A 144,179-nucleotide genomic window follows, 5' to 3' on the forward strand; every position below is an offset into this window, starting at 1 on the left:
AGAAGCAGCGGAGTCAAGATTTGAACCCTGGTCTGCATGGAACCATATTGCCTCTCCTACTATCAGCCCTATTGGCCTTCTGAAGCCCAAAATAAGTCTCTCTTCTACCTAAATACCCTTCCAGTATTTCAAGATTCTCATGTCTGCCCCCACCACTGACTCAAAATTTCTCTAGATTAGATATTTCTGGTCCCTTCAACTATTCAATTAATCAAACTAGTCTTTCTATTCTGTTTAGGTCAGGTACTCTGTCCTAAATATTGGTTGAGGACTAACTCTATCTTAGGTTCTGGGTAGAACACAAAGACCATGTAAGACATAGTCCCTGAACTCAAGAAACTTGTAATTTAGTAAACAAACAAATTCATAAGTATAAAGAAAAATGTATTAAGTTGTATGATTCCATTCTTCTGGAAGGATCCAGGAAGGTTGCTCAGAAGAGGTGGCATATGAGCTGTGATTTTTTTTGATTGATATTATATTTTATTTTTTTCCAGTTACATGTTATGAAAGTTTTTCAACATTTATCCACTTGAATATTTATGTTACACAATTTTCTTCCTCCCCTGTCATCCCTCACTTCTCAGGGATGAACAGTCTAGTAAATGTTGTATATTTGTGTTCAACATGTTTACAGATTAAGCATTTTGTGTATCAGGAATTAGCACTGAGGTAAAAGAAAGAAAAATCATGGAATAGGGAGGAAAAATATGAGAAATTTTTAAAAAGTGAACATAGTATTCATTCAGATTCTGTGGTTTTAGTTCCTCCTGCCCCAGATGTGGATGGTGGTGTCCATAACAAGTTTCCCAGGGTCGGCCTAGATCTCTGAACTGCTGAGAGGAGCTGCATCCATCATAGTTGATTACTTCACAATGTTTTTGTTAATGTGTACGTTGTTCTCTTGGTTCTGCTCCCTTTGTTCAGTATCAGTCTGTGTAATTCCTTCCATGCTTCTCTAGAGTCCACTCATTCAAGGTTTCTTATATAACAATAGTGCTCCATAACTTCATATACCATAACTTTTTTCAGTCATTCCCCAATTGATGGGCAGCCCCTCAAGTTCTAATTCTTTGCCCCACAAAAAAGAACTGCTATAAATATTTTTGAACATGTAGGACTTACCTCATTTTTTATGATTTCTTCTGGATATAGGCCTAGTACTGGTATTGCTGGGTCCAAGGGTATGATCAGCTTTATTGATCTTTGGGCATAGCTCTAGATTGTTCTCCAGAATGGTTGGATCAGTTCACAACTCCACATAAGCTGTGTTGTGAAGTCTGTGTGAGATTTCAATGGGAGACTAGGTCAGGAAGAGATTGGGGACCTTCTAGCAGGAGAGAACATGATGAGCACATTTTTGCAGGTTAGAAAGCCCAGGAGCTAATGGTCTCATCTAACTGGGGCAACAAGCATGGGTAGGGTAGTAGTGAGTACAGAAGACTGGAAAGGTAAGGTAGGTTGGCAATATTGGAATACTGGGATGAAAATTTCAGATATCATTTAGAAGCTAATAGGAATCATTGAAAAATGCTAAGCAGTAGAATCTCTTCTTTTGCTCCCAAGGGAGATATTCATTAAACACTTTCATACTAACAAGAAGTCGATAGAAAGTTGAGATCTGGGAGCAGAAAGACAGATGAACTTCTTTCCAATTTGGTGCTGCCTAAAGGTAATAATGAGAATGTTTGTCCTTCATTTTTGAAGACCATGATTTCAGGGAGGTAATGCCATGACAAGCATGTGAATTGGATTTGCATGGGAGGGAGGCCTGTGCTAAGTCACCAGTCACTTTCAATTCCAGAGCCACCTGGGTCCAGTAGGCAGATATGAATCAGGATGATTGGAGATGGCCCTGGATGTGAGGCAATCAGGGTTAAGTGACTTGCCCAAGGTCACACAGTTCGTAAGTTAGTGACAAGTGTCTGAGGCTGGATTCAAACTCCTGTCCTCCTGAATCTAAGACCAGAAAGACATGGCAAACCACCCAATGGGGTCGTGAAGAGTCAGACACGATTGAGATGACTGAACAAGAACAACAAATGAAATGCAGGAGGGTCTAAGCCCCAGCTGGTATCTCTAAATGGGCTCTTAATATTATCTAGAGACTTAAGGGTGTTGACTGGAACAGACAGAAAGAGGACCTGGTAACTTGGAGCTTTGGGGAAACTTTATTTCTTGGGGTTCTGTGCTTGTTTCTCTTGTGACCCTAGAGAAGTCTTGTCACTGGGTTGTGCAGTGAGCCATCACGGCTTAGGCACTGGCAACACTGAGGAGCTAGGCAGCAATTGTTATTCATTCATTTTTGAAGAGGGTCATTGGCATCATGGGCGGTAGCTTCCCTTGCTTTGTGAATTGGATTTAAGCAAGACAGAATTGTACAAAACCTTCAATTTCATTTTCTTTTCCTGAGTCATCACAGTCCAGGACAAAATTCAAGATGACTTTTGGGTGATGGCCCAGGATGCCACTGATCAATTTGTTGACTTTTCATGCTTGTTCCTTCACTTCAACCACCTTCATAGCCCTTGGAACAACCAATTGTTCTCATCCTCCCATTCTGCCAGGGAAAATCTTCACCTACTTGAGATAGCAGTGATATGGTATCAGATGTCTTTGCTGATTCCTTCTCTGTTTTCATATGGGGTATGTCAAGGGACCCCAATAGCAGGGGTGGGGGGGGAATCTATGAGGCAGGAGCAGGAGATGAAAAGGACAGAGACCATACACAATGAATGATCAGTTCAATGGAGAGTGACTATTTGGAACCTTCAAGTGGTGTCACCTATGACTCTGTCTTCTCTCTTGTCTGCCACATTGTGACAGTTATCAATTCCTGTCCATTGTGCCTCTCCTATTTCTACTATGGAATCCAGAGACCACCCCAAACTCAGGACAAGTTCCCTCTTCCCCTCTAAAGTTACCTGATGTGTTCTCCATATGGATCTCATCCAAGAGATCTGATCAGTGAAGTCCCATGTTCAATTCTTGACCTTATTCACAGTACCCAGGGGGTGCTGAATAAATGTTTGTTGATTAATTAGGAAGACTTCTTTGAACTGATACAAAATAAACTGAGCCGAGCCAAGAGAATGATAAATACAATGATGTCATGGTCTTCTTTGAGATCGAGGGACACCTACCATCAGCATATCCATTGCCTACAACAATAACCAATCTTTCCCACCGCTGAAATAAAGCATATATATATATTTATAAATGGCCAAGCTTGACTCTTCACAAGAGATGCGAGGAGGTGCTTTTCCCTCCCTAACTGATGGACCTCTGTATTATTTTATCTCATCCAGGGCCATTTCCAGTCATCCTGATTCATATCTGGTCATTGGACCCAGATGGCTCTGGAGGAGAAAGTGAGGTTGGTGACTTAACACAGCCCGCCCCCCCCCACTCCAATCCAATTCTTGTTCTTGTCATGACATCACCTCCCTGATGTCATGGTCTTCTTCGAGAATGAAGGACAAAACATTATTATTACATGATGGAGGAGTCAATTAATCATCAGACATTTATTAATACTTCCTCTCTGCCAGGCAAAGAGGTTAGTGCTAGGGAAGAGAGATATAAGGAGAAAACCTGTGATTTCCCTGGTCTAGGGAACTTCTCTGAAGAGGTGAGGGAACCCAGGAGGTGGAACCCAGTATCTACCATCTTATTGATTGATAGGTTGGTTATCTTGGACTGGACTATATTTTTCCTCTCTTTCATTCTTTGTTATAATGGATAGCTCTTGGGGCTAGGGATTGAGAAATTAAGAAAATGCAAAACAAATCAATTCAGATTTTAAAACCCCAGAATTATTGGTGATCTAGTTCAGGTCACCTGTGGTCACCTCTCATTTCTCTCAATAGGGCTGAATTAGCTTCTAAGCTGTGTCTTTGGTATTAAAAAAAAGAAAGAACTAAGGAATTCAAACAAACTAAGGAATTCAAACAATTCTGAGTCAGTCATCAAAAACTTTGTTCAGATCAGCAAAAAGGGTCAATAACCTACCCAGCCCCTTTCTAGTTCCTCTTCTTAGGGCTAGGCTTCTTGCAGGGGTGGGGCTTATTCCTGTGGTGATGGACAAAGGGGCTGCTTCCTAGGCTTAAGGATCTGCTTTGAAATTCTGCTTGTGAGGTCTCTGGGGTGCTAGAGGAGAAAAGCTCATCTACAGAGGAAATCCCTAGCAACCTTCAAAGCAGAGCTCAGTGCCATCTCTGATAGGAGACTTTCCCCAATCTCCTCTATCATTAGTCAAGGCTCCACTAGAAATCACACACATACACACACATATGTCTATGTGTATGCATATTTACACAAATAGAATAAAATATATATGCCCAAACACACATATGCACCCACACATATGTCATACACACACATAGATGGACTTCTTACAAGCTCCTTCCTCTCCTAGAATGTCAGCTCTCTGAAGGAAGGGGCTGTTTCCTAATTGGCTTTGCTTTCCAAATGTGTCTCCCAGGGCCTTTCACAAAGGATGACAGATATAGGATGAAAAGTGTCCTCACACACACATTTAGTCTAATGTTCTCATTCTGTAGAGGCCCTTGGAGGTTAAATGACTGATCCACTGCCCAGTGTCTCTCAAATAATGTCACAGGTGAGATTTAAACTCCATCCTCTGATTTCACAGTCAGCCCCCTTTCCATACTGATTTCCCCATAGTAAGCATTAAATAAATATTTGTTGAATTTAATTTAATTGAAAAGATATTAACTTTGCAATGTGCTGACTTGCCTTTCTTTGAATGCCCAGCAAAGGAGCTTTCCCTGGTCAATAAAAAAAACCTTTAGAGTGAATTTATTTTAATTCTTGTACTGATGGAAACTCAGTGAGGTAATTTTAACTCTGCTATGTCCTAAGGCTAAGGAGAGTCATTTATTAAAATTTCCGTTCATTAGCTGTGTGACCTTGACCAACTCTAATCCATTCCCTCAACCTCAGTTCCCCTAACTATAAAATGAAGTTGATAATTCTTCATAAACTGACCTCATAGAGTTATAAGGAAACCTCTTGGTAAAACTTAAGTTGCTGTTGTTATAAACTTGAGAAAAAGCATGGTGTGGTAGTTAGAGCTCAGGTCTTGATATCAAGAAAAAATTGTTACAAATCCTGGGTCTTTACTATGGGTTATTCACTGGAAGGTCAAATGTTGAAGCTGAAGCTTTGAAAGCATCATGAGAAGATTCATTGGAAAAGACAGCGATGGTGAGAAAGAGGAGGGCAGAGAATGAGATGGGTAGGTCGTGCCATGGATAGAAAGTGAACGTGACCTTGGCCAGACTTTGGGAAATTTTGAAGGACAGAAGAACCTGCTCTATTAATGGTCCATGGGATCCTGAAGCAGTAGACATGATGGAAGAACAAAAAGCCGCCGGAGATCCAAACTCGAGTTAACAAGATGGCACTGGTTTTCAATGACTCTTGGATAAAAGTCAGAAGTGGGGATGGGGTGAGACAGGAGAGCGTTGAGTCATTCAGCTCTGGAAATGACTGGGGAGTGATGGGGACTGTCCTATAGTTGTGCGTGTCCCAGTCCTTCTGCCACTATCTGGCTAATTAGATGCTTCATCGATAGGTTCATGGGCTCCTAGCTTTAGCTCCATACTCATGCTGGGCAAAGTCACACTCAGTTATCAGAACCCAGGGATGTAATCCAGAATGGAAGGGGAGTTGAAGAGGAAGGATCAGAATGGGGAATGGAACGATCCTGGAGGACCAAGAAGATGGGTGATTTCTCCAGGGTAGCCCAGAGTTGGATGTAAAATGGAGACGTCTGACTTTAGTTTTCCTTAGTCTCATCCAGGGCTGGTTGTGAAGGATATAGACTTAAGGACTCCAGGGAAACATGGAGCAGTAGCTGGGCCTTGGTTAGACCCCCTCCCGCAGTAAGAAGGTGCTGAGTGGTCAGGAAATATCTTGAGACAAGAACTTGTTCCCCTCTGGCCTTGGCAGCTGGCCCTTGGGAGGCCCAAGGGGGGCTGCCGGCAGGACATAGATGATAATAATAACAACTGCAGAGAACTTTGAAGCTGACAAAGTACTTTCTGTCCCTTTCTCCTTTGACCTGGGGCCTCCACAACCCAGAAAGGCAAGTCCTAGAGGGGTTATTTATCCCATTTTATAAATGAGGACAGGGAGGCCGAGGCGGGAAGTGGGGACATTTGTCCAGGATCTCACGGATTTGAACTTTAGCCTTCCTTGCTTTGAAAGCCAGCCCTCAGCCCTCCATCCTATGCTGTTTCATGACAAGATAGGTAAGAGGCACAGATGGGCCTGTTTTCTATACCTATTCTGCCAGTCAGACACAGAACGAGTGAAAAACCAAATTTGTTTCTTAATCAAGCTAACCTCTAGGAGCTGACTTTTGAGACTAGGAGTCCTTCCGGGGAACAGAAAGTAGGCCCCTCCCTCGGCTCCTGCTCCCCACATACTTGGCTTGGTCAGCCCAGAAAATAGGATTCAGTTTTTGTTGGCTTCCAAGCCTTTATCCCCAAATCAAGTCTATGAGCGGTTCAGAACTCATGGCTTGATTAACCAAAGCAAACTCAGACCCCCTTGGTTTTTGTTTCTCCTAGACTTGAGAGAACATCAAGGCCATAAAGGACCTTAGAGGTTTTTGTATTGGAAATCAAGGCCCAGAAAAGGAAAGGAAAGGAAAATGATTTGCCCAAGATCACCCACCTCACATTCAGGTCCATTGATTCCCAGACCAAAGCTCTTTTTCTATAATTCACTGTTAATCTTTCCTCATTTCCCCTCCTTCCCTCTCTTCTTTCTTTCCTTCCCTTTCTTCCTTCTTCCCTCCTTTCCTTTTTCTTTCCTTTCTCCCTTCTTCCTTTCCTTCATCCCTTCTCCTCTGTCTTCTCTCTCCCTCCTTTCCTCTTTTCCCTTCCTTCCTCACTCCTTCTCTCTCCTCTTCCCTCCCCTCTCTCTGTTCCTTCCTTCCTTCCTTCCTTCCTTCCTTCCTTCCTTCCCTTTTTCCCTTCCTCTTTTCCTTCCTTCCTTCTCCAATTATTTTAATATTCTGTTCAGTTCTCCATATTAGATGGAACCATCCAAGCCAGGCCAACATGTCCTTTCCTTTGAAGGCGATTCACTTTGGCCAGAATGATAAGATATGCACATCCCTATGCCAGTTCAACACAGAGCTGAGTTTGATAAATCACTCACAAGGCGTATGACAGAGATACCAATAATATCAGCGTGTAGAGGAAGGGAGGCAGGATCCAGGGGGGTGGGGCGGGGGAGATCACTTGAAGAGGGAGGTCTCAGAATAGCTGATTCTCTAGTTGGAATAGGAATCAGAACTCCTTCAGCCCCCTCCCTCCTCTTCAGGGATGCTCTAAACTGGGCTGCAGACTTGCAGAGATGACTTCTGAGGCAGCCCTGTCCACTTTGAGATAGCCCCATCTGTCAGGCCATGAAACCTCTCTCTTTTGTACACTTGCACTTGGCTTTCCTCCTCAGGGGCCAACAGAGTCTATCTACTCCCTCTTCAATTACTTGAAGACAAACTAGCCTGTCCTCTCCTCTAAATCTACTCTTCAACAGGCTAAGTATCCTGTCTCTTCAGTCATTTCAAGGCAAAGTCTCACATTTCCTCACCATTCTTCTGGATGAACTCTCTCTGTCTCTGTCTCCATCCCTGTCTGTCTCTGCCTGCCTCTCTCTCTCTCTCTCTCTCTCTCTCTATCTCTCTCTCTCTCAGACATTTGTTTAAATATGATAAACACACACCTCCAGATATGGTCTGGTCAGGGTTGAATTCCTCAGGATAATTCTTTCTCTAGCCCTGTATAGCCTGACTTAAGAAAAAAAAAAACCTAGCCCAACATTGCCCATTTTTGTCTACCATGTCACTCTATTGTCTCATACCATACTTGTAGTCCACTAAGACCATCAGATTTTTCTCATAGGTGGTGTTGTCTAAGCAGTGTGATCCTGTGCTTATATTATTGATTTTTTGAAGCAGAGCTGAATTTGGCAATTATCCCTTGGACTTTTCATCTTGTTCAGTTTCATCCATCCCCCTGACTTAAGAGGAACATTTTGGATTTCGATTTTGCCATGAAATCTTGATGGAACCACTCTGATTTTTTAGCAGCCATTGCTTCCTTTTCTAGATGTCCATAAACAAACCAGTTCCTGAGCTCGAATCACAAATCTCCTGTATCAGGGGAAGGCATCTTAAGGAAGAAGCATTTGAGATGGACTTTGAAAGATAGGTGAGGCTTCAGTAGGCCAAGAAAGGATGGAGCAGGAGAAAAGACTTATGACATGGAAATGCCAGGTCGTCTAGACATGTTGGAGTATAGGTTTGGTGTAGGGGAAACGGAGAGAAATGTGACTAGAACTGCTTATATTCATTGACTTACAGAAGATTGGAGTTGGGAGCTCTTAAAACAGAGCTATCAAAGATGGAAGGAGGTTTGAAAACTTAGAACAGAATGTCAGAGCTGGGAAAGTCTGAGAACAAAGATCAGAAGAGTTTTAGAACAGCAAGAACCATCCGATGGTTTGAAGAGCATTAAAACAGAGACCATCAGTCCCAAGGAACCTTAGAACAGGGATTGGCAGAGCTGGGAGGGGCTTGAGACCACAAAATAATAGACCCTTATACCAGAGATTGTCAGATCTCAGAAGGGTGTTAGAAAACTGAAGTCATTATGAGAAGCATCTTAAATGACCGACATAGTTTGGACTGAAATTCCAATGAGAAAACAAGAATAATGAAAGAACTGATACCCTTCATGGGGGGAAGGGGGAGATTTTCACCATCTTAGAGATTTTATAGGAGAAACTCTAAAACATAGTCCTGTTCTCTTAGTCATCCTTCCTCCCCTTTCCTGTCTAGTCACTTGTAGAATAGAATGTACTCCAATTCCCTCCCAGCATACATCTCTAATAAAAAATCCAAGTGGTAAAATGTGAGTTTGGCATCAGAGCCCCTAAGTTTGAGCCCAGCTCTGTTTCTTTTTAGCCTTATGACCTTGAAAAAGTTGCTTCTCTCTGTCCATGTGTCTCTGTCTCTGTCTCTCTGTCTCTCTGTCTCTCTGTCTCTCTGTCTCTCTGTCTCTCTGTCTCTCTGTCTCTCTCTCTCTCTCTCTCTCTCTCTCTCTCTCTCTCTCTCTCTCTCTCTCTCTCGACTTGCCCAGGGTCACACAACTAGTCTCTGAATCTGAATTTGAACTCGGGTCCCCACTGCCACCAAGTTTCTTCTTGTCTGTCAAATAAGGGGTCCCTCCTAACTCTGTAATCTTAGAATCTTGTTGGACTGCAGAACAAGGTCCTGGTACTGGATAATCTTTAAATTTCCATTCAGTTTTACATCTTAGGAACTTGTGAATGTCTCATCTATGCAGTGAGGTGGAGGGGAGAAAGGATTTCTGCCACAGGTTTTCCCAGGCAGAAGGGAAGCTGTGCCACCAGGAAAAGCAGTCCCCCACTTCCACAGCAAATTCCTCCAAGATACCCAATTGTTCATGGTCCCCAGAGGCTGGCCCTGCTCTGCTCCTCCTCTCTTTCCCCTCCCCAGATGGGGCCAGAGTCTTGGCTCTGACTCTAGAGAGAGGGAAGGAGGCAGAGGCTGGGGCGGGTGGGAGGAGCCATTCACCTGCAAGGATTTCACCTGGATGGTCTGCTTCCCCCTTTTCCCCTGGGGGGCCAGGTGCCAACCGGCTCTGCCAGCCAGATCTGGATGAGATCTCCATGGCTCCCCTCTGGCTGCTGCTGCTGCCTGGACACTGAGCTATCTTAAAAATGCAAGGCATTCCAGTCATTTTAATTACTGGGCGGTGTATCCACCAGAAACTGGTTCATACAAAGGAACAACAGACAGAAAAATGATTTTTCAAACATACCCCCCCTCTTCCTCCCCTCTCTCCTCCTGCACCCCCAGTCCTGGCAACCTCAAAAGTTCCTCAGCTATTTGAGATTTGCTCCTGGACCTTCAAGGCTTTGGTTTTTGTCACCAAATATTTGAGTTTGAAGCAGTCCCAGCCACCCTAAGAGCAGCTGAATAAAGGACAGCTGAAAGGGGATCTCAAAAATCAACCCAGAGATGAGGAAACCGAGTCCCAAATGACTATAATATTTTTTTACCAAAAGGAACATTTGAAATTGTCCTGGGCTTTGCAACCCAGTCCATTGCATAGATGGGCACACTAAGGCACAAATGACTCTATCTTATAAAACTAGAAAAGATGGAAGGGGTTGTTTAGGCCAACCAGCTCCACTTTACAGATGTGCACACTGAGGTAGAGATTGTCATATTCTTTAGAAAGAGAAAGGACATTAAAGGGCTTCTCATCCAAAGCCATCATTGCAAGCATGGATTTCTCCATTCACTTCTCTAGGTTTCTTTGGAAGATGCCAACCTGCCTTGATGAAATTGGCTTTTTCATCTGGGATTTCCCCATATTAAACAAATAAAACACAGGTCCAGTCTCCTACATTATATTCCATAATGTGAATGGCAACTTGGTTTATTCTCTCATTTCTCATTTCTTCATTGCCCCTGTGTTGTTTTGGGGCTTCACTTGTTTTTCTTCATGGGGTTGCCTTGTATTTATTTTATATATAATTATGTATGTGCATATTTTTTCCTAATTGAGTGTAAGACCCTTGAGGGTAGGGACTGCTTCATTTTTGACTTTGTAGTCCCAGATGATGACTGAAGACAGAACATAAGCTTTATGACCGACGTATTCCTTTGTTCTCCCTTTGGGTATTCCATGGGAAAATCTCTCCAACTGTCCTTCGATGTAAGTGGGTTTCTTTCTAGTAAACCTTCTGAGGCTGAGGATATCCTTCTGAGGCACATGATGGTCCAGATGACTGGCCTCCATGACTGGAAATGTTCTCTATCTGCATCTTTGACTCAGGGCTTCCTTCTGGTCCCAGCCCAAATCTCTAATCCCCTTTTATTCTAGTGTCTGCCCTGGATTGGTTTGATCCTGTCTCTGTTTTAGCCTATCTCTAAATGACCCTGTCTCTAACTTGTTTGTACACTAGTGTTTTAAGCTACCTTCCTCTTTAGGGAAATCTTTTATTTATTTATTTATTTATGGCAAGGGGTTTAAGTGACTTGCCCAGGTCACACAGCTAGGCAATTATTAAGTGTCTGGGGTTGGGTTTGAACTCAGGTCCTCCTGATTCCAGGGCCGGTGCTCTATCCACTGTGCCATCTAGCTGCCCCTGCTACCTTCCTCCTTAGGAAGGAAATTCCTGGAGAGAAGGGACTGACTTTGGAACTAGTACTATTATGTTTTTATAGTTTTTAGGGCATTGCTGGTAGGCACTTAGTAGGCACTTAAATAATAATTGACTGAAGCCTACGGAGGGTACCCATTTGCCTACCCTCACATAACTAGTTGGTAGTAAAAAAGTTGGTAGTAAAAAAAAAACCCAAGGATCTCCATTTCTTTTCTTTTCATCTTCCTATTTCTCCTTCTCCTCCTCTTCTTCTTCCTCCTCCTATTCCTCCTTCTCTTTCTCCTTATCCTCTTCCCCATCTTCCTCCTCCTCTTCTTTCCTTCCTTCCTTCCTTCCTTCCTTCCTTCCTTCCTTCCTTCCTTCCTTCCTTCCTTCCTTCCTTCCTTCCTTCCTTCCTTTCCTTTCCTTCCTTTCCTTCCTTTCCTTCCTTTCCTTCCTCTTCTTTCCTTCCTTCCTTCCTTCCTTCCTTTCTTTCTTTTTCTTTTTTTCCTCTCCATCTTCCTCTCCCCTTTCTCCTTCTTTTCTTCTTCTTCCTCCTTTTTCCCTTCTTTTCCCCCATCTTCTTTCTCCTCCTTTTCCTATTGCTCCTTCTTCACTTTCTCTCGTCTACTTCCCCACCTTCTTCCCCTTTTTCTTTCTCCTCTCCCTCTTTCTCCTCCTCCTCCTCCCTTCTCTTTTCTCCTCTTTGTCCACTTTCCCCTTCTCTCCCTCTTCTTCCTCCTTTTTTCTCTTCTTTCTCTTCCACTTTTCTTCTTCCTCCTCTCCCACTTCCTGCTCCTCTTCTGTTTTTCTCTTCTTCCTTCTTTTTCTCTTCTTCTTCCTCCTTTGCTTCTTCTTTTCCTTCTCTTCTCCCACTTCATTCTTTTCTTTCTCCTCCTCTTCGTCTTCATCCTCTGGCCACTCTGGCCACTCTCCTAGTGATCTGGTGAGGAGATTTGATCCATCTCATGCTCCCTGCTCTATTTGTAGGTCATCATATTTGCCAGCCAGGGCTGACATGTGACCACCTTTAGCCCACTTCAGTTCAGAACTCCCTAACTCAAGTAATCGCCCAGTCCCAGCCTCCGGGAAGCAGGGATTATAGGAATGTACCACCATGCCTAGCCAGAACTGCATCTTCAGTGTTGAGAGGGATTCTCAGAAATGGGGGGTGGGGGGGGACGAGAAACAGGAAAGCAATCCAAGGCAAAGACTCTCTCCTATTTAGAGAAAATCAGTTTGACTGAATCAAAGAATATGAGAAGGGGAGTAATGTCCAATGGGGTTGGAAAGATAGGTTGAGGCCAGGTTGTGTAGATTGTAAAAGGTAAATAGAGGAGTTATTATATTTGATCCTAGAAAACTACAGGAATCAGCTGAGTAGGAGAACCTCACGGTCAGATCTATGTTTGAAGAAAATGACTGCGTAGGAAGGACAGGAGTGGGGAGTCTGGAGATAGGGAGACTGATTAGTAGGCTGCTACAGTTCTCTGAACCAAGTAGCTGAGAGACTGGGGGAAGAAATGGTAAGAATTGACAACCAATCAGTCACACAGGGCTAAGGAGGATGAGGCATCCAGCATGGGGGCAGAGATTCTGAACATGGGAGAATCAACTCACTTAGCCTCCTTAGGTCTCAGCTTCCTCAATGGTAAAATGGAAGGTTTTGACTTATGAGGTTCTTTACATCTCTGGAAGTAAATGACTTAACCTCAGCTTATATAGCTATACTAATTGCATGTCCTTGAGAAAGTCTTAATTTCCTTGGACCTTTATCTGTCAAATGAGAAGATTGGATCAGAAATCTTGATTCCCAAGTTACTTGCCCTCACTAGATCCAGTTTATATGTTTGTACTAATGACATGTCCTTGAGAAAGTCTCTTAATTTCTTTGGACCCTAATATGTATCTGTAAAATGAGAGAATTGGATCATAAGTCTTAATCTTAAGTTATTTGCTCTCATTGGGCTCAGTTTATATGTCTGTACTAATGACATGTCCTTGAGAAAGTTTCTTGATTTCCTTGAGCCTTAATATTTATCTATAAAATGAGAGGACTGGATTAGATATCTTGTTCCTAAATTACCTGCCCTCACTGGGCTTCCACTTGAATACTTGTAAAATGAAGATGATAAAAACACCCTCTCTAGTTTTGACTTCCTGAGATTCTATTGCTAGATTCTATTAGACATGATGGTTATGGAGAAGACAGAGAATCCCAAATGGATTTATATTAACTGATAAAAAAAATAATGACTAAACAGCACCTGGACACAGTATACACATTGACTATGGTCATGTAAATGGATACAACAGCAACCAAAAATCATAGGCTGAGAAATTATAGTTTGGTCCTAAAGAAGAAAGGAGAAAATATGCCTCTTCTCTTCTCTGTGGAGGTGGGGATCTATGGGTGGAAAATGTTGCATTTACTTTCAGCCTCAGATGATATTTGGCTTAGTTTTAACCAACTGATTATTTTTCCCTTTATTCTATTTTTTTAATTCCTGTAAATGACTCTTTGGATAAGGGAGAGGGAAGGGGTTTTATTTGGGAATGAAGATCTTGTAGAGACAAGATAAATTATAAAAATTAAAAGAAATTTAAAGCATGGTCTCTGCCCACAAGGACCTTCCAGTCTTTTGGGGGGGGGTGTCAGATGAGATTAGGAAAGAATCACTAAACCATAATTAGGACATAACTAGGCTCCCGCAGACTGAGCAGCCCAGACTCCCCAGGCTGTAGGAACTTGGGGCAGGGAGAAATCAAATGTTTTGATAGAAAAGGAATTTGAAGTCCAGTCTGACCTAGGTCTCCTTGTGGCCCAGCCCAGAAGAGCAGTCTATGATACACCCACCATGGGTTAGGATGTAGTCTGCCTCTGGTCCAGGGCAAAGCCTTGTGAGATACCACAAAGCCACTTACTGTTGTTTTCGGGACATGAAGACTACTAGCATAAGGAAGGCATTAGAAAGGGAGAAATCTGTCTCCTCCCCACCCCATTACCCTTCACAGAAATATGCTTTAGCCCTTTTTTCCTCTGAAGAAAAATGGTCTTAGGATGATCAGACCACGGATTTAGGAATAGCGGGGACCTAGGAGACTGTATCATCCAAACTTCTTTGTTTTACAGATGAGGAAACTGAGGCCTGGGAAAACCAGAGATTTAGAGTCAGAAAGCATAGATTGAAGGCTTAGACACAATCCAGTCTTCCAGTCTTCTTTTACAGATGAGAAAACTGAGTTCCAGAGAGATTCTTGGCCCACCCTGCTAAGAATGGCTTTGGATGGCAGGGGGAGAGAGTGGAAAGTGAAGAGGGAGTGGATTTGAATATCACCCCACTCACTTGTGATTTGGGTGTTGGATTAGTTATTTAAATCTCCAGTTTCCTGACCTATAAATAAGGGGGTTAGAACAGATGATGGTGAACCTGTGAACCCTACTCCCCCTACTCCCCAAAGCATCACATAAAACTTTCCCACCAGAATTTTCTTGAGGAAAACTATTTAGCAAAAACAAAAAATAAAGGTGGCTGTAGCACCCCGTGGCCAAGCACGACTATAATAGGGTGGACTTATTCATTGGAAACCTTAGGAGATAGTTGGGCAAGTGCTGACCTGCACATTTTTTTGTTGTTGTTGATTTTATATTGAAATTGGCTCTATATGGAAGAAAAGCAAGGTGTTTGTTCCTTGCTGAGCTCCAGGGACAGAGAAAACCAGAAGATCAGAGGCCGAGAGAAGACCTTTCTCCCTGTTCCTAATTACTGAATAGGAGGGACAGCCACCAGGCTTAGGTGCTGCTAGGGCCTCCTGCCAGGAGCACATGCCCCAGTGTGGACCAAGGCTGCCTGTTCTTTGGAGGCTATTTTTAATAATAATGACTTTCAGATGGTTGTGGGTTTAGGGAGGGAGTTAGGGCTGAGGCTTGTAGAGGGGGGTGTTGTCTGTCCTCTTCCACACTGTAAATATGGCAAATATCCTCTAAATACTTTATATTCTCTCTCTCCACCCTGCCCCCTACCCCACCTACCTCCCAAAAGGAATTTCCAAAGGCTAGTTTTGGGTAATGGTGGGCTGGGAACATCTCCTGCCTTTCCTCTCTTCCTTCTTTTCATCTCTTTATTCTCTGCCCCTTCCCCACCCTGGATGATTGATTTGTCAGCCTAGAATGCCACGCCTGTGCCAACCTGCAGCTAGCTCCAGGAAGGTCCCTGGCCACCTTCCTATCAGGGAAAGGAGTGGGCAGGTAGAGTTTATTGGGGAGTCCTCTTCTCTGCTGGGAATTCTGGGCATCCAGAACCTTGGCCAACTCCCTCGACAGGGAGGGCTACGCAGGCTGCCTCGGCTTCCCTCAGGAGACTGGCCAGGGAGACTGGGCTGAGGTTTCTGTGGCAATGGGAGGGTTCTCTAGCTGCACAGTGCCCCCTAGCATTGGACACAGGGATTGGATTCAAGGAGCCTTTGGAAAGGATATCACTACCTGCTGATGGACCAGAGTCTTCCCAGTTCTGGGAAATGCCGGCTTCTGGGGCTGACCAGGCTGGGGCAGAAGATTTAGAGCTATGAGAGGGGAAGCCATGTGAGATGGTGGCTAGATAGAGTGAAGGGCTGGGAGGCAGGTGAGTTGGTCTCAAGCCATTTTTCAGATGTGTCTTTCTCTCTGTGGCCCCATTCAGGGATCTCCTTTCCTCAGCTCATTTGACAGATGAGGAAAGTGAGGCCAGCCAGGTGAAGTGACTTGTCACATAGCTAGTAAATGGCTGAGGTGGGATTTGAACTCGGGACTCCTGGTAACTCTACCCACCGCTCCACCTAGTTGCAAGTGAGATCTGTGTTCAAATCCTAAAAGCTATCTATGTGGCTCAGGGTAAGAGATATGACCTCTCTTGATCTCTGTAAAATGAAGCTAATAAATGCATCCAGTTGTTTCAAAGACTAGATAAGGTACTGTACAAATGGGAACAATTATTCTCTTGTTCACCTTTCACATTTTATAGTTGAAGAAAATAAGGAAAGCATCGGTGCGGAGTCTTAACTTTTATTGTTTCCTAGGCCTCCTAGGCAGTATGCTGAAGACCACAATAAAGTTGTAAAGTTGTTTAAAGTTTAGAATAAAGTTTAACATTTTAATTTACTTTTGACATTCCTTTCTTAAAAAAAAATCTCAGTTAAAAAATTTCCCCCTCCATCCCGCCTCTCCCCCAGCTATGGAGGAGGAAAGCAATATGATATCAATTATACATGTGAAGTCACGCAAAACGTATTTCCATATTTACCATGTTATAAAAAAGTAAAAAGCAAGAAACATCAAGTTTTTAAAAAATATGCTTCAATCTGCACTCAGACTTCATTAGACCTCTCTCTGCGTATGGGTAACATTTTTCATGGGGTCTTTGGAATTAATTGTCTTGGATCATTGTCTTGATTAGAGTAGCTAAATCTTTTTTTCAGAATAAGAATTTTAAATGCATAGGAGTATAAAGAAATCAATTTTGTTGGCATGTAGTTTTCAAAATATTTTTTAATCCCCCATCACATAAAGAACCCCTGATCTAAGCCAACTTCATCAGTTTATCCACCAGGAAGCTGAGACCTAGAGGAAAGTGAATTGTCCAATGTTAGACAGAGAGTTAGTGGCAGAAATTAGGATTTAAACTCTGGTCTCACCATTCCTCAGACCAGGGTACCTTCCACTAGACAATGAGCCTCATTCCTCATCTGTGTTGTTTCCTTCTCTCCCTATTAAAATCTGTTTGAATTTAATTCCTAATTCTTTTTTTCCCCAGAAGAAAATCTTAACCCCCCAGCCCCCATACATAGGTTTTTGTCTGGAAGAACATTTTAGAAAAAGCTATTTGATAAATATTTGGAAATGTTGGCAATAAGAGGAAAAAATAGGCAAGAGATAAGTATCTTCAAAAAATATAGGGTAGCTTCCCCTCTGTGAGACTTAAAGGTTGAGGATGTTCAGTCGGGGAAGCTTGTTGGTGGTCTTTTCTGAAGGCTGGCTACTGTACTTCGAACGACAAGACCACCATGTTTTCTTTCTTTGAAACCTGTATAATGCCTGCCACCCCTTAGGCCCTTGAGAAATGTTCCTACAGTCTCAAATTGCAGAATCAATTTGGGTCCTAAGTCAAACTGTCTCCTAAGTCATAGCAGAAAGAACTTAGCTTGGATATCTGGTAGAACTTTCTAACCAGAGATTGGAAGGCAACATTGGGTGGAGGGGCAGGGTGGTCTTCTCCTCTGGAGAGGTTTTCGGGACAAGGGCAAAAAAGATCAACCTGGGAGGATGCCAGCACAACAGAATGGACAATATCTCCCAAGTGTTTACTAGGCCTATAAAACTGTCATTCTCCAGGGCTGTCAGTGAAAACCGGAGATCTATAGTCTTTGATTTCTCTGTACTCATCCTCAGGGGCAGAACCCCCTTATATGTGATTCAAGGAAGCTGGGGCATGCTGATGGATGAGGGGGCCATAGAGAGCAGAACCAATTTAAGGCAACTCCTCTTGGAGGGGCAGATTTCTGGTGGGTTGAAGGGGGGAAAAACCTACTTTTTCCACTATGAGACCCACCTAAAAGTGAAATGAATTGGCTCTGGAGGTAGTGAGGTTCTACTTACTGGAGGTCATTGAGTTTCTTGTCATTCAGAGATCCTAGAGATTGGAGTCATTGACCTCTGCTGGATATCCAGCTCCAAGAGGCTGGAATGGAATTCTGTAGGTCTGGTTTGTCTGAACAGACTTCTCAGGTGGGTGCTGCCATGAACTCAGTATACCAATCATTTATGAAGCTCCTACTGTGTACAACACAAAAGGAATGAGAATGCCTTTCCTGTTATTTTTGTTCCCATCATGACCCGAGCAGTAGGAGAAAGTCAGAGAGAAAGGAACAGAGAAAAAGTAGAGAGGGAAGGAGAGACACAGAGATAAAACAAAATAGTTTCTTTGCTAGAGAAACTTTGCATTCATTGAATCATGGATTTAGTGGGAGGGAAGCAATCTTAGAGGTGATCTGTTCCCCCATTTTACAGCTATTTGATAACAATTTACCTTGATCTAACCCTTCAGGTTTTGTCAAAATGTTTGCTGTATTATCTCATTTGAGCCTCACAACAAATTCTGTGAGGTATTTTTACAAATGAGGGAACTGAGTCTGGAAGAGGTTAAGGAAATTGCTCAGTCTCACATTTAATACCTGTCTGGGGGGATTTGAATCTAGGTCTTCTGGACTCCATATCTAGGCTCATCTATTACCACCCCCCCAACTCTTTTCTGTAAGTGATTTCTCTTTCTATTGGCTGTGATCTTGTTAGATCTTAAACTGTAGCAGAAGAAGGTTAGAGGTTATTTAGAACTTCCCAGTCAAGAGGTGCGCTCTCGCTCTCTGGGTAGGGGACCCCACCAAACTAGCCACAGGTTTTCCTTCTTTAGCTAAGAAGGTTGGAGAGAGTTCAATTCATAATTACAGTCACCTGTAAATGGCAAGAGGTCTGGATTTGAAGGCAGATGACTTGGGGTTCCAGTACGAACTCTGTTCTTTAGTGTCTGTGTGACCTTACGCAAGTCACATTACCTCTATAAACCACAGGGGATTGAGCTAGTCTTCTAGGGTCTCTTCTAATGCTGACATTCTATGAGTTCAAATCTGGTTTCAACTAGACCTTAGATCTCCCTTCAGGATGGATAGATGAGCTGGTCCCAACAGCAAGAAAAATATAGAGTTTTAGCAAATATTCCATCTGACTAGGATGGGGAAAGTCTGTATCTTTCCATCCCTTGCTCTTTTGGGAAACGACACCAAATTCTTCCAGATAAAGGAACCGATTATTGGAGTAACAATTCATTCACCTCCTCCCTCCCTCCAAAAGCAAAAGAACTACTTTAAAAAAAAGAAAAAAAGATTTTGATCCTGCCATTGAATTATTTACCTATATGACCTTGGAAAAATCACCTCACTTCGATGAGATTCATTATCCTCAACTGCACTTAACATCCCTCCCCCAACTCTCAGATGGATTGCCAAGTTTCAGAAACTTTGGATTAGTATAGTAACTCATAAGCCCCCACTGATATGTTGCCTTTCAATAGTCAGCCAGAAGATACATTCAGCTCTGGTCCTACTCTGTTATATGATCTGTATAAACTTGTGCAAAGATACACTCTCTCTCTCTCTCTCTCTCTCTCTCTCTCTCTCTCTCTCTCTGCTCAGTTCATGGAGGGAACAAAAATAACAGGAAATCCATTCTCATTCCCTTTCAGCAGTAGGTAAAGCCTTCAGCTTACCACCCCAGATTGCATAATTAAGAGGTGGCCTTAAATCGGAGGCTTTCCTTCAGGAACCCCCACTACTTAAATTACAGCCCTGAAGTCAGCTCTAGTAGAAATCACCTGCCTGAGACTTATCTTGCAGGCAAAGTTGCTTCTTGGAAAAAATGGTCAAGTTTTCATTTTGGCTTCTTGGGCAAGATTGTATACACCAAGGAGGAAAGGAATAAATGGGGAGGGGGTGACAAATCACTTAGGAGATTTGCCTTAAGTGGATTAGGCTTTAAACCTTACAAAGTCTGCTGTGACCTCCAAAGTGGAGGGATCAGCCTCATACAATCTTGGGCCATTCATCCAATTATTGATTTGTTTCATTCAGCAAGCATTTATTCAGAGCCAGAGCACCTTTGTACATGGTGGAAGCCTTGGCCATTAGACTAGGAATGTTTAAGGGCAGAGATTTTTACCTTTTTATTTTTTGGTAGTCCCACAGTTTTAGCAAACAGTCTAGCATATAGTAGGGGCTGTATAATTGCTTGTTTTCTAGCTCCCAGGATTGCTGTGAACATAAAACAAGATATTTGAAAAGCACTTTGCAAACCCTAAAGCCCATAAAAATGCTTGGTTTTGTTCTTATTATTTAAAAAACAAAGTAGAAAAATAGGTCAGTAAATCTTATTTTCTGGCAGTTTGTATATGGCCTATATGACTATGTATATGACCCTATAGAGAGGTACATTTTTCCCTTCATTTTTTCTTCATATTTGAGCTTTCCTAAGTATTTATTGAACAGCTACTGTAAATTAAACCACCCATTAAAGACCTTTTGCCCTTTATGGGTTCTTGTAGACAATGACCAATGAACATAAACTCTGACCAAGTCTATCATGGTTTTGAGCTGTGGAGTCCATCCATTTGTCCATCTGTTGTGTGAGGATCAATCAAGTTAGTTGCTAAAGACTATTGGCTAGGTTGGAGAGGGGTTAGGTTTGCTTCCAGATAGGGAAGGAGAATGGCTGACATTTATATGATTATTTAGATGAATATTCATCAAGGGCTTCTAGTATGATGCCTCATTTTTCCCCACAGTGCTGGGAAAGGTTACTCCTGCCCTCGTTTTATAGGTGAAGAAACATGCTCAGTGATGACTTGTGTTCATGGAGAACTAATAAGTGTAGGTGGTAGGATTTGAACCCAGAGCTATTCTGATTCCTAATCCAACTGCCTTGTACACCAAGGAGGAAAGGAACAAATGGGGAAGGGGTGACAAGTCAATTAAGAGATTTGCCTTAAGTGGATTAGGCTTTAAAACCTTAAAAAGTCTGCTGTGACCTCCAAAGTGGAGGGATCAGCCTCCACAATCTCGGGCCATTCAGCCAATTATTGATTTGGTTCATTCAGCAACATTTATTTTGGGCAGCTTTGGGCAGCTAGGTGGCACAGTAGATAGAGCACCAATCCTGGAGTCAGGAGGACCTGAGTGTAAATTCGGCCTCAGACACTTAATAATTACCTGGCTGTGTGACCTTGGACAACTCACTTAACCCAATAGCTTTGAAAAACAAAACAAAAAAAAGCCAAAAAAGTTAAGTGTAGCTCCCTCACACACATATGTAAATATGTATACACACCATATATATGGAGGGTTTTAGTTGTATCTGACTCTTCATGACCTCTTTTGGGATTTTCTTGACAAAGATACTAGGAGGTTTGCCATTTCCTTCTTCAGTTCATGGTATAGATGAGGAAACTGAGGCAAATAGGGGTAAGTGACTTGCCCAGGGTCACACAGCTAGTACGTGTCTGAGATCAGATTTGATGGGTCTTCCTGACTCCAGCTCTAGCTTTCTATCCACTGCACCACCTAGCTGCTCCATACATAAACACACATGTGCCCATATATGTCTATCTTCATCTCTGCATGTGTATTACACATTTGTATGCACACATATATATGCTGTGTCTATGTTTAACATGGTTTGAATTCCTATGAGGGAACACAACAAAATTCACAACTATCCTCATTCCTCTCTTCAAAGAATTTCCAATTTATTTAGGGAGAAAAGGATACATGAACTCACAAGAATATAATTAGGTGATAAACTCTGCTCTGGAAGGCAAATTAACTGGTTTCTTAGCCGGAATCCAACTAAGCTGAGATTTGGATAAGAAGCAACTTTGGAGGAGGAGGAAGAACAAATAAAAAGTATTCTAGAAATACCCTTATCCCCCTCCTGCCATTAAAAACAAATTGGGGAGTAAAAGAAGACTACTAAAATAAAGAGAAATTTTTTTTGAGATCTGTCTTTTCCTCAGACCTTCGCACCTTTGGGACAGAGATCATAGGATCATAAATTTAGAGTTGAAAGGGACCTTAGAAGCTGAGCAAGAACAGCCCCCTTATTTTTCAGATAAGGGTTCAGAAGCTCAGAGAGATTAAGATTTCCCAAGCCCCAAATGGGGTCATGGGGGACATGACTGAAATGACTGAACAATACCAATAAATATGCAAGGCTTCAAGGATGTTAGATGAAAGTCAAAGTGCTTGTCTTCAAGGGGCTTCCAGTCTGTTGAGGGAAATAACATATCCGTATATTATCACATTCAAGCTATTTACAGGGGAAAGTCTCCCTCCTTATGGTAAATTTGGGAAGGGAGGAATATCAAGGAAGTAAAACTTTATGGAGTAGATAAGACCTGAGCTGGGTCTTGAAGGATGGGTGAAATCTGGAGGAACTGAAGTAGTTGGATGTCGCAGAGACTAAAGTTGGCCAGGGCAACAATAAGTTCTGGGAAGAGCGGTGTTTATTAGGAGGAACAGTTTCAGAATATTATGAGAGGACACCAGAAATGACCTGACCAACCCTTGCTGTTTACCTCATGTAGGTCCCTCCTCTATGAGCTGAGTTCTTTCTTACTCTCCCCATTAATTGTACTTTGTTGGGGGGAGGCCATACCTAATTTTTTTGGGGGGGTAATAAGATTCCATTGTAAATGTTACAGTATTGTTTCAGTAATGCCTTTATTTTGAGCTAAATGTATCTTCTGGCTGACTATTGAAAGGCAACATATCAGTGGGGGCTTATGAGTTACTATACTGATCCAAAGTTTCTGAAACTTGGCAATCCATCTGAGAGTTGGGGAGGGATATTAAGTGCAGGTAAGGATAATGAATCTCATCGAGGTGAGGTGATTTTTCTGAGGTCATATTATAGGTAAATAATTCAATGGCAGGACCAAAATCTTTTTTCTTTTTGAAAAGTGGTTCTTTTGCTTTGGAGGGAGGGAGGGAGGAGGTGAATGAATTGTTACTCCAATAATTGGTTTCTTTATCTGGAAGAATTTGGTGTCATTTCCCAAAAGAGCAAGGGATAGAAAGCTACAGACTTTCCCCATCCTAGTCAGATGGAATATTTGCTAAAACTCTATATTTTTCTTGCTGTTGGGACCAGCTCATCTATCCATCCTGAAGGGAGATCTAAGGTCTAGGTGAAACCAGATTTGAGCTCACAGAATGTCAGCATTAGAAGAGACCCTAGAAGACTAGCTCAATCCTCTGTGGCTTATAGAGGTAATGTGACTTGCGTAAGGTCACACAGGCACTAAAGAACAGAGTTCGTACTGGAACCCCAAGTCATCTGCCTTCAAATCCAGACCTCTTGCCATTTACAGGTGACTGTAATTATGAATTGAACTCTCTCTAACCGTCTGAGCTAAAGAGGGAAGACCTGTGGCTAGTTTGGTGGGGTCCCCTACGCAGTTTTTGAGCTATTTTCCCTGATTAATATCCATTTTCACTTAAAACACAGTATTAGAGCCAGGAGGTCAGAAAGTTTGAGTTCACATCCTTGTTTTGGCACACATATGACCTTGGGTAAATCACGGATCCTCCTCTTTGGAGGGGGGTCTGGATGGTCTTTAGGCTCTCTTCCAGATGTCCATCTTTGCAGTCTCTTATACCCAGATCTATTTTAGAATGATCTCTGAATGTCTCACCCATCCTCAAAGATTTCCACTTCGAGACTTTCTAGCTTATGAATTCACTTCCTCTGGGTGGCTCCTTTGTGTTGGGTTATAAGTCTTGTATGTGCTTATCTGGGATCTGCTGTCCCATCAAAACATTGGAAACCCCTTGAGGGTAGGGGCCAAGATTTTGTCTTTGTAGCACAAAACCTGGCATGTCACACTAAATAACTGCATTTAAAGAGCTTTGAAATTGGCAAAGTATCTTATCTATTTTTTTTCATTTTATTTGGTTCTCACAATTCTCTGTTATTATCCCTAATGTTCCTTGAGTGATTTCAGTTGTGTCTAACTCCATAATCCTATTTGGGGTTTTCTGGGCAAGGCTACTGGAGTGATTTGCCATTTCCTTGTCTATAGTGCCATTTTACAACCGAGGAAACTGAGGCTTCAGAAGGTTATGTTTTGCAGAGCATCCTAGGCGGTATGTGTTTGAGGCACGATTTGGATGCTGCCCCAAATATCCACTGTCTCAATTCTATTGGCACCAGATGCTTGAGGGGACGGGAATGGGGAATGCCCTCCCTGCAACTGGTGAGTTAGATTCCTGCTTTTTAAATTGAGAACATCGGGCGGACATCCATGAGGCTCCCTTCTGCTTGTGACTTGCGTTCCAATCCCAATTCTGCTGTGTGTTACCTGTGTGACCTTGGGTAAGTCACAGCCTCCTGCATCCCCTTTTCCTTCCCAGTAAAATGCAGAGGTGGTGCCCAATGACTTCTCAGGTCCCTTCCACCTCCCCCCCCCCCCACCCCCATGGCTTCCTGCCGCTCAGGCTCCACCAGAGGGAAAAGGTGAGGCCATGGGTGCAGGGTTGGCAGGGCTCTGGCTCCCTGCTGGAGAAGGTGGGTGCCAGCTCTTTGCCCACAGTTCTTCTGCCCCTCTGCAATCTGTGCCCATCCACAGCACCCCGAAGAGTGGGGCAAGCTGGCCTGCAGTTTGGGGGGGTGACCTCTCCTGCTAGGAGCTGCCCCTCCACCTGGGGGTGACCCCTGCTGCCCGTCATCGGACTGGACGTCTGGGGCGCACCGGACTGTGCCTGGGGGCCAGCTCTACTGCTGCCCGGGGGACTGGCTGTCCTGCAGCCTGGGGGAGACTTCTTTTTTAGGCTTTTGCAAGGCAGTGGGGTGAAGTGGCTTGCCCGAGGCCACACGGCTAGGTCATTATGAAGCGTCCGAGGTCGGATTTGAACCCAGGTCCTCCTGACTCCAGGGCCGGTGCTCTGTCCACTGCACCACCCAGCTGCCCCTCCTTCTGGGGGCGACCTGTCCTGCCACGGCTGAGCCGCCGCGTGGGGAGGGGTGGAAACCTCCCTTGCTGCTCAGCGGGCTGGACGTCCAGGGCGCCCCGGGCTGCAGTTTGGGGGCGCCCTCTCCTGCCGGGGGTCTGACCCGCCGTCCGTCTAGGGGTGACTTTCCTCTTGGGCTGGCTGTCCAGCAGTCTGGGGGCGACCCTTCCCGCTGGGGGCGGGCCCTCTTTCTGGGGGGTCGCCCCACGATCTGGGGGTAGCCTGTGCTGCCGGTCAGCGGGCTGGGCGCCCCGTCCTGCGGGGAGCGGGCCCTCAGTCTGGGGGGGCACGGGCTGGGCCCCCCGGGAGCTGCGTCGGGGCCGCTCCCCAGCCCGGCCGCCCGCAGACTCCGGCTTTCCCTAAAAGGCTGGGAAGCGCCGGGGCGGCCCCGCCCCCTCTGGGGCGGCCCCCTTTCCCGCGGGGGGGGCGATGAGGTCATGCGGCTCGGGGATTGGTCCGGGGGGGCGGGCCCGGGGCGGCCGAGGGGGGGCCGCCGAGCCTCCGGGGCTATATAAGGCGGCGGGCGGCCGGCCGGCCGCGGTTCGCAGGCGGCCCCTGCTCGGCTCCGGCTCCCCGGCCTCCCGAGCCTCCCCCAGACTCCCCGAGTCTCCCCCGGCCTCCCCCAGCCTCCCCCGGCTCCCGCGGCCCCTCGAGGGCTCGGCACCCCGAAACGCCCCAGCCGCGCCCGGCACCAGCCTAGGAGCCCGGGGGGGAGTCTGCCGGCAACTTAGCCGGAGCAGCGGAGGAGGAGGAGGAGGAGGAGGAGGAGAGGAGGAAGAAGAGGAAGAGGAGGAGGAGGAGGAGGAGGAGGAGGAGGAGAAGCAGCAGCAGCAGCAGCAGCAGCGCAGCCCGCGGCCGCAGCCGCTTGGAAGCCGCGCGCGCCGCGATGAGCCCGTGGCTCAGTCTGGTGGTGCTCCTGGGCAGCTGGAGCCTGGGGGAGCTGGGGGCCCACGCCTGCACTTGTTCCCCGAGTCACCCCCAGGACGCCTTCTGCAACTCGGACATCGGTAAGAGTCCCCGGCGCCGCCGCCCCCTGCCTCCCTCCCCAGCTGCCCCCTCCGCGGCCGAGGGAGACGTGGGGGGCACTCCCGGCCTCTCCTTGTCTCGTGCCGCATCGCAGGGTGGACGGGGGCACCGCACCTGGGCCTCGACGGCCCCTTGCTTGTCTCTCGCCGTCTGCTCGCCTTCCAAAGGCGGGGGGGCACCAAAGTTTGCCGCCAGGCCGTGCCTCGACGTCCCCTTCTCGCCTCGCTCCCACCTTCTTCAGCGGAGGGGGCGCGAGGGGCCACCCCTTTGGCGATGGGGCGGCGGAGAGTCGTCATTTCGGGCGAGATCCTCCAGCCTCGTACGCGCCCCCCCGCCCCCCGAAATCTGTGCTTTCCCTCCCGGGCCACTCGGGATGCCGCCTCGAAACTTCTTTCCTCCAAAGCTCTAAAGGAAGAATGGGGGGGGGGGGCGGGGGCTGGTGCGGAGAGGCTGAGGAGGGGGCTCTCGGGAAGAAAGGGGCCCGCCGAGGAGAGCTTGTTCGGGGGCTCCCCTAATCCCTGGGCAGAGGTGCCCCCCCAACAGAAACACAGCACTGTCTTGGGAGGTGTCGAAAGCAAGCAAAATGGGGGATCCCCACCCGTATTCGTGGGCGTGGGATGGGAAGGGAGAGCAGCTCCGCGAGTCAGGAAATCGGGAGGGGGTGTCACTTGTCTGCCCAACTCCCTGAGCCTCAGTTTCCCCGGAGAGCAGACGGGGAGAATAAGCGTGCCCTGGCGCAGCGCCTGGCTTTCCTGTGGGTTCTGAGGTCTCGGTGACGTGACTGCCCTTTCCCTCTCTAAAGGTGAATGTGCTGAAGTGCTGTGCAGATCGGAGCTATTGGATGTGGGGCTTGAGATGGGGATGGGGGGGCGCGAGGTCAGGGACCGTCTCCTGGCTGAAGAGAAGCAAGTCCAGCCCTTTGGAGCCTCGGGGGGGCCTTGGAAACTCCAGGGCAGGGGAGACCCTTGTGGAGAAGGCCGCCCTGTTCCGAGGGCTGGGGAGCTACAAGCTACAGCAGCCGCCGAGGGGCAGGGAAGGGGACTGTTGGGGTGGTGGGCTCTGGCGCCTGCGGATCTGCCCTTGCGCCCAAGTGTTGGAGGGCAGGGGCGCCGCCTGGGCCCTTCTTGCCTCTAGGGCTGGCATGGCTGAGGGTAATCAACAAGTGGCCTGGGTGTGGTGGAGGAGAGGCTCTGTGGGCAGCAGGAACCCGGGGCCGCCAGCTTTGCTTGGGGAGGATGACCGCCGGCCAGCAGCACCAGGTGGCTGGAGGTTTGAGGCATTGGGGGTAACCTGGGGCTCCTGGGACCCCCCAGATTGAGACTTGGATTGCTCTTGGATCGGCACAGTCCTTCCAATAAGAGGAGGATAGGAAAGTTCTTTGTAACCAGGTGTGTGTGTGTGTGTCTTGTGTGTGTGTGTGTCTTGTGTGTGTGTGCCTTGTGTGTGTGTGCCTTGTGTGTGTGTGCCTTGTGTGTGTGTGTCTTGTGTGTGTGTGCCTTGTGTGTGTGTGTCTTGTGTGTGTGTGTGTGTCTGGTGTGTGTCTTGCGTGTGTGTCTTGTGTGTGTGTGTCTTGCGCGTGTGTGTGTCTTGCGCGTGTGTGTGTCTTGCGCGTGTGTGTCTTGCGCGTGTGTCTTGCGCGTGTGTCTTGTGCGCGCGTGTCTTGTGCGTGCGTGTCTTGTGTGCGTCTTGTGCGTGTGTGTCTTGTGTGCGTCGTGTGCGTGTGTGTGTCTTGTGCGTGTGTGTGTCTTGTGCGTGTGTGTGTCTTGTGCGTGTGTGTCGCGTGCGTGTGTGTGTCGCGTGCGTGTGTGCACGTGTGTCGCGTGCGTGTGTGCACGTGTGTGCGTGTGTGTCTTGTGTGTGCGCGCGTGTGCCTTGTGTGTGTGTGTGTGTGCGTGTGTGTGTCTTGCGTGTGTGTCTTGTGTGTGTCGTGTGTGTGCGTGTGTGTCGTGTGTGTGCGTGTGTGTCGTGTGTGTCGTGTGTGTGCGTGTGTGTCGTGTGTGTGCGTGTGTGTCGTGTGTGTGCGTGTGTGTCGTGTGTGTCGTGTGTGCGTGTGTGTCGTGTGTGCGTGTGTGTCGTGTGTGTGCGTGTGTGTCGTGTGTGTGCGTGTGTGTCGTGTGTGCGCGTGTGTGTCGTGTGTGCGCGTGTGTGTCTTGTGCGTGTGTCTTGTGCGTGTGTCTTGTGCGTGTGTCTTGTGCGTGTGTCTTGTGCGTGTGTCTTGTGTGTGTGTCTTGTGCGTGTGTCTTGTGTGTGTCTTGTGTGTGTGTCGTGTGTGTCTTGTGTGTGTGTCTTGTGCGTGTGTCTTGTGCGTGTCTCCTTCTGTGTCTGTGTAAGGAATGTACTTCCATGCTGCAGTTGCTGCCACTTATGAGTACCTAATGTCAGGTTAAGACCTGTGAGGAATAAACTCATAGATATATGTATAGACTTTAGGCAAGTCACTTCACTCCTCTTGGACTCAGTTTCCCCATCTGTAATTGGAGGGGGCTGGATCCCATGGCCCTCTGAAGTCTCATTGCAAGCCCCTTATGGGGGCAGGGCTCCATGTTTGTATTGCCAGGACTGTTTTGTAGCGGGTGATTAATTGTTGTTAGATTAGAGACAAAGATCTCAAGCACCCTCTAGCTCTCCCTGTTCCTTTTCCAGATGAGGAAACTGAGGCTGAAGGCCTTGTTCTGCCATTAGCAGCCAGCAGGGTGGTCCCTTGGTCATTTACCAAATCATTTTTTGTAGAAGAGCAAACCCTCAGGGACCTTCCTCCTTCCCTGTCCCTTCCAAAGGAGCTCAGCAGCCCCTGACCTTGACATTGAACTATTGGGGTGGAGGGCGCCCTGGGGGTGATGCTCCTAAAATCGAGAGAAACCCAGATGATGTGAGTGAAGAGGAAATGAAAAAATGGAGGCTGCGGAGGCGGGAAGGACATTTTAGAGGAGGCTTCTTTGCTTTTTTTTTTTTTTTTTTTTGATGTTTCTCCACCTTGTGCTCCTGGACTCTTGAACGACCCTGGGAGGTCTGCCAAGGAGAAATTGAGGCCAGTTTACAGGAGAGATCACCCGGGCACAGACAGGCAGCTTGTGGTTTGACCTCGAGCAGCAGGTGGAGCTGACTTCTCATGGGGGGCGGGGTTCTTTGACCCTCAACCACGTCCCCTGTTCAGCTTCCTCCTCTCCAGAATTCCACCTTGGTTGGGACTCCTGTGAGACCATTTATGAAATTGTTTTTTAAAATAATACCACTGGGGCAGCTAGGTGGTGCAGTGGATAGAGCACAGGCCCTGGAGTCAGGAGGACCTGAGTTCCAATGCAGCCTCAGACACTTAATAATTAGCTGTGTGACCTTGGGCAAGCCACTTAACCCCACTGCCTTGCAAAAAACCCAAACCCAAAACGCCACCAGTAACAATAGCTCCCCAAGGGACAGCAATCAGAGTTGGCCTTTATGGAAAGGGGGTCCCAAATCCTCTTCTGGGACATTGTAGAGATCTTTAAGCTTATGAGGGGATGGGGCCAGCCAGCATTTCCTTTATCTCATTGGATCTTTCCATTTGTCCTGGGAGGCAGCTGCTACCGACCTCTTGTTAGTGAACAGGGTGGTGTCTTTAGAGTGGGAAAGGACCTCTCCTACATCTCCTTTTATAGGAAATCCGACTCTCCCACCCAGCTGAAGTGACTTGCTCAAGGTCATCCAGGTGCCAGAGGCAGGATTAGAAATCCTTGAGCTCTTTCTCCTTAATTGTCATAGGGTAGAGCTGAGACTTGGAAAGATGCTCTGTATTGATGTAGATACAGGTGCAGTGGGTAGAGCACCAGTCCTGGAGTCAGGAGGATCTGAGTTCAAATTCATCTCAGTCACTTTACACTTACTAGCTGTGTGACCTTGGGCAAGTTGCTTAACCCTGATTCCTAGCTCTACTCATCCTGATTCATATTTGACCTCCTGGCCCAAGATGGCTCTGGAGGAGAGAGTGAGGCCGGTGCCTTGGCACCCCCCCCATGGGCATGGCACAGCATCACCTCTCTGGTGTCATGGGCTTCTTGGAGAATAAAGCACGAACATTACTAAGTTGCCAGGGGCAGAATTTGAACCCAGGTCTCCATGACTTGGAGCTTAGCATCCTCATGACACTATCACACTGCCTTAGAGGTCTTTAATAGAACAATCCATTGAATCACAGAAGTCACCCGAGATTAGAGGGTCCTAGAGGCAGATCAGAAAGGACATCTGAGGTCTTTGAGTTCAGCCTCTTAGTTTACCCAGGTTCCTAGAGCTAGTGGGGGAGGAGACTGCCAAAGCCTTCTGGTCTCGTTTTACAGATGGGGAAACAGAGTAAAAGTCACTTTCCCAAGATCACATAGGTTCATTAAAGAACAGGGGTGGGATTCAAGCCCAAGTCTCGTGACCTAAATCCAGGATTGCCTCCAACTTCTTTAAGGAGTGTCCCCTCTATATCTTGGCCAAGGAAGAACCCCCCCCCAAAATATAAACCCCACAAACTGAGATTGGAGCACCTTGGCTAGGCCTATCAAAGTTCATCATTTCTTCTATGTGGCAGGAGAGGAGCCCACTCTGCACCCGCTTCCCTAGAGTCGGGCTTCTCTTTGAATTCTCAGGTCCCTGGGTTAATCTCTTTGGGAGCACCCTGCTGGCTGGCAAGGGACAGCTCAAATTTATGCTTTGTTCTCTGGCTTTCTGGCTCTGAATCATTTGGGCCTCCCCTCCCTGCTTTGCCCCCTTCCTCAAGGAGTCCCTTATGTCTCTCACCAACCTAGCCCATTCTCCCAGAGCCTGCCAGCGCTTTGGCCCACTCATTGGTTAGCTCTGTTCAGCTCGCCCTCCTCCCCTGGCCCCTCTTGCCATCCTTCAGTACGGAGGCCAAGGAAGGGGGAGGCGCTGAGCCAGACCAGAAAGATGGCCTAGGGTGGGCTTGCTCCTTTGAGCATTGGGGCAGCCCCTGAAAGTGTCCTCTCCGGCCGGAGATGGTCATCCTGGGCCACAGGTGAGGTTGGCTGCAGCCAGCTCCGGGAAAGGGGAGAGGAGGGGGGTTTGGAAACTTCTGGGTGAGCAGGAGTTAAAAGGGGTTTCTATGGCAACTCTGGGCCCTGTACCCACAGTGTAGTGTTTGGGAGAAGAATAAACTACACGCCGGGTTATAAAACACACTGGGGAAAGAAAAGGACTTGTCAGCAGCCAGGATGTGTGTGGTTCCTTGCCCCCTTCCCCCCTCCCCATTCCCAGTCATCTTCTCTCCAGAATCCTTTGGAGAGAGGGATTGGGGATGAGGGGGAGGGAGGAATCAGCAGGTGAGGCCTGGGAAGGAACTGAACTGACCAAATCCTGCTGACCGCCTTGTGGAGAAAATGACCCAAGAAGGGCGGCCATGCCTACAGCACCCTTTCTTTATTTCTCCCTCTCTCTTTATGCATGTGCGTGTGTTTTTTATTGTAAGCACATGTTATGTCATGCTTATTGTATTGTAGGCAGGGTATGTATGCTAGTGGGGACCCCAGGACAATAGCCTTTCAGGATTCAGAGTCCTTGAGGAAAAGCCCTGTGGGAAGGGTGAATTGGGAGTGGACTCCCAGTATGCTGAGCCTCTGCCTTGTGCCCTGGGCTGGGAGGGTGCCCCAAGGTCAGAGGGCTGGCAGAATGCCGAACCCCCATAGGATGACCCTTAGCTATCTGGAAAGTCTTTGGGCACCAGCTCCAATGGAAGCCCTTTCAAAGGAACCATTTCACAGGGAACTAAGCTCCCTTTGTGGGCATGCTCGCATGAACGCAAAATACTCCCTCTAGCCCGGAACATCCAGTTTGGGATTGGATTGCTATGGCCAGAGCAGGGGGCAATCACTTTCTCTGGAATAATGGGAGACCCTCTTGTTCAGTAGTTTGTTACACTGAGCTTCTGGGTGGGAGCCCCCCCCCCCAGGTTAGACCTGGGGCTGGAAGAAACCCTGGGCCATGTACAGCCCCTACATTTTACAGAGAAGGAAACTAAGTCGCAGAAAGGGAAAGCCCTTAGGCCAGGGTCATCTTAGCAGCAGAAACAGGATGGGAATCTGGGTGTTCTGATTCTAAACTTTTAAGAAAAGGAATAGTATAGTGGTGTAGACAGAGGGCTGGCCTTGAATCGAGGCAGAGCTGGTTCTAGTCCTGCCTCTCTCTAGATGCTGATCATGTGGTTGTGCATATGGCTCTTAATCTCTCGAAGACCTGGAGGCCAGTGGCTGATCTATCTTGATGGAGAGACTCTCCACACCGAGAATCCTGAAATGCCAGGTTCACATCAAACGGAAAACAAAGGCAGAGCAAATGGCAGTCCTAATCTCACAGCCATGTTGGTTGACTGACTCCAGTGGCAGAATCTGGATTCAGACCCAGGCTTTATGATTCCCTGAGCCTAGGGTATTTTCAACATCAATCCCCAAATAATAGCCTGCCATATAGAGGGAGCCTTAAGGTGTGTTAGGAAGACTCATCTTCATGAGTTCAAATCTGATCTCAGCCGTTGATTAGCTATGTGACCTTGGGCAAGTCACTTAACTCTGTGCCTCAGTTCCCTCATCTGTAAAATGAACTGGAGAAGGAAATGGCAAGCCACTCCAGTTTCTTTGCTAAGAAAATGCCAGATAGGGCCATGAAGAATTCGGCATGACTAAAAGGACTTGGATTTTTTTTTTTTTTTTTTTTTAGTTTTTGCAAGGCAATGAAGTCAAGTGGCTTGCCCAAGGCCACACAGCTAGGTCATTATGAAGTGTCTGAGGCTGGATTTGAACTTTGGGTCCTCCTGACTCCAGGGCCGGTGCTCTATCTACTGCTCCACCTAGCTGCCTAGAACTTGAATTTGAATCTTCCTGATTCCAAACCCAACATTCTACCCATTTCACCTCCAATACTGAGTGGCAAAGATGAGGTTGGAACCCCGACCCTCTTTCCTATACATTTGGAATCATTTAATTCATTCCACTATTTTATAGAGGAAGAAGCCCAGGAAAGGGAAGTGAGTTGTCTAAAGTCATTTAGCAAATTAGTGGCAAAGAGGAAACTAGTTCTCATCCCTATCCCAAAAGACTTAAGTGACATATTTGAGGAAATGGGGTGTGATGGACATAAGAAATCTTAGACTAAAACTCAGGGGAATCGTGACTACAATCCCATACCCCTCCTGGGTAGGGTAGAGGCCATTTAACCTTTGCCAAATTCTGGGGCAGATAAAGCCAGTGTCCATGGAAAATGGCTAGAGTTGGCTTTTTTAAATTTGTTATTAGCTTTGCAGAAACATCAGGAACTGTTGTGCTCAGCTGCTGATTGATGCCTTCCTACAGGTTTATTATTAAAAAAAAAAAAAGAGGGGAGGGAAATTTAGCATCCCTTCCTAATGGGCCCCTCCTAGAAACAAGCACGCCCTCCGGGTCTGTTGACATCCTTGCATGACACACTGGGAAGGTCTTCTTTCTTGCCCTTTTCTGACTTTCATTTGATTCCTCTCAATGAGATAGCTATAAAGCATTAAAGGAGGGTTTGTGTGCTGTGTGTGTTGCGTGCCCATATGTTGAGTGTCACTGACATGTGTCCCTGTGTTTTGCATGTCACTGTCATGTGTCTCTGTATAACGTGTCTCTATTATGTGTCCCTGTGTGTTGCATGTTTCTGTGTGTCACATGTCATTGCATGTGTGTGGGTTGTGTTAGATGTGTTATGTGCCATTCTGTGTGGGTGTATGTCTGGGTGTGTGTGCATGTGTGGCACATTGTAGTAATAAAGATAAATATGGCTGGTCTTTGCCATCAAAGACCTTAAATTCAGTTGAGCTTGCTTATGTATAGTTGCTCAGGATTTCTTTGTCCACAGTAATCAGAACTAGCCTTTGTATAAGCATTCTGAGACCGACACAGCAGGGGTCTGTCAATACATTTGGGGGATGGGACAGAGAATTCATGAACCTGGATAACAATATTTTGATATCTATTTCAATAAAATTGGTTGCCTTTTGGAATCCTGTAGGTTTTGTTTTCTGCATTTAATAAAATTCATCTGAGAAGGGATCTTATAGGCTTGCTATCCCAAATGGGTTTAAGATGCAAAAAATGGTTTAGAACCCCTGGATTTGATGATCCTGGGGGGGCGGTTTGGACAATCCTGGTCATTGCACTTTATACTTTAGTGCTCTGGTTAGTAAATAGAATATAGGGCCATTTCTATCGTCAACTATCTCTTAATGAGTCTCTTTTCCAGGGTGTGGGACTTTGAGAGCCCCAGAGGTGGGGAAATCATAGGCCTATTTTGGCCTAATCAATAAATAATCCTTTATACAGTAGAGTCTATAAATGAATATAAAGTTTTCAAGTTTAATATGTAAATGAATTATCTCTATAAAATATATATCGAATGTTGGGGACACAGGTAAAACTAATTTTTACCTTCAAAGGAATTTTATTCTAATGTGAGTGATTCACCTATAAACCCTATACACTCCAGATACACTCTATATAAATGAGAAGTTCCCTCAGCAGTTACCTACTCCTCCAATTGCCCTCAATCACTAGCCACCCTGGACAACGAGATAGTGCCATAGTGCATAGAATTCTAGACCTGGAGTCAAAAAGAGTCATCTTTATGAGTTCAAATCCAACCTCAGTCACTTATTTACTGTGTGAACCTGGGTAAGTCACTTTACCCTGCTTGCCTCAGTTTCCTCATCTGTAAAATGAACTGGAGAAGGCAATGGCAAACTGTGGCAGCATCTCTGCCAAAAAGAAATTCCAAATAGGGTCTCAAAGAGTTAGACACCATTGGAACAACTGAACAACAAATTTCTTGGCTAGGTTCCAAGAGAGTTGGACCCTACTGAAAAATCTCCTAAGGGCAATAAATGAGATTCCCTCTTCCTTGTCACATGATAAAGAAGTTTGCAAATTTGGAGTGCAGAGAAGGCAAAAAACAAAATCCAACCCTTCTTATCTCCTCCCCAGCAAAATACAAACCAAAAAAACCAAAAACTGGTTCTGGCTCTCAAGGAGTTTACGTTCTGATGTAAGCAATACTCACAGCAGAGAAGGATTTCTATTTATTTCATGAACACTTCTAGATTTATTTCCGTTTACCTTTGGCCAACTACTCCTTGAGCTGTAGGGACCTGAAGGAGAGTCATTGGGAAGAACTTTGAACCCTTGACAATTGGTTTGTTGACATTTAGAGCATAATTTATCACAAGAGGACTTTTCCCTGGTTTAATATGCAATGGTTGGGGCCTTTATTGTATTTTGGTTTGTTTGACTTTGGGGTTTCCACTGGATGAGAGGAATAGGCCACCCTGTTGGAAAAAACAAACATGGGCCCCCACACTTGGCCTTCAGTGGCATATCTAAGGAAGCTTTGTTTCCTGTCTTTGGGGCCTCCTTTTTCAGTATCTAACCAGTTTCTGTTGATGATCCCTTATGGCGCTGGGCTCTTGTCTTCCTTCCTCTGGCTCTTGTTAAAATGGTGGCATCCACCTACCATAGGTTGGGGAAGTGCTAGGAGATGACCAATGGGGGAGATGGGAAGAAAGCTAGGCTATACTTTAATAGCAGAAATGTCCTTTACTGTTTTCTCTGCTAGAATAGAAGCTTCTTGAGGACAGCAATTATTTGGTTGATTTTCTTTTGTTTTTGTATTCCCATAAATAATGGATGCTTAAAGCCTTATTGCCTTTATTAAGGACCCCTTGCCAGGGATGACATAGGTAGGATCCTTCTAGCTACCAGGTAGTCTAGGCAAGCCCTGAGGTTTCTTTCAACTGTTGTTTTCCACTCATTTTAGCCATGTCCAACTCTTTTTTTTAAATGCTTTTTGGGCTTTTCAGCCCATTTTACCAATTAGTAAACTGAGGCAAACAGGCTTAAGTAACTTGCCCAGACTCACACACTTAAGTCTCTGAGGTCAGATTTGAACAGAGGAAGAGGAGTGAAGCCTGGGCTCTGTCTACTTTGCTGCTTAGCTGCTCCTCTGTCCCTCTGACTCTGAGACAGTTGGAATTGAGTCTCCAAAGAAGAAAACACTCCACAGATGATTTTATTTGTTTCTTTTTTTTTTTTAGGTTTTTTTGCAAGGCAATGGGGTTAAGTGACTTGCCCAAGACCACACAGCTAGGTAATTAAGTGTCTGAGGCTGGATTTGAACTCAGGTCCTCCTGACTCCAGGGCCAGTGCTCTATCCACTGCACCACCTAGCTGCCCCAACAGATGATTTTAAAAGAAAAAATTGGTCATGTTCCTTTATGGCTTTTGTCTCTTACAGAATCAGAACAGGACCTCATTTCTCCTTTCCCAAACAGACATTTTATGAAATTCTGTGCGTATGTAACTTAATTGTACCTTTTTCTCAATGTATTGCTCCGAAGGGGAGCCACCAAGCTCTCTATCTCCTGCCAATGGGCTAATCAGCTTTTGAGGAACTGAAACTTAGGAGTTTGGACCTTCTTCAAATTCCCTTCACTTTTTTAAAAAAAAAGATCTTCTACTGGATTCCTCCCGCCCCACCCCAGCCCCAATCATCTCCCCTCCCCAAAGCACTTTCAACTACCCCATAATCTGAGTCAGATGGCTTTCTCTCCTATCCGGTTTAGGTTTGGAGAGCCTGCACCAGATCCCTCTCAGGAAATGACTGTGTAGAGAGGCCCCTGGGCCGGTAGAGGCCAGATGTGCAGGACCAGATGTTCCCAGCCCTGACTTCTGAAATTCTCTTTCCCTTGTCCCTTATGCCTTCTGAGCTCTTGGGCATGGAAAAGCCTCTTTTCTCCTCTCCCCGTTCTCTACCTTGCAGTCTCACCCTTTGAAAAGAGCAAAAATGGAGGGGGGAGGAGACAGAGAGATAGAGAGAGAGAGAGAGAGAAATTAGGGAGAAATGGCAGGGTTGGGGAATGACTTATTTAATGACATTTAGAAAAAGGACAAACTCCCCAGCCTGAAAAGAGTAATTTCTGTATATTCTAGGGAATGCTCTTTGGGGAAGGGAGGAGTAGCTATGTTTACCAGACTCTGAAGGAGACTTGTGAAGGCCTCAGAGCAGAAAAGCACCTCTTGGATTGCCCCATTACCTCATGAAAAGAGTGGCCGGCAGTGAGAGGCTCACTTCACTTGGGTTTGCATGTCCTGGGAAGACCTCCGGGGGCTATTGCTTCCTGCCAAACGAGGCTGCCTATAGAAGCGTGTTTGTGTGTGTGTGTGTGTGTGTGTGTAAAGGGGGGGAGAGAGAGAGAGAGAGCGGGAAGAAGGAGGGAGAAGGCTGGCAAAGGACAGGAGAGGGAGAGAGAAGGAATGGGGGGAGACCCTTTTGGAGTATGCAGAAGTCTCAGATTAGAGGATCAAAATTTAAAACTGGGAGTAGTGTGGTCATCCATAACCCTGGCGCCTTCATTGTTCAGATAAGGAAACAGTCTCAGTGGCAGATCTGTGATTTTTTGGCTTTAATAACTAAAAAACAACCAAAAAATAGCACTTAGCATTTTGGAACCCCGATATAATTCTATACACGTTAAATATGCAGATATATATGTAGAATTTCACAAAATGTCTATTTAGTAAAGGAGAAAGTGAGTTCCTGTTCTGATTCTATAAGAGACAATAATTCTACTTGAGATGTTCACCATCTCAAAAAAAGAACTGGTTTGCAAAATCAGCCACTAGACTATAAGGGAATGTCCACTGGTATTAGAACCTTGGGACCTGGGTTTGATTTTTGGTTCATTGTGCCTCAGTTTCCAGACACAAAGGAATTGGTGTGAGATACTGCTTATTTGTTTTCTGGATCTGAGATAAGGTCTATGAAAGTCAAGAATGAATCTCCTACTTAAGTTTTCTATTATTATTATTATTATTATTATTATTATTATTTGCTATTGTGTCTCAATTAAATGCTTTGCTAGATGATTTCCACAATCTTTCCAACTCTAAATTCCAAGTTTCTTTTCTGGCAAAGATTCTTAAGTACCTTTGAATGCCGAATTGCCTTTTGCTTTCAACTTTAAAAAGATTCATTCTCATTTGATTTTACCTGTAGATATTGGGGGAGAAAATGAGGCAGGTTTTGTTAGTCTCCTTTTAGGAATGAGGAAATTTAGGAATGAATTATTGGATCTGGAAAGAGCCTTTGAAGTCATCTTGTCTTACTGGATGGGGAAACTGAGTTCCTAGAGAGCAAAAGTGACTTTTCCAAAATCTTCCACATTATAATAGAGCTAAGACTAGAACTGTTCCTTTAGCCAGTGTTCTTAGTCCAGTAGTTCTCTCCCCTTAGTGAGTCTTCTCTCTTATATTTGAGAAGTAAAGCTAGAGATTATCTCAATGGCTGAAGAATGAGGTGACCTCTTGTTTTTACTTCTTAAATGGGGGAGAAGACTCATTGGTAAGAGGAGAGAGAGAACTGGGGCCTATGGTTCAATGGGGAAACTCCCCTTGGCTTTATAGGGTCTCAATTTCCTCATTTGGGTGTTGGGCCAGAGTGACTCTAGACCAAGGTTTCCAGAATAATGGAGCCAGGATTAAAATAGGCATATCCTCTCAATTCACTTTCCTGGGCTTTAGTTTCCTTCTTCGTAAAGGACCTCTTAGATTACCATTAGCTCCATCCTTGGTGACTGGGATGATGACCTTGAGGGTGAAGAGAGAGGAACTGGCTGGTAGCCTTAGCCTTTGGAGAAATGTCCATTTAGACCTGTTTGCCCAACTGTGGGGTTCATGGCCCCAGGGGATGGGACATTTGAGGCATTCACAAGGCTGGGACCACCTGGCTGATGTCGGGGCAGGAGCAGGGTGTGGAGCTGGCCTCTGAGAGCTGAAGTTAAAGTTCATCGGGTGGAATATCAGAGTGGGATGGCTTGCGGAAGGAGCGAGGGGAAATCCATCCGGCCAGGCTGTCTTGAGGCTTTTGCCTATCAGAGTAGTGGTGTCTGTTAGCCATTCCGGAACCAGAGACCTTAAAAATAACATGGCAATTACCCCCCCCTCTTAACCGCAGCCCCCAATTTAATCCCCCTCCAAATGAGAGGGCCAGTCATCAAATAGCTTAACTTCCAGACGAAAGTCTTAATGGTCCCTGCTGCCCTCCAATGAAAATAGAGAAGATGAGCTGGAGACAGCTTCTGGTTAGCTTCCATCAGAGCTTAAAGACTCTGTTATCACCCTTGATGAGGGGGGGGATGGGGGTGTGGCTGGAATGCTGGGACTACTTGGGTTAATTTGTCCTAAGGATAGCTCATATTTCTTCAGCCTTTTGGGGGAGGCAACAGGTTGCAGTGATCAAAGTTTTAGATCTGGACTCGGAAACTCTAGAATTGAAACCTGGCTTCTGAAATATTGGACAAACCCATTCCTCCCTCTGGGACCCCAGTCTCCTCTTCTGTAAAGAGCTGGTCTTACCCAACCTCTGTATTAGTTCAGTTCAACTCTTCAGATGACCCTGGGAACATTTATAAGTGTTTTCTCCATGATGGGTGTGTAAGGTAGGTGGAGCAAGCAAAATCACACCCATTTTCCAGATGGAGAAACCAAGGCTCAGCACAGTGAAGGGAGTTATTTTGATGAGCCACGGATCATAGCGTGATTTATTCTAGAAGAGACGTTGGACAACATTTAACCCAAGCTTGTTCATTTTATAGATTGGTACAAATTGCTTCATTTCTGAGTGTTCCAGTCAATTCCTTTAGGACCCTAATTTACTGAAGAGGTGCCAAGTAAGCCTTTGTCGGGCGTTTCCTATACCAATGAAATCATAGGTATGGGTCCCCCCTTTGTAAAAATCCATAACCGCATCTCTATTAGCAGTGGTGTAGGGGTATGCATGGTGTTGGTAGGAGTTAAATGGCAAGGAAGGTGAAGGATAGAAAGCTCTAATGGGCTCTGGTTTTGTCTAATGATCTAATTGACCACTAAACTTCCTATCAGGGCCTCTCCTTTGTCAAATGGACAGGACGTTGGGCAAAGCAGCTGACTCCTAGGAGTGAGAATCAAGGTCATTATTGATTTAAAAACATTTTTAAAATTAGTATTAGATTTAGATCATTGTCAGCTTTTGGACCTCGATTCAGTCATTCAATGAGTTAACTGTCCTTCCTGGTGTCTGGCCTCCATAAACAATATTCTGAGCTTCTGAGATTTTGAGATAAAGTGTGGGGAACATTTCCGGGAATTGCTCCGAAGTTTCTATTAACAGGACACAAGGAGACCATATGAAAAGAGAGAATGAAGAATTAATGTACCATTGACATCCTATAAAACTTGGGATCCTAGTTTGAGCTGGCTGAGACCTTTGAAGTCGTCTGGTTCAACCCCGTCATTTTGCAGATGAGGAAACTGAGGCACAGAGTTGAAGCAATGCCGCAAGGTCACAAAGGTAAAAGTGAAAAAAGTCAGAATTTAAACTGAGGACCTATGACTCAAAATCCAGCCTTCTTTTCAGTAGACTAATCTTAGTTTTTGGTACCACTTAAATGAGGTTAAGTCAAAACACCTTTTGAACTATTACTCATTTGGAACTGAACTCCAAAGCTTTGTAGGACTCAGGTCCAGTGTTTTGGGGTTTTTTCCTCTTTTAATTAGTTGACTCTGAATATCCTAAATTCTTTCCTTTGGTGCCTCAGTCTCCCTTTCTTACCTCCACTCTTCACCCAACAGTGTTGGGATAATGTATATAAAGTATTTGAGGACAAATAGCACAAAGGGCCAAGGGGTGGGAGGGGTGGGAAGGGGAGCGATCCAATTTTCAGGAAATCCTCTTCCCCTGCTTCTTCCTGGATTGACTATAAAGTAATCAGCAGGCCGAGAGGTTGATCATCCAGGAAGAAGTGAACCTGCCATGTACACAAATGTATGTTTTCTTGGGCCAGTTAAACTGGGCTTATTGTGTCCCCCTTCCGCGCCCCGCCCCCCCGGGGAGAATGTCAGGGACTGATTCTTGTTTTTATTTTGGTCCTTCTACCCAAAGTGTTCAGCACAGGGCCCTCAGAGGTCATCTAGATCAGATTCCTTCATTTTAACAGCTGAGTAAACTGAGGCTCAATTATAAAATCTTAGATTTAGGATTTGGAAGGGACCCTAGAGGTCATCTACTTTTTTAATTTTATAAATGGTGAAACTGAGACTCAGGTGGATCAGCTGATTTTTGTACTAGTTCACATATATAGTTAGTAACAATAAGAAATAAGGTATGGAAAAACCCTATGTTCTGTAGGCAGAGTCAGTGTCTATTTTCATTATTCCATGAGTAACTAATGGTGATCCTGGCCCATGGACTTCTTGGAAAAGTTTAGATGTTAATCCAGCATTATAGACTCATGGGACATAAAAAAAAGTCAAAATGAATTCCAATGGCTGTCCCAGTCCATCCATCAATGAAGAACTCCCCAAAACATACCTAGGGAGTGGTCATCCGGCTTCTGCTCAAAGACCTCCAAGACAGGGATCTTGAAGGTCCAAGTTAGTAAAAATAGGGAAGTGCAGAGGCCTTGGGAAGGTGGTATTGCCCAAGGTTTTGCCATATCAATTCATGGTAGAGACTTAACCAGAAACCCTTACCCCACTGAGTATAAATTTGAGGCTGGCTATGTGACCTGGTAGATAGAATGATAGGAGTGGAGTCAGATGTAACCTTTGGCATTTACTTGTGATTCTCTGGGAAACTCAATTTAACGGCTGACTACCTCAGTTTCCCCATCTGTAAAATGGGAATAAGAATTGTACTTGCCTTCCCATGTTTGTTGTGAGGATCAAATGAGATATTTATAAAACTCATCGCACATAGTAGGCACTTAGGAAATTTTATTTTTGATTTTTTCTTTTACCTCTTGCCATGTGAAAGAAATCCAAAGCAATTTGCTTGGAGGTACAAGTGGATGGGCTTCTCTTTGGAGATAAATGGAAGGTAGATAGGAATTTTCACTCCCCCCCCCAAAATCCATGTGTTCTGTATTCCTAAATAGTAGGATTCACACCTGGATGTGGTCTCCTGGAAACCAATGCTTGGGTTATTTAAAGTAACCACAGTGTCTGGGTTCTGAACTGAGACATAAATAGGCGAACCCTTGAGGGGAAGGTATGGGGTGGTCCACCATGTTGGCTTACAAGTCCGACCCGACTCCCTGTGTGATGTTGGGTCAGTCCCTTGTCCTTTCTGCGCCTTGATGTAAAGGGCCGCTGGTGGGTAGGACTTGCTGCTCTCTTTCTGTTCAAACATTTTGGTGACTTCCATTTTTTCCCCCTATAACATAAACAACCACATTTGGAGACAATGAGAAAGCCACTAATGGATTTTTCAGGACCAGTCTAATTTTATAGCCAAGGGCTGTTCCACACTGGAAAATGGTGGTGATGGTGGTCGTGGTCTGGGCATTCTGGGGGAGGGGTTTGCACTGTTCTGATGGGAGCAGGGGAAAGTAGAGCCTTGTCTGTGGGGGAAGTTCCGGGATGGGGGTGGGAAGGGAAGGGAAAGGATGAAAAGAGCTCCCCCCACCAAGCAGAAGGAGAAGGAAACAGCTAACCCAAGGGATAAGTAACAGGTAAGGAGAACTGGGGCCAGCCGGCCGGCCAACAGGCACTTGGACCTGGCCAAGCATTTCTCAGTCACGTGTCCTGACCTCTGCTCACAACTACGGGAGGGAACGCATTCCAAGCCAGCAGGGTGTCTTGGCCCCTACGTTCCTTCCAGCGCCCCTCCTGGCCCCCTCCTTTATAATTTCCTATTTCCTGCCTCCCTCTCCTCTGACATAGCTATTAATAGTTTGTTACCAGCCCTTAGACTAAGTATAGGTGAATAGAAGTGAAGGGGAGAGAAGGGAGAGGGGACCAGCTCTCAGAGCTGGCACCGAGGGGGGTTTCAGGCATTGGAGAAGGAACGTTCCCCCCTTTTTATTCAAGCCCAGAAGGGGAGTTGTGGAGTTGTATCCTGAAAAAAAAGGCTTGGATTATTTCTATTAAGAAGCATCATGGATTTGGATCTGGAGCCTGAAGGAATGGAGTGAAGCTTGTCTCTGTTCCTTAGTAATTGTGTGACCCTTCAGGCAAGTCACTCACTCCCCAGTCTCAGTTTCCCCATTTATAAAATGCGGAGGTTGTCCTTAGAGGTCCCTTCCAGCTCTAAACCTATAACCCTTCTTGCTCGAACCCAATCCATTGATTAAAGATTCAAAGGTAGAGGGGGAACTCTGAGGTCATTGAAGCCAATCTCTTAATTTTGCAGAGAGGGAAAATGAGGCTCAGTGAAAGGAAAAGTGATCCTCAACTCAAAATTTCTTATTTGATAGATGGGAAAACTGAGGCAAACAGAGGCCAAGTGACTTGTCCAGGGTCACTTGGCTATATAGTGTCTGAGATAGGGTTTGAACGCAGGCCTTTGAGGACTGTGTCCATTATGTTATCCTGAATTTCTGTCCCAAGCCTGGTCATCTCATAGGGTCAGTGGCATCGGTATTTGGGGCTGCTCAAACCAGATCCCTGCAGCCTGGAATCAACCTCCCTAGATTATATAAGGGAAGGAAAGAGTCTGAGGGCACCTTTATTTTCACCTTCCTCAGGGTCAAGAGATCCATTTTTACCAAAGAGGGTTTTGATGGACAGGTGCCACTTCAGGTCACAATGAGGCAGTGTGTTTCTGGGAAAAGAAGACTAGGTTAGGAGCTTGGAGTCCCAGGTCCTGGATTCAAATTCCAGCCTCGGCCACCTGCTGCCTGTGTGTTCCTGGAAGAGCCATTGAAACTCTGACCTATATGAAATGTAGGGGTTTGGACTAGCCCATGAGGTCCCTTCTCTCCCCGAATCTGTATCCCTCTGAGTCAATCTGCAATATGAGGCATTTGTAGGAATAAAGATTTAGAGCTAGAAAGAACCTTTTGAGGTCAAGTTACAGATGAAGAAACTGAGGCACCAGGGAGGTTAAAGGAACAACTCAGAGTCAAAAAAACGACAGCAGGATTTGAGCCTAGCTCTTACTGACTCTTAAGTCAGAGTTCAGTCCACTGGTGAAAGGAAGGAGAAGACCCTTGTCCCAGGTCCTCGAAGCATTGCATCCTCATGTCATTGTTCAGGATCAAGGCGGCAGAGGGACTTCCACTGTCCATGGAGTCCTGGGGCATTAGATTTGGGGAGATCTCTGAGTTTGGTAATTTTGGAGAGGGTGCTCCTGGGGCAGGCTCCCCTCCTCCATCATCTGTGTTTTCCCTTTGTGCCCCTTTGGTTTCTTCTGGAAACTGGGGAAGGGAGGGAGGAGGGCAGGAAAGAATTCGGGCAGAAGCTCGTCTGGCACTTTCCCTACCCATCCCTCGGGCACACCCCCTGCTTACTCAGCAACCCCACCACCACCTGCTGGCCTGGGAAACACGAGACCCCAAGCCAAGGCTGGAACCAAGCGGAGCAGGCCCACAGGGCGCCTCCCTGGCTGGGATTCTCTGGGCCACGTGCTTCTGGGAGGAGAGGGATTCTTCAGGGCACAGGAGGGGCTGCATTGGCATCCACTTTTCTTCTGGTTGGTGACTTGTGAATGTTTTTCCTTTCCTCCCTTTGGATGGAAAACATATCACTTTCCAGGCTAGGAATATCATGGACAACGGGATCCACTTAGGTATGGAGGTCAGCACCCAAGGAGAGTCTTAGGTCTTAAACTTTAGTGCACTAAATAATAATAAATAATGCATTTAGGTTCACTCACCCATAGTCAACAGGAATTTGGGTGAGTGAACCTAAATATACCTGTCACTGGGGGCGATACAAAGGAAAGCAAAACTGTGTCCTTCCTTTGGGGAGCTTACATTCTCAGGAGGCCACATACAAACAGCCATGGAAACACAAGACATGGAGAGAGTAAAAGGGATGGTTCTAGTTTTTTTGTTGTTAGTCCTCCAAGAGGATGTGGCATCAGGGAGGTGATGCCATGAATGCAAGTGGGCTTGGAGGTAAGCAAGGGTGGGCTGGGCAGAGTCACCAGCCTCAGTGTTTCCTCAGGAGCCATCTGGGTCCAGCGGCCAGATCAGGATGACTGGAGGTGACCCTGGATATAGTATAGAGAATGTTGGGGCTAGATGGGACTTTAGAGCATGGAAGGACAAGCTGAGATTATATATGATTAAAAAGAGATGATCTCAGAGGGAAGACAATGGTGGTGGAGCCCAGGTCTCCTCCCTTGAAGGGGGGAAATTTAAGCCTAAGTCTAGAAGGATCCTGGAGAAACTGAGGCAGAGGTGAGAGCAGAGAACATTCCAGACCTGGGGGGGGGATCTATCTAGCCAGGGAAAAGTTTCAGAAGTATGGAGATGAAGGTTTGTGTTCAAGAAATAGAAAATTGGGCCATTGAAGTCGGATTTAGAGATTATGTAGAGGCATGGGTAGTCAGATATGACAAAGACTGGGACCAGTCTGGGGGTTTTTAGAAGCTTAACTTTTGATTTTATGTTGGATCTTGGAAGAAATAGGGAGCCAAAAGAGTTTGAGTAGAGGGGTGTGCGTGTTTGTATGTGTGTGTGTGTGTTGTTATATTGGGACTGTGAAGTCTTGGATTCAAGGTCCTGCTCAGTCCCTATAAGTCACTTAAAGTCTCAGTGTCTCGGACAATTTATAAGCCACAGATAAGGAAGGTGTTTACTGATTTTAGTAGAGGGAGTGTCTTCACCATGGAGTTATGGAAACCAATAAAATCATAGGGCCAATCTGAGAAATAATAAATAATAAAGGACAAAGAGGTTAAGCAAATTGCCTATGATCACTCAACTATTAAGTAAATGGTCACGAGGCTTTTTGGGGGGAGGGGGGCATGGAGGGGGGTGTGGTTCTGTGGAAGAAAAAGCTCTGAGTTTGGAGTTTCTAGGTTAACATTCATCAAGTCCTGGGTTCAAATTCTGTACCTGCCACCTTCTGCCTAGGAAAAGTCCCTTTAACTCTGGCCAATAACATGAAAAGTTTTGGATTAGTCGCTGGTGTTCCTTCTCCTTCAGAATCTGTCACCCTGTGAACTGCTCTGCAACAAGAGCACCCCCTTCCTTGTAGATATGAAGATGCTCAGGACCCAGGGAAGAGGGATTTGTTTGGGTCACACAAGTAGTAGTGACTGTGTCAGGATTGGAATTTGGGTCCTCTGACATTTAGGGCATTATTTTTTTCCTCCTGGATTAGAGGCAGGATTTCTGATTCTAGCTTCTGCTTTCTCCTCATTGTGTTGTGACTTGGGGAGGTGGACGATTGATTCCTCCTTCCTTCCTTTCCCAGGAATCTTCTCCTCTATGTTCCTGGGTTCCCTTCCTTTCTCTCTCTCTCTCCCTTGGATTGTTAATTCTGAAGTGGAGATCCGAGTAGCCTTGATGGAAGGACAGGACAAAATCACTTTGAAAGCAATTTCCTCCTAATTCTTTAATTTCTGTCCAATTAAGCTAACGAACAAACAATAGATAGTGACTTTTTGTTGTCCTTTCTCTCAGTGATATTCATTAAGCTTGGGCATTTGGAATCTGGCCCTCAACTCAACTGTAGCAATGGTCTTTGGAATAGTCTCCTGTCTTCAGTTATCCCCTCCTCCCCACCCTCCAATCCATCCCCATTGCTGCCAAAATCAATTCCTCCCTCTGCTTCAATGGCTATTCCTTAGCCCATCATCACTTGGCTCCAACATGCCTCTCTCCCCTTATTTTCACATAGCAACAAATGGAGGGAAAAAAGGGTAGCAAAACTTTGAGCCATCAGGATTGGGATAATAGTCATTTTGTGCTCATTGGACAGTTCTTTTGGTATCCTGTATTCATTTTGTTTTTCAGCCAAACTGGACTTCTCTTATTCTCTCTGACCTTGTGTATTCGTGCATACTGTACTACTGGATGTGGTCCATCCTTTTAGATCACTTAAAAAAGAGATTAGCACCTTTAATTTCCCCAACTTTTAAATATTCTCTCTCTCTCTCTCTCTGTGTCTCTTTGTCTCTGAGTCTCTCTGTCTGTCTCTGTCCCTCTTTCTCTCATCTTTGCTTCACTCTCCACCTCATGTAATTCAGTCGAGTTTATGTTGAGTTTCCCCAGAAGAATGTAAGCCCCTGGAGGGCAGACACTGAATCCATCAATGAACATCTCTTAACCAGTAACTCACAGCTAAGCATTTCAAACACACACACACACACACACACACACACACACAAAACAAGTAGCTTCCGCTCTGGAAAAGCTTGTATTCTACTGGCAGGGTGGGTTGGCAGCCTATATACAAATAAGGAACGTAGGAATCATATTGTAGAATATGGTGTAACATGTTGCTTTAGACCTAGTTTCTGCCAGACTCCCAGGGGTCTTAACAAATGTATCCAGCAGAGAGTTCTTGCTAGGTAACATGTTTCGGGCTTTAACAAATAGAGAATTTTGGAAAGGCCAGTTATTTCTCATCTTTTTTCTTGTCTATTCTAATGATCTACTTTTCTATTTTTTTTAAACTGGCACACCAAATTGTTTTGGTGATTGTTGCTTTGTAATTTATTTTGAGTCTGAATTTCCATTTTTTTGTTCATTATTTCCCTTGATTGTTTTCATTATGATTTTTAGATGGATTTTTATGAGTTTATTTTGTAATATTAAAAGTCTATTGTAGCTATTAATTTTCTTAACTTCCTTATAGGTTTCCTAAGTTTTTTTTTTACATAAACTCTCATATCATCAATAAGTTAGCATTTCTGGAATTGGATCAAATCAAAGAAGAGATTTGATTGGGTGGGGTTAGGGGGTAAGAAATCCTTGCTTTAATCCTTCGGTAATTAGAAAAGTTTCTAGTGTTTCTGAAATGCATATAATGCTGACTTTTGGTTTTTAGATTTTTTTTATCATATTAAAAAGATCCCTCTATGCTTATACGTTGGAAGAATTTCATTATAAATAATTGTCCAGTGCTTTTTTGCGCATTCTTTGAAATACTCATTTGTTTGGGCTTTTGGGATGTTTTTGTTTTTAAGAAAATGAATGTTCATTTCCCTTGCAATTTTTATTGCTATTTTCTTTTCTTTTTCCAACTGTATGTTAGGAAAGTTTTTTCAACTTCATCCACATGCATATTTATAAGTTGTATAATTTTCTTCCATTCTTCCTCCCCACTCCCCTCCCTTCGGTGAAATGGTTCTGGGAAAGGCAAATGAGAAGGATGTTTTTACACAACATACTTCTAAATAATAATAAATGAATATATAGTGTATATTAATATGGATATATGAATGTGAATATATGTTTGTCCTATATTAGATTGGTTTCTACCATGGGGAAGGGGGAAGAAAGGAAGGTAAAAAACTGTGAAACTCAAAACTTTACAAAAATGATTTTTGAAAACTATCTTTGTATTTAATTGGAAAAACAAACAAATAAAAAATATAATGTGCAAGTCAGGCCGCCATTGATTTGGTTGGTATGGTCCTCTTTGGAATCAAAGGACAACTATTATTATTATTATTATTGTTATTATTGCCATTAATTATCTGTGGTGAAATTTGAACTGGGGTCTTCCTAACGTTGGGCTCGGCACTCTTATCTATTATGTGACTTAGCCGTCAATGATAAAGAAATCCTTCTCTAATTATAGAACCATGACCTGGCGCCATTTTGGAGTGGAGCTTATGGGTTGGCCAAGGAGAACACACAAAGCATGACCCACATGTAGTAGGAAGTTCTCACCATCTTATGCTTTCTAGGAAAGATATTCCCCTCTGACTTTGCCTGGTTGACCTTTCCTTAGAAAACCAGAGGATTTGAAGAGAGCAGAGGTTGGCACTAGTCATTCTTGGAGAAAGTATCCGAGAACTGGAACCAGTGGCTAGACTGAAGAGAGATTGAGTAAGGGCCCCATGTGAAGATCATGTAAGAGGGTGGGGTTAGGAAGAATTGGGATGGAGAGTCACTCCCCTTCCATTGACTTCTGGAATCTAGCATTTTAGACTGGAGAAGGATCTAATAAGAGGAAAAACTAGCTATTCTGTTACTATTATTACTACACTATTATTAATAAAATCTAACAAATAGAAAGTTCTTTGCATATACTTTCTCATTTGAGCCTCACCTATGAGATAGGGGCTATTATTATTTACACGGGGAAAACAAGGGCCAGGAATCATTTACCCATCTCCACCTAGGATTGAGACAGAATTTTTCCATTTAATGAAAATGAGTCAGAAAGGGAAAGTAACATGTTTAACATCATGAAACACATTAGTGGTACTAGAGCCCAGTTACCCCATAACCACTACTGCTCATCTGAAAACATTTTTAAAAAAAAGAACCTTTTTCTATCCTTTGTTCCACTATCACTTACATTTCCCCCGGCATCCTGCCTGACATTTTAAGATTTGCCAAGTGATTGGTAGAGGGTGTCCCAAATGTCTTCAGTGCAGTTTGAAGCTTTGATGGCTTAAATACATGCACTCATTTGCCTCTCATCACCCCACTAGGGAGTCATTGCCAGCATTCTTTCCTCCTGTTTTAGAGATGAGGAAGTTGGGGTCTCCTGGCTTTAGATCCGACATTCTTTCCAATAAATGAGCCTCTCTGAGATTATATATGAGCCATGGGCCCAGTCCCTGGTGACTCCTTCTCATTTTTCCATTTGTGGCTATTTTGGCTTCTCTACCTCCTCCACCCTTCCCCCACTGCCAGTTCTCTGCTCCCCCTCAGGACCCCCACTGACCATTTGTGGTCAGTAGCGGACTTCTATCACGTGACCTATTATGTTGGCAGCTAAACTGAAATCAGTCTGGCTCATGGACAATCTGATGGGGAATTGAGCTGAGAAGAACCTCCCCCCCCCCCCCCCCCCCCCGCAACCAATACCTTCCCTCAATCAACTCCTAGGGAAACTTCAGTTTTTCGTCCCCTCAAGGTCAGTCCTTCTGCCTTCTAGAGATGTCCTCACTCCAGATATTGGAGGAGAGGGAGTCCCAAGCAAAGGAGACAAGTTTTTGCATGTGCTTTCTCATTTGATCCTCACCAAAAAAATCCTGTGAGATGGGTGCCATTATTATTTCCATTTTATAGATGGGGAAATTAAGACCCAGGAGTCAAATGATTGAGTCAAATAGGTTCATTCAGGATTCAACAGAATTTTTTCCATTTAAGGAAAATGAGTCAGAGAGGGACATTAATGTGTCTAATAGCATGGAGCAAATTAGGGGGACTAATATCCAGCTACTCTATAACCACTACTTGCTGGTCTGTTAACACTTAAAAAAATAAACTTTTTCTATTTTTTCCGATATTGTTATATTTAAATCCCCTTGCATCCTGTCTAACATTTTAAGGTTTGCCAAGTGATTAGTAGAGGGTGTCCCAAATGTCTTCAGTTGCATTCGAAGCTTTAGTGGCTTAAATAGATGAACTCATTTGCTTCTCATCACCCCACTAGGGAGTCACTACCAGCATTCCATCTCCCTATTTCATAGATGAGGAAGTTGGGGCTTAAGAGAGGGTGTGACTTGCTCATGGGGATTTGAACTTGGGTCTTTCTGTCTCCCAGTTCTAGCATTTGCCTTGCTTGCTTGTTCACCCTCACCTGGAGCAGGGGGAACATGGGTTCAGGAAGAGAGACAACCTGAACATCATCTCCTGGGTCCCTCCCTACCACGTGCATCTTAGCCGAGTGACAAGCCAGTGACTCTTAAACCAGGATTGCCATCTGCCTATAATTAACCAGGAAGGTCACCAGCACCCCCTCCATTCCTTCTCTGACTACCACTGTCCAGACTGAATAGTAGCCCTCTAGTGGGCCACTGACTTTGGAGTTTCTGAGTCATAGGTACTGGATTTGGAGCTGAAGGATCTAGGTTTGAATCCTACTTTCATGCTTTGCAGTCTTGTGCAATCAACCGCTCAATCAGTTAACATTTAATAAGTGCTTAGGTGATGGGCATTGGAACTATAAAGACAAAAATATCCCCAAAGCAACCCACTTTCTCTGAGCCTTGGTTCCCTCATCACTCACCTGGAGTAGGGTAGAGGCAATGATATAGTTGATCTCTTAAGTTTCTTCCAGCTTTAAATGGATGACCTTGGCATCTCTGCTTTGAGGGGTCCTGTCCATGAGTTTATGGTTTTTGCCTTTATCACCCCTGTTCTCCTTGACGTTTAAAGTCCCTCACTACCTTAGCACTGTGCTTATAACAAAGTAGACACTTAATAGACACTGCTTGACTCACTATATTTTTTATGTCCACAGTTATTTTCATATTTTTTAACCCTGTTAGAGTATAAGCTCCCTGAGGATAGGGGGTTGGTTCTGGGGTTTTTGCCTTTCTTTATGTCTCTCAAATTTTACTATTTGCCCATAGTAGGTCCTTTTTAAAATTTTTTTTGTTTGTTTTTGAAAGGGGTTAAGTGGCTTGCCCAAGGTCCCACAACTAAGTAAGTATTAAGTATCTGAGGCCGGATTTGAACTCCCCTGCCCACAGTAGGTTCTTCATAATGCTTGTTGACTGGCTGTCTGGGAACTGAGAGTAGCATCCTTTTCTCATCCTTTGGAGCCTGTTTCTTTTTTCCTCCCTGTTCCTTTCGGGAGGTTTCAGGCAGCTGTTGTGGTCTCTGGTCCCAGGATCCTGTTGTTAACTGCAGCTGAGCTCTACTGGTTGCCCATAAAGTGAGATTTCCTCTGCCTCCTGAAGTATTTTGCAGGCAGTAGAACGTGTTGGAAAGTTGGACAGGGAGTCTGGAGGCAAAGCTTTGAGTCTCAGCTGATTTTCCACTAACCAATTCTGTAAATTGGAACGGGGCCCTCCCTTCTTGGGCCTCTATTTCCTCCCTTGTAAAATGGCAAGAGGATTTCTCGGGGTCCTCTCTTTCTACTATTTGGGGTGAGGACATCTTTGGACTTGGCAGGAGGCTCCAGAGGGCAGAAGGGTCTGACCCTTGGCAGGGGAGGGGGATGCAAAGCTGCTGTTTCCATGGATGGGTAGACTGAAGGAAGGCGTGTGTTTGGGTGGGGGGGCTCTTCTCAGCCTGACTCCCCAGGAGATTGGCCACGAGCCAGACTTGCTTTGGCTCGGCTGCCAAAGAGACTTACATAACCAGTCACATGATGGATGTCCATTACTGACCACAAATGATCAGCGGGGGTCCTGTCTGGGGGAGGGGGGAGCAAAGAGATGGCAATGGGGGAGGGACAGAGAGGGGGAAGAAGCAGAAATAGCCTCAGATAGAAAAATGAGAGTCACTCGGAGAGCCTTCAGTCATTGGGGATTGGGGCCCTGGCTCTTATGATCTCAGAGAGGCTGATCTATTGGAGAGAATTTTGAACTGGAAACTACTTTGAATCCTGACTTCTAGTTATTAGATGTATGACTTTGGGGAGGTCACTTCCATTTGCTACTTCTCTATGAAAGGGGATTGTATTGTTTAGATCATTCCAGAAGTCATTTCCAGTGACCCACACCTCTGTCTCTAGAGCACAACACAAACTACTTTTTATTTCTTATATTCTTCACCCCTTGGTTGACATTGGCCTCACTTCCCAGTCTTTGGGTTCATCACTGCCCTGCACTCACTCTGGTCCAGTCACGTCGGCCTCATTGTTCTCATCCACAATGCTCCTGGCATTGGATTCATTATTTTTTTCTTCTAAAAGAAACTCCTTAAAATTAGAGGAGGGAGGGGCAGCAAGGTGGCACAGTGGATAGAGCACTAGCTCTGGAATCAGAAGGACCTGAGGTTCAAATCCAACCTCGGACATTTAATAATAGTCTAGCTGTATGGCCCCGGGCAAGTCACTTAACCCCATTGCCTCAAATAAAAAAAAGTTAAAGAAATTAGAGGAGGGAAGCATGCTTACTACCCTAGGCAAAAATGAGTTAATAATTATAGGCATAGGGTGACACAAGTCTCTCATTTCAATGCCCTTGCCCCAGGCTGGTCCTAGTACCTGGAAGGCCATCCCACCTAACCTCCACCTCTTAACCTTTCCAGTTTTGTTCAAAGTGCAGCTCCTCCATGATCCCACCTCCTCCATGAAACTTTCTCTGATTTTACCATCCTCTCCTGAATGACCTTGAATTTACTGATGATGTATCCTCCTTGAGGTCATTTTTGTCTTTGAATCCCCAGTGACTGGCCCATTGCTAGCACATATGAGATGTTTAATAAATTCTTTTTGGTAGACTGATTCTGGTCTATGACTCGGTCATCAATGATGATCCAAGGCTAGAGAGAAGCTTCATGTCAACAACATCATACAAAATGGAAGTTCCTACTAATATTCCAACAGCCCCTCCTTATGATGTTTGACTCCTCCTTTCCTTCCTTTTTTTGGGGGGGGGTGAGAAACAAAGACTGGGTGCTTTGCTTGTCCTGGGCCTTTGATTGCTGTTTGCTAAAATGAAAGTAGAATGTAAAATGACTAGTATCTTTGGCAACTTTTCATAGTAGAAAGGGGACCTAAATGTAGCAAGGATTTAGGTCCCATCAGGACTGTGATGAAAGTCATACCTTAGACTCAGTGCTGAAGGTGGTCTTGGGGTTCTCTGGTCCTATTCCCTCTTTCAGATGAGAAGTCAGGTATCTTGCCCACACAGGTAGCAAGGGGGATTCAAACCCACTTCTCAGACTCTGCAAAACAATTTCCTTTTCAACTGAGTGACTTCTTACAGTACTCCTTGAGGTTTCATTATTTTGACCCTAGTAGAGGTAGTAGTGGTAGTAGTGGTATCAGCAGCCTGGTGGTGGTGGTACAGTTGTGATCTAGTGGTAGTAGTGATACTTGTGGGAGGGTGGTGGTAGTAGCAGTGGTAGTGTAGCGGGGGTGGGAGTAGTTATGGGAGGGGTAGTGGATATGGTCGTAGAGATGATGGTAGTCGTGCTGGTTATAATAGTTGTTATTGTAGTCATTGTCCTTTGATTTTGAAGAAGACCACGGCATCAGGAAAACACACATAAGATTTGATTCAAATGGGAGGACATTGAGCAAAGACACCGCTCTCAGTCGCCCTCGTGAGCCCAGTGGTCTCACATAGTTCAATCAGGACAGCTGGTGATCAATGGGAGACCTTGACCTTTTTAAGTGGGGTCTTTTTCCTGTTAAACAAAACTTAACATGTTTATTGCATTGGGGAAAGAAAGGTCTGACGTCCCTTCAAGCTCCACTAGGAAGTATTATCGCTTTCCCAAGATAGTTCCTAGAATTGTCCCCAGGCACATTTTTGCTCAAACCAAACCCTTTTTTTTCCCCTCTGACTTCCCACTACAACTTAGTTTACTTTATAAGTTGCAAAGAATATGATGGTCATGGGGGAGCCCCTCTTGTGTAGGGTTTTACAAGCCAGGACTTCATCTTGGATTTTCCAAAATTAGTGGTTAAGGTCAAGGGGAGCCTTTCCATGTGTTCACCTTTCCCTGGTTATTCATTCAGGTCTTGTAACTTTGAAATAGCAACTTTCATGGCATGAGGCAGAAGAGGAAGGTGATCGAGGGGTTGGAAAGGTAAGCCTTTATCATGGTGCCATGTCTTTTTGAGTAAGTAGCCTTTCAGAAGGCCACTTGGAGTCAGGAAGACCTGAGTTCAAATTTTTCCTGAGGTACGTAACCACTTTGAGACGTTGGCCAAGTTATTGAACCCTCCTGGGCCTGTTTCCTCATCTTTAAATTGAGAGGAAACCTATAACCTACCTCATTACGGTCATTGTGATGGCATATGTCAAACTTCATGCAAACCTTAAACCTATACAAATTTTAGCTATTGTCATTGGCTTGAGAAGCAATTGGGGGAAGTGTCAGACCTCTAATTTCATCAATATGAGGAAGCCCCTGTGTGGAACTCCTCTCCCTTCCATACACATGGACAGCTCTGTGACTTAGGGCTTTAGACTGAGGTTTTAAGTGACTTGTCCATGGTCACAAGTCAATGTCGGAAGGAAGATTCGATCCCTTGGTCAGGACAGAGACCCTCTCTGTCCACTAGGCTAGTCATCTGTTCACTAGGCCAAGATATGTGTTGTTGAAAAAGCTATGGTGCCTACTACTAGGCAGGTGGGCTTGGTTGTAATTTTTGTATTCAAAGTCTAATTTCAATGGCAAGGATCCATGGGCAGTCATTCGAAAACAAGGGAACCCTGCTTGGTGCAATGAAGACTACCTGAATTCTTAGCCTCATTATAACCGCTTCATGAAATTCTTGACCCTGAGTCAATGTTGCAATTTCTTTAGCTTCTTCATATGGGGATGATTCCTTTCTGAAGAAATTAAAACATGTATTGTAGGCTAGTGGCTCAGTTTTTTCATCTGTGAAATGGGGATGATTTCTTCCTAAAGGAACTAGACACAGTGATTCCTGGACCTTTGGTTATTCATCTTAAAAAATGGGGTTGAATTCTTCCTTTAGGTTCTAGACTCAGTGACCCCTGGACCCTTAGTTTTTCATTTGTAAAATGGGGATGATTCCTTCTTGTAGGCACTAGATCTCTTGAGCTCATTGTTGTCTTTTGAAACTTTCCAAGTAGATTTCAAGGTAGATTCTAGGGTCATAGATTTAGGACAGCTCTCAATAGAAGCCTTCGGGTCCACATCTCCCATTTTTCAGAAAAGTAATTGAGGCCCACAAAGTTTAAGAAACTAGGCCAAGATTACAGTAAGCAGAGCTGAATTTCATATCCAGATCCTCTAGAAGAATCCTTTTAAGCCACATTTTTTAATTTCATAGATAAACTGAGGGCTAAGTGTCTTTACCCAGATCACAAACTCATGGTTAACTGGGTCAGGATTTGAACTCCTAGCTCTAACTTCAGAGTTCATCCCATTATGTGGAGAACCTCCCTAGTTCACAATTTTCTAATTTATAAAATGGGGGGGGGGTTGAACAAGATGACCTCAAAGGCTCTTCTAGCTTTCAGTCTATGATCGATAAATGATGGTTATTGGTTTCTTTTTGTTTTGGGAAGATATTCATTGACAGTCCAAGGCTTACCAGATAATTTAAGCTCTGAATTATTGAAACTTCATTTCTTTAGCCTGGTGGGTTCTCTCTTCTAAGGGATCTTTCTAGAGTGGCATGGTCCCAGAAGAAGCTCACTTTGGCCAGTAAGACACTAAATCTGCATATGGCTTCGGCTCTTCTATCTTCCTTGTCTTACTCTTGGGTCCAATATGAGCAGGGAAGATGGTGCAGAGCAGAGCCTGGAAGGCTCCCCCCCCTTCTCCTACCACAGTTACAAATGCAAGTTGTGTTGGGCTATGACAGCTGTTTAGCCTACCTTCTTCAGCATGGTTGAATTTGTCATCCTGCCCCCAGTGATCCTTGAAATCTATTTAAGACAAGTGGGGAGGGTGTCCTGCTGTCCTGAGGGCAGAAATGCAGCCAAGAGCTCATGATAGGATTGACTGTGATAACTGGCACATAGTAGGACCTTAAAAAAGTAGACTTGTTGGGAGGTCATCAAAGCAGATGTGGATGGAAGTTGAGTCTTGCAGCTGCTGGAGGTGGTTAACACCTAAGTCCCAGTTAGGAAGGACTGAATTCTTTTTACCTCTTGATTTAAGGAAAAAGAGCATTTCAGAGATCGTTAGGATTAAGATACAGGATGTTGGGGGGATCTTGCCAATTGCCAGCAGATGGTTTAGGGGGGTTTTCAGTAGTTGCAGGTTGTGAACAGAGAGTAGGTTTGAGTTTAACTTAAACAGCCTGTTTTTGGAATCCAAGATTTAGTCTAGAAAGATTTCAGAAGTCATCTTGTCCCTCCCTCTCTCATTTGACAGATGAGGAAATTGAGGCTCCAAGAAGTGATTTCCCAGGATCCTATATACTGTGTTACATAATTAGCTTTCTTAGGTAAACTTTAGAAACTAGAGCCAGATCCAGGCCAGACTTGCTCTCAGAGAATGTTAGAATTGGAGAGACTTTGGGGAAAAAAACCAGTAGCCTGGAGACCTGGGCGCCTACATTTGTAGATAGAAAGCTTGTTTAAAAGTTCAATGTACTTGTCTTCCGGCATTTCTGAGAAATGTTGCTTTTCCTCTTAACTCGTCCCCTTTAAGTACAATGTGTGTTGCTGGGATTGATTGAATAGTTAATTCTGCTGCACTTATAATTTACTAGACTGGGGACTCCAGGAAGTCCAAAGGTCTGGAGCTAGAAAGGTACCTTAGAGCTCATCTCGTTCAAGCCACCCATTTTCCACATGAGAAATCTGAGGTCTAGGTAGTGATTGGCCCAAGGCTACATGGGTAGTACACTAGATAGAGTGCCAGGTTTGGAGTCTTCCTGGCTCGTAATCGGACTTCAGACACTTACTTGTGTGTGACCCAGGGCAAGTCACTTCACCCACTTTCCTCATCTGTAAAATGATCTAGAAAAGTAAATGGTAAACATGCTAGCGTCTTTGTCGAGAAAACACCAAATGGAGTTACAGAGAGTCAGTCTCAACTGAAAAAAACAACCCAACAACTCATAATTAGAAAGTAATCTGGGGCAGGATAAATAACAAGATCTCCTTGAAGCTCAGTTTCCCCATCTATAAAATGAAGATAATGATAATTTTGCATTCCTTACTCCATGAGGGTGTTTTGAGTGAAGTACCTTGTAGTCCTTAAAGTCATATATAAAGATGGAACCATTCTCTGCACTATCATATGTCTTGGATCATTCTTTTTCTAATATTTTCTAATATAATACATGTATATCACATATCCATATATATATATATATATATATATATATATATATATACATTCATATAAATAACTTATAAATGCTGGGCTGGTGGGCTGACTAGGTGTTCTAACACATTAGAAGACAGCTTTGACCCAAGGAATCAAAGCATTAAGTACTTAGTTATCTAGAATTTTATTAAGCTCTCACTAAGCCAGATATGATGCTAAACATTGAGTCTATTAAAAAAAAAAAGACCAAAAGTCTCCAACCTAATTGGGGAGACTGCATAATTTCCCCAGATAAATACAGGCTTCATTGATCATCATGGAGAGGGCATGAGGAAAGGCTGCCTGGGGAAAGTAAGAGGTCAAAGAGAGGAGGGAGAACTTGGGATAGAGGGTTGTGTGGGAAGGAATGGGAAGAATAATAGCATGTAGTGAGGAATAAAGCTAAGAAGAAGAGAGGACCGAGTGAAATGTCAGAGGACTTTGTGTTTTATTTTAGTAATAGGAGACCCCTGGGGATGATTGAGTAGGAAGATGATATGAACAGGCTTACCCAAGCTTTAGAAAAATCATTTGGGGATCATTGGCTTAGGTAGAAAGGATGTTAGTTTGTTGTTCAGTCATTTTTTCAGTCCCATCTGACTCTTTGTGATCCCATTTGGGATTTTCTTGGCAAAGGACCTGAAGTGGTTTGCCATTTTCTTCTCCAGTTCATTTGACAGAGGAGAAAACTGAGGCAAACAAGGTTGAGTGACTTGCCCTTGGTCACACGACTAGCAAGTGTGAGGCTTGATTTGAATTCAGATCTTCCCAAGTCCAGGCCCTGCACATTATCCATTTTACCACTTAACTGCCCTTTAGTTTGGGGAAGATAGTAATATAGGAAATTCAACTTCTCTTGGGGCCTCGGGAAGGGCTGCTCTCACCACCTTGGTGTAGTGGTCAGTGGATGGAGGAGACGTCTGGGAGGGAGTGAGGGAAGAGAGAAAGAGGAGAAACACATGGGAATGTCAGTTTGGAACCTAGGTTGACCAGAATAAATCAGTGCCAGTCCTTTACCCTAGGGAGGGAGGGGGAGAGGGGATGAGGGGGAGACCACCAGCTTGTTTCTTGGCTTGGTTCTGAGTTTGAACTTGGAATTGGGAGATAGTTGGCTAATATTTCTGCCATTTCCACGCAGTCTTGTGTGTGCTACAAGGTAAAGAGAAGCAAGAAGGGATAAGCCCCTTTCATCCATCACTCCAAGGACAGGAGAAGAGCCGATCCTAAGTAGGATGCTGCCATATTGGATATGAAATGGATGCTACCTTTTGCTTGCATGCCCCTTTCCATGCCACAGCCAGTTCAAAGGAATCATGCCCCGGCTCCTTGTCCCTGATCACTACAGAAACAAAAGCTCTAATTGTTTCCAAATGGGATGGAGGAAAGCTTTTTTATATAGCCGGTTCCCAATTGGCACTTCATTAAAATAGAGACACAGAGTGAGAGAACCATCTTTTCTTTGTAAGAGCTGATTTCTGTTCCATATTGTCACCTCCTGACTTGGCTGGCGATCCATGCCAGCCTCCTTCCCACCAGGCAGTAGGTGTCCCTAAGGCAATGAAGCCTACCACACCAGACCCTCATCTCATTAAAAACTACACCCGATTCCAATTGGCCTCTAAGTGGTTTTGTTTCTGGCTCTGCCTCTCACTAGATGGGAAGCCCAGCCTTTCTGGGATGGGAATAATCCAATACACCCAATATTTTTGGTGGTCACCATTATGATTGACCCTTGGGATCCTTCCTGGTCTTGTGAGGAAAGGAAAGGCAGAAGTCAGAAACTAGGCCCCAAGAGGAAGGGTGTGTAGGGGTGGGGAGATTTGCTCCCATCAATCTCACATCAGCGCATAATATCAGGCTTGTCCAAACTTCCTGTTTTTTTTATAGGTGGCATTTGTTTCAGGAGGAGAGGGGGACAGTTCACATGACAGTTGATGAGCATTCCTGAGAAATGTTGGGGGTTTCTCTTCACTCCCTCCCCCTCAGGAATATTGTGATGGCTGCCTGAGATCGAGTGAATTGCTAATTCTACAATTTTTACTTTACTCACTAGATTTTAAACTCCGTGAAGGCAGATTTCAATGTCTTATAGTTCAGGGAGTCTTGAATGAATTTGGATCTGAGGGGATAGGAGAAGGAATTATTTTTATTTTCACTAGCTTCCAATTGACACTTAACATTTCCTTCAGTTATTTAAAAACATAATTCTGAGATGGGGTGCATATCCAGAAGGGGGTCCTGGATACCACCAGAGTTCAGAATCCTTGTCTTATCCAATCCAACAATCATCTTTGGCACATCCCTTGTTCCAAGGCTGTGTGATAGTTGCTAGGGAGGCAGACAAATCCCCCTTGCCCCCAAATCTTTACTCTCTGGGAGCTTACGTTATAATGAGGAATGGGGAAGGGGAACCCGTGTACAATAATTTTGCACAGGATAATGAGTGAGGTCCTTTCAGGCTGGAATCCTCTGATCTCCATGCTCCTCCTTGGTGGCCAACATAATGCTTGGCTTGCCTGTTATGGTCACAGGCTCATAGTCCTTGATCTGGAAGGGATGTTAGAGCTCCTCTGTTCTACTCTTCTCATTTTACAGGAGAGGAAACTGAGAACAATCCTTTATCGATCTGTCTAATCGTGACTTACACTAAACTCCTGCACACAAGGCCCAGGAAGAGGCTCTAATTCTGTTGCCTTTGACTGTCCTCCCCAACAGCTCATTCTTCTAAGCCTATAGAGGGAGGATGTTTGGAATAGAAGTAGGAATTGGAGGTATTTCCTATTGAAAAACACCTGAGCAAGCATCAGGGTCGCCCAATAGCTACATGTTTCTTCCCACCATTCTTTCTCCGCCTAGAACTCCCGGGCATCCCGGCCTTTTGGCCTTGCTCAGTATGTACTTCAAGGTGTTTCCTGTCTGTAAATTCTGCTGACCAGTTACAGCTGGCACGAATGGGCAGGACACCGTGATCTCCTGCGGGTATGTGGTTGGGCAGGGTTTTGTTTGGTTTATTTTTTGGAGGGACTATTAGTAGAGTTGAGGAGGCAAGGGGAGGATGGAGAGAAAAAACACTGAGTGAAAATGACTGAATATGGCTTCTGTGTTAAAACCAAACTTTTCGGGCTGGGATATGGGTGATGTGGTTAGATCTGAGCATGAGGGAGCAGAACAAGGTTGGGCTCAGGGTCTGGGAGAAGATGTGACCAATATGGCAGATTGTGCTTCTTAAGGGGATGATAAGAAATACCACTCCCCAGAGGAGGAATCCAGACCTGTCTTTCATGTCAAGGATCTCACAGAGCATTCTAGATGAGCTATGTCTTAGAAACTTATAGATGCTTGTGGTTCCACTGATATAGGAGATGGCTATTGAGAGAACCTCTCTACCGATAATTTGGAGTAGTAGACAATGGCAGAGAAGCTTTGAGTGACTTGCTTGTAGACATCAGGCGCAAGTCTTGAAGCACCCACAAAGATAACAAATGACCATTCAGCCTTTATTTGAAGACCTCTAGTGGAATACTTCCCTCCCCCCACTTCTTATTATGGAAACTTCTCTTCTATAATAAACAGCTAGTGGTGCAAAGGATGGAATCCTGGGAAAACCTCTGTGTAAATTGAAACTCAGATGGCTGCTATCTGTATGACCTTGGGCAAGTCACATAGCTTCTGTTTGCCTTGGTTTCCTCAATTGTGAAATGGGAATAATAAGAGCACCTACCTCTCGGGGTGTTGTGAGGTTCAAATGAGATATTTGTAAAATATTTAGCAGTAGGTCCTTAATAACTGCTCATTCTCCACCTCCTTTCTTTCCCTTATGTAGTTCTCATCATTAGGAACTAGATTTTCTCTTCATTGAACTTAGACTTTTGTTTCTTTACAAAGTAACGTGGGATAATAAGCTTGATTTTGAAAGAGTATGGAAGTTGTGAGGAAGATAAAGATACATACTAGGTAAGAATCTTTTCTCTTAGAGGAACATTTTCCATGAAGGTGATTTGGTGGCTTTGCCTAATGATTCCATTCTAGCCTATTAGACTGAACCCCTTTATATATGCTCAGATTCTTTACTCTTAGGGGGTTCCAAAATCTTCTAAAAAGAAAATATTCTTACTGCACCCAGTAAGTGAAGTGAATAGAGGACCAGTCCTGGAGTCAGGAGGACCTGAGTTCAAATCCAGCCTCAGACACTTAATGACCTAGCTGTGTGACCTTAGGCAAGTCACTTAATCTCATTGCCTTGCAAAAACCAAAAAAGAAATTGTTGAATTTTGAATTCTCATACCTATACAGATGTTGGAGTTGTCCCCAGGATCTTCCAGTTTTACCTGTCTTCAGAATTAGATAATTCCTGGTTTCTCAATCAATCCAAGACAGACATTTGTGAGGGAAGGGACACTTCAGTTTTTCTCCTTTAATGTAATGATTACATCAAAATGGAATATGTACATCACACCCTTGGTAGTGAGATGCATGTCCATGTGTCCTCTCATAAGGATGGGAAAGGATAGAAGAGGAGATTCTCTAGGTCTCTTGACCATTTATGGAGCCCAGCAGAGAATGTGAACTTTCTTTTGGTTGGCTCTCCCTTGGCCTCTGGGAGTGGACTCAAGGCATCTGAAAAGGATCCCAAGATTATGGATTTAGGACTAGAAGGAACCTCTTGAGGGTCATCTAATCTTAACACTCCATCTCTCATTTTCCTTATAAGGAAATCAAGAATTTGAGAGATTAAAGAATTTGTCCAATAAACAGTTAATAAATATTTATTAAGTGTCAGGCCTTGGGGAGACAAAGATAAAAAAAAAACAAAGATAGCCCTTCCCCTCTTAAGCTAATGAGGGCAGACATACCCAAAAGCCCTTGGAATGGGTGAGGGTAAGGTTCTCAGCTTGGGGGACCTGTTGGAGAAGTCCAAAGGGTACACCAGGTGAGAAATGAAGCCATGGCTAACCTGCCTCTCTCCTACTTCTTAAATAGAGGTTTGGGGAGGATCAATTGCTCTGCCCTCTAATCTGAAAGTAGCAAAGATACTGATGAGTTATAAGTATTAAGCCAGATTTCATCTTATGGGATGATGAAGCCCTGGGGGAAGAGGACATCATGATGATGAAGATCAAGGAATTAAAAGAGAAGAATCAAAGGAAGAACCCAGAAACCATTTAGTCTAACATTTTCAAATGAGGGAACTGAGACCCCTGGGGGTTAAGTGACTTAGACAAGGTCAAACAGAACATGTCCAGGGAACCAACACAATAAGATTCTCCCTTGCTCTAAGGAGTTTCAAAATTCAGCTTAGCCTTAGCAATTTGAGACAATAACACTCAAGACCCTTTCATATGGAGAAAAAAGTGAGCAGTAATTCTAGATAAATGGATGATCTTTTCTCCCTGTTCCTCTTATACCTTCAAATGAGTGTGGTCACTTTCAAGGATCTATGTGAAGGGCTAGATACTTTAGAGATGCTTCTCTTGGTTAAGGTTTTTTTTTGGAATATGCCTTCAAGTCCTGTGGATAATGGTTAATCTTTTGATCAACCCAGTGGTGGCAAATTTTCATCCTTGGAAGAGGGATTTTAATTTTTGAAGCAGTCAAAAGTCATTAGGAGACAAGGTGACTAAACTGGGAAATCCCATTTTGGATCGAAATCAAGGTATGATAAATAGGGAGACTGATTGTTCTTACTTGATTGCTTATGGGATTTGATTCTGAAGTTTATTCTCACCAATAAGTTCTGACATTTCAGAAATCAGCCACTGTCCTTGCCAGCATCACTAGAGACTCAAAGTCTCACCTGCCAGGCTATATATCCATTGAAACAGAGTTCTAATTGGTTGTATGTCATTATTCCTGGATCATTAGAGGTAGAAGAGAGTTTAGAGTCCAATTGACTTCAAGGTCAATGGTCTTTTGGTCTGGTTTTAAAATGGATCCTATGGGAGCAACAGTCTGAGGGTCATCAATTATCTTCTCTTCCCTTCTTTCCCCCTCATTCCTGCATTTGGAAATGTTTAGCCAAACCTATAGCAAAACATACTTATTGTAAATTTCCTTTTCCAAGGTCTTTTTAAGGAGATCATTGAAAAAAAATCATCATTTTGGAGAAGACTGGGTGAGGTTTAGAAGATTCACTCAGAATTCACACTTAATTTAGACAGTAAGAATATTTATATATTATTGTCTCCTGCAGGGGCAAACGTGTCTTAACTGGTCCATGATTATTATTATTATTATTATTACTGTTGTAATTTGTGTGTTACTACTCATTCCTTCTGGATGAGATAATTCTAGTTCCATATATATAAAAAATATCTAATGCATACATATAAATATGCGCTCATGCTCTCTCATGCTCCCCCCCACCCCCACACACCTTCTTTGATATGGGCCACCAACTACAGTCTCTTGTTAAGGATGAAATAGCCTTTATAAGTCTCACCAATTGAAGGTAGAGTGGGAAGGAAAGATGCTTCTAGTATTTAAGAAGCTTAGGATGGGGAGAAAACTTGACTTCTATGTAGACAAAATGAGTGGGAAAGGGGAAGGGAATAAGATTTGGAAAGACTTGAACTGAAAAAAAAAGAGATTAAGATATCACTGCTGATAAATTTGAATATCTTTTTGTATCTATGGGCTTTGCCCTTCTAGAAACTTTGAGGGATTGCCCCCTGACAATTCTCACCCCTTTTTTTTGGTCATTGGTGGGGGAAGAGCGAACTATCTATCTGTCTATCTGTCTATTATTCATCTACCGATCTGTCTGTATGTATAGACAGTTGTGTCCCTGTCCTTCATCTATCAGTCCGAATGTATAGATAGATGTCTAGGTAGATGTCCATCCGTCCAGCTATCACTGGGAGGAGAAAACTTCCTGGTTCTACTTAGTTTCGCCTTAGACCCTTAGGTAGAACCAGGATCCACAAGCTGACAGGAGTAGAGTTTAACAACTTCTCTCTCCCTTTTCTCCAGAACTACATTGTAAATCTCTCCAAATGTATTTTCTTTGCTTATTATTGTTACTCTGGTTTTATTTTTTTAAAGAAGTTATAATGTAAATGTGGTTTTAAAAAATGATATAATCTTTACTCCCTTGGAGACACTGTTGTTCTCTACTCCCCACTCCCCACCCCCCTCTAAAAACTAGGTAATGGATAGAGCACAGAACTTGGAGTCCTGAGTTCAAATCCTGCCTTCAAATCTTTCCAGCAATGTGACTTGCCTGCTCTGAGTCTCCATTTCCTCGTTTGTAAAATGGAGATAATGACAGTATCTACCTTACAGAGTTATTGTGAGCCTCAGACAAGGTAATATATGGCAAGGTTCTTTGTCCTTTTATTAGCTTAAGCTACATGACACTAGGCCAGAGAAAATCTTCCTTGTACCCTTATTTTAAAGTCATCATCAAATAGTAATGAATTCTAATTTATTAACAACTAATATATAATACATTGATAAAATACCATATACATCATAAATTAATTTAGATTACATGATTATATAGTTATAATATAATTAATAAATTAAATAAGACTAAATAATTCTTGCCAAAAAGTAGGGACCAATCTATATGGGTAGACTAAAGGGACTATATAGCAGATAGCCCAAAAGTGGCAGAAGTGACCTTTTGAAAAGACGTGATCTAATGGGCTTAAGGGATACTCAGGATCATAAAGGACCATAGATGAGAAGGGACCATCCATCTTGTAGGATGAAATCTTCTACAAGGCCAAGACTTTTATTTTGTCATTGTACCTTCAAGGACTTAACATAGTCCCTTTCTCATGGAAGTAGTGGTAGTAAGTGGTAGTGGTAGTGGTAGTAGTGGTGGTGGTGGTAGTAGTAGTAGCGGTGGTAGTTATAGTAGTACTTTTCCTTCGGTTTTGAAGACCACACCAACCATATTAGTGGTGGTAGGACCTGCACTTTATATTTATCATAGAGAGGGGTATGTTGTACAAAGACATCTGGGTGATCATTAAGTATTTCTTGAGTTGAAGTTAGTCCATCTTTGCTTTTCTTGCAGATAAAGAGGTGGCAGTGTGATGGGGTGGGGAGAATGACTTGCTGAAGGTCAGGAAAGGATGCAACCAAGATCTCCTGGCTCTCAATCTAGATAGATCTCTGTCCAGGGCACCACCTCTTTCCTAGCATACTATTTATGAGAAAACATGAAGTCCCATCCTTGCCTTTATCCCTGGTTTTTATCTGGGACAAAGAGGTGCAATCTCTTTTTGGATTGGACTGGATAACCTAAGGAGGACTTCCTTCTAGCTCTGACATCCCATAGGATAAGTCAGCCCTTCCAACATTATTAGGAGACCAGCTTTAGGCTACTGGAGGATTTATCCTGGTAGCTAGCTAGCTAGCTAATGGATGAGTTGGTGGTGATGGTGGTTGAGTTCAGATGTTCTCCAGATGTCTTGTGTCGTGGGAATTGGCTCAGTGGGACGATGATTCCCTCCAGGAATGTGGTGTGAGCCAAGTACATGGAAACCATGGGCTGAGCCGTCCCTCCTTTAAAACTGTAATGAGATCCTTGGCAGTGGCCACCATCTCTCCTGCCTTGGCTCCTAACAAGCCTGAACACAGCCTACAAGCCCGCACAGGTTAGGGTGCAACTGCCTCAATGGGGGTACATTAGGTTAGCCACGAAGTGAACCTTGGGTTTTTGCCAAGTTCCTGAATTACATTAGAGCAAGCCTAAGAATATCACTCATATTAAATGGTGTGTGGCATCTTCAAATTTCCAGTGTTTCCTATCAGTTATTATATTCTGAGTGTCACAGCAGTAGGCACTATAGGTATGGTCAGCCTTGTTTTGCAGATGGGAAAACTGAGGGAACAGAGAAATTAAAGCATGCCCATGGCTATTTATACCTAGTAACTGTCAGAGACAAGATTTGAATCCAACACTGTCGATAAGACCAAGTGTTCAAAATCACTCCATGTCTTGAAACAACCCTTTTTTGTTTGGAGGCAGGTCAGATTTAAGTTCATAGCTCTCTAGATTTGGAAGTTCCTTGGTGAAATTATGTAACCTCTTTGGCCTCAGTTTCCTTAAGTGTAAAATGAGAGACTTGGATTAGATGGGAGGTTCATTTCCTTTTGTGTTTGAATTTTAGAGCCCTTTGCCCATCTGAAGAAACCCCTTCTCAGAATATGTTTAAATGCATAACATAAAATACATAGGATTAAAATGATGTGGGAAGCCAGTTGTATTGAAATAAGATTATCAAAATTAGAACAAAACAAACACCAGTCCTTCTACCCTAGGTTAACAACCCTTGGATTGAATGAATGATCATTAATTTCCCTTTCAGCTCCCAGTCCATGACTGTTAAGGCTTTTTAGAATCTTTTGTGTTCAAGTAAAAGGCTTCCTGTTCTCATCTATTTCTTACCCTTACCCCAAGGGAGCAAGCTTGCTAAGCAAAGCCTGGGTCTCTGCCGGAGGAGGATGTGGCAGGTACAGAAATCGGGGAAAGAGGAGCAGCTGTGGCTTGTCTAGACAGCACCGCCCCAAGTTCCCTGGCCTTGGCTAGGTTCAGCAAAGTTAAAAGAAGAAACATTGGGGGGGAAAAGCCATAATTAGGTGTTATTTACTTGCTAATAATATTAATTAAAATATTATATTTAACATTATGTATATCTTTGATATATATCTTTAAAATATGTTTCTATATACATAGACACATATAAGATGCTCCATGCGTAAAAGTTATTAATATGTCACTTCTTGTCTCCTTGGGAGCCATATTAAATTGATTCCTTCTTGGCTGGCCATGCTGTTGAGTCTAAAATATAAGGGAATATCTTTTTACCCTTCTAATAGATGTCTTAAGAACATATTCTGTGACATTTGAGTGTCTGAGAATTTAAAGATAATTTAGGAATAAGAGGGCCTCTTCTGGATGGTATAGAATTGACTTTGGTCATCATGGTCAGCCCTTCCATTTAGCATACCGCCAGCCCCATATTGTTTAAAAGAAGAAAAATCAAAATGACACATGGCATTTGAGACGTTGCTACTGGCTCTAGTCCCACTCAAAGACCCAGGACCTGAAAGTCCCAAGTTCTGAGAAACTCTTGTCCCCACGGTGTGTTTTTCTGGGCAGGGCTTCAAAGGGACTGTGGTTTAAAAATATGCAGCTATTTCAGTGACCACTTGTGTGGGATAAAATTTCTCAGGCCTGTAATGGGAGCCCAGGGAAGGACTGGGGTGGGGAGCAGGGTGGGGAAGGGTTAGAGTACCCCTCAATGCCTTCTGCAAGATCGTTGTTGATGAAATTGGAACTTTGGAAAGTAAACATACAACCTCCTGAGTCTAACTGAACTCAGGTGTAGGTCAGCCAAGCTTTCTAGAGATTTGGGGCAACTTTGAAGACGATTAAGGTAAACAGCTACAGTGGAAAGAAAAATGAAGAAAGGGAACGGTTAAGCATTTATTAAGTCTCTATTGCATGCTAATAATTTTTAAAGAAAATAAATATATCTAATTTGATTCTGACAACTTATGAACATTTTCCACATTTTACAGTTGAGGAAACTGAGGCAAGCAGGTGAAGAGACTTGTCTAGGATCAGTGTCCCAGGTCTTTTTGGTCCCAGGTCTGGCACTCCAGTCACAGCCTCTGGAATTAGAAAAATGAATTCTATACCATCTGTATCCAGAGAAAGAATTGTGGAGTTTGAACAAAGACCAAAGACTATTACCTTTAATTTAAAAAAAAGTCATCTTATATAATTTTGCTATCTCTCTTATACTTTGTTTCTCCCTTCAGGATATGATTCCTCTCTCATCACATTCAACTTAGATCAATGCATACTATGGGAATGACGTAAAGACTAGCAAACTGCCTTCTGTGGGGCGTGGGGAGAGGGAAGTGAGAATAGGGGAAAATTTGTAAAATTCAAAATAAATAAAATCTTTTATTAAAAAAAAGAAAAGAAAAATGCATTTTACGATTAGGGAGGTAATACAGGGAAATTCATTTTTTTTTTGCAGCCACCATTTCTTTTTCTATGAAATGAGCAATCCAGTTAGATCAGATGATCTTTGAGATCCCTCTCAGCTCCTAAGAGAGAGCCCAATGTCAGACAAATAGAACTAAATCAAACCTGGGTTCAAATCCTACCTGAGTATCCTTGAGGCTACTTTGCTTGTCTAGATTATTTCCTTTAAAATGGGGAGAGATGGCCTCTGAGTCCCTTTGAGTCCTGGCTCTGTGATCATTTGAACTGAATACATGCTATTTCTCACCAGGAGAATATAAATTATTTAAAAGTAGTAACTTATGTTAGGGAGCATGGCATAGTAGACAGAGTTCTAGGCTTTGAATTAGGAAAATCTGAGTTTGAATATTGCCTGAGACCCTTATTGGGTGACCCTGGGTGTAAATCACTTATTTATATGAATAAATGATTTATTCAATAAATAGTATAAACTAGTTATATATAAATTAACTTAAAATCATTTTTTTAAATGAATGTAGATCATTCTTTTAATCTTGACCTTACTACACAGAAAGGAGGATCAGATGAGATAATGTATATAGGAGGATCAGATGAGATAATGTATGCAATCCTAAATAGTCCATAGTAATGCCATTTCTTCTTGCGCAGTACAGAATGAGATCATAGTCCTGCAGACCACATCTGGAGTCTTGAGCTCAGTTCTGGGCGCCATATTTTAGGAGGGACTTTGACAAGTTGGAACATCTCCAGGGAAAGAAAACTGGGGTGTGAAGGACATTCTGAAATCTTGCCATCTAGATGTTCTAGGAAACGGAGGGTGTTTTGTCTAGGTGTTTTAGCCTGAAGAAGATAATTTAATTTAATTCAGCAAATGAATTTAAAGCTTCTTGGAATTCCCAATTTCCTTCAGAGCATTAGCTCAAGTCCCACCTTCTTGAAGCCATTCCTGATTTCTTAGATTGTCTGGGCCCACTACTATTCATCCTCCATCCCAATTCATCTTTTTATTTACTTTTCTCGGGATGAATTGATCCCCCCATGCTGTAGTCTTGCCAAAGACATGCATCTATCATTGTTATTTCTATACTTAAAATACTTATTGCTTGATACTGATATTGATATTGGAGAATGGCTTTGAGTATTAAGAATTATGGTTTAGGGGCAGCTAGGTGGCGCAGTGGATAGAGCACCAGCCCTGGAGTCAGGAGTACTTGAGTTCAAATCTGACCTCAGACACTTACCTAGCTGTGTGGCCTTGGGCAAGCCACTTAACCCCATTTGCCTTGCAAAAACTAAAAAAAATAAAGAATTGTGGTGGAAATTTGCACCCATTTGTATAAGGATCTTGTTCTATTTTAAGTCTCTTCTTTCCAATTCTTCCTCTATAATAGAAAAAAACTCCCCACCAAAAAATCCAAACAAACCTAGACTTGGAAATGGTCTGTCCTTTCCTATGATATGTTTCTAGAACCTAGTTCCTTAGGGATCTTTAGACACACTTCAAGGAACCCACTAGAGGGTGGGAAGTGACTGTTTATTGGATTTTTAAAATTATTTATTTTTGAATCAAGGTGACAGGTGAGAATGATCATCTCCTGGTGAGAAGGGAGGATGGGGAGGGTCATGAAACACTGGTACTGTCCTCCTCACTTGCCTGTTTTTCTTAGAATCAGAGCTGTAAGGTCCTTCAGAAACCATTTTAGTCCAACTTTCTCATTTTACCTATGAGAAACTGAGGCACAGGCAGGTTGTAACTAGCCCAAGGGCACACATACTTATTGTTAGTAAGCATCCCCTAGCAGAAAATTAGGGAACAACCCAGGACAGTGGCAGGAGAGAAAGAAGGGAAGGAATTTGAGCATGAGGAAGATGTCCACTTGATCTTTCCATTATCCTATCTAAGCTTGGCGCGGGAAGACTCTTCCCACTTGTCAGTTTTATTGTGGATTCTTTTTTTATTTGTGGATTTCATAGCTGAGATGAGACATTTAATATGCACTTAGTATAAAAGATAAGCCTGGAAATTCAAAGCCTTGCTGACGAACTCTTTCCGTTAAGTAAAAATATTAATCTTGGTTTTATTTAAGCAAGGGTTTTTTTGGGCACAGAAGAGAACTTAGGAAGCTAAAAATAAATCCAAATACACAAAAAAGAAAAAAAAACCTGGAGAGATATAAGCCATTTTAGCCCAAGTTTCCATCTCTACAAAAGTTGTTATTAAAAAATTAGACAGGAAAGCTCTATAGTGCTTTTGGTTTTCTGGGGGCTTCCAGGTCTATTGGCGAAGAATGCCTTTTAGTATGCCTGGGTCCAGGGGAGGGTGGAAGGGTACCGTCATCTCCCAAGCCCACCAACTGATCCAGAAAGGTAGTAAACAATCAAAGGCCTTGATAGTTAAGAAAAAAATCCTGGAAAGAGGAGAGGAAATGAGCACACTGCCTCTTTAGTATTTTTGATGAGTGATCCTTTCAGCTTTTTCCAAAAGAAGCAAAAATGAAATTCTCTTCCCCCCCATTTTCCTTTTTAAAAATGCTATTCTAATTTTTAAAAATAAATGTTTTATTCTTCAATATTCCTGTTTCCCAAAGGATCATTCCATATAACACATAATATTTTTTAAATTTCTTTATTACTATCTTTTAATTTTTAATTGATATACAATAACACAGTGTTAATGAAGTTAAAACCTAAATTTCTTAAAGCAACTCACTTGATAAAAGTCACTGGAAATACCAGAAAGCAGTCTAGCAGACATGGGCCAACATTTTATAACCATATTAAATGATAAATTCTAAATGGATTCATGTCTTTTTAAAATTTCTAATTTTTTTATTTCCCCCCATTAGAATGAAAAAACGTTTCAACATTCTTTGTTAAATTTTCAGTTCCATATTCTTTCCTTCCCTCCCTCTCCTTCCCCATCCCTGAAATGGTAAAAAAAAAATTGATACAGGGCATATAATATTTTTAAAAGACAAAAGAGGAGAAAAATCAGCAAAAGTGATCAGAACATTGAAAAAAGCTTTAAAACAAGTGCAATGTGGATCTCTCAGTATTTCAAAGGGTTTGGGTGGGGTTGACGTTACTATTCTATTTTTTAAACTATGTGAGATGAAGTTTGAGTTTCTGAAGTTGGATTCCCCAGTGACTATTATAATGTGAGTCTATAGCAAAACCTGATATATTACTTTAATTTTAGTCTTTTTAGAGTTAGACATAAAGGCACCTTATAAGTCCTCTAGATCAACAATCCCTTTGGCAAAATCCCCAACAAGCTATAATCTGGCCTTTTCCTCAGAGGATTCCTAGACAGGTTCAAATGTTGAGCATCGCTATTTCCTGTGAGACTATAGTAAGTCATTTAAACCTCCCTGGACCTCTGCTTCCTCATCTTCAAATGAAGGGGTTGGCTTAGATGACCTCTAAGGTCCTTTCCAGCTCTAAATTTTAAATCCTATGACCCTAAGTGGGGAATTTATGGATCCCAGGGTAGCTCATTCCATTGCTGGACAGCTCATTCTTGAGAAGTGATCCTACTTAGTTGGAATCTAGGTTTCCCTGTTCTTCAAGAAGACTGAGTCTCTGCCTCAAAATATATGAAGGCTGCAATTCTATGTCTTTCATAGTTCTTTCCAAGACTTGAAGGAAGGTAGCTCCTCAAAGGTAATAGCTTCTCATTCTTGGATCTGTTTCTTGATCCTGATTGTATCTGTGGTGAGCCTCCAGTGTTGGGAATATAGGAACAAACGTGAAACTATATCTGACCTCAAGGAGTTTATATTCTGCCAAGGGGAGACTGACTCACTCTCTCTCTCTCTCTCTCTCTCTCTCTCTCTCTCTCTCTCCATATATATATATATATATATATACATATATATATGTATATATATATATATACACACACATACATACATACACACACACACATATATGTAAATATAGAGAGAGATTAAAAAAAAGCACATTTATTTAGTTTTGTTGTAATGGGGTGGAGTGGGACTGACTGCATACAGAAAGTGTTGTTTGAGGCCTCTCTTGAAGGATACCAGGGAGATTGAGACAGAAATGAGGAGAGGGGACCCTTCACGTAGGGAAGAAAGACTGGATGAAAGAAAAAGTAAGAAGGTAAGAAGGTATGATTAATTTACAAGTGGACAACAGAGTCAGTTGCACTATTTGTCCCAATATGAGCAGATGAAGAAAAGCTGGAGATTTTTGGTGGGTGTATTTTAGTGCAGACAGAGTTAGGCACAAACCTTGTCCTTATGTAGGGGAAATGCTGTTTGGGGGGTTGGAGGAGTTGGCCTTTTAGCCCCCCTAGACTGCTGGAGAAACAGGAATTCAATTATAAACCCTAGTAAAAAGAGGTCTGGATTCAATTGGGGGTAGAGGGGGGGAGTAAGGAGATGCAACCACCTATTGGGTGTCTGCAACCCCTTTGAATATGCTAATTCATAGCATGTGGAAAACCTCTGGAAACAGGCTAATAGGCACATTGGCAGTGGGGTTCTGTTTGCCACCAGAATTCCATTTGTGTTCAAAGTCTGGGCTGCCTGCAGTCCATATGGGGGTTCAAAGTCAATAAAGTCAAGATTTTATAGAGGAGGAGAGTGCCAGAGCAAGGTCCCTCCCTCCCAACTCTCCCAGAAAGCCAGGCTTAGAATTAGGAACCCCTAGCTCTGCCCCTTGGTGGCTATGGGAGCATCATGGAGTTCCAGCTTCCTTGGGAAATGGATCTTTTGGACTCAGTTTCCTTTGTGCTAATTTGAGAGTTTGGGCCAAGATAACCTCAAAAATCACCTTACCTTAATTCACTGGATTTCAACAAGTGTTAGAAATGACTTCTGGCCTAAGCACTGTATTAGGGCCTGTGGATATAAACACAAAAGAAAATTCTCCCTATTCTCAAGAAGCTAACTTTCTTTTTTGGGATGAAACAACATGTGGCAGCTAGGTGACTAGAGTCCTAAGTTGAATCCGGCTTCAGATACTTTCTAGCTGTGTGATCCTGGGCAAGTCATTTCACCACTGTGTAGACAAGACAAAAAGAAGTTCCAAAGTAATAATAATAGTGATGGATAGAAGCAGATAGAATTTGAACTCTGATTCTTTAACTCCAAATCAGACATTCATCTCAATGTGCCAAGGTGCCTGTCTAATTGAGCCTCAGTTTTTTTTAATCTGGAAAATGAGGCTAATGATAGCACCTACCTTCCTGAGTTGTTGTGAGGATCAAATGACATAACATTTGTAACGTGCCTTACCGACCTTAACACTGTTATATAGATGCTAGCTAGTTTTACCTATTATTGTTACACTAGGACCAGAGACTGAACATATAATTTCATTGATATAAGCAACTCCTAAATAAGTCTCAATTTCCTCAATTTGTAAAATGAGAAAATTTGACCAGTGTCATGATTTTGAGGGGTGATGGAATTTGTGATACATAGGAAAGTTATGTGATTTGTTTAAGATCATACAACTAATTAGTGGTCAAATTAAGAAACTGAGGCCTTATTCTGATCTCCTCCAGGACCATCATCTAAGGTCAAAAAGTTTCTTAGGATCATCACAATATTCTAGGGGAAAAAAGTACAAAACCATTGTTCAGTTGTGATTTCTAGAATTGGACTCCATCTTTCAGCTCAAGTTGGGTTGGAGTTCAAGGTTAGCTGCTCAGAATGAGGTGACTGTCAGTATCGTGGTGGGGTTGGGTTTTGTTTTTGGAGAAATGGTACTTGTTATCTACCCTTCTCCATAGAGCAGTAATCTGGGGGGGGGTGGAGGTGTGGAGAAGACTCTAGTCTCCAGACTCCAGAATATCTACCACTTATATAGCAATTTGAGAAGCAGTAGGGTGAGTGGAAAGAGAGCTGACCCGGAGTCCTGGCTTCAAATCTGCCCTTGGAAACTGAGTTGGCATGCCTTGGCCATGACCATAGAAGTGGTAGATAGAGGTATAGTTTAGAGAAGCAACATTAACTGAGGTGGAAGTGGGGTTTCTTCTGACTTGAAAGCCAGTGTTCTTTTTTTCCCTTATGATTTATTGGATGTCTCAAGACAAAGAGAATGTTGTTTTGGGGAAGAGCTTTGTGAACACTGCTGGGAGGGGGAACTCATGAAAACAAACTGGGGCTTTTCCTGATTGGTGAGTCTGTATGATTCCATTTCTTTTTGGGATCCCCTCCTTCCCCACAATATAGTCAGTTCATTTAGTGGGACATTGAGAGTCATAGGTTTCTATGCTACTCTGAACCTTGGAGGTCATCTGGTCCAGCTCCCTATTTTTACAGAGGGGGAAACTGAGTCAGAAGATATAAAGATCATAGATCCAGACCTGGAAGGAACTTCAGACATCATCTGCCCCAAATCCTTTATTTTATAGATTTGGAGACAGAGGCCCAGAGGAGTTAAGCTCTTGCCCAAGGTCATATACCTTTGGTTAAGTATCAGAGGTAGAATTTGAATTCAGGCCACCGTCTCATACACATACTAGGTTCTTAGTAGTTGCTTGTTGAGTGATCGTTTTGTAACCCAAAAGTGCTATGTGAAGGTGACGGGTGGTGTTGGCAATGGCTGTCCCTGTAGCTGAAATGAAGAAATAATCTATCATGAAAACCTGGCAAATAGGGAAGGAAAAGCTGAGGTCCATCCTCTCTGTTGCAATCTGCTTTTGGCTTCCCTGCCCGTTCAGATGCTTTTGAGATGAGTCCTTGTAGACATTGGGAGTGTGGAGGAAGACATGGAGTACCAACAGCCACTTGGGTGGATTTAGACCCCCTGGGGGTCTTTGGGTGGTGGTCTGGCCAGCACTGCAATTGAGAACAATCTTCCAAGTATCCATTTGTCCAAGTGGAGAATTGTGGATGAGTCGACAGTGCTAATGCCAGACTCCTCCTTTCTCCCCTTGGGGCCACTGAGGTCTTGTCCTTATTATAAGCCGGGTCTCCATCTAAGTTACTCTTGATACTTTGCAAAATCCTTCTCAAATCTTACTCAAAATAACTCCATGAGAGATGCAAAATATGAAAACCTTCCAATTTTACAAGAAACTAAGACTTATGGGGAAGTGATGTCCAAGATCCAAGACTTCAGAACTGGGAAAGACCTCAGGGTCATTAGCCTAAGACCGTTCCTTGACATATGGGAAAACAGAGGCTCAAGGAGGTTATTGGGTCTAAAATTGGAAGTGACTTTAAAAACCAACCTTATCTGACAGATCAAGAAACTGTGGTTTAGGGCAGCTAGGTGGTGTAGAGGATGAAGCACCAGCCCTGGAGTCAGGAGTACCTGGGTTCAAATCTGGTCCCAGACACTTAATAATGACCTAGCTGTGTGGCCTTGGGCAAGCCACTTAACCCCATCTGCCTTGCAAAAACCTAAAAAAAACAAAACAAAACAAAACAACAACAAAAAGAAACTGTTGTTTAATCTAGTCCAATATGACATAGGTATCAGGATTTGAATCCAGGTCTCCAACATCAAAATCCAGGGCTCCTAATTCAGCAAGTTACACAGTACTTTGTTGCTGCAAACCACTTTGTAAGCTTTCCAAGGCTACATAAACACAGGGGCACCGATGGGAAGCCTGAATGTCAGTTTAGACATGATATGACAGGTAACAGGAAACCTCTTGAGGCTGCTGAATAGGGGAATGACATGACAGCTCTATTTGAGGGAGTATTTATTCTGGGACCAGAGGACGTCGCCTGGCTGCAGTAGGAGAATGAGTGAGGCCGGGAGGAACCGGAGGGGAAGTGGAGAAAAGAGGTTAAAAATAACATCAGAATTGGAAAGAAAAAAAGAGTAATTGTATAAAGAAGGGTCAGTGGAATATCGTGGAAGTCGTTCAGAGTTTGAGTCCCAACTCTGATAATATTAACCATGACCAAGTCTCCTTAACTCCCTGGGTCTCTCTTTTCCCACCTATTAAATGGGGACAATAATACTAGACCATTTATTCTATTTCCTAGAGTGTATAAGATCATAGATTTAGCTGGAAGGGGACCAGTGATGCATCCAATTCTCTCTTTTTATAATTGAGGGAAACTGAGGCACACAGAGATTAAGATCACATATTCAGTGTCTGAAATGGGACTTGGACTTTGAATGTTAAGCCTAGTGCTCTACTATACTGCCTTTCCAATTGTGGGGGGGGGGAAGCAATTTTGTAAACTTTAAAGCACTATTAATATTTTGTTAAACTTCCCTTTGAGGACAGCCAGAGACCCTGCATTCAAAACATGCCTTAAAATCATTCTGTCTTCCTGGCCCTCAGTTTCCTCCTCTGTAAAATGAAGGAGTTGGACCCAGATGTTCCTGAAGTTTCTTCCAGGTTTTTATTGTGCTACAGCTACAGTCCGGGAGGGATCCATGTGGCATTGCTTCATAGGAGAGTTGAGGGGTCAGTGGTACTGAGATCCAATTAAAAAAAATTAAATAAAGCCACAAGGGTACACAACTACCTATGGAGAAAAGCCGAGGTGCTAAACTGTGACTTATTTGGATAACGCCAGTTTTCCCTTTTTTCTCACTCCCTTTAGAGTCTTTGCTCTTGTAAACAAAATCATCTTTCCAGTTGGCTCCAAAAATGCAAATGTAATTCCAGAGAAACTTGGGGCTGGAGACCTCACCCTGAGACACGCTAGAAGGGTGGAGACTTGATCTCTCTGTCTTGGAAGCCTCTAGTAAATACCCTTTTCCATCTTTTTCTCTCGTTTTCCAGTGATCCGTGCTAAGGTGGTCGGGAAGAAGCTGGTGAAGGAGGGCCCCTTTGGGACACTGATATACACCATCAAGCAGATGAAGGTGAGTGAGGTTGACCTTTGGAGGGGCATCTGCCCCTCCTTAAGCATGGCTCCAATGTTTATTTATATTTGGTCTCCAAGCACATCCAACCCTAAACCTCCATCCTTCTGGAGGTATAAAGATAATGTCCTGGAGGGATAGTGTATACTTGGTCTCTAAACACACACAACCCCACCTTCTATCCTTTTGGGGGTGATAAAGATAATATCTGGAAGTGATGGATGCCGCCATCTCCTTAAGGTTGAGTTGCTTTCAAGCCATAAGATGGTTGGGGTCATGGAAAGACTATTCAGTTGGGAATCCATAGATCTCAGCTGCAAATGAATTATGTGACCTAGGGCAATATACCTCTGCTAGCTGGGTGGCTTAGGAGTTACTCAGTCCGTAGAACGGAGTTAGAATTCTGCTTCAGATGGCGTGTTGTACATGGAACAAATAGAACCCATTTCCCTTGACTGACATTCACTTTTACTTAGTTCTCTAGATAGTTCTCAGCAACCAAAAGTCAGAGAGGGTGCCAGTTCTGCATTGTTAGAGGGATCATCCCTTTGCTAGTGAAACCATGGCTCCAGCTCCTCTCTTTCTGCTCTGCTTTCATGGTTGGTTGGTTCTTGTCCTTCGTTAATGAAGAAGAACAAAATGGCATCACTATATAGTCTTACCATGGAGTTGCCTGGAAGGGACCTTTGAGGCCAGTCATGAAATCCAATCCCCTCTTTCTACAACTGAGGAAAGTGACAGCTATTACAAAGGAAAACAAAAGCTTTGGCCCTTCTCTTCCACGGTCTATGTACTTAGCACATTGCAAAGCTTCCTTGAATTGTTGTTTTAAAAATTATTTTTAACGGTCATCAATAAATTTTTGAGTTACAATTCTCCCCCTCCCATGCAGTGAGAAGGCAAACAATATATCAATCCTACAGATGATATCATGTAAAACCTATTTCCATATAAGCCATGTTTTAAGAAAAAATCAAGAAAATGAAGATTTAACTTCGAGGTGCAATCAGTGGGGCCCACCCCCTGGAGGTGGGTGGGATTTTTCATCCTGAGGTTTTTAGAGTTGCCTTAGATCATTGTCTTGATTGGAATAGGTAAGGTCTGCTTTTCAGTGTTTTTCTGCTGATTGATTCATTTCGTCGAACTGGGAGTTGCCACTATTGGCTGACTTTGTTGGACAGCTAGGAGTTTCCTAAGGGGCAAGATCTCTGTCTTATTTCCCTTTACAGCATGGACCTCGATTGGCTAAATGAGCCAACACATATAAAAGACTTTGAGGTTTGCAAAGAACTATTATTATTAGTGTTATTATAAATATACGTATGTACATATGTCGACATATGTAGGTCAATCTTGTTCTTTCTGATTTCATCATGGTATGGAGCTCTCAACATAAAATTCCCCTCTTCTTTTCCAAATCAGCAACTTCTCTGCAATTTGTAATCATCGAGAGGTTAGGTAACTTTGTGGCCACAACCAATGATGAAGAAATGAGCTTCTTGAACCCATCCATTCCTCCATACTGGCATTTCTTCATACCTACATGGAAAGGAGGTTCACAGGGGGCTGGGGAATGAATGAGACAAGAGTTGACTAAATCTTGAAAGGTTTTGCTTTGGAAGGGTGGAGCCATTCTCAGAAGGACTTCTTTCTCTGCATTGGGTCTTGGCCAATGCCCCATTGTCATAAGCAGTTGAATGGGGACACCTCTGGAATGCATGCCTCCCCTTATGTTCAGATTTCATGGAACTCTCCTTCAAATATTATTTTTTTGAATTTCTGGACATACCCATTGACCTTGTTATGTAATATTAAAAATTTGCCCTGGCTTGCTTCCCTTGGCCCCCAGCCCTGTCTTGAGACTAGTTTATATCTTTGTAGAAGGCGGCAGTGATGAGGGTGTGCCGGTGAAGGGGGGTAGTGGGGGCCAGTTGGGAAACAACAGGCCGAGAGCTCCACTTTCCCCCCCACCCCCAAAGTCTTTGGCAGTGGCATAGCAAATCTGAAATGGATTAGACAAAGCAGGGGTCAAATGCCTGCTCCATCACAACCTCCTTTTCTTTTTCTTTTTTAGGTTTTTGCAAGGCAATGGGGTTAAGTGGCTTGCCCAAGGCCACACAGCTAGGTAATTATTAAGTGTCTGAGGCCAGATTTGAACTCAGGCACTCCTGACTCCAGTGCCGGTGCTCCATCCACTGTGCCACCTAGCTGCCCCACAACCTCCTTTTTTAGGACGTGCTCCTGAGCCAGTGGCAGAGCTATCCGAAAGAGAACTGGGATGCAGCTCCCCTAGGACCAGAGTGGTCACACAGCCTTCCCAGGGACATGACGTACCCTTCCCTAGTTTGTTCAACTTGGAAATGAAGGGCTCTGGACTGGGACTAGAAATTTAGACTTCCTTTTTCCACCCAAATAAAACTGAAAATGGAAGTGAGCTGCTCGTCGAGTAAATCTGAGCAGTAACAGAAAGAACCCATAGGAAGGCCCTCGTGCTTTGGGTAAGTCTTCCCTGAAAAGCCTCAAGTCTGAGATTCTTGGGTGTAAACTTTTAGAGTCTGGCCCAATGACTGGCACCCTGTTGGTGTTTCAGAAATATCACGGATGAATATACCTGTATCACTTTGGAAAAGCTACCATAAAAAGGAAAAAAATATTGGGGGGAGGCAGCTAGGTGGCAAAGTAGATAGAGCACTAGCTCTGGAGTCAGAAAAACCCGAATTCAAATGTGACCTCAAACACTTAATATTTACTTAACTGTGTGACCTTGGGCAAGTCACTTAACCCTATTACAATAATCAAAAAAAAAAAAAGAAAGAAATTTTAGGGGAGCTAAGGGAAAACCGGCACTATAAAAACACTCTTGGTGGAGCTACCAACTGGTCTAGCTATAATGGAATTATGCCCAGAAAGTACTAAATTGATTCATGACTGTGTGGACATAATACTCATACTGTCTCATCTGTCAAAAAACTAGAGCAAGGAGTTCTTAATCTATGTTTCCTGGACCCTTTGGGATGATGTCTCTGGAGTCCTTCTCAGAGAAAGGTTTTTAAATGCATGAAACAAATACATAGGCTTACAAAGGAAACCAATTCTCTTGAAATATATTTAGCAGGGCAGCAATGTGGAGTCAGGAGGACCTGAGTTCAAATGTGACCTCAGAGATGTACTATGTGATTCTGGACAAATCACTTATCTCTGATTGCCTTCCCCTTCAGACTCTCCCCTGAACCCTTGTAGTTAATTAAAATGATTTTTAAAAAAGTTCACAGAAATATCAGGTCTGAGAGTATTGGACTTCCATCCCATGTTAACTTGAGACTTTGGTCAACTTACTTTATTTTTTTACCTCAGTTTCCTCATCTGTAAAAGAGGTAAGACCTTGTACCTCAGAGGGTTGTAATGAGATAACTTAAGTTTTGGTTGTCTGGACTTATGATTTTATAGACATGGGGAACTCCTTCCATTGCAGGTAGCCACTTGTTGGGCATCAGATAGCTTCAGAGAGTTGCTTAGAGACTATGTGACTTGGCCAGGGTCATACATTAGTATATGTGTAGAGCAAGACTCAAATCTAGGTCCTTGGGGGTTTGAGACCAGCTCTCTCTCTCTACCATTCTAGGATTCTTCTCAATGCGTGTGGAGATATTTTGTATCTGTTAGAATCCTATATTATTATTCTTGCATTTAGACTTGTGAGTTCCTCTGTGTAAGGGACTCTGAATGGAAGCCCCCTGTCACTAATAGAAGTCTATATGCCATTTGCAAGCTCTTAGCTGATGTTGGGGTGACAGTATGGGTCAGGAGTCTTTTAGCTTGGGCATTCTTCACTGGAAGACTGGTCTTCTCCCACAATTGCCACAGACTGGGGTTTTTAATCCTTCTAGCCCTTTCTCGGAGACTTCTCACAACGGGGTTTTTCTCTGTCCTCAAATTGGAGAAAGCAGGCAACTCAATTTGGAACCAACAGAGAAAGGAAATCTGTCTTCTTCTTCCTCTTCCTCATCCTGTTTCCACCTGCTCTTCTGAGTTATTTCATCATCATCATTTAAAGAGCACGAGATAATTTGGTATTAGCTGACCTAGAAACATCCAGTGTCTGAATGACTGTGGGTAAGCCTCTTCCCTCCCACCCCAATCTGAAAATGAGTGGATGGGCTTGGATGACCTCTGAGGTCTCTCCTAGCACTAAATCTAGGCCTTGGGTTTGAGGTCTTTGCTTGTTTTTGCCACTCACTAGCCTTCAACTTGAATGCCCTCTCTGGGCCTCAGTTTCCCTATTTGCAAAATGAAGGGAATAGCTTTAGTGACCTCTAAGATCCCTTCTGGTATTAATAGGGAGTGAACAGACTTTGGCTCTGGCCCACTCACCAGTCACTTAGCACTTCCTCTGTGACATCTTGCCAAGCATATATCAGAAAAAATTTATTGTAGAGAGGGGAAAGACAGGTCCCTCGTGTGTGTTGGCAGGAACTCGGGGCCAGTCTGCAATCGCTTTGTTCTCTTGGACCATTGAGTGCCCCAGAGTCAGCCAAGGTCATGGGGGGGGCTTCCTCCCCAAAAGATGGAATGGCCACTTTTCTGTTTCTGTTAGGGGAGTGGTCTTGATATGTCCCTAAGTGGAAACTCCATGAACCCCAGTCTTCTGGGCTGATTTTGAATTTGGGGGCTGGGGCTTTTTAAATCTACCTCTCCAACTTGCCACAGTTGCCTAATTTGTAAAATCGAAGCATCGGCCTAGACGGCCTCTGAAGTCTCTTTCGGCTCCAGATCTAACCCTAAGTCACTTAACCTCCCCCGGTCTCTGTTTCTTCAACTGTAAAATTGGCTTAGGCTTAGATGGTCTGGGAGGCGCCTTCCCACTCTAAATCAATGACCATAAATGTCTGTAATCAGACAGTATCCTGGAAAGGGCAGAAGATGTCTAAGAGGCAAGGGTCAAGAATCTGGGGGAGTAAGATTGACCATGAAACCCAACCTGCAGATGAATTGTGTCTAAATCCTGAGGCTTCCTGGGGCAGGTGAGAGTGATGGCTGCCAGGAGGTGTAGCCCTAATCTGCCCGTGCCTTTATCTCTCCCGGCAAGACCGTGAGAAAGTGGTCCCCTTGGCCGGGAACTGTTGTTCTTGTTCTCTGGAAAAGTCTCTTGGGCCTTTGGTTGTGGGAGGGACTGCACATGTGGGAGGGAGGGAGGCACGTGTTGGACAATGTGTCCAGCCTGGACCATGGGGCTGTCCCAAGGAGCAGGTCTGACTCATGCATCTCACCCTGACCTTGGGCAGGAAGGCTCCCTGGTCTAATCTGTTTGGCTTTAGTGGTGCAAGCTTCCTTCCTTCAACCCTCTCTTCTAGCAAATACAGAATGGAGAAGGGGGATGGGTGGGGGTGAATTGCTTTTGAAGCATGGACTCATGGCCTTCCTCCTGGGGAGCCCTCCCCAGAGGTCAAGGATTTACCCTACCTTGGACCTCATATCTATACTGTCATTGGATGCTCCAAGAACAAACCTTGGTCTGTCCCTTCACCTCTCAGGACCCTTGTTGGGAGGTTTCCTGTAAATACGAACCCTTGGAAGGGCAGAGTCTTTTCTATCTCTCTGAATAAAGTCCAAGTTTTTATTTTTTGGTCTTTGTAACACCACTATCTTGTTGGACCTGAAAAGCATATGAAATGATTTTTATTTCTAGCATGATTCAATGCATCTCTCTCTCTCTGTCTAGACATTTATCGAATGTCCATCTCTTCCCAGCCTTTTTGAGTCTGTCAAGACCACCACTGGACCTCCCAATCACTCAAGATCATCCTTACCCCACTTTTCTAGTTTCCCTCAAATCATCCTCCTTCCTTTTCTCTACTTACAGAGCCAATATCTGGCTTAGAATTTTCTCTTTTCTCACCTGGACTATTGCAGTCAGCTCCTCCCTTTCCCCCTCAACCTCTAGTCTTCTCTCCTGTCTAAACATTGAATTTATAATACCTTTGGGTTTATAAAGCACTTTCCTGTGAGGGAGGTTGAATAAACATTCTTATTGTCATTCATCTGGACAGATGAAGAAACTGAGGCTCAAGAAATTCAGTTGAGTTCAACAGTACATGTCTTATTGTCAGCCACTGTACATGTGAAAAGACTCTAAGCTCCTTGAGGGCCATTATCATTGAGTGCTTTGACTTGTCCTAGGTCCTACAGCTTAAGTCGATGACCCAGGACTCCAGTCAGTTGTTTGCAATACAGATTCATTATTTTTTTCCCCTCTAATGCTTTCTCTAATGGAAATGAGTTGCCAGGGTTTGCCTACATTTCCTAGGGGTAGAGAAGGGTTAAGGGGGGGGGGGGGCTGAAGCCTAAAGCTCTTGCCCCCCACCCCAGCTTGAGTGGATTGGCTGTACTTCCCTGGTAGGTCTCTGGACCCTCTATCAAGGTCAGCCACCCTCCAGCCCACTTGCTGGCACTGAACCCACAACTGCAGACAGAGAGGGGAGCATGAAGCTGCTTTTGATGAGACACCCATGAGGTGATGTCTGGTTTGTATTAATTAGCATAAGCAAATGAATAACTCTTGCCAGAAAATCCGGAATAGAGATGTTTCCCTGTTATAAACAACAGTTCACTGGAGACCACCATGGGTCATAATGGGAGAGGCCCTGATGGGAAGGGGATTGGACAACACCCACACGCCCTCCTCAGCTCACCCATGAACAAAGTGGGACCAAGCCTGGGGAACTTGGCCTCTTGTGGACTCATGTCCTCCTTCCCTCTGCCCCTCCGTGGATTTGAACTGGGGTTCATTAGAGAGGTGAAAAGTAGTTTCTTGTCTGGACTGGATGAGTCAAACTGAGGAGGATTAGGTGCAGGAGGAAGAAGGACCCATCTCTATGAGCATCTGTCATTTCCTACCTGTGTGACCTTCAAAAGGTGTTCAACCCTCTGGGCCACCATCTCCTCATCTGTAAAATGGAAAGGCTACACTTGAAGGTCCTTTCAGATCTAAACTCTGAGATCCTGCCACTATCTCAGAGTTGTACCCTCTCTGCAATCTCACTTAGAGTTAAAGGTGAGGCTCTGTCTAGTTTCTGGAGATAACTGAAGACAGGGAAGAAGAGTCACACACATTGGGAAGAATGGGATGACCTAGATTTGGAACCTAACTCCAATTGCTTGCTACTTGGGCAAGGCCCTTTGTCTTTTGGGGTCTCGGTTTTCTCCTTTATAAAGTGAGAAGACTGGACTCGAAACTCAGAGGTCCCCTTCCAACTCTCTTGCACTATAAGCTTTTGATCTCCATGCATCTCCAAGATTAGAAGGTTCTCTAATGTTTACTTTATAATCTGGGTCATTGAATAGTGGGTGGAGGAGATGGTATTCTCCAAATTCTGCCCTCTGGGACAGCAAAGAACAAATGTTATCTCTCATCAATGTAACAACAGCCTTTCAAATTTTCAAATAGTGAGCTAACCCAGTTCCTTCAACTGATATTCCTGTGGCACTTTCCCTTTGGGTTGCCCCCAGAATACATTACCTTCTGTTGAATCTGCCTCTACCGTGTCAGCTCCTGAGAGTTACCAATGTAATGGTTCAACCTTGAAAGTTAGCAATGTTCCATGAGGCATCAGGTGTGATAGGAATTTGACAAACCTAGCTGTTCCTCCCTCTTCTCTCTTTTGGATTACTCTGGGAATGTTTTCCCCAAGGGGAGTTGAGAAACATGGCTGCTGTGGAAAGGTGCTTGTGGTTGTTTAACCTCAAACTTGGGGAGGGGTCCATGGTCAAAGTGGCCCAGGTAAGGCATCTTTTTAGTAGGCTGGATGGAAGAATGAAAGAGGGTTTGTTAAGTTCTTACTAAATGAGGATTCCCAATCATAGGGCCTCAGAGCCTCATCTCACCTAACCAGACCTAAACAAGAATACCCTTGATGTGCCAGCCATCACCCAGTCTGCATCCCCTGGTGATGGGGAGTTCAGTATCTACCCACTTCTGGACAGCTCACATTGTTTAAGATGCTTTTCCTAACCTTAAACTGAAATTTGCTTCTCTGCTATTTCTATTCATTGCTTCAAATTGTATCTTCTAGAACAGCCAAGAGAAAAAAGACTAACCCTCATGCATCTATATAGTTGAGGAGAACTTTCATAGCCTCCTTTGTCTAGCTCTTTGCCCAATTAAAAATTCCTCCTTTCCTTCTTGCATCCCATTTTCTTAAGGTCCCCTTCACCAACCAGGCCGCCAGCACCCTTCCTAAAATGGGGAGCCTGCTTTCTCAGTCAAAAGCTTTGCAGAAAACCACAGCTCAAGGAAGTCTCACACTATTCTGGGGAAGGGTGGGGCAGACAATACACAAATAACTAGATACCCACAAGCTCCACATAGAGTAAAGGCAAGGTAACTTCAGAGGGAAAGGGTTGTTAATTAGACAAATCCAGAAATGGCATTAATGCACAAACAGAAGATAATGATATGACTTGTTTAAAATTGTTTTAAACATGGAATCTAGTATTGAACCCAGTATTTCAGATGTAGCTCAGTTTCCAAATCTGTAAAATGAAGGGATTGGCCAACCAAAGGGCCCTTGTGTGGGGAGACATAATCCTATGGGGTCTTATTAGGGCTTCCTTTGAGGCAGCCCATCAACCCTTTGATCCTACTGTTGATTTACTGAGTAGGGCATCAGGGAACAAGGAAAACCACCTATTTTAACACGGGTGAAACAAGGGGACTGATTTTTGGGGTTCTGGGTTAGGAGAGAAATGAGGCAGATTAATTAATTAGAGGAAAAAAGCTTCATCTTTCTTTGCAAAGATGGGGACTATGGGTGGGGAAATACTACAGATGCTGTCAGACTCAGGATGTTGGTCAGTTTTGCTAAATTACCCTTTTCTCTCTCTTTTGTGATTACAAGGGATAGATCTTAAGGGGGATGGGAGACATATTTGGAAATGAGGGAGATTTATATAAAACAAAAAAGGCAATAGTTTTTTTAACCTAATAAATTATCATCCATCTTCATTCCCACCCCACTCCCCAAAGCTTTCTGTTTTTATCCCACATCCTCCTGCTAGAATGCCTGGCATCTAATAAAGCCCCTTCTTTTCTTTCCCCACAGATGTACAGGGGCTTCAGCAAGATGCCCCATGTGCAATATATCCACACAGAAGCATCTGAGAGCCTTTGTGGGTTGAAGTTGGAAGTCAACAAATACCAGTATCTGTTGACAGGTAAAGAGCCCCCCTTCAGTAGGGGTGATTGTCACCCCTAGAGCACAAGGGTCTGCCAAGGGCCACCTTGGCTTGTTACTGTGTCTGCAATGGGAAGAGAAGGAAGTATAACTGGGGACTGAACTCCACCATTCAGCAAGGCTTACAGAATATCCCCTCTCCATGAGCCCCTAGCAATGCAGACCAGTAGAGAAGGGTTTGGACCAAGGAAGCCTTGAATTTGAATCTTAATACTGAACAATCACCCTCTTTGGTCTTCTTATCTATGAAAGGAAGACTCCCCCACCCTCTAATGCTAACTGTATGGTCCTGTAGAGGTCATGGGTTGTTGATATTGGTAAGGCTACTTTGTTCAATGTTCTCATTTTCAGTGAGGAAACAGCCCCGGAGATAAGTGATTAAGCCCTAGCAGCATTTCCTCTTAGACTATAAGATTCAGTTTTTGGTTCTGTATCTCCAAAGTCACAAAGTAAGGCCTTAATAATTGCTTGGTGATTGAAGGCCATCAACCAGGTCCCAAAGACTAGATCTTCACCCCATCACTCCCTGCCCTTCTTAGCTCAACAGCCAACAGAAAGGTGACCCTCTTTTCTTCCTTCTCTCCCAGGTCGTGTATACGATGGTAAGATGTACACGGGCCTGTGTAACTTTGTGGAGAGGTGGGACCGCCTCACCCTCTCTCAGCGCAAGGGGCTCAATTATCGCTACCACCTGGGCTGCAACTGTAAGGTAAGATGGTGGGGGCAGGGGAGGGGGTGGTGATAGGGAAACTTGGATTGAATCTTGCCTCTCTCTCTTCCTCACTTACCTAGATAGTATTGGGTAACCTCTACATCTTGGTTTCTTCAGGTGTGCAATAAATGTCTTAGACTAGGTGGGACTCTAGGTCCTTTATAGCTCTTACTCCCTGGACCTCACTTTCCATATCTAATACTACAAGGGGAGATGGTGAAAAATTATAACCCTGTTTTACAGATGAGGTAGTAGAAGAGATCCAACCTTTTCATTTGACCTCTAGAGGTCCAGTTTAGAGTTGGTTCTTGTCTTATTTATAAGACCAAAATGGCATCACTATGTTTGAATGCTCGACTCCAGGTTGGGCACCACTGGTCCATGTGAACACCTGGTCTGGGTACTCTAAATTCACACATCACATTTCCTTTGAGCTACTCCCATTCTGCCTTCCCCACGGAGCGCGGCCCCCTCACCGATGAGACTAAAATTCCAGGTCTCCTCTTTTGATTTCTTAATCATGTGTATTTGATTCGTAATTCTACTCAAATTCAGAGCCAGGGCTACCATTTCTTATCAAGATAACCCAGTGATCCTTCCCTATACCCCTTTTGGAAGCCAAGTGTCATAATGGTTGAGAAGACCTGGATTCAGACCCACCCAATGACATTACCACTCTCAGCCTCAGTTTCCTCACTTGTAAAATGGTTGGATTCAGGGATCTCCAAGGTTCCTTCCAGTGACTCACCTGTTCCACCGTTTCCTCTAATTCCAGATCAAGTCCTGTTACTACCTGCCCTGCTTTGTGACTTCCAAGAACGAGTGTCTCTGGACGGACATGCTCTCCAACTTTGGCTACCCCGGGTACCAGTCGAAGCACTATGCCTGTATCCGGCAGAAGGGGGGCTACTGCAGCTGGTACAGGGGCTGGGCGCCTCCGGACAAAACGATCATCAATGCCACCGATCCCTGAGCTGCCATTCCTCCCCTTCCCCCTTCCCTCCCTCTTCCGGCTGAGCTTCCCTCGGACACTAACTCTTACCAGATGATGACAATGAAATTAGTGCCAGTTTTCTTGCAAATTTAGCACTTGGAACACTTAAAAGGAAAAGCCTATGCCGTCATACTGAGTTTATTTTTAATCACATTTCCCTCCCCTCCCCCCTTCTTTTTGGCTTTGACATCACCCGTTTCCACCTGGGAAAATCTCTGATGGCTTGCCAGAAATGAACAAGGAGAGCAAACTTCTTTTATCAGCGTCTATATAATCTATATTTTTTTAGGAAAACAAAAATCTAAAAACTATCCCAGTTGGGCATTGTAATCCCCTCTGACCCTTCCCTTACTCCTTCCCAGTGCACAAATGATAAACAGACAAGGCATTTTCTGAAGGGAGAAGGGTGATAGGATGGGCCAAGACCATCAACGAAACCAATCCCAAGGCCTATGGGAATAGCAGTCCATGAGGAGATGGGATTGGATCCCCCCAATGGCCTCTTGGAACTCTTGCCTGCATGTATGATGGAGAGCGTGCAAGTCTGTGTGGACCCTGTTCCTTGCCCCTAACTTGGGGTGCTCTTCTTAGACTCTCCATGGAGATTCAGAAGGAGTGCCCTGCCTCTTATAGCAGACCAGGTGAAAGACTGAGACCCCCTCTGTCCCCTAAGAAGTGCTCCTAGAAACCCTGTGGTCTTTGTTGGCAGGGAGCTTGCCATGTACATTCAAGAACTATATACACCCAACTCTTAGCTAGAGGCCTTTAGAATGTTGCTTAGAGAACATCATTACCAAATTAGCTTTCAGCTCAAAGAGGGAGGGGGGCGGATTATTTAGGTGCACATATACCTATAACCACACAGAGGTATAAGCTAAGTTTTTACAGAACACAAAATTACATTCAATGCTGTTGAAATCCTCTTTCTCCCTGCCTTTTTTGTTTAAAGATGAAAAAAACCTTGACATTCCAAGTTGTTGGCTTTTTGATGTTAAAATTTTCAACTCCTGAGTACTCCAGGGCAGGAGTCCTGATATTTAGAACCCTTCCTCTCCCCTCTAAGGGAGGGTGGCTGGGGCAGGGAGATGGGAGAGGTTGAGATGGAGTGAGTAGATAGGGGAGAAAATGAAATTTGCCTCTATTCCCCCAATGGAACGTCCATCCTCTCACTGCTTCTAGAAATGGTTGGATTGTAGAATCATCTCCTTTCCCAACTTACCATTGCCGGACCCATGGCCTAAAGTGGGCTTCTTCTCTGTCCCCACAGCATAGCAAGTGGTGTTAGAGGTTGATTTTGCTGTTGACTGGAGGGCTTTTTGTTGTCTTGATTTTTTTTTAAAGAAAAACTATAATATAAATTCTCTTATTAAATAAAATTATTTTAAGTTTTAATGTTGATAAATAGGAGATACTGAGAAAATGGTTGATGATGTGCATTTTAAAGAGTTTTGGGGTGGTGACATTTAACACAAGTTTTTCTTTCTTTTTTTAATTACAGTTATTTATCAAACATGATTTTGAACCCTCAGTTCATTCCACTTTAGGAAATAGAGCTGCTCTGCTTTTTGGTTTTGTATTTTAAATCACTGGCATGATACTTCTGGGTGTACATACACACGCAAACCCAACTCCCTAAAAAAGACATTTGAAATAACCCCAGTTTATGAACATCCTCTGTCCTCAGTACCATTATTCTGCCTTTCAGTCTTTCTGACCTGGAGAGCATCAAACAGATGAGATGGTGACCATACTGTTAAATGATGGGCCATGCCCATGAATGACTAAGGCTAGCCAGTCAGTGCTTCTTGTTACCTCAGTCTAGAGTATTTAGCCTTTTTGTAGCCCCCACCCCAGGCTGGCGTATTGGATATCCTGACCCCCAGGTTCCTTGAGACACAGGTGTTACCTTCTTTGGAAGATAGCTAATTATGCTGGCCACTGGCCATTTTGGGCAATCTTCAGAGTCACCTTTGGGTAATGGAGAGACTTAAACCAAGACCTCAAAAAAAAGGCAAATGATTAATGGTCTCTAGGGAAGACAGAAGGGATGGTAAGGGAGACTCTATATCTCTCTCTACCAGCTTCAGACCAAGACAGAGACAATGGGGTTTTGGTAAAAAAAACAAAAAACAAAAGAAAAGAAGTCTCATGTGATGTCCAAGGGTGATTACCGAGCTTACTATAAGCTACAACTTTGTTGAATATACCTACCTGTTCACTTAATGTTTAATTCAAAGTCATTTTATGGAGCTGAGACATCTCAGTACTTCAAATTATTGTTCATTTTTTGTTTTGTTTTGCTAAGTTCTGTGTTGTACGTAGGTTGTAATATCGGCACAATTTTTTTAAAAAAGCAAAATTAGACTCTTCCCCTCCCCCCATGCCACCAAATTTTATTAATATTTTGAAAAGTAAAACATTTGATGCATAGACAAACCAGACTGGTAAAATGAGGATGATCAGAGAGCAAATAACTCTGCTCCATTGAGAGATGTGCCATTTGACTTGGGCATTGGATGGCAAGAGTTTTCTTGGTGGAAAAGAGTGGAGAGAGAACAAGCTGGGCCAAGAGAAAACAAATTGCCTAATTGATGAAAACATGAAAGGAAGACTTGTCCTATGGATGTAAAAATAAATTTTTAGAAGGAGGACGAGGGCTGGCTCTGGATTGAGCATTTTTCCTTTGACCATCCAAGTCTGGCATCAGAAGTTTGTTGGCTGACCTAGCCTTCTCTTTCACTCCCACCTTCCCGTTAGCAATATCCATATTCCCAGGGTCCTGATAGACCAGGAATTTGATTTCAGAGGTAGTCACCCTACTTGGCCAGGTGATGCCTTTTTCCCTCATTCTTTACACTAAACCCTGATCATGGTGGCACTGGAGATATCAGTTCAAGATCCCCATGAGCTCACCTTGGTCCCTTACCATGATTCTTAAGAAAGAACAAATAGGGCCAGGGGAGGGGAGCTAGACACCAACAGCCAATTGGAAATAGACTTCCCAACAGACTCAAGAGTCTTGCCTCTTTGGAATGATTTGACTTCGGATTGTAACATGACAGTGGTGGCTCAAATCTGTCATCTCTTAACATCCCTACTTTCTCTCCACCCAATGCATGTACCATCAGCTTTGGCAGCGGTGGTGGAAAGGAAGAGTCTGTTATCATAGGGTAGTGCCTAAGAGTTTCACCGCTGGCTACATCTTTAAAAAAAAAAAACAAAAAAGACCAAGGTCATTGAAAGGGAGAGAGAAAAGGCACTGTATGCATGGTTTTGGCCAAAAGAAAGACAAAATGATGGGGGAGGTTGAGCAGATATAGCATTTAGATCTGGAAGGCATCATGAAGGTCATCTCATTCAACCCTATCTCCTTTTATATAGATGGGGAAACTGAGGCCTAGGAAAGTTGAGTAATTTTTTCAAGGTTAAACAAGTAATAAATGACAAAGCAGGAATCTGCACCCAGGCCCTCTGATGCTGAATTCAGCCCTATTTCTGCTACCCAGACATCAGTAGCTTTTAACTTAAATTCCCCCCCTCTTCCCCCTTGGCCAAAAGAAAGAACATGAGATGGAAGGAACAGATTCTCTCGCACTGAACAAGCCCTCAGAGAATGACCTGAAACGAGACCTTGTGGCTGGTGGCACCCACAGGCATCTCAACTGTCTTCGATCCTTCTATGTAGCCAGTCTGCCATCCTCATGTTATGGGAGGGAAAACCACCAGGAGAAAACCTTGTCTGGAAGGAATATATTTGTCGCTAAATTTTGTAGCACTGTTTACAGTTTTCCTCCATGTTATTTATGAATTTTATATTCCGTGAATGTATATTGTCTTGTAAGGTGGCATAATGTTCACTTTTTATAGTGTGTCCTTTATTCTAAATAGTAAAGTGGTTTTATCTCTATCACAAATACTATCTGGTCTCCCGTTTGTGTTGTGTGTGTGCATGTCTGTGCATTCGTTCTCAAATTCCTTGGAACCTAGACAATGGAGGCCTTAGGAATTGAACTGCTATTGTCCAGAGAAGTGATTTTGCAGAGCAGAGCGGCAAACACACAGGGATTGTCTGAACCTCCTCTAATCTGTGCTGAGGCAGACACCATCTGGGGAAAAATCACAACCCTCCTTGAGAAGTGGAGACCATGGCAAAGGGTATTCCATAAAACCCTGGCTGCATGTTCAGTTGTAAACATGATCCTATAAATCTGTCAAAGGCCTGTAATCTTATCCTTTCAGATGGAAAGTCCCTCAACTGATACAGCTCACAATCCATCTGTAATTTCCAATCTTAGCAAATTACTTAGCACTCAGCACATGCCCATGGTCATGGAACTAATAAGGATCCAAGGTGGGACTCAAGTGGAAGGAGCTCTCAACTCGGATAAAAATGACAGCTCTAACACTTATTCCATGGAGTTCAGTGTCCATTCTTCCTATCTTTTGCAGTTGCCCTACATTTGAGCAATTCACTGGGTTTTCTCAATTTTCCGCATTTGTAAGACAAGGGGATTTGTAAGATGGCCTCTCTCTAGCTTCTTACAGTCCTAAGTCTATGGTAATAGGAATACAATTGAACATTCTATCATCTATGCCCATGTTGTTTCTTGTGATTGCATCCAGGCCGAGACATCATTCTAGCTCAAAGCAGCAATAAAAAAGTCACATTCTCATAATATTAATCCATGTATGACAAATGGGTAAAAAAGAGAACTCTACAGAAATCTAGAATAAACACACATCACTTTACCAAGTAATAATGAAAGCTGATTACACATACATGCCACTGAATTTGTCAAATGTAAATGAAAACGACTTATCACCAGATGGAGCCTATTAAATAGTTATGGTACAAGAAAGGAATCAAAAGGCCCTCCATGAGTGATGCCCATGTGAACTCAGCCAATAGTATTTTGACAAGCATCAAAGGCTGTATATACAGAGGAATTTATTGTGGTAATTCAGGACCAAGCTATTTGCCATCAGAAACTACAGATGTGTTGTCCTTATGGAGCTCAGACCCAGTAACCAATGCAGCTTATGACAGGAAAGGGGGAAGATGGTGGAACCCATTATTTTTCAGCTTTGTAAACTTAGCATCTACTGAAAACCAGGCACAATTTGATCTGGCGGCTAAAATCATATATCAGAGGTTCAGTCTTTCATAACAGATTAACTGATAGCAAAACTCCATACTTTAAGTACAGATTTTAAGATACACTGGAGAATCCAATCAATAAACTTATGGAATCAGACCATATATAACATACACCAAACTATTATTCATAATCACCCCCAAAATAAATTTGATTCATTAAAAACCTCAAGAACAACATTTTAAAAGATGTTACCCTCCCAAATACTCATGCCAAACTGCATGAAATGAGGAGCTTTTGCAATATAGAGACCTGGCCAAGGAGATCATAATCATACAAAAACAAACTCTCATCATCATGTTGGATTCAAGCCAAGGTGCAAACCTACAGAGGAGGACCTTAGATGGAATACTTTTATTCAACTACAAAACCCCCAGTATTTTATCTATGTGTTCAACAGTCCACAGAATATCAAATATGAAGACTATCGATAGCAGGACTTGAGTCAAGGTCTCTCTGACATTCAATAAAATGATGAATAATAAATAACTTGATGGGCACCAGGGTGGTGCAGTGGATAGAGCACTTAGAATCAGGAAGACTCATTTTCATGAGTCCAAATGCAGCCTTATGCAACCCACTAGTTGTGTGACCCTGGATGAGTCAGTTTACCTATTTGTCTCAGTTTCCTTATCTGTAAAGTGATCTGGAGAAGGAAATGGCAAATCACTCCAGTACCTTTGCCAAGAAAACCCCAGATGGGAAAAACAATAGCCAGACCTGACTGAAATGGCTGAACAACAAAATCGTTTGCAGAAAATTAAGTAAAAAATAAAAAGAATAAGAGTATAGCAACTTGCCAAGAGCTTTCTGTGTGAACTCCATTGGGTAATGATCTCAATAAAATAACCCAGTTCGGAAGACTTCTCCAACATTTTGCTTGGGGTCACCCTGGGGAAAAGTCACTTAAGTCAAGTCTCTGAATTACAGAGCAGGTTATCTTCACTGGAAGAAAGAGTTCCTTCCTTTGGAAACTCCCTACTCTAATGAGCCAATCCCAGCTCCCATTCATAATAAAAATAGATTGTATTTCTAAAGGACTTTCGGGGTTGCAAACCACTTCAGAGGTATTATCTCACTGGATCCTCACAAGAACCCTATTAGCTAATGCTATTCTAATTCTCATTTTACAGATGAATGTACTGAGGCAGATAGAGATTTCCTTCATAGAGGAAGAGACTTTCCCAAGCATTTGAACTTGGGTCTTCCTGATTCTATGTCCGGTGCTCAATTCACTTTGCCTATAACTTCTTTGGGGAAAAAATCTGATGTTGAGATCGATCCATTTATAAGAATAGAAACCAGTTCTACATTGCAATATTAGGCATTCTAATGGTAACTTTTTAAGTCGGTCATCCAGCCAGAGAGCTAAGAATTGCTGGATCCCTATCTGTGATATGGAACAACCCCAATGATTAGATCATATACACAATAAGCCTTAAGCTACCAGACCTGGTCACAAATCCTAGGTCTTTCATATTATTCTTGAGTTCTTCTTAATGTATCAGTGGAATCCATTGGGGAAGAAAGAACCAGTGTCTTCCTTTTACGTTTCATTGATATATAAAACACAAATGGTTGTGTACTTTAAATACCAAAAGAGTAATATTCTCTCCTCATCACTCATTACAAGTCTGTACCCACAGTTTAATGTTTGGTCTCAGACTCATATAATTTTTCCCTGTTGAGAACCCTGATCCGAAGAAATGGCTGCCTGTGTTTATCACTTGACCTGCCCTATGGCATTTAACCCAAAGAGATCATTATTTTCTGGGGAAAAGTGAGAACTCACCCCACATGACTTCACAACACTTCTTTAGCGTCAGAGGGTCAGAAGGTGCAAGAGAATGTTTTCTCGTGCATTCCCTTGTCTCTTCAAACCTCCTCCCCTTGGTCTCCATTGTTCCATGAACAAAATGGCGTTATCCATCTACGCTAGGTAAGTTCAGCGAGTTCCCAAAGAGCCTTGTAGACTGACTCCTGAGTCAAACGACGATTTGAACAAATCAATTGTACTCACCATTTGCTTGTGATTGGGGGAAAAAATGCTTGTCCTACAAGTCGAAACTTCTCTGGGGCCACTGAATTGAAGATCTTAAGGAGAAGATCTGGGAAGACAAAGAAAAAGAGAGAGAGAGCATGGTAAGGGTTCTAAATGTGGAGGTTCTCATAGGTTCTTAGGTCTCACACTGGAAAGGACCTCAGAGACCATCATTTTACAGATGATAGAAATGAGACCCTGGAGGTTAGATGACTTGCTTAGGGGCCTACAGGTAGAAAACCTCAAAGGTAGACTTTGAACGGAGGTCTTCTGATTCCAGTTATTTTGAAGTCCCCCCCGCCCAAGTGTGACTTCAAATAAGCTCAGTCTCTCTTCCAATATCCTTCAGGCTGCCTCTAATAACTACCTACAGGATAAACTCCTAGAATTCAAAACCTTTTGCAGTCTACTTCCTTCTCCTATCTTTACTTAAATTTTTTTTAACAAGGCAATGGGTTTAGTGACTTGCCCAAGGTCACACAGCTCAGGTCCTCCAGACTCCAGGGCTGGAGCTCTATCCACTAGGCAACTTAGCTGCACCCCCCTCTACTTATTAACATCTAGCAAACCCATAACCCTAGATTGAATTGCTCATCATCAGAAGTTTTCCCCTTGAGCCAGGATAATCTTTTTTAAAAAATGTATTAATAAAAATAATTTTTTAAAAATTTAATTAAAAATTGAGTTTCAAATGATCTTTTCCCCCTCTCCCCAAGCCACTGAGGAGTGAAGCAATACTATATTAATTATACATGTAAAATCATGCAAAACATCTCAATATAGTTTTCTCTCTCTCTGTTAAATTTGTACTCATTCCCAACTCCCCAGGCTTTGACCGCAGGATCCTAGAATCTCAGATTTAGAGCCGGAAGTTATCTTAGAGATCTCATCTATTGTCTTCATTGACACAGGTGGAAATTGAGTCCCAGAGAAGAGAAATGGTGCAAGTAGTGAATACCAAAGATGGAATCTAAACCTAAGAATTTTGCTTCCAAATCCAGGGTGCTCTTCTCCAACACAAGAGCCTACAAAGCTTTCACTGAGATCAAAGTAGGGCATGCCTCTCTTACATATAGAAATTGGTCGATTCCCTTGCCGTATTCTCTGACCCCTAATTTAGCTCCATTCCTCCCTTCTTTGAAATTCTTTCATCAGGACTGTAACAATGGTATTGCTCTCCTCCAAATCCGAATGGAAATATGGAAATCTTTCAGATTCATTATAACAATGTCAGTGCAAGACAGGAAGCTTAGAAAACTTTTAGTCAACCTTTTCATTTTACAGAGAGGAAAACGGAGTCCCATGGTGGTTAAGTGCCTTGCCCAATAGGTCATACAAGTAATGATTTTTAAAAATAGAGCAACCCATCTGTTTCAACCTTCAACCAAACAAAACACATAAGGGAAAAAAATTGAAAACTAAATAAATTATACTCCTTAAATTGTTTTGCATAAAAGGATTTTTAGAGACCAGTTAGTCCAACCCTTCATTTTAGACAAGGATATCGATATGTAGAAAAGTGAAACGCTTGGGGTTACCCAACAGTTCGGTGGATTAATAACTGAATGAATACCAAAAGGCACAGTTGTTCAACTCTGTGGTCTCATCACTAACATGAACAGCAACTATCAGTAATTGCCATATTAAAAATGAAAATATCTTATTATGCTGAAAATTATTTTGATCTCAAAGGGTCTCAGGGTCACCCAGAATTCCCTGAACCATACTTTGAGAACCACAGCCATTGAGTAGGAAGTCCTGAAATGACTTTGTAGATATTAATCTCATGATAAAACTCATGTTGTTGCTTATGTATCACTTTTCATTATAAGTGTAATTGAAATATTTCTTACATGAGCCTGTGATATATACTTTAAATTTAAAATTTTTTCCAATTACATATAAACACAATTTTTAATTTGTCTTTTAAAAATGAGTTCCCAATTCTCTCCCTTACTCCCATCTCTACTCATTGAGAAGACAATTTGAAACATATTATACATGTGGAGGCATGCAAAACATACTTCCAAATTGGTCATGTTCTGAAAGAAAACACAGACCAAAATAAAAATCTAAAAAAGTTTTAAAAAATGTTTGCTTCAATCTGCATTCAGACTTTATCTGGAGGTGGATAGCCTTTTTCTTCATAGGTGCTTTGGAATGACCTTGGATCATTTTATTGATCAGAATAGCTAAGTCATTAATGAGTATTAGTGATACACACTTGGTTTGATTTTCAAATCTTGATTCTTAATCCTTCTCAAATTTGTGGACATACTTGCTACTTTCCTCCCTTATTGGGATCATTCGTATAAATCTATGTAGATAGATAGATAGACAGATGATTAGATTTCTGTTCTTAAGAGCCTCCCTGTCTTTTAGGCCCCATAATAGAGAACATGGATGGCAGGATTCGGTTCATCTGTAGCTAGGATATGAAATGGAATTCTGTTCTAGTGATTCCTTGATCCTAGAATTCTGGACCTTAACTCCTGTGAATTACTTCAGACTTGGTTTGGTTTGGATATGACTTGTTTGAGCAATGGCAACTTCTTCTGGTCTTGTGATCTAACCTTCCAGCTCTCCAACTTGGCTTCCATTGGAAATATCACCAACTCCTGCTTCTGGAAGTTCCAAAATTTGTTTTCCTAGCAATAAATTTAGTTTATTCGCTCTACAAAGAAGCCTTCAACCTTCTTCCCAAGTTGTCTTCTTAGTATATTCAATTTTAAAGCTCACTTCCCCCCCCCCCCCCAGTGCAGGACTATGTCCTGGAGCAGATCATTTTCCAGTTTTCTGGACATTTTTTTTCTTATTTCTTTTTGGTGTCTCAGGAACCATGAATTTTGTTTGCTGACGGCTCATAAATATCTTTTCACTGGACATTTTTGAAACTTTTTTCTAAAGTCTTGGAAACACATCTGTGTGTGCTCAACATTATTTTCATTAGTAATTATGATGATAAAGTCCCCTTCTCCCTGTTTCCCATCACCTTCATTTTAATCTACTATTTCCTCCTTATTGGGAAGAATTGTGTTCAGAAAAGTAACCCCAACATTCCTCTGCTCTCTCATAACTAGCTACACATAACCATAGATGTGTGGGCCAAATTATGATCATCAAATTATATGTAAAGGGGAGGGTAACCTAATTGAATCAGCACAAAGCAAATAAGAAGATACAAGATTAGAATAAATCCCAATTAATTATAGGTTTATACCAGGTGTTCTTACAGTTTTTGGATTACAGACCCTTCTGACAGTCTGGTGAAACCGATGTACCTCTTCACAGAATAATGTTTTTGATAGCTTAAAACAAAATCCATAGGATTACAACAAACACAAAGGTTAGTGAAAATAAAGATATAATGATTGTTTCCCCTCCAAGTCCAGCGCCCCATGAAATCTGTCCACAGATCCCTTGAGGGTCCATGGACTCCAGATTAAGAGCTCCAGATTAAGCCTAAGTGTGAAAAGTTCTAGAATGAATGGAGCGACTGTTGTGCAGGATTTGCCTTCAGATTTACTTAGGGAACTTGGTTATGACCTAGGAGTATGTAAGACATCCAACTAGTTTATAACAAAAACAATTCCTTTCAATATAGATAGATAGAGATATAGAAGCAATTACAGAATCATAGGAAATCATTCCAAGAGGAAGTGATTGGGGATGGGGGGAGGAGAAAGAGGTAGGAAGAGAGGTCTTGGCTTAGGTCCCTTTCCCTTCCCATGATTTTGGTAGAGTACTTTGGATTTCCCATTGAAGGCATCCCTGGATCAGCTCAGGGCAGAGTCGGCTTTGGAAGTTAAGATTAGACCACACATAGACTCAAAGCTCCACAAGGTAGCCAGCCACACTCAAGGAAACTTTTATGAACAACCCCCAAGGGTTGGCAAAGGACTTCTAGGAAATGGGAATTTTCTCTTTGGTCACATTTACTCCCTAAGCTTGAGGACTCTATATACTGAAGGAGTGTGTCACAGACTTTTTTATGGGGGGGAATGCTTTGTATCAACTGCTCACATGGTACCCCTTCTGAGGTTGTGTTCAGTTTGGTGGCCAGGACAGTGAAGAGCTTGGAGCTCACATTATATGAAAATGATTAATAATAATAATAATAATAATAATAAGGAGGAGGAGGAAGAGGGAGAGGATGATAAGGTACCATTTATATGGCACTTTAAAACAATCTTATTTAATCCTCAAAACAACTCTAGGAATTAAGTACAAATCTCCTTTTTACAGGTGAGGAAATAGAGGTAGACAGGCTAAGTGACTTGGCCAGGGTCACAAAGCCAGTAAGTCTCTGAGGCTAAATTTGGACCCAATTCCTCCTAATGACCTGAAATCCTGACTTCAGATCCTGTTCTCTGTACACTGTACCATGGAACTATTTAGAGTCCAAAGTCTTTTAATTATTTAGACATTGTTATCTTCAAGTGTTTAAGGGATTATTATAGGAAAGAGGGATTAGCTTTGTTTCATTTGGCCTCAGGGGGGCGGATCTAGGAGAGCAAGTCAGAGAGAGGGTGATTTTGACTCCAATTAGGCAGGAAAAGTCCTAACCTTGAGAGCCATCCCTGAATGCAATAGACTTCCCTGTGAGGCAGTCAACTCCCTATCACCAAGGGTCTTCATTTTGAGCCCTATCGATCACCTGTTGGAAGACATAATAGAGATCGTCCCTTTCCTGTATGGGTGGGACTAGATGATCCTCTTAACTAGGGGACTGAGTAGGGCATATACTAAAGAAAGCTGGGTGGCACAGTAGATAGGAGTCAGGGAGACCAGAGTTCAAATGTGATCTTAGCCACCTCCTAGTTGTGTGATCCTGGGCAAGTCATTTCACCCCATTTGCCTCAGTTTCCTCATCTATTAAATGAACTAGAGAAATAATTGGCAACTCACATCTTTGTCAAGAAAATTCCAAACAGGGTCAGACACAAAGGACCAGTGGGAGAGCCCCATTTTCTATATCTGAAAATGGGGTTGATTCCAGTCAAAGGATGGAGTCCATGGGTCTCAGGTGAGTTGGAGGTCACATATTCATAGTTTTCTGACCTCCAACGGCCACAGCATTAGAAAACACTCTTCCTTGGCATGCACCCTCCTAATCCTGTCATGGGACTAAAGCTTCCACCACTTCCTCAGGTTTGGCTTTCCTCCTAGACTGGCTTCCTCCCAGCCTGGGCTGTAGGTCTGGGGCCCTGAAGGCATAATACATATTTCTAAACAAATGGGGGGAGGGAAGAAGGCCAGGGCAGGGTGGAAGGAGACTCTTAGGATGGCATATTAGAGTTGGGAGGAATCTCAGAGACTCACCTAGTCAGCCCCCTTCCATTTGCAGTTGAACAAAGGGAGGTCCAGAGAATATGCTGACATTGGTAGTAAGACACAGAAAGTGGATGTGAACCCAGTGCTCTGGTTCCAACTACTCCCAGAAGAAAAGTGAGACATGGATAATAATACTCCAGTGGTATATATCAAAGAACCCAATGGGTGTCTATGCTGTCAAAACCCTTCAGGTAGAATTTCAAAATAGCTTGTTAACTATTTGATGTAATATTTGATGTAATTTGATGTAATAGAGGTTGGATTTGGCACTGAGGAGACCTGTGCCCAAGGGCTCGCTCTGAATTATCCAGATTTTGTAACCCTGGGCAAGTAATTTCACCTCTAATGCCCCAAGTAGCTCAAGTTATCTCTTTATATAACTGTAAATTGTGGCAGGTCCAGATATGCCTGGGGAGAGTGAGTTCTTCCCTGAGAGCCCCCCTAAATTGATGAACTCACAGGACAAAACCCACCCACCCCTGCTCCACATCAGATCTCTGACATGGGGAACGGGAAGGGGGGAGTTAACTTGGCCTTCAGCTAACCCAGAAACCAAGGCAAGGGCAATCGAATCCTGGGTGAGCAAACCTCTCAAAGGACCATTTTTATCCACCCAATGGGAAACTAAGAAAGAGGCTATTGGCATTAGGAACATGGGGGCCACAGCTTCCTAAGGGGTTGTGACACCCCCAATCCCAGAAGAGATTCAAGGACAAGAGCACATGGGAACTTCCATTCATACTTTACATTTTATTAAAACTCAACTGTTTGCATGTTGGCTTCTCAATTTGAGTGTAAGCTCCTTGAAGTCAGGGACTGGTTTTATTTCTTCCTTTGCATCCCAGTGTTTGGTAACCATAAGCACTTATTTTATTTTTATTTTTTTAAGTTTTTTGCAAGGCAATGGGGTTAAGTGGCTTGCCCAAGGCCACACAGTCAGGTAATTATTAAGTGTCTGAGGCTGGATTTGAACTCGGGTCCTTCTGACTCCAGTCAATGCTCTATCCTAGCTGCTCCAGCCATAAACATTTTTTTTTAGGTTTTTGCAAGGCAAATGGGGTTTAAGTAGCTTGCCCAAGGCCACACAGCTAGGTAATTATTAAATGTCTGAGATCAGATTTGAACCCAGGTCCTCCTGACTCCAGGGCCAGTGCTTTATCCACTACGCCACCTAGCTGCCCCTATCCATAAGCATTTAATAAACACTTGTTGACTGGGAAAAAGCAGGGCATGCTCCAAGTTAGACCCCTAGAGAATGAAAAGGAATGTAGATGGAGTCAAGCCCGAGTTTGTGGAGCGAACAAATCCAAAGGTTTAGCCAGATGGGAGACAGAAGATGGAATCTATAGTCCATTTAAGATGGGAGTCAAGAATTCTGAGTTCAAATTATGCCTCAGAGATTTACTTGCTAGGTGACCCTAAGCAAGTCACTTAACTTGAGTTTCCTTATGTATAAAAGCAAGGGGCTGTTCTCTGTTACTTCCATGATAAAGGAACTTCTCTGCAATAGCTTCTTGGTTAGTTCTCTACCTCTTCCATGGGCCCGTCTCCCCACTAATTCAGGAAGCAGCCTAGTCATTCCCCCCCTTTTGGATAGCACTAACCTGGAAGAGTTTTCCTTATATGGAACCAAAATCTACCTCTTTTCCAAGTCTTCTCACCACTCCTAGTTTTGTCCTTTCAGACTAAGGAGGACAGGATTATCTCTCCTTCACCTGAGAGACCTTGGAATATTTGAAACCAGTTCTTACATCCCACTGTTTCATACGTTCAAAAAAATGTTCAGAGTTTGCCAGAGGGTGGGCAGTTTTGACCTTCTCCACATTCCTTTCAGCAGGCCCGGAAGCTAGGGAACCTTCCTCTCTCTCTCTTATTTTCAGTCTATTGAAATATTTACTTCTCAGAGTCAGTTCAGCCCTCAGTGATCATAGGAATCACTTTAGCACATACCTGAATTCCTTCCAAACTGATAAAACCCAGCAAGACTGGATGCTCAAATGGGTTTTCTGGATCAGTGGGTTGTTAAGAGAAGCTTTGACAGGTTGGATCTTTGCGGGGTGGGCCTTCATTGTTTAAATATTTTAAAGCTATGGCCTTGTGGAGGAGAGTGGTCTTCCTGCTGATGGTCCCAAGCAACAAAATTCTCTGCCTATTCTTAGAATAACTTTAAAACTACTACTTATGGGGGCAGCTAGGTGGTACAGTAGATAGAACACCGGCCTTGGAGGCAGGAGGACCTGAGTTCAAATCCGGCCTCAGACACTTAATAATGACCTAGCTGTGTGGCCTTGGGCAAGCCACTTAACCCCATTGCCTTGCAAAAACCTAAAATAAACAAAACAAACAAAAAAAATACTACCACTTATCCAATCCATATTATCTCTAGGTGACACCAAGGGATACTGAGGCTTCCAGAAGCCAGAGTCAGTGGTCGGGATCTGTTTGGAGTAATGGTGGCTAACTTTTATGCATTATAAACCTCTACTTCTACTGCTCTCTAATTAGAGACCTTGAGAATAGGGACCTTATATATTTCTTGTCTCTTGGTATCTTATGTTGCTTGGTAAATAGTAAGGGATTAATAAATGCCTCTTTATTTCTTTCCAAGCTAGTACCTAGCAGCACATCAGCTCTTGAGAGAGGATGGGTAAGGGAATTCGTTTTCACTGACAGATGAGATAATGTGATTTGTATTAATCACATGAATTAATTGGTGGTATAATCGAGAGAAAAGGGACCTGGAGTCAGGAAGAACCAAGTCAGATCCAGCCTTTGGTATCTATATGCCCTGGGCAAGTCACTTGCCTTCTGTTTGCCTCAGTTTCCTCATCTGTAAAATGGGAATAATTATAGTATCTACCTCCTCCCATGGTTGCTGTGAGGATCAAACGAGTAATGTTTGTAAAGTTCTTAGCACAGGGCCTAATATATCATAGGCGCTAGATAGATGTTGATTATTATGATTCAATCACGGCTTGCATGCAGGTCTTCTGACTCCATATGCAGTGACTTCCCTATTAAATCTGATTGCAACAACAACAAAAAATTCAGTAGGTGTCTATGCATCGGTAAAACTTAATTACCAGGTTAATTAATTGTAAACATGTAACATTGACGGTCTACTTCAGCCATGAGACCTACTTGCCATTTCCCTGCCAGCATCTATACCACTGTCTCTGCCTATTGCTCTGGGATAAAGTCACATGTTTAAGGCTGAAAGGGTTCTTGAAATACATTGAGGACAACCCCCCTCTTTACAGATGAGGAAACTCAGACTCCGTTAGACAGCTACTTGCATGGTAATCAGAGCAATATGTCAAGGCTTCTATAAGGTTGTGAATGGACTGCCCAGCAAACCAGCTCCCTAACACAAAAAACCTGTCTTCTCTAACCACCACTTTTCACTGGCCTAGGAATCAGGAGGACCATCAAATCGACTTCAGACACTTACTACTTTGTAACTACATGACCTTGGGCACATCACTTAACTCTGATTGCCTCGCATCTAGGGGCATCTCCAGTCATCCTGATTCATATCTGGCCACTGGGCCCAGGTGGCTCTGGAGGGGAGAGTAAGGCTGGGGACTTAGTGCAGCCCCCCCTCCCACTCCAATCCAATTCATGTGCTTGTCATGGCATCACCTCCCTGATAGTTTGGTCTTCCTCAGAACAAAGGACAAATACCATCATCGTCGTCATCATCATCATCTATGCTATTTCTCTCTATTAGAATAGAAGCTCCTTGAGGGCAGGGATTATCTTATTTTTTGTATTTGTTATCCATGGTGCACAACACCTGTTATAAATGAATAGTTAATACATGTTTTTTTTTTTGTTCATTCATTTGTTCTGCTGTCGAAGGGATGTCTTAAGCCTGGAAAGATTTCCACAAACTTATGCAAAGAGCAGAGAGTAGAACCAGAGAACACTGTACACAGTAACAGTAACTTTGTGTGGTGGATCTCCTATTCACAATATGATGATGATGATCCAAGACAATTTCAAGGACTCGTAATCAAAAATTCTATTTTCCTCTAGAGAGAAAAAACTGGCCTCTGAATACAGATTGCAGCATGCAATATTTCTCATTCCTTCCTTTTTTTTGTTTTCTTTCACAAAATGATGAATATGGAAGTGTTTTACATGATTACACATGTAAAACATATCACATTGTCAACTGCCTCAGGGAGAAAGGAGAGGAAGAAGGAAAATATGGAATTTGGAATTGAAAACCTAAAATAAAATTCCAAACAATCAATGTCAAAAACTGTTTTTACATGTAATTAGGGAAAATATTTTTTTTAAAAAGAAAGGATTTCTCCAGACTTCTAAGATGGAGTAAGTAACCTCTGGAGCATCTTCCATCTCTGAGAGTCTATCAATTGGAATACCACCTCTGAAAATTTTTTTTAATCTTTATGTCCTTGGACAAGTCATTTCCTTTCATCTGGGAGTAAGTAGCCTTTACAGCATCTTCCATTTCTGAGATTCTGAGTTGAAATCCCACCTCTGAAGTTTTTATCTTTATGGCCTTGGACTTGTCACGTCCTTTAATCTGGGGATTTGTTTTTCCAAATGGTAGAAGAGGGATTTGGTTCAGAAGACATCTAAGGTTCTTTTCTTCTCTAAATCTATAATCCTACAAACTTTGGACTTCATTGATTGGGAAAAGTCACTTATCCTCTCTGTGAAGCAATGGGAGGAGGGAGAAAGGGGGGACTAGATGAAATGATCCTGGAAGTGTCTTTCAGTGGATCCTCTGGGCTCTGCTAAAGCTTGCTTTCGACATATGGACCACCGTTTGACAAAGAACCTGAACTCCCTCCCAATTCTGCACTTCATCCCAGACTTTCAAGAAAAAACCATCTCTGTTCTTGTAGTTTGGTCTCAGTACTTACTATCCAGAGCTTACTGCAGAAATTGTAAGTGTAGTAAAAGGAGTTCCCATGTGAGGTTCTACCGTATTGTAAGTTGTGGTGATCCTCTGCCAGGTTCATACTGTGGGCACACTGCCAAACCAGGACAAGGCTGGGCTTGAAGGATCAGAGAAGAGACAAGTAGAGATAATGGGTGACTTCATATAAAGACTGGGATTTGTTTTACTGAGCGAAGATTACATGCTCAGGTAGGATGCAGCGGAGGCAGAATCTGAACCCAGGCAGCACAGTATACTAGAAAGAACTCTTATTTTCTAGCCAGAGGACTGGGTTCAAATTCTACTTCAGATCTTAACTACCTATGTGTGATCTTGGGCCAGTCATTTTGCTTCCCTAGAATTCATTTCCCTCACCTGCATATTGAGAGGATTGGACTAGGATCTCTGCAGTCCCTTTCAGAGCTATATCTTTGATCCTGTGATCCATGGCAACGATGGATTTAGAGACAAAAACTTAAACTATTAGAGAGGAGGGTATAGATATTTCATCAGGAATGCCAATGCTCAGAATATTTATATTCTCTTTGGGACTGCCTTCTGAGTCACATTTTTGACCATAGAAGAAATTTTTTAATCTTTAAATACAAAATCACACGTTGTTGTCCTTAGCTATTGAAGATGACGACTCCCTTATAAATCATGTCCTGACTTGCAAGTAATTTGGGTTAATGTGAGGCAGTTTGGGGCAAAATTACAATTTCTACTTCAGAATCACACACATATATATGTATTTATAAATGTGTGTGTGTGTGTGTGTGTATATATATATTCATTTTATGTATGTGTATATTTATTTTATATACATGTGTACATATTTATATATGTGTGCATATATTTGTTTATATATGTGTGTGTTCATAGATTTATGTATATATACATGCAGATTTATTTCTATATGTGTGCATAGAATTTATATATGTATACATTTATTTTTATATGTGTGTATATATTGATATATGCATGTTTTCATATACATACATGCATATTTATAAACACACATGTGTTTGCATGCATACACATACTTATTTACACACATGTGCATGTGGCTTTACACATGGTTGCATGCACTTGCTTACATACATGTACGCACATTTGTGTGTGTGTGCACATTTTATGTGTACATGCATATTTTATGTGTGTGCATATATTTATTTACATGTGCATATGTTGTATGTTTATTTATGTGTTCACATTTATTTCATATATGTCTATATGTCATGTATGTGTGTGTATATATATATATATATATATATATTTATATATATATATATATATATATGTGTGTATATATATCTCCCTACCTCTACAGATAACCCAATAAGCCAGATAAGTGTGAGAAACTCGATTTGAATTCTGGCCTTGCCATCTCTAGGTTTCTGAATCACTTTGCTGCCTCAGTGGTAAAAATAGAAATAAGAAAAGGAGAGAATATGGGAAAGGAAGAGAGAGAGTGAGCAAAGAAAGGAAAGGGGGGCTGGTTCACATCTACCTAGATAAGTGAGTACAAATGATACACAAAGCAAACTCACTGTCCTATTCTCCGGATTTCATCACCTTCTCCCAGTGGGGACATCCCTTCACCCTTTTAATTCCCTTTTCTATATCTATTACTCCTTGAGTTCAGGGACTCATTTTTCCCCTTGTATTTGGAACCTCAACCCTCAGCAAGAAATCGGGTCAAAGTAGGTACTTAATAAAAGTACATTGATTTGTTAACATTGGGGGTACAAGGGGTGGTGGTCACGATGAGCCTTGGATGGGACATGACCCTTGAGCTGGAAGAAACTACAGAATCTATGAGGGAGAGTCACCCCAAGATCATCTACTTTTCTTACAGCCTAATTAGGCTCCAAATGTCTTTTGACTTTTACTAAAATTCAAATTTGGCTGCAAATTTTCCACCACTTAAGAAATATCAAACTTCAAAGTGTCTCCATCTTTCCAGGGAATCCCTAGCCCACCCCCCAAGAATTCCAGAAATGCAGCCTGGCCATAAGAACACAGAGATCTTGTTGTGACTTCTCGTAAAGGGGGTGGTCATTCATCTGGATGGATGAGTTCTGGAATGCTTGTTGGAGAGCTCATCTTGGCTCCTTCCATCCTGCTCCCGACACGTCTCATAGAACATCAGAATTAAAAAATTGAAATGGACCATGGGAAAATGTAGACCTGCCCCCCCCTGCATTTTAGAGATGAGAGAATTGAAGTCTGTAGAGGTAAAGGGGCTGCCCCAAAGCCATGGTAGGAGTTAGGAAGCAGAATGAAGAGGAAACCTTGTGGCTATTGAGTCCCAGTCCAGGCTTCCTTCTAGTCCTGTCCAAAGGAGGGGCTGCCTCACTTTTACTGTGTATCTACAATGCTTGAAATAAACAGAGACCAGAGAAGCCAATTAATAATGGTTTGAGAGATTGATTTCCCTATCATACCTGTGATTAGCTATGGCAATTTACTTATAAGTGGCTATGAAGACATCAATACAAAAACCCCCTCAATTTTCTCATTTTTAAGGAAGCTTGGACAAGATGATCCTCAAATTCCCATTTTCGATAGACCGGTGATCCTGTCACCTTCCCAATCTGGGCTTCTATTCCCTTATCTGTAAGAGGGATTGAGAAGGGATGGATCAGCCAGCTAGTCTCTAAGGTTCTTTCTCTAAGTAGGTGCTCTTATCAGATACATTCTCAATGATACAAGTATTTTTGCAAGGGATTTCTTTGTGTTGTTTTTTTAGTCAAATCCAACTTTTCATTTGGAGTTTTCTTGGCAGAGAAACAGGAGTGGGTTGCCATTTCCTTCTCTAGCTCATTTTGCAGATGAGGCAAACAAAGTGAAGTGACTTGCACAAGGGTCATCCAGCAACTAAGTATCCAAGGCTGGATTTGAACTCGTGTCTTCCTGAGGAGTCCAGACCACAACCTAGCTGCCATATTTATTTTATAATTAATACATATTATATACATATATACTAAATATCTACTATCTATCACATTTAACATAGATATAATCTATTTTTGGTTATTGATTATCCTGGAGGAGATTGGAGCTGGTAGATGGGAAGTAGAAGCTGGGTTTTGGCAGTTAGTCTTTGGAATGGCTTTCCCTCTACGAGGAGACAGTGACTGAGAATTCCCTGGAGTGACATACTCAGTATGAGGAAGAACTCTCCTCTGCCCATGCCCAGGATGAACTCAGTAGGCACTGATCCTTCTTTTCTTCTCTTTCATTGTTTCACAGAGAACTCAACAGGACCCAGAGCCAAGAGACCAGAGTCATCTGGAAGTCGAGATGTGTCCTTTTAAGGCCTGGCATGTCTCATGGTCTCTTGGGAATGAGACTCCAATGCTAAAAAACCAAGAATTTATACTTGATAAAAGCAGATAAATCTATGCATGCCGAGCAGCTGTGATGTCTAAAGTGGCAGACCTGGCCCTAGCCTATCACTGAAGAGATCAAGAGCAGCCTGCAGAAGTCAATGGGGTGATGCATCTGTGGTCGCAGAGTCTGGCACCTCTTTCCTTTCCAACTTTCTTTTAGATATTACTTCCATATACGCTAAAAGCTAAGATGGATCATTTCCTGATCTGAAAAGAGGTGTTCCATCCTCCTGCCTCTAACTCTTAAGCTTCTGCTCGTAGTTTTCCCTCTGCCTAGCTGGCACCCTTTCTCCTATCCTTTTGACTACTCAAATGCAACCTCCATGGTCAATCATTCCATTTCCCTTGGGAGTTCACATGCCACTTTGATTCGCAACTCTCCGATGAGCTTTAACATTTTTTCTTATGAACATTTTAATGAAAAATTATGACATAAGAAGCAAAAAAAATGTCCTGAGATACAAGAAATAAACAACAGTATCAACTGGGAATCTGAACTTCCAGTTTGTTCTGTAAAAGGATGGGAGACTGGATCCATTTTCTACTGACTTGAAAGCTATCTATCATTCTTCCATCTTATAGAGAGAACAATGACTTTTTATTAATAAGTATAAATGAACGTAGTGCAAAGTCTCCTAGGTAGGGATATAGAATGGCAGGTCTTTCCCCATAGGGGGTCGTTTGAGGTCAGTACCAAAGGACATTGGGCAATGGAGGGATGGAAGCTGGGTGGCATCCCAGGAGCAATGGGCTGGCGTCCTTCCTCCATCTTGCTGCCTATTTCTCTGTATCCTCTGCTCTTCCATTCCATCCATCAGCCTGAAGACTCTGTCATCGGCCTACATGCCCCAGCACTTCCAAGGGAGGGGAATGAATTTGCCAAGAACCTTTAATCGCCCCTCCCCTTGACTCCGAGTTGTCAGTGACCCAAAGGCCTCCGGCTTTCGTGCCTCAGCAAGAAGGCCTCTCGCTTCCAAAGACGTCTGCACATCCTGGCGGGAGGCCAGGTCACGGTTTTCCCTTGTTGGGTTTCAACTCAGAACAAGAGATGTTATTCTATTTTCTGATTGGCTCTAATTGATCAGCACCCTCCAAGGAAGCATTTCTCAGAAACTGAGGTTCCTTCCAGTTCTTAACCCACTAAAGCTTCCAAGTCTACAGAAGGCTAGACTGGATAGAGTGCCAAAAACCCAGCTTCAATGAAGCCTGCCCCTGTTGTCTGGAAGGTATGTAAGCCGATTCATTTTCCCCTGCCTCAGTTTCCTCATCTGTAAAATAAAGGCGCAAAGATAGATGAGGTATATCAGGAGTATAGTGGGTAGAGTGTTGGACTTGGAAAATCTGAGTCCAACCTGGACTGAAGACATTTACCAGCAGTGTGACTCTGGGAAAGTCACCTGTCCTCTGTCTGCCTCAGTTTCCTCATTTAGAAAATGAAGGATAGCAAAACTTACCATTTATATGGTACCTCCTATGTAGAGATACTTTTCTTTTCTTTCCTCCTTTCTCCCTCTCTTCTTTCTTTCTTTACTTTCTTCCTTCCTGCTTTCCTTCTTTCTTTCATTGTTTTCTTCCTTTCTCCCTCCTTTTCTTTCCTCCCTTCCTTTATCCTTTCTTTCTTTCCTTCCTTCCTTTCTCCTTACTTTCCTTCTTTCTTTCTTTCTTCCTCCCTCCCTTTCTTCTTTTTTTCCTCCCTCCCTTCCTCCTCAATACTATCATATTTGATACCCAAAACAACTCTTTAAGGCATGTTATTACTCCCATTTTACAGTCAAGAAAATGGAAAGCACACAGACATGAAAGGACTTGTCCTGAGTCATGAAAGAAGCATGATGCTATTGAATTTGGAATCAGAGATTCTGAGCTCAATTCTGATTCCTTACTACTCTTATGACCTGCAGAAAATTATTTCCCATTCCCATGATTCTGGAATTCTTATTCCTAGCATCCTTTTGCCTCTTGCCTATTCTAAGTCTTTACCAACAAGAAGAAATGGATTTTTTTAGAGGAGCTGAGGCATAAACAGAAAGCCAAAGGTGAATGAATAGGGGAGCAGGTTGGAAGCTGGTAGGTGGTTCTGGACCAATGAGGAGACAGGGAGAAGATTTGTTAAGGTTAACAAGTATGGCTAAAGAATTGGGTGGTTCTGATTGAGCTGAGGGAGGAGAGTGAAGAGAGACTGCAGAGCTCTGTCCTCTGCCTCTGGAACAGGACTTTGGGGCTCTGACCACATTCAGATCCTGATTGCAGTCTAGCCCCCCCAAATAGAACAGCAGCCCCCCCCACCTCAGCCTGTGGCAGAGGGGGGCGTTTATGGTCATTCACAGACCAGGAGGGAAGACAGAGCCTCACACACTGAGACCCTTGTGGGGGTGTCCCAAAAGCTCAGGAAGCACCCCAAAACCAGGTCCAGGGTGGGAAAATGAGCAAGCAGAGAAACAAAAGGAAGACTATTGAGAAATATTTTGCAAATGAGCCCAAGAAGGATCAAAATACTCAATCTGAAGATGAGGAAGCACAAGCTCCTGCATCTAAAGACTCCAAGAAAAACAGAAATTGGGCTCAGGCTATGACACAGCTCAAAAAAGACTTTGAAAATCAAATGAGGGAGTTGGAAGAAAAACTGGGAAAAGAAAGGAGAGAGATGCAGGAAAAACATGAAAATGAAGTCAGCAGCTTAGTCAAGGAAATCCAAAAAAATGCTGAAGAAAATAGCATGCTAAAAACCAGCTTAGGTCAAATGGATAAAATAGTTCAAAAAGTTATTGAGGGGAAGAATGCTTTAAAAAGCAAAATTGGCCAGATGGAAAAAGAGATAAGAAAACTCTCTGAGGAGAACAAATCCTTCAGACAAAGAATAGAATTCAGGGAGATTGATGAATTTACCAGAAAACTGGAATCAATACTTCAAAATACTTCAAAACCAAAAAAATGAAAAATTAGAAGAAAATGTGAAATATCTCATTGAAAAAACAACTGATATGGAAAACAGACTTAGGAAAGATAATTTGAAAATTATTGGAATACCTGAAAGTCATGATCAGGAAAAGAGCCTTGACATCATTTTCAAAGAATTACTACAGGAAAATTGTCCTGATATTCTAGAAGCAGAGGGCAAAATAGAAATGGAGAGAATCCACCGATCCCCCCCAAAAAAAGAGATCCCCAAAAACCAACCCCCAGAAATATTATAGCCAAGTTCCAGAACTCCCAAGTCAAAGAGAAAATATTACAAGCAGCCAGAAGGACACAGATCAAATATCGTGGAGCTTCAGTCAGGATCACACAGGACTTAGCAGCAACTACATTGGAAGCTCATAGGGCTTGGAATACAATATACCGGAAGGCAAAAGAGCTTAGAATGCAGCCAAGAATGAACTACCCAGCAAGGCTGAATGTCCTCTTCCAGGGAAAAAGATGGACTTTCAATGAACCAGGGGAATTTCAAATGTTCCTTTTGGAATGGCCAGAGCTGAACAGAAGGTTTGATCTTCAGATACAGGACTCAGGTGAAGCATGGAGATTGGAGGAGAGGGGGGAAATATGAGGGACTTAATGAGGATGAACTGCATGTATTCCTGCATAGAAAAATGACACTGATAATACTCATATGAACCTTCTCAGTTAACAGAGCAGGTAGAGGGAGCTTTTATAGTTGAAGCACAGGAGAAAGCTGAATTCGAAGATAAAATATGGTGTAAAAATGGAGTCAATAGATAAAAAGGGAAATGGAATGGGAGAAATTAAAAGGAGAGGGGGAATAGTTCAAGATATTTCACATAATAAGATTTTTTTTATTACAATGAGCTATTGCAATGATATGGAAGGGGGGAGGAAAGGGGGAATGAGGGAACCTTTGCTCTCATCAGAGATGGCTAGGAGAGGAAACAGCAAATATACTCAATGGGGTATAGACAACTGGAGTAAGAAGGGGGGGGAGCAGGGGGAAGGGGTGGGGATGTGAATAAAGGAGGAGAGGATGGACCATGGGGGGAGAGTGGTCACATATAACACATTTTCCTTTTTACTTCTAGCAAGGGGCTGGGATTGGAAGGCCTGCCCAGGACCATAGGGCCAGGTGGATTCTGGGCCTAAGGGGTGGTATGGGGGCTCAGGGCTTCTTGGCCCCAGGACCAGGGATCTGTCTGCTGCGCCACTCAGCGACCCTACAGCAGAGTCAGAGTGAAAGAAGAGAGAAAATAGAGTACACGGTAGTGGAGAAATAAGAAAGGAGGGAGTTGTGATCAGCAATGGCAACGTGGAAAAATATGGAAGTAACTTTTGTGATGGACTTATCATAAAGAATGTGATCCACCCACGACAGAGTTGTTGATGTTGGAACAAAGACTGAAGCACATTTTTTGTTATTATTATTTGGGGGAGGGTGCAGGGCAAGTGGGGCTGGGTGGCCTGCCTGGGGCCACATAGCAGGGTGATCTTTGGGTGTCTGGGGCTGGATTTAGACCCAGGTGCTCCTGGTCCAAGGGCCAATGCTCTGTCTGCCACCCAGCCACCCCTACTATTATTACTATTTTATTTTATTTTGGGTCTTTTTTTCCTTCTCTTTGGTTTTTGCAGGGCAGTGGGGATCAGGTGGCTTGCATGTCACATGGCTGGGTGATTGTTGGGTTTACGAGGCTGGATGTGGGTTCGGGTGCTCGTGGCTCCAGGGCTGGTGCTTCGTCCATTATGCCACCTGGCCATACCTACAATTATTACTATTAATTTTTTAATTTTAATTTTTTTCTCTCCCCTTTACTTTTTTCTCCCAAGCAAGTCTATCTATATTCATGGGGGGAGGAGTATTTTGTTTACTTGGAAACAAGAATATTTTATTAATGTAAAAAAAACATTTGTACAAAATGAGAATAAAAATTAAATTAAAAAAAAAAGAATTGGGTGGTTCTGTTTGACCCAAAGCAAAGAGAATGAGCTTCAGACTTTGGAGGTGCAACAGAAATTCAGGCTCTCCACCAACCAAAATCTGCCTAGCACCCTCAAAACTTTTAGGGAGCTTGCTGGTGCACCTGCATCTGGGGTTAGGAAGACCTGAGTTCCAAACCAGTACAATGAAATCTATTCAACATTTATTAAATGCTTACAATTAATAAAAGATAGTCCATGCCCTCAATCCTAAATCAGGCATGGCAAGAAAAGGGGAGGAATGGGACATCTTGTACTGAGGAGTGGAATCTGGGCAGATACCCAGAGTCCAATTTCTTCCCTCTGAAATGAAGGTATTGGGAGAAGTATGGGACTCTGTCCTCCAGTCCTTCAATCAGACTTACTAATTGGGAAAGTCACAAAAATGGGTCTTTGCCTCAGTTTCCTCAACTGTGAAATAGAGATAAGAATATCTCTCTCTCAGGGTTGTTGTTTATAAAGAACATGACACAGTGTCTGAAAGACAGCAGGCATCTAATAAGTGCTTGCTCCCTTCTCTTTAGAGCCCGAGGTAGGCAGACAGCTATAGCAGTAAAGAGGAAAGTAGGAGGAAATAAATACATCTATATATATATATATATATATATAAACAGAGAGACAGCAAGAGACAGAAATGAGAGAGAGAGAGAGAGAGAGAGAGAGAGAGAGAGAGAGAGAGAGAGAAAGAGAAGAAGAAGAGGGTCATTGCACCAGCCATGTCTCCCTGATCTCTTCCACCTTGCAGAATCTCCAACTACCTTTGAAACATCTCTCTGGGGCCATCTTGTTTATACAGGTGGTCTTTCCTGTCAATAGGTGCTAGCACTCTTCCCACACCCAAATGGCTTTTTGTTGCCTTTATTTTTAGGTTTTTTGCAAGACAATGGGGTTAAATGACTTGCCCAAGGCCACACAGTTAGGTAATTATTGTGTCTTGAGGCAAGATTTGAACTCCAGGGCCAGTGCTCTATCCACTGTGACTCCTAGCCACCCCCTTTGTTGACTTTTTCTGTGGAGAGACAAGGTAGACTAATAGAAAGCAATTCAGCTCAAAGCAAGGAGAACCTGGGGTTGACTATTTCCCAACTGAATTTTCCTCATTGCTCATTTTGTCCTCACTATATCTGATTCTCTGTGACCCCATTTGGAATTTTCTTGACTAAATACTGAGATGATTTTCTATTTCCTTCTCCAGCTCATTTTATAGATGCGGAAGCTGAGGCAGACAGGGAGAAGTGACTTGCCCAGGGTCACCCAACTAGTACATATCTAAGGCCAGATTTGAACTCTGGTCTTCGTATCTCCAGGTCTGGCATTCTATGCACTATACCTTCCTCTCTTATTCCCCAATTTCTCTCTCATTCTCCCATCTCTTCCTCTCTTTTCCCCTTTCTCTCTGCATATTCATTTACATATACTTGTTTCCTCATATGCATGCATGTTTTTCTGCACAGAATATAAACTTTCTGAAGGCAGTGATTATTTTGTTATTGTTGCTTAAGACAAATGTTTAATAAATGTTTACCGAGTTGAACTAAACTGAATCGAGTCATTACATCCAAATGAGATGTGCTTCAGGTCAGATAAGACGGGAGGCCAAAAGGTTGACTTTTAACCACCTGAGACATGTAGTTAAAAGTCCTCCAACTATGTAGCCCCTGAGGGGTCCAAGTCTGGATGTTGGCCTGGCCCAGTTAACAATCCAACTCTGACAGCCAACTCAAGCCTTTCTTATCCTCTAAGCCCAGCTATTTCATAACTTTCTCTGTTTCCCAATCAAAGAATCATGGCAGAGGTGATTGGGGTTAGGGGAAGGAGAGACATCACCATCCATACCCATTTGAATGTGGGCATGAGAGTGGCTTGACCTTCCACAATGTAGACTTTGATCTGGGGCACCTTCAGCCTTGGCTAGCTGATGCTATTTTGTTAGCTGACTTTTTCAGAAAAGTCCTTGCAAAGTTTTGCTTCCCCTCATTACCCCAGACTTTCATTAAAAAACAAAACAGAAATTTTGATTTAGGAAGGAAAGAAGCCAAAAGGAGCAAAACTGTCTGCCAAAGAAAGAGCCATGTGATTGGAAAGAGAGAGACTTAAGAAGCCTCTCCCAACTCTGATAGAAATATTGACTTGTCCTCATGAATTCCTCAGTATTTGGCAGGGACTGAGGCACAAATGGTAGTGAAGGGTATAAATCAGATACATGGAAGAACTTGGCACATTAGGAATAGCCCCTGAAGGTCTATTAAAGAGGTTAAGGGAAAAGCTGGTACAGTGAGAAGAGAACTGGATTTATAGTTAGAGGGTATAGATTCAAATTCTTGCACTTCCCTTTATTATGTGTGAACATGGGCTCCTTGGTCCCCAGGGAGGTATATTCCTTGACCTTTGAGGTTAACCCAAAAGAAATTGGACAAACAAAAACATCAGTAGAATAAGAAATCTATTTGACTCCATTTAACCATCATCACAGCAAGTGGACTCAGACCCTTAAACCAACCTGGGTTTTGATAGGCCAGTTTAGGCCTTGCCTTGGCCTTTTCTGGACCTTCATGGCACCTTGGGCATCTCCAGCCATGCCATCATCCACAACCTTCACTCTGATCCTCCACCATCATTTAACTTCCCTTTCTATGTTTTCTTCCCCCATTAGAAATGTAAGCTCCATGAGGGCAGGGATTGTCTTGACTGCTTTTTATGCAAATAACAAAAGTTGTGAAGTGGTAGTACATATTAAAATTCACACCATTAGAAGTCATAACTATGTAAAATATGATAATTGCTTCCAGTCCAATGGAAATACTCAGAATAAATTTGAATAATGTGATCACTTTACTGAGCGTCATTATTGGCAATCTAGCTATATTTGTGTCCTCAGTGCTCAACAGAGTAGCTGGCTCATAGCAAGGCACTTATCTAACTACCCATATATCTATCCATCTATCATCCATCTGTCCATCCATCTGCCTGTCCATCCACCCATCTACCAGTCTATCTGTCCATCTATCCATTCAATAATTTACCCATCCTTTCATTTATTTACCCATCTGCCCATTTATCTATCCATCCAGCAAGCCATTCAGCCACCCATTCACCTCCCCCTTCCATTCATCTGTCCATCTATCTACCCACTTGTCCGTCCATCCACGTGTGCATCTGTCCTTCCATCTATCCAGGGATTTATCCCTCTATCCAGGCAGCCATCCACCCAACCCCTGTCCATTCATCTACCTATCTGTGCATCCATTCATTCATCCACCCACCTATTTAAATGGACGCAGGAGAGGTTTGATTCAGCCTCTCTGATGCTTATAGACAGCGAGGACGTTAGTACCGTGCCAGCAGGAAAACAGGCTTTTGTTCACCAGGCAATGCAGCTGTTTGTTAAACTTTGGCACATTTTCCCACTTGCCTCGTTATGGCAGTCTGGCAATGGTTGGCCTTCTCCAATGCTGATATAAAATATTGCCTAAAGGACTTGAACTCTCATTTAGTAAGCAGTGTCATGGGTGACAAAGCTGATAGAGGCCGAACCTGGAGTCTGGAATACCTACAGTCTCGGAAACTTACTAAGTGTTCCTTAACCTCCATTTGCCTCAGTTTCCTTATCTGTAAAATAAGGATAAAAACAGCACCTCCTTTGCAGAGGAGGATTAAATGAGATAGTATTTGTAATATGCTTAGCATAATACCTCACATGCACTAGGTACCTAATACCCTTCTCCCCTTCCTTTTTCTTAATATCACAGTTCATTTCTCCTTGTCTCTATCTTTTCATCTTTCCCTTAAAGAGAGGGGAGAAATTTAGGACCTGAACATCTTTATCTTGTGTGTGTATCTCTGTGTATCATCTCTGTGTATCATCTCTGTGTCTCTCTCTGTGTCTCTGTCTCTCTCTGTGTCTCTCTCTGTGTCTCTGTCTTTGTCTCTCTCTCTCTCTCTCTCTCTCTCTCTCTCTGCTTCTGTCTTTCTGTCAGACATAGGTCTCATTATCCTGACAAAGAAAATAAAGTGTCTCTAACTTGACCTTCTTGATCCCCTCTAGGTCAGAGGTTCTTAACCTGGGATTTCTGGGGCTTTGTGAACTTGGAGGGGAAAAATATGTCTTTATTTCAATATGACTGACTTCTTTTATAATCCTACGTGTCTTCTTTTATGCCTTTGAAGACAAGTATTCTGGGGAGTGGCCCCATTCATTTCACTAGACTTCCAAAGGGTTCCATGAAAAACAAAACAGTTAAAACCACAATCTAGGTATTGTCCCATTTCCCTCCTTCTCTTCACTTCCAGACTTCTCAAATGAGCCATCTCCATCTCCATTCCAATTCCCATGAACTCTTTCCCTTTTAAGCCACTGGAAACTGACTTCTGCCTCCATCAGTCTGCTGAAACTAAAATGATGCTCCTCCTAAAGATCCCCAAATCAATACTCCTTTTTCTTTGCTTATTTGCCTAAAGTACCCTAGGAAACATCTACTTTTCAAGACTTCCTGCTTCATGCAGAGTTGACAGGCCTCAGCTAAAACTGACTATGTATATCCTCTCTCCTTTCTTCCCCTCTCATTTTCCTGGAACAATACTTTATAACTTCCATTTGAGTCCATTATACCTATTACCTGAGTGTATAACATACGAGTTCATGGTGAGTCCCTACACTTCCAAAAAAATCCCTTTTGTATTTGAGTGGAAGAGAGATTGGAAATAGGGAGACCAAAGAGGAGACTGTAGCAATAGTCCAGGCAAGAGGGGCATCTAGGTGGCACAGTGGATAGAGTACTATTTCTGGAGTCAGGAGGGCCAGTGTGACCTTGGGCAAGTCACTTAACCCATTGCCTTGCAAAAACCTAAATAAATAAATAGTGCAGGAAAGAGGTGATGGGGTGCCCTGGGCTGATGGTGGTATAGGTGCAGAGAAGAAGACAGGGAGGAGATATGCTTGGAAGGAAGAAATGACAAGATTTGACAAAGGATCAAATATATGGAGTGATAAAATGGAGAAGTCAAAGATAATACCAAGAGGGAAAGTCTAAATAACTGAGAATGGGGGTGCTCAAGTGTCATATGAAAATTAGGAATTGGAGAGGTTTGGGGGTAATAAGGTTGGTTCTTGTCCTTCATTACTGGCCAAGACCAAAGTGGCATCAATATGTTAGAAATAAATTATAGAGTGTTCAACTGTGGCTGATCAGACCTATATGACCTTGGACGTTGGGTGCAAACAATACATGTCAACACCTGGGTTACTTTAAATTTATATATTTCACGTTTCCTTTGAGTCGCTTTCATTCTACCTTCCTCATAAAGCATAACACTCTCTTTGATTAGGGCACACCATGCTGGGTGGTCCTGTGTCAGGGTCTCCCATGTTGAACAATCAATCCAATGTTCTTGAGACCTTCAAGGTGTCCCTGTATTTTGTCTTCTGATCCCCTTGTGAACAATTGTCCTGTGTGAGTGCCCCATAAAAGTCTTTTTGGCAAGTGTACATTTGGCATTTTAATGATGTGTCAGTTCACCCATAATTGTGCTCTCTGTAGTAACATTTGAATACGTGGGTGTTTAGCTTGAGATAGGGCCTCTTTTAAATAGGTTGAGTTTGAGGTGCCCACCTGAAGTGCAGTTTGAAATGTCTACTGGGCAACGCGATGAAGGACTGGAGTTGAGGAAACTGTCTAAAACCTATATACAGATCAGGATATGGCAAGCAGCTGAATAGAGACTAATTCAACTCATAGGTACTGGAGGAGACCAACAAGTAAGAAGGCATAGAGAGAAAAGAGAGTCCAAGGAGAGAATCTTAAGAAATACCTGTAGGGTAGGTTTGATATGGATGATGATCCAACAAAAGATAGAGAAGGTAAGAGGTAAACCAAGAGAATAAGTATTATGAAAACCCCATGGAGAGAGATTATAGAAGAGAATGAGGAGCCCAACAACATCAAAATCTGCCAAGAAACTAAGAATGTTGGAGCATGAGAAAAGGTCAATAGATTTCTTATTTAAAGCTCATTGGTAATTTTAGAGAGGCTAGTTCTAACTGAAAGAGAAATTTGAAAGTTAAATTACATAGGATTAAGAGAATGAAAGGAGAAGTAATAGAGGCACAGAAGTTGGAGAAAGGGAGAACAGCTATGCTATGATAACCATCATCCATGAAAGTATCTAATTTTTTTTTTCTGTGCCTACAGGAGTGTAAGCATCCTTACACGAATCAGGAAGCAGAATAGTAGATTGAAGGCTGAAGGTAAGAGACAGATGGACTGAAGGAAAATGCAGTATGGTGGAAATGACAGGAGGGGATGGGATTGAGCATGCACACAGAAAGGTTGACCTTTGAAAGGAGGGGAGTCACCTCTTCAACAATGGAGTGAAGAAAGAAATAGGGAAGAAGGGAAGAAGAGAGCTTTCTGAATGAGAATTGTTTTCTCTGTCAAATATGAACTAAAGTTGTCAATAGAGAAGACAGGATGAGGGGGTCTTGTGGGAGGCTTACAGAGAAATTCAAGGAATTCTGCTATGGAAATGAGGGTAGATCAGTTAGGGAAGAGCAAAAGGACAAACGTATTTTGTTTTTGCTCTATCGATGGTTAAGACTGGATGACATAAACCTGAAATGAGCTCAGTCAGCACAATTAACAGGAAGAGATAAATAGCAGTGGGGTAACCAGAGATGGGGTTTGGCAAGGCATGGTCAGTAACAGGACAAGGGAGCAAGGGAATAAAAAATAGAAAACATTATAAAATTGGACTGGTTCACCAAGGGGTAGTTATTGGGAAAGGAAAAATGTATTGTCAGAGCATGGGATGATGAACTGCAAAAGAGAAGAGAAGAACCAATGGAAGGTGCCTGGAGGTCACAGTGTGAGTGAGAAATCAGTCAACAAGTAATTATTAAGAGAAGAATTTTAGGAGAAGGTAAAGGAAGAGATAAAATGATAAACTATAATCAGATAAAAATATGGAACATGTAGGAGTAATAGCAAGAATTTGGGCATGGCCATTCATGAGCATACATAATATGGAGTGGGGAGACTTAGCATATTAAAGAAAAGGAAGCCTAGTGTCTTTGGAAGAACATCAATAGGTATTTTGAAGTTCTCTCATAAGAAGGAAGGAGTCAGAATGGAGAGGAAGACCAAAAGCCAAGATTGAACTATTTGAAAGAGGAGAGAGAATGTCTTGAGGACTGATAAACAGCCACCAGGATGTTGGGCAAGAAATTTTCAAGAGTAAAAAATCAAAAAAGGAAGGTAGTTGATGGAAAGTATGAAAGAGGCACTGGGGATAAAGGAGTAATCTAAATCTTTCTCTGGAATCAATGAGTAGGAAGAGGAGGGTGTGGTATGTTTGAATGATATGCTGATCATTTTCTTTCTGCCATATTGTAGTGTAAACATACTTATTAATGCTTTCAAAATGTCATAGAATGAAGATTCCAAGGTACTCAAAAGCAAGCCATAACTCTAACTCCCCATAATTCCTTAAAATGGCATTGGACCTAGAAGGAGATAGATCATTTATTAGAATGGAGAATGGAAAACATCAGTGTAAACATCACAGCTCCACAAACCCATCCTGGTTGCAATGGTGCCCAATCTTGGCTGCCATATTGGAATGATAAAAGAATGAGACAGGTGGAGTCTACATGGCTCTTATCATTAGGGCGTTGTAGCCAACCATTCAGAGACCAGAACAGAGCCAAGCATTCTGTGTTTTCTTAGGGAATAGTGGCTTCAGTTTTCTAACAACTGACACGACCCCAAGTGTTTTCCCAATAACCGTCAGCATCCTGCTCGCATGCCGGCCGCCCGCCAGGCTCCTGCAGAAGCGAAGGGGGACATTATTCATCTGGGAGATAAGGGGCAACAGCCCAATGAGAGAAACAGCCCCTCCAAGCAGCTGTTCAGCAGCAGCAGTTGGAAAGGATGCCAGAGAAATGGGATGGGGGCAGGGAGGAGAACGGGAAGGGGAAAAAGAAAGATCCCTGTTTTACAGATTAAAAAATGGTGGCCATGGAGAGTCTGATGGGGAATGAGGCTCAAACAAAGACAAGAAGGATATATAGTATATGAAAATATTAACTGGGCCAAAATAGCAGAAGGATATGACCGAGACAATCTTTCCCATGTGCTGGCGGGTTGGGAATGGGAATATGCAGGGAGGAAGGTTAAATATTTAGAACAAGTTGAAACAGTTGAGTTCACTTATCAACTCACTCGATGGAAAAATTCCACCTGATGGAAGTATTTTTCCATGCCCCAAATAAGACTGTTTTACATTCACCCAGCACAAGGGTGTCTGCTCAATATCAACAGCTGCTAAGTAGGGTCTTGCTGAGTGTTACCCCCAAATCACCCATTTCCTGCCCCTCAATGACACTTAAGTGGCATTTTTTTTCACAAGAGACCAGAGGATTTCCTGCTGCTCTTCAAATCCCACCAACACATATGCAATTTTCTAACTTTGGGGAAGTTTTTTATTTTGTTTTAAGATGTTATTCATTCATCTATCTATCCATTCAGTCATTCATTTACTATAATGGTTCCATTTTGAAAGGATGTGGAGATCTCTTATTTGCTCAATTCCCTTCAGTTGTTTTAGTTCAATTCAGCAAATACTTATGAAGCACCCACTGTGTGCCAGACCCAGAATAAAAAAGTAAAATCTATTAGCTCTCAGGAATCTACATTCCATTTGGGGGGGGAGGGGAGAAGATGGTTCAAAATCTGACTCAGACAAATGCAATCTATATGGTACTTGCCACTTACTAACTATGACTTTGGACAAGTCACTTAATGCTGATTGTCTCACATCCAGGGCCATCTCCAGTCATCCTGACTGACATGTGGCCTCTGGACTCAGATGGCTCTGGGGGAGAAACAGGCTGGTGATGTCCCACAGGCCTCCTCACTCAAATCCAGTTCAATTGTTTGTCGTGGCATCACTGCCTTGATCCCATGGTCTTCTTTGGGAATGAAGGACAAAGCATCTTCAGACCCTGATCACTTTTTTTTTGCCCTAGATAACTTGGTAAGATTTTAAAGTGTAGAGAAGGGGCAGCTAGGTGGCATACTGGATAGAGCACTGGCCCTGGAGTCAGGAGTACCTGAGTTCAGATCTGGCCTCAGACACTTAATAATGACCTAGCTGTGTGGCCTTGGGCAAGCCACTTAACCCCATTGCCTTGCAAAAAAACCCCTAAAAACCCCCCAAAAATAAAGTGTAGAGAAAATATCAATCTGAAAAGGTAAAATTTTACCTGGTAAAAAGGTGAAATTTTACCCCCTAAATTGGTGAAATTAAATGTCTAGACCCCACTCTTCTTCAAGGAAAAGTGTCAAGAAATGGGTACATCAAGAAAGAATCTGAGTAAGAGGGATTTCCAAGGAAGCCTGGGAGTTGATGAGGTGGAGATGAAAAGGAAGAAAGGTACTTTGTAAAGAGAGTCTGGACAAAAGCAAAGACACAGAATGTGGGAAACCACGTCTGAGGGTCGATGAGCAGATTGATTTGGCCAGAGAGGAGGACTGGAATCTGATTGGAAAGAGCAAGGGAGATAGCACCCTGCAGATCCTTGTGGGACTCAATGAGCAGCTAGGAGCCCTCCCACCCCAATCCCCAGTGTATGAAGGATGTGCAGTGGTAGAAGCAAGGTTCTGGTCAGAGGAAGCAACATATGGGAAAGCAATTTGGGTTCCTCCTAACCTTGGCAGCACACAAATCATTGAAAAGAGTATGGGAATGATTTCATAGTAATCATACCCAGTTCCCAGAATAAATACTTCCAGGCACACTGGCTGCTGGGGAGGAGAGTTCCTTGGGATGAGATGCTGGTGATATTGGGGGGCCCCTTCTGCCTCATCTCTGAGGGAAGGAGTTGGTCAGGAAGGACTCCTTTGCCAAGGCATCTGACTCATACTCTCATTCTCAGAGGTTTCCTGCCTTGCTCAGCCTTATTAGCATCCTTGCTTTATAGGTTGGGGTTCCTTAAGAGTCTGGCTATTTTTTCCAAGAAGATATTCTTGAAAATCAGGTAATACCAGGCCCATGTTGATGCTTCATTCATTATTCATCAAAACAAACATTTATCAATCATCTGCTCATCTGCCTCTGATATGAACTACCTTAGGAACTTAAACAACTCTCTTCTCTAAGGCTCAGTTTCCTTATTGTAAAATGAAGTCCACTGAAGTCTATTTTAGCTCTAGAGTGATCATCATCCCTATGTGGGTGAGGACGTTGTTCTTCCTCAATGACACTCATCGACCACTTATTAATGGTGTGGTTGAAAACCATACCCTTAGTTGGTTTTAAAGAAAACGGCTGCTTCTGACGACCTGACCATGTATGTATTTTCTAGTACCTCCCCTAGACACGCAATGATCATAGGATGCCTTCCATATTCTTCATGATATGCAGAACAACTTTGAAGTCCCTGGATTTTTGTTCAAGATGGATATCAACACGCCCCCATTCTCACCCAAGGACAGGGTGGGCCAGCCATCCCAGGTATAGCCTTTCTTGGCATAGCTCATAAGTTGCTTTCCTCCTCTAAATCAAATGCAGAGATATCACTTAGCAATAATCCCCCAGTGAAGAGGAGATGTGGGGAGGTGAGAATCACCAGCACCAGTAGATTCTTTGTTGTGTTCTGAGTGTGGCAGCAAAACGAGCCACCGTTCGTGGTGACTCCTGGGAGACCAAGGGCCTGCTACACCTTCATCACTGAGGTATAGTACTTCTCTATCTTATCATTCCCTTCTGTATAGCTGTAGTCAATGAGGTCCGGTAAAGTCTATTACAAAACAGCATGAGAGATACCAAAGTGGGATTCTGAGATTTAAGAGGCAACATTTAGCTTAGACTACTTCCCTTGGCAACAGGAGAAACTGTGCTAAAAATCCATCTTCTTACCCAGGAACATAAAGATAAGTGTAAGTCCTTTATGCCTCAGTTTCCTCTTCTAAAAAATAAGGATGATTCTAATGAAGTACTCATCACAGAATGATTCAAAAATGATAATTGCATAAAGTAAACTTTATATTTGTACATAAATATCAGGACATCTGACTCCCTCACCAAAAATGAATAAATGAATGGATGACAGAAACTAAAGCACAGAATCAGAGCCAGAGCTGGAAAACTCCTCAAAGATAATTGGACTTCCTTACTCACAAATACAAACCTGATCCTCAATATTCTCAACAAATGGTCATCTAATTATGACCTCAACACTCTCTGAGGCAACCCATTCCATTGTTGACTTTGTTGTCAGGAAATTTTTGGTTAATTTAAGTCAATCTGCTGCCCAGTAGCCTCCTCCCACTGATTCTAGTTCTGTCTTCTGGGTTGAAGATGAGTGTGTCTTCCATATGACAACTTCTGATCGAAGCAATTCTATTTCCTCTAAGTCTTCCTTTGTCCAAAGCTGAACTTTCCTTCAGGCGGACTTCATGGTGCATAGTTCCCTGGTCTTCTCCATCTGAGTTGTTCACTTATCAATCAAATTTACTTATATTGATCACATGTGGTCCACTAGGACTCCCGGCCCTTTCTCATGTGAACTCTGCATTTGTATTTTCCTTCACACACTTCCATCAGACTTTGGATAAGATTGTTTCTCTTTTCCTTCTAGTTTTAAATACTCTGATAGTTTTTATTCCTTTACATTTACCCCTACAGAATTTGACTTCAATCTCAGTATAGTGATGCAAACTGGCCCTCTTTGAGAATGGAAGAAGACAACCAACTATTGAATTTCATCTCATTAGTTCTATATATTGCTTTAATCCTTTGGGCTCTTTTTGCATCCTCCTGCATATCATTTATCTCTCTTAGCTTTGTGTCTTCAAAATATCATACAGAGGGGTGGCTAGGTGGTGCAGTGGATAGAGCACTGGCCCCAGAGTCAGGAGTACCTGGGTTCAAATCCGGTCTCAAACACTTAATAATTACCTAGCTGTATGGCCTTGGGCAAGCCACTTAACCCCATTTGCCTTGCAAAAAAAATTAAAAAATATCATACAGAATACGAAGATTTCTAAGTCACTTCTTGAGGAAACTCCCTCTAACTTCCATAATGTATTCTTGGAGTCTGGCCATTCAACTGGTTCCAAATCTGTCAATCAGCTCAAATCTTTCCATCTTGTCAACAAGGGTATTATAAGAGAGTTCAGCAAATTCTTTGAAAAATTCTGTTCTGTTTTATCCATGAATTCCTTTTTTTTCCAATAGACTAGTAAGCTTGTCCTCCCACCTTCCCTTCTCCTACCCCAATAAAATCTCAGAATCCATGGTCTAAATAATCTCAATTATCTCTAATAAAACCTCTACTTTTTATAATTGGAACCTGAGCCCTAGGGGGAAAAGTGGTCTGCCAACTAATTCAAGGGGGAAGATGAGTTTGACTCCAAAGCCAGTGCCCTGTCAACTGAGGCTAGGTTGACATGATTTGTTTGTTAACAGGAAGAAGCAGGTGAGATAGGTGAGATGACTTATAGGTCTCCTCCAACACTAAGTCTACAATCTGATGATTTTTAATGAACCCTTACTGGTTCTTGGTGATCACCTCTTCCCTTCTGAAGAGCTTACCCATTGTCTCATTAAGTTATTTTCTGGTAGTAGTGATGGTAGCTTTGGTTGAACCTGGGAATCAGGACAAATTTATCTGTCTATACTTGGAAGAATCCATTAGCTACTCCTTTTGGAAAAGCTGACCTAATGTCATAGAATTTGGAACTGGTTGAGACTAGCTATCATCCTGTCTGACCCTTATCACTAGTTTGTACCAAGTGCCCACTTAAGTACAAGGACTGTGCCAACAATACGAATGGGGCAACAGAGAGAAGGAGAAAATGCCAACCCTGTCCGGGAGAATTTATGCAGGCAGGAAGATAACATCAACATGTAAAAATGACATACACACAGTACAAGGTAGTATGAAATGAGAGGATTCTCTTAAGGGTTCTCTACAAGCAGGCTTACTACCTCAATGACTCCCTGTACTCAACAGCCTGCTTATTAGACATTGCCTAATAAGGATGTCTACCTTTTCAAGTTCATTGGGAGAGGGAGGAGAAAAAGAGGAGGGGGGGAAGGAGGAGGAGGAGGGAGAGTTAGTTTATGCAGAGTTAAGGATTCACTTTCAGAATTCTAGAATTGCAGAAATCCAACTCAGAGGACAAGATCATAAAAACCATAGATCAAGAGCTGGAAGACCTAAGAGGTCATCTAATGTCCTCCTTTTACAGATGAGGAAACTGAGGCCCAGAGAGAAGTGATCCACATGTAATAAATGTGAGAAGCAAGATCTGAACTCATATCTCCTGATTCCTAGAGCCCATCCTCTTTGAACTATATCCTGGCAATCCAGGAATAAGGAATCATGTGAATAAAAGCATAGAGGCAGAAAACATAGTGTTTTGAGGGTGGGATGGGGAAGGGAGATATTAGTCCAATTTGGTTGGCATGCAGAGTTTATTGAAGGGATTAATATGAGTAGGCTGAAAGGGTCAGAAGGTATGCTGGAGTCCAGGCAAACACGTGGACTTTATTTAAAAGGTAATATCCAGCTACTGAAGATCTAAAAAACAAAACAAAGGCATGAAAGACACAAGATCAGATCAAGGCATATCATTCTGAGATCTGAGAGTGCTAAGAGGATGAAGGATCAGAGCCATAGAGCTGTTTCAGTCAACTCCTTCATTTACATATAGGGAAACTGAGGCCCACAGAGACTGAAGGACTGGCTACAAAAACCTAGAGGAAGAGTTGGAAGAAGCTTCAGAGGTCATCTAGGTCAACTCCCTCATTTTACAGTATGGGGAAACTGAGACCCACGGAAGTTAAAGCAAAGGACCATAGGTCTAGACCTAGAAGAGATTTCAGAACTCATCTAGTCCAATGTCTTTTTGATAGATCAGGAAACTGAGGACCAGGGAAGGGAAGGGATAATAAAGTTACTGAGGGTCAGAGCTGCCATTTCAATGAAGGTCCTCTCTTTCCCCTGAACCGGTCTGCCTTTGTTACAATAGTGCAAAGAGATATTGAGGATAAAGAAAAGACCGAGTCGGATGGATAATTGAGGTTCCGAGTCCTAGGAACCAGGACGAGGTAGTCGGCGACACTCCAACGAGGGTTGTTTTTGGCACGAGAAATGAGGACACTTGGTTTCAGAGAGGCAGAGTCTGAGGAGATGGCGAGACAGAGCATGTGGTTACCCAACTTGCCAGTAGAAGCAGGCCAAGCCCTCTGGTCCCTAGCATGTTGTCACCTTGCTCAAGGGCTACCTCTATTTTAAGCAGCAAAAATACCAAGTATTCCCGTGCCATCTGAAGTCTCTTAGAGCTGGTCTCAATGAGATGTTCAACAGAGTGGGAGGCCAAGAGTTGGGCTGAATGGGTGGAATGTGAACCGGGCAAGAACTGCTGTACCTGTTAAAAACAGATGATCCTTCTTCCCAACTAGAGACAGTCTTTGCCCTTAGTTCTAAACAACTCAGGCCTTAGAGACCTGCAGAAACCCCCTGCTTCCTCTTCATCACAGTCTGTGTTTGCTTAGCAACAAGCCTTAGACTTATTTGGACAGGAACTGGACCCCACAGCCTCCTTCCACTTCAGGTCCAAGGGCACAATTGACCCTCTAACCATTCTCCGATTAAATCCCTCTTTTATAAACAGGCTTCTCTGTTCCTAATGTAGATGAGGCACCAAGTGCCCAAAGGAAGAACTAAGCACCCCCCCCCCCAGCTTCTGATCCTGGACACTGGCGTGTGGAAAGGACTCCCTGATCCTGGACACTGGCGTGTGGAAAGGACTCCCAATTTAGAGTTAAGAGGTTCTGTCTGGGCTTATTTCCCAACTTCTCCACTTATTTCCTCTTTGACTTTTGGCAAGGGTCCTTCAGCTTTGTGCCTTGGTTTCTTCATTTGTAAAATAAGGGGTTGGACTCTGGCAAATAATGAGCTAGGAATCTATGATCCTATAAAGTTAGCAAGATCACTGAATGAGGATAGTCTTTTAGATAGTACCAATATATGTAAATACATGATGTGTATAAACACACACACAGAGTTCTCTACATACATATGTGTGTGTGCCTATAAAGATTAAGAGGGGGAAGAGGAGGGGAAAAAGAAAAGGGGAAAGAGAGAGGAGGGGGAAGAAGAAAGAGGAAGGGAAAGAGGGGTTCATAGACTGGCACAAAGTAAGAACTTAATAAATGCTTGGGGAGTGCCTTTAAAACTTGCTGATAATTTCCATACGGTCTTATGGGATCATACATTTGGGGTCAGACACTCATTAGGTCCAGTCTGCTCATTTGGTAGATGAGGAAATTGATGCCCCTAGAAGTGGGGTCACTTGTCCAAGGCAACATTCTGTCATGGATTTGGAGTCAGGAAGACCCGAGTTTGAACCCTACTTATTTGCTGTGCCAACTTGAGCACATTTTCTCTGGGTCTTAATTTTCTCCTCTAATGGAAGGTGTTGACTTTGATGAGCTCCATGGTGCCTTTCTATTTTAATCAGTGTTGGGATTTGAGCCCAGGTCTTCTGAAATCAAAGTCAAAACTCTTTCCATTGTGCCATGCTCCCTTCTAACATTTGTCCTTTTCCAGGGATCTGAGGGGAAAGGAACTATTTTCTGCATTGTCCAGAGAACTAAACTGAGCCTCAGAGAGAGAGGAAGTGATTTGTCCAGGGACACACAGATACTAAGTGTCAGAAATGGGACTAGTTTCATGTCCAAAGAAAAGATCCTGAAATCCATATTAAAGGTCTTCTCCTTGAGACAGATACCTCAGCTGGTTGAGTGGACATGAAGACCCTCTGGAATGCAAAGGCCTCATGGTTGTCCAGTGTCCAATGGGGGTGGTATCTAAGCTGTAAACTCCCTTTTCCTCTCTGCTCACTGTCCTGGGTGAATTCCTGAGGCATGAATCAGCTCCAGCCTTCCAGGAAGAAGGAGCTGGTAGCTGTGGGCACCTCCTGGGTTCCTCCAACTCAACCCCTTTGGAGGAAGGTGGTGCCCATCTGCAACTTGGGGAGCTGAATGTCCCTTTTCTTACACAAAGGTAGAGTGAGTCCCAATTCTAAGGTTATAACAAAGCTATAGATTAAAAATGAAAGATTTAGAGAGATAAAGGACCTCAAGGCCATTAGCCCAACACATTCCCTTCTCATATGGGAAAAACGTTTTATATTTTATCCGTAAGGCCATAGAGAGCCACTGGAACTCCTTGTGAAGGGAAATGACATGATCAGATCTGAGTTTTAGGAGGGATTAGGCTGAACTGAGGAACTTCCTCGTGGAGAGATGATGGTCTCAAGATGGACCCAGGATAATGACTCTGTAGAAACCTCAGAGCCCATCTAGTCTGCCCTCCTCATTTAACAGATAAGGAAACAGGCCGAAGAAATTTAAGAGCCTTACCCAAGACCACACAGGTGGCAATCACCCATTGGAGTTGAGAACTCAACCCCAATTCTCAGGTGCCATATTGGGGCTTACTATTATTCTATTCACATGGCAGGACAATATTTCTGGGGGCTTGGTAAAACCCGATGCTTAATCTGTGGGACCTTTGCTGGGTCTCTCTTTGACCAAGATAGGGAGGACTATGCTCCATTTTCCTCTAGTTTCAAGACAAAGGCATCAGGGGCAAACCATCTCCTCTGTTGGCTATCCTCAGCACACAAAAGAGCTCATGATTATGCAATGCCTCCTGCCAGTAATGTGAGGTGTACAAGCGGCAGTCTTCCAGGGAACATGGTGCCAAGAGAAGACTCATCAGCTTTTTGAGATCTCTCCTTTCGCAGATAAAAAACCCTTTCCTATGTTCTAACTTGAAACGGGCACTAAGATGAGTAGATAATGGTTGGTTACAATTGAGTGTGCAGTGGAAAAGATGTGTATAGGCTGAAAGCAGTTCCACCCTGCAAGGCCAAGTATTCATGGGGCCTGAAATAGGGGAGGCAAAGGAATGGAAAGGCGGGCTTGCTCTCTCCCCCTTGTCTCATTCACTAGTGCCTCAAAATTTAGAAGCAATGATGATGGATTGGCACTATCATCCTGAACAAACCTCTTGAGTTAGCCATGCTTTAGGAATTAGATCTAAAGTCTGGAAGACTTGAATTCAAACCAGCTTCAGATATCTGCTATTTGTGTCACTCTAGAAAAGTCACTTCATCCTGTCTGCCTCAGGTTCCTCATCTGTCAAATGAGCTGGAGGAGAAAATGGCAAACCATTCTAGTATCTCCACCAAGAAAACTCAAATAGAGTGATGAAGAGACGGACATGACTAATTTTTGAGCTAAGAATTGTGCTAATGCTTTGAGGCTACACAAGAAGGAAAAGACATGTTGGCAAACCTTCGATCAGGAACATTGGAGCTTGGGCTTTAACATCTGTGGGGAATGCTTAACTGTTAGTGACCTTGGATAAGTCCACTTGGATACCCACAGGACAGAAGACTTGGGAAAGAAACTTGAGTTCTGTTACTTCACACTTGTGTGACCCTGGGCAAGTCACTTATTCTCCAGCTTCTTCACTTTCCATCTATCTAAAATCAGGGGACTTGAGAAGATGCCAGCTGAGATCCCTTTCTGTTCCAAATTAGTTAGGAACTCTGAGTGGTGTCTCAAGTTAAAATATTTTCTCTCATGTGAGTTCAAATGTGCCAAATAAAAATACCTTTGTTTGGGGGAGTATTGACTGGTTTGTCTCTTTTGTGAGACTCTCTCCAAGTCTCCTTTCCCCCAAATAATGGAAAGACAAGAAGAATGATTGGGAAAACCCCACTAAAACAAGAGAGAAGAAATCCACCCCTTACCACCATCACTGGAACAGATGGTAAGGTGTTTCTTACCACTGGTTATGTCGGTGGATAGGGTTCCAATCTAAAAGTATTCTGGAAACTTCAACAATGGGCTCCTTGAAAATGCACTTTTTTTTCCCCTTAGGTTTTTGCAAAGGCAATGGGATTAAGTGGCTTGCCCAAGGCCACACAGCCAGGTAATTATTATTAAGTGTCTTGAGGCCCAATTTGAACTCAGGTCCTCCTGACTCCAGGGCTGGTGCTCTATCCACTGTGCCCTGAAAATGAACTTTTAAATTAGTTAGTACCTTTTTCTAGTCTAGTCCACCAAACAAAACAATAGAGACAATCGGTAGCATTATCCAATTTCCAATGTGTAAATGCTCACAGTGAAAATTGGTCAATCGACTCTCAAGGGCCAGTCTGATACCCCTGAGGGTAACAAATATTATTCTACTGCTGAGTTTAGTTACTAGTTGGGGAGAGAAGATGAGATCCCAAAAAACAAATAGGGGAATGATATAGAACATTACATAATTTAGGGGCAAATATAATCCAATAAAAACTCAACTGAGCATTTATTAGGCACCTGCTAAGTACTAAGGACTGTGCTAAACTCTGATAATCCAAGACAAAAATTGCCAAGAGGGACAGCTAGGTGGTGCAGTGGATAGAGCACTAGCCCTGGAGTCAGGAAGACCTGAATTCAAATGCGACCTCAGACACCTAATAATTATTTAGCTGTGTGACTTTGGGCCATTCACCTCACCCTGCTGCCTAACCAAAACAAACAAAAAGCTGCCAAGAAAACCTCCAAATGGGTCAAAGAGAGTCAGGTAAGACTGATCCAACTCATCAATACAATAAAAATGACCCCTACCCTCAAAGAAGCTTCTATTCTAATGAAAATGTACAGGACGGAAAATAGAATGCTTTGGCATGTAGGAAAAAGATGAATCAACAAGAATTGGAAACCTGAGCAGAACTTATTTGAAGAAATAGGAGCAACCCTCCTTCATCTGGTTTGATGGAAAGGTCATGGGGTTAGAACTAGGGGATGTGGGCCTAAATCCCAGCCTTGCCATTTACTGTGCAACTTTGGGCGAAGCTCTTAACCTCTCTGGGCATCAGTTTTCTCATCCGTAAAATGGGGGATAGACTAGATGTCTTCTTAGGTCCCCTAAACAACTGAAGATTATCTAAGCCAAAGTCATCTGAGGCTTAGTTTTCCTGAGATCTGACCCTCCTTATCATCAAAATTCCTTTTCCCTCTCCAAATTCTAATCTTTATTTTTGGATCATGGAGAAATGCAAGATCTTAAAATTCAGTCAGTATCACCTCCTAATAAAACCAGAAATGCCCTCTGCAATTTTACTGACACTGGGTAAGCAATGGGTGTAGCTAGGTGGCACAGTGGATAGAGCACTGGTATTAGGAGGCCATGAGTTCAAATCTAGCCTCAGACATTTGCACCCTACTAGCTGTGTGACCTTAGGCAAGTCACTTCACCCTGAATGCCTTGCATCCAGGGCCATCTCCATCATCCTGGTTCATCTCTAACCACTAGACCCAGATGACTGGAGGAGAAACTGAGGCTGATGACATGGCACAGCACCCCCCCCCCACTTAAATCCAGTTCATGTGCTTGTCATGGCATCACCTGCAGGATGTCAGGGTCTTCTTGGAGAATGAAGGACAATCATCAAGATGCCTTTTTCCCAAGGCTTCCTAGCCAGCTTACCCATCTGCCTTAGATTTGGGGCTGAAGGGAATGATTCATTGACTTTGGGTGAGAAAGGCATTTCCTTACCGGACTCAGATCAGGTTCAGTCTGGCTGCTTAGTCTCAGTCTGGTTAACGATATGTTTCTGGTTGAAGAATCGAAAGTTGAAAGGGGAAACTGAGAAATCTGAAAGTGCAGGGACCTCTGACCCAACTCCAGAATTTTACAAAAGAGGAAACTGAGGACTCCCCAAGATTATTTAAGAAGGCTTCTGCGGGGCGGCTAGGTGGCACAGGGGGTAGCTAGGTGGTGCAGTGGATAGAGCACCAGCCCTGGAGCCAGGAGGACCTGAGTTTAAATGTGGCCTCAGACACTTAATAATTACCTAGCTGAGTGGCCTTGGGCAAGCCACTTAACCCCATTGCCTTGGAAAAAAAAAAAGAAGGCACCTGCATTTTATAGATGAGGAAACTGAGGCCCATTACTTGTAAGTGCTAGAATTTGAATCCAGGTTCCCTTGCTTGCCCTACATTTTTAGCCACTGTGTGAGGCCAGAGGTTTCCTCCTACTTCCCACAATGGCCTCAAGACAGCAGAGAGAGCAAACCCTTGGGAGGAGTGGTTCTGAGCAGCTGGAGATACTTAGGAGAGGGATGGAGACAATTAAGACTAAAAGGCCATACCTGGAGGCAGAGGCCCTCCCACCGAGAAACAAAGTGAGAAGAAATGGGGGTGGTAGCTACTCTGGATGATTAAGAGCCAGGGATCTTGGGGAAACACAGTAGAGAACTGAAGCCCAAAGGGACCCCAGATCCTGTCTAGTACCAGACTCTCATTTTACAGATGTGGAAAGAGGAACGGATGAAGATGCCCCAAAGTGGTCTTTAGGCAGCCGGCTCACCCCAAGCCAAGGGGAAACTGAGGAAGTCTTTGATGGCACTTGTATTTCCAAGGAGTTTTTGCAAGTCGACATATCATCTCCCTCAGGGAGATGTGTCTCAAAGATGAAGTGACTTGCCCAAGCACTCCCAGCTGGCCCCTTGTCTGAGCTAGGATTTGTCCCCAGGCTAATCATGGGGATATCTTCCACCTTCCCCTCCATCTACATTAGCTTCACGAGAGCAGGGATTTTGTATTGTCCGAACTTTTAAAATCTCCTCTGATCCAGGCTGCTCCCCTAAGCCTTACAAAATAAATTATTTGCTGAATGTAAATGGAGAAGGGATGGAAAAAAATACATATATTTTGCATAGGTGGGAGACCATGGATATGGATTTCTATTTATGTATGTGCTGGCAGACTGGGTCAAGGGGTTGGTTTTGTTGAGTTGATGTCTTTTGTCTTATAAAAAAACCAAACAGTAGACAACTCTATTCTAGGTCCCACCATCAGCCTGCCTTCTGTGGGGGTGGGGGAGGGAAGCAAGATGAGGGGGAAATTGTACAATTTAAATAAAAGAAATCCTTGGACTTAAACAACTTTTACCAGACTGTTTTCCACCAGGGGGCAGGGGGAGGGAAGGGAGGGTGGTAGAAAAATGTGGAGCTTAGAAATGTAAAAATATATGAATATTGAAAAACCATCATAGCAGGGTCATTGGAAAAAATCAAATAAATTATCTATAAAAAAAGAAATAGATCATTGGGTAGAAGAGGGGTGAAAATAGATTTGAATATTAGAGTGCTGAAGAAAGAAAAAAATAGCAAGTAAGATTTTTTTTTAATTTAAAAAAGACTTTAGTTCATAAACCAGCCAATGCCCTGCTCTTCTTCTCTTGCCCCACCAAAAGGTTAAAAAAGTCTCCATCTTTCCTTCCCTCTTCAGTGCCTTTTTGAGATCTCTTTCCTCTTTCAACAATCTTTGAAATGCACTTTAACCTGGTTTCACCCACAGGACAGTGTTGGGGGAGGCCACCTTCATGTCCTTCCTGAATTCCTTCTAAGAAATGTCACTGAGACATGGCTCAGCAAGTCCTGGTGCTTGAGCCTCGAGACTACAAATACTTCCTTCAATGGTATTTAAAATCCTCTCAAATTCTTAGTAGTGTTCCCAAACGTTTTACTTGTTTTTTAAATCACATTATATAACTCATCCTCCTTGTGTTGGTTCAGTTGTGTCCTACTCTTTCTGACTGCATTTGGGATTTCCTTGGCCAAGATCCTGGAGTGGTTCGCTATTTCCTTTTCCAATCATTTTACAGATGAGGAAAGTGAGGCAAGCCAGGTTAAGTGACTTGCCTAGAATCGTACAATTAGTAAGTGTCTGAAGTCAGGAAGAGGAGTCTTTCTGATTCCGGACAGACCCAGCCCTCTATCTACCGTGCCACCCTACCTTGGTTCTGCCTTTTAATGGGTTACTAACCTTGTGGCATGGATACAGTGAGAGCTAGTCTGGAATTCCGACCCCTTCCTCATCTTTAAAATGGGCCTGGGAACAAGACTTGTGCTCCCTACAGCATGGACGTGTTGAATAGATAAGTAGTGTGATGGAAATAAAAGATATTGCTAAGTGGGACCAGAGATTGGCCCTTGGAAGTTTAGTCCAATCCTCTCCTCCAGATGAGGAAACTGAGGTAGATACATGCAAGGTCCTATTGGATGAATCCAGTTCTTCTGAGTGATCATCTCACAAGATCCTACATTTCCCTTACCACTTGTGTGACAAATCAATCACTCCCTGGGTCTCAGTTTCCTTATCTGCAAAATGAGGAGACTGGACCATCTTTGGGCTTTTTATCTGCTCCTTTTCCTTTTGATTCTTTGGGTCTATCCTATGGGACCCCAGGACATGCCAATGAGGAATATTCATTAAGGAACTTTTAGTCCCTGGGCTTGTTTCCCCTTTTATAAAGGGAGAGTTGGTTTGGATGGCATTTGAGTAGCTATGAGTTCCCTAGGTCTCAGTTTCCCCTCCTGTAAAGTGAGGGGATTGCTCTACCTGGTTTCTGAGATAGTCTGAGTCTGAATTGGAGCTTCTTAAGCCGGGGTCCTTGGAGAGAACTCACCAAGTCTAGGAACAGAAAGAAAAATCTGCATCTGTATTTTCAATAACGTCTACCTGAAAAATTTCGCATTCCTCTAAATGATGAATGTAGGTAATAAAACACGATTCTGAGAAGGGGGCCAGAAGCTCTACCAGACTCACCCAGGACCCAGTCTGGGCCAGGCCTAGGATTTTGCAAAAGGCCAGAAGTCACCCAGATATTACAAGTCAGGGCAAAGATTCCAGGCTCCATCTGACGCCAAACCCAGGTGTCTTTCCATTGTACCACACTGCCTTTCATTTGGACTCTGCCCGGGGAAGCTCAGCCTCTGGAGCTTCAGAGCCAAAGAAGTTGGGAACAAGTTGCTATGGAGACCTCACTGTGAGGCCCTGGTGCTCCAAGATAGCATATTTATAGGGGAAAAGATGAATAGGCTTGTCTCAATACTCTCAATAAACATTCAAGGCTTAGCAAAGTCATCTGTTGATGAGACTGACATTGCTAATGTGCTTTATCTCAACCCTTCCAGGCTCTGAGTCATTAATGCCCATGGGGGTCTCCTAGATTCTTTCCAGTGCCTCCTCGGAATATTAGATCTTAAAGGTGGGGGCTTCAGCATCAAAATCTGGCTTTCTCATTGCTCCTCTCCCCCTTGGCCTGCCTTGCCAGGACACTATTTGTTTAACATCTTTCAAATGTATTCCATTAGCATTATGGACCTGTCAAGTCTTCCCTTCCCACTTAGGCCTGGGTTGTCAACTGGATGATCTCAGAGCAGGGAGTGGGAGGGCGGGCCATGTTGGCTTCCCTTGAAAACCCCTTGTGATCCAGGGTGGTGCCTGGGTAGATTCTCTGTGGTTCAGGGCACCCATTAGAGTTTGCTTTTGTGGATAGGGAGGGTGCACAACCTTCCATTTGTTGTTCAGTCGTGTCCGACTCTTCACGGCCCCGTGTGGGGTTTTCTTGGCAGTGATGTTAGAGAGGTTTGCCATTTTCTCCTCCAGCTCATTTTACAGGTGAGGAAACTGAGGCAAACAAGGTTAAGTGACTTGGCCAGAGTCACTCGGTTGGTGTCTAAGGCTGAATTTGAACTCAAGAGTCTTCTTCACTGTAGACCTGGTGCTCTGTCCTATGGCTCCACCAAGAAACCGTTTTATAAGCAATGTTACAGAAGGTGTCTTGGATCTGGCATCAGAAAATCTGGATTTCTTATCTCTTTTGACCCTGGACAACTCACATTACCCCCTCTATGAAGCCTCAGTTTCCCCTTCTATAAAATGCCAAAAATAACCTGAGAAGTTCCTCCTAATTAATTCTAAGTCTATGATCGTATGCGTTTTCTCTTGGTTCCTGGGATCTGTCCCATGTGATAGCTGTCAGAACTCTTTTTCACCCCAAATCTTTTCTTCTCTAAGACAAACACCATAAATTCACATACTTTCTCTGAACCTCAGTTTCCTAATTTATGAAATGAGGGCAAGGGACTATTAGAGATATTCCCTAAGATTCTTTTCAGTTTAAGATCCTATAATCCTTTACCTAGTTTTTTAAAGTATGGATTTCTTTTATTTTTATATCTGCTTGATTTCTGCACGTGTGCCTCCCCTTCCCAAAGAGCTATTCTTCTTCACAAAAAAAAAAATTTAAATGGAGCCCAAGGCAACAGTACAAACCATCAAGTTCAACATTATGTATAGTGTGGGACATCCAGCGTTCCCTCCTCCGTGCTGAAGTCAGAGAGCTGTATGCTTGCCTTCCTCACTGGATTATTCTAGTTATATAGCATAACTATATGCAAGTGGAGTGAATCCCAACATTTAAGAGAGGATAGGTACCCGTTATCGGGAAGGTAGAACGGATGTGTGCAGACCCCAGAGCGGGGAAAGGTTTTGTGGCTGGGTGAGACCCGTCATTATCAGTGATGGCCCTGGGAATGACTTTTTTTCCCCATGGTGAGTCTTCCCAATGGTGGCCTTATTCCTCCCTCCTTCAGCTTTCAGTGGGAACAGGGGCAGGCAGAGGATTTCTCTGGCTACAAAAGGGCAGGAGAGAGGGCTCTGAAAATGCATACCCTTTCCCTGGAGACTGGGAGGGAATCAGTGGAGCAGATCCCCATAGCTGGCTTGGTTTCTCACATATGGGGGGCTGGGGGGTAACTGGCTCCAATAAACTCTGGCTGCATGTGTTCTGGAGCTGACTGCCCAGGACCAGTGACAGTCACACACATATAAACTCTCTTTGCCTTTCGAGGGAGCAGCATGGAGGGTGGTAATGAGAAATGGCTGCTAGGGGCTCTCTAGGGAGAGGGGCTGGGGGGCCCTAGGCCAGCACATGTGTCGACCAAATGCGGAGGCTTCAAGATTACCCAGATGTTCACTGACATTAGAATGCAGATAGTCTCTTCCTTGACTCTTGAGATGAGAGGATGGGCAGGACAGCATTCATACGGACCCCAAATGCAGTCCCACTAATGAAAACCAAATTTTCAGGCCAGTTAACCAGGAAGAAGCTGTTGGTGATGGACGAGAAGAATCCCAAATGGGGAATAATCACAGGCCTCTTCACTAGAGACTATGAGGTCATCCAGAACCAGGAGTTGGGTCAAAGGGTAGGTTTTACCATTTATCAACCCATTCGACAGCTAATGATTGAGAATTTACAATCAACAAACATCTCTAATAGACACACCGACTGCATAGAAGATACTCCTTTGTCACTGGAGAGAGATAAAGAAATATATGCCAGCTAACTGCCTTATGAAGAATTTGGCACAGCCTTTTGGGGAGTTAATGGGTGATGGGTAGGGGAGTTCTCCAGCAGTTCTCTGGGCCCAGTCTTTGGTGTCCAGGTTCATAAGTGCTTAGCATGATTTGTAGAACTGGTAGGATCTGCCTGTTTATTCATTGATTGATTGATTTTCTTAAAACAAAGCATCCCCAAGACTAAGGGGGTCCACCAGAAAACTGCAACGTAACTTCTGCCCAATCCTCTAGAGGGCAAAATGAAGAAATGGAATGAGGGATGGGTAAATGTGAAGGCCCGATGACTCCTTGTTCCATTGTCTAATGCTCTTGGGATGATCTGATTTAAGTAGACTCACTTCTTCATCATTTAATGAGCCAACACCCTTCACGAGCTTTCCTCCCCTTCCTTCTCCTTCCTTCATTGCCCCCAAGTCTCTGACTGCAAGAATAATAGAGGAAGCCAGGAGGTAAAGTGGACCTGCAAGTCAGGAAGACTTGAATTTAAATTCTTAAGATATTTACTGTGTGGCCTTAGACAAGTCACTCAACCCCTATTTGCCTCAGTTTCCTCATCTATAAAAGAGGAATAATAATATTACCTACCTCCCAGGGTTGTTGTGAGGATAAAATAAGGCAATATTTGTGAAGCCTCAAATTACTACATAAATGCTGGCTATTATTATATTTCCTGCTGGAAGGGACTGCGTCCAACACTTTCATTTTACCGGTGAGGGAATTAAGGCCTGAAGAGATGAAATGATGGCAATGGCAAGAGATGAAATGGTTGTTGCCTGAAGTGGTTTCTCTGTTTTAATTTAAACAAACATTGTGATTTCCTTGCATCACTTGCTAAGAATAAAATGTAAATAGTGCTTCCAATTCTTCAAAGCATTTCACATGTTATCTCGTTTAGCTCGTCATAACAATTCTATGTTGCTGTTCGGGTGTGTCCAATTCTTCATGACCCCATTCAGGGTTTTCCTGGCAAGGATACTGAAGTGGTTTGCCATTTCCTTCTCCAGTCCATTTTACTAAGGAGGAATTGAGGCAAATAGGAGTTAAGTGACTCGCCCAAGGTCACACAGCTAGTCTATGTTTGAGGCAAGATTTGAACTTAGGACAATGAATCTTCCTGACTCCAGGTCCAGGACTCTGTCCACTAGAACTATTTTACTGATAAGGCAATTGAAGTTGAGACAAATGAGGTGACATGACCAGGATGATACAGCTAGCATCTGAAGGAGGATTTGAACCTGGGTATCTTCCTAACCAACTCAGCATCACGTATGGGTGGACGGGCTAGAGTCCCACTACCTTTAGTATGGAAAAGATACTGATCTTTTCCACATTTATGACCAGAGAAGGAGGGCATGCAAGTTTAGATATAATCATGAGGGAGGGTTACTCAGCCCAAGGGTAAGACTGCTCCTTGAAGGCAGGGACTGTTTTTCATTTTTCTTTGTATAGTATCCTCAAAATATCAAATATGGCATCTTGTATGGTAGCCACTGCATACCAAGAAAAGCAGAGGAAGGCCTAGGGGACTGGGCCCCTATATGCCAGCTAACTGCCTTATGAAGAATTTGGCACAGCCTTTTGGGGAGTTAATGGGTGACAGGTAGGGGACTTTATGGAAGGATATGGACAGGAAGTAGGTGAATTAATCAACTGCACCAGTGGAGAGAGCTCCCACTGTATTCAAGCAATTTTTTTTAATAGGTTTTTTGTAAGGCAATGGGGTTAAGTGGCTTTCCCAAGACCTCACAGCTAGGTAATTAGTAAGTGTCTGAGGCTGGATTTGAACTCAGGTCCTCCTGACTCCAGGGCCGGTGCTCTATCCACTGACCCACCTAGCCACCCCTCAAGCAATTTTTTAATATATGAACTCTGGGGTCCCTTCTACTTTCGTGTCTACAAGCCTATAAAGTCCACTTACAGCATAAGATAAAACAATATATGAATATTAGCTTTTATAACTCTTTGTCCTCTGCATTGGATGTTTGGAAGGGTCCAGGAATGATAAAGGGCCCGAGACATACCAGCCTATCACTTTTGATGATGAAGACCCATCTATGAGAACTCACCCTCATTCTCTGGGTCTGTGTATGCTGCTCTGCCCCTCTTCCTAACACCCTTTTTCCAATGTGGAAACTCCTGGGGGTGTCAGGATGATGGTGATTTAAGACCTGAGGAGCTTCTTAATCTAAGAACTTAATACCCCCTCCCCAACATTTAGATACTATATTTTGACACAATTGGTTTCCTCTTGAGACCATGTTTCTGAGAAGGGTCCATAGGTTTCCAGAGAGCCATCACACACACATACAAACAACTAAACTTCTAAGAACCCTTGTTCTATCACTTCATGGAGACTGGCACCAGAACCCAGATCCCTAGAACCTCCTCCAGCTTCATTCCAAACATGTAATTCCTCCACCAGAAAACTGCAGTTTCAGATTCTTTCAGTCCCTCTGAAAACAGAATGAATAAGACAAAATCCTCCTCTGAAGTCTTGAAATATAGCTTCACACTGTCTAAGGACTTAGCTTCAGACATCAAGCCCACGACTCTCAGTCTCCATGCCTCTGTCTCTCACTAGGAATTCTCTTTCATACAGTGGTATCAAATCAGTTAGTAAATTCACCAAACTCCACAGGCTTAAACTCCATTATCAAAACTCTCAGGTTGGTTTCCCAACATACCTGTTCAATCAGGTCTCGGTACTAACGTCCTCTGTTACTCTGTGATAGCTGGTGCTGGTTGGTGGTAGCTGGTGGTTGGTAATAATCTATCACCACAAACAGTTGTGACTAATTCAGCATCATCGATCATCAATTCAGCTTCACAGCTGTTACCATTTCCATAGCTCTTCCTCTTGGGTGAGGAAGAAGCAAATAGGTAGGTCCCAGCTCTACCTGTCTTCTCCAGCCCTGACTCCTTTACAAGTTATTAAAAGAACAAAATATTTTGTGTTAAATTGGTTAATGTTGTTGCTCGGTTGGACACAACTTGATGTCGAACACTCTTGGAGACCCCATTTGGAGTTTTCTTGGCAGACATACTGGAGGGGTTTGCCATTTCCTTCTCCAGCTCATTTGAGAGATGAGGAAGCTGAGGAAAACAGGGAGAAGAGACTTCTCCAGCTAATAAGTGTCTGAGACTAGATTTGAATTCAGGATGATGAATACTAATGGCTCTATCCAATGCACCCCTTAGCTGCCCTGGTTGACACATGCAGAACCTACTGACCCCATAGCCTCTAGTTCTCCCAAAAGGAGGTACACTGAATTCTGGGAAAGATGTAAAATAAAAGAGGAGGCTGACAAGAACGCCTTCTTTATCTAATCTGATAAAACCAAGCTAAAAAGGCTTCAGGTGTGGGTCTTTAGATCACATATTTAGAGCAAAAGACTTTTCAAAGTCAATAAGACCAGTCCTCCTCAATTTACAAATGAAGAAATAGGTCCAGAAGTTGACTGACCAGTCCCACAGCTAATAAGTGACTGAGCTGGGACTCCCACCCAAGTCTTCTGGACTGCAGGTCTGGCTCATTATTTACCATACTACATAGGAGGAACCCTCTATATCCTCTTAGGACCAGTCTGGCCTCATTACTGGGCCGGCCCCTGGGTCCTGAATTAGTCAATCAGTGCAGCCCTCAAAGTTGAAGAGAACTTTTTGATGTAGGTCAGTGGAAAGACCACCTACACTGATGAAATGAACAGAATCTTGAAATTTTGGGAAGGAAATTTGGGAATTTTGTTCAGAGGTTGGATTACTTTTTTAAAAAAAAATTTCTTGCTGGGGCAAATCTCTTACCTTTGAATGGGGGATTTCATTTTTAGAAACAGGCAGAAGTCATTGAGAAGCAAGTGGGTGAATGAGATGGAAGGACTAATGTGGGCGCTTATGTTTCTGGTAAAAAGAAAAAACAAAAACAAAAATACACTCCAAAACTCAAGCTGCAATTCTAAAGAAATGAGACCAATTGTCTTGCTTGGCTTGCAACCCTGCTCTGCCAATGGTTCCCAAACGAGAGGCCAGAAATCTTTTGAGTAATAGTAACTTTCCAGCAAATGTCCAAATCCCCAAGGTGACTCCATTGAAAAGCATGCCAATTCTTGGGGAAGCCGAGCCATTCAGCTTCTTTTCTAACTCTTGCCCTGGGGCTGAACCTGATGGATTAGTGAGTGAGTGAATGGAAGCTGATCTAGTCTACCACATGTGTTTGGGGCCAGATCATACCATGTTTCCTAGGTCATCCAGCCTGGTCATCTTACCATCTACTCTGCTGCCACACACATGTCAGCCTCCTCCTTCCCTCTTTCCGACTCTTGCTCAAGGCCCAGTCATCAATGGAATGTTACCACTTCTGGAAAACATATGTCATTTGACTGTCCTATAGTTCTATTCATCATGCTTGTGACTCCCAGACCAAAATATCCTTCCTTGATGACCATTCCTTTATAAGGGAGACCATGAATAATGGTCTCCCTTATAAATGTAACCCCCTTGTGAAGGGGTTCAGACTTCTTGGAAAGCAATTTGGAATAAGATGAAGAAAATGACTAAAATCTTATCCTTTAACCCAGAGATTTCATTGTTAGAAATAAATTCCAAGGGGATCAAGGTCAAAAAAAACAAGGCCCCCATCTACTCTGAAATATTTATAGCGGCAGTTTTCACCATAGCAAGGACTTAGAAACAGAACAGATGTTCATTGATGAGGCAACAGTAATCGAACGGTGTTCATGAATGGGATGGAATATTCCTGAATTGTAAGAAATGATGACTAGGAGAATTTAGAGTCATGGGAAAATTTGCATGAACTTAGACAAAAGAAACCAAGTAGAGCCAGGAAAACAATGTGTACAAATGACTAAAACAACATAATTTAAAAGAGCAACCTCAAAATAATTAATGATCAAGATGGTTTCCAAGGAAGAAATGTGAACCCTCCACTTCTC

The 144,179-nt window shown here is 43.1% G+C and overlaps 1 protein-coding gene across 1 annotated transcript; it reads left to right on the top strand.

Moving 5' to 3' along the window:
- The first annotated feature begins 25,664 nt into the window (after positions 1-25,664).
- On the top strand, positions 25,665-92,096 carry TIMP3 (TIMP metallopeptidase inhibitor 3). Its single transcript, XM_074226784.1, has 5 exons — positions 25,665-25,811; positions 77,164-77,246; positions 86,345-86,456; positions 87,064-87,185; positions 87,964-92,096. Exons 1-5 carry the CDS (start codon positions 25,691-25,693, stop codon positions 88,159-88,161), a joined length of 636 nt encoding a protein of 211 aa, XP_074082885.1. The 5' UTR covers positions 25,665-25,690; the 3' UTR covers positions 88,162-92,096.
- Positions 92,097-144,179: the final 52,083 nt, after the last annotated feature.

The sequence above is a fragment of the Macrotis lagotis genome, chromosome 2 (assembly GCF_037893015.1).
Source record: "Macrotis lagotis isolate mMagLag1 chromosome 2, bilby.v1.9.chrom.fasta, whole genome shotgun sequence".
Classification (NCBI taxonomy): domain Eukaryota; kingdom Metazoa; phylum Chordata; class Mammalia; order Peramelemorphia; family Peramelidae; genus Macrotis; species Macrotis lagotis.

Bases quoted from the DNA above. Each gene is read 5' to 3' on its own strand.
- TIMP3 (XM_074226784.1), top strand. From the start codon at position 25,691: ATGAGCCCGTGGCTCAGTCTGGTGGTGCTCCTGGGCAGCTGGAGCCTG. The intron at 77,247-86,344 runs GTGAGTGAGGTT...CTTTCCCCACAG, and splicing joins ACACCATCAAGCAGATGAAG to ATGTACAGGGGCTTCAGCAA. The intron at 86,457-87,063 runs GTAAAGAGCCCC...CTTCTCTCCCAG, and splicing joins ATACCAGTATCTGTTGACAG to GTCGTGTATACGATGGTAAG.